The sequence below is a fragment of the Cnephaeus nilssonii genome (genome assembly GCF_951640355.1).
Source record: "Cnephaeus nilssonii genome assembly, chromosome: 4".
Lineage (NCBI taxonomy): Eukaryota > Metazoa > Chordata > Mammalia > Chiroptera > Vespertilionidae > Cnephaeus > Cnephaeus nilssonii.
In genome coordinates, this window is record NC_137075.1 from 100772085 (window position 1) to 100902681 (window position 130597).

The 130597-nt window shown below is 53.5% G+C and overlaps 1 protein-coding gene across 1 annotated transcript; it reads left to right on the top strand.

Annotated features, from left to right (window-relative positions):
* The first annotated feature begins 2574 nt into the window (after window positions 1–2574).
* On the top strand, window positions 2575–113849 carry RIN3 (Ras and Rab interactor 3). Its single transcript, XM_079768115.1, has 10 exons — window positions 2575–2934; window positions 35117–35318; window positions 45065–45182; window positions 72360–72432; window positions 77858–77949; window positions 85891–87447; window positions 89131–89439; window positions 104940–105071; window positions 111323–111486; window positions 112735–113849. The coding sequence occupies exons 1-10, from the start codon at window positions 2891–2893 to the stop codon at window positions 113050–113052; spliced, it is 3009 nt and encodes a 1002-aa protein (XP_079624241.1). The 5' UTR covers window positions 2575–2890; the 3' UTR covers window positions 113053–113849.
* Window positions 113850–130597: the final 16748 nt, after the last annotated feature.

A 130597-nucleotide genomic window follows, 5' to 3' on the forward strand; every position in this document is an offset into this window, starting at 1 on the left:
CAGATGGCAGGCCTGGGCTTAGATTTGGATACAAGTTTGTGGTCGAAGCCTGTGTTTTCAATCAGGAAGCTACAGTCCTGTCTGGGGAGATGTGGAGAAGATGTTCCCACCCAGTGAGGAGAGCGTTTAGCCTCCAGAGGAGAGGAGAGGTCAGTGGGTCCTGGTCATGAACTAATGGGGGCTGGGTGGGAATCTGAGCAGGGGAGGAAGTGGAGTGGCTGGAGCCGTCAGGGTGGCCTCCAGGAGGCTGTATTTTTTAAAAATAATAGTTTAAGGTAGAATTCACATAACATACCATTCACCCACTTAAAGTGCACAATTCAATCTTTTCAGTGTAGCCACAAAGTTATGCAACCATCACCACAATCAACGCTAGAACATTTTCTCCCCAGAAAGAAACCCTGTAACCATTAGCAGCCAACCCCCATCCTCCCCTCTTCTCCAGCCTCCGGCAACCACCAATGGACTGTCTCTATGGATTTGTCTATTCTGGACATTTCATGTAAATAGTACCCCACAATATGTGGTTCTCTGTGACTGGCTTCTTAGCGTAATGTTTTCCCGGTTCATCCATGATGTAGCATGTATCATATGTCATCCCTTTTATGGCCTAATGATATTCCATTGGATGGGCATGTCAGCAGCAGAAAAACAGCGCTGGGTGTTGGACCAGTGGAGTCACGCCGGACCTTGGTTCAACAACCTGGGTACTTGAGTTCTGGCTAAGAAAGAATTCAGAGCCAAGACTCAAACTACAAGAGAAAGTTTATTTAGAAAGTCACAGAGGTAGAGGAAGTGAGCCGTAGAAGAAATGGGCTCAGGAAACAAGTTATAGAGGCAAAAGAGGGGCCCTTGGAGCTCAGGAGAAAGAGAAGCAAGAAAGATGCACCCAGGGGGAGGGGGAGGGAAGGGTACAGGCATGCTCCATAGAGAGAGCCTTGGCAGGGTCCTTGCCCTGAGGTCTCAGGGGAGAATCTCAATAGAATATTCATCAGCTTCCCAGCTGTGCCCTTTCAGGGTTGAGGTCTCACTAACTGGTGAGGCCCCAGGGCAGGGTGTCATTAGTCATTGCAGCTGGTCCTGATGTCAGCCATGGCATCTCCCACCTGGTTTTGCTGCTTTTCTGGGCCTGGAGCTGAAGCACACCTGAGGCCTACATGTCATCTTCAGGGTTAATGCGTAAGGGAGTGGTGGTTCTAGGGCTTGGAGTTTTGCCCATTGCCAGGCACCCAGGGCTATCCGCCCTGTTGACCCTCTGTACCTGGCCTATTGGCCCTACTACAGATAGGCCACATCTTGTCCATCAGTTCACTAACTGATGGACATTGGGTTTGTTTCCGTTTGGAGGCTATTATGAATAACATTGCTATGGACACTCGTGGACACGTTTCTGTGTGAACATACATTTTCATTTCTTCAGGGTAGATACCTAGGAGTGGAATTGCTGGGTCACATGTTTTGCCTTTTGAGGAGCTGCCAGGGTACCCTTTTACACTCCTACTTGGAGGCTGCACTTTTAACGCATTTCTCTCCCGTTCCTGCAAGGCCGACGTGAATGTCAGGAAAGACAGGGAGGAGCACGTGAGAGGGGACCAGCAGGGCAGAGGCACGGCGGCCTCATGAGGCTTCTACCAGAGCCTCGGTCCTGTCTGCACTTCAGCTCACTGTGTGGTCCCAGGCCAGTCATCTCCTCTCTTTAGGTCTCAGCTTCCTTATTTATCAAAGGAAGGTGTTGACCAGTGGGTCTCAACTAGGACGGTTTTGACACCCCCCCCCCCCCCCCGCCCCAGGGACATCTAAAATGTCTGGAGGAAGTTTTGCTTATTATAAGGAGAGAGTGATGCTACTGGTATCTAGTGGGTAGAGACCATGAATGCTGCTAAATATCCTGCAATGCATGCGACAGCTCCAAAAACAAAGCATTAACTGGCCCCCAGTAGTGACAAGGCATTAAACAGGGCATTAGACGGAGGTGACTTCATAGTGTCCCGTTCTGCTCACTGTGAATCGCTCTGAGGGCATTTTTGAGTGTCCAGGCACTTGGCATAGAGGCCTCACCCTCCCACGGGAGTTGCTGGGGGTGTTGTAGATTCCCACGCTGACTAGCTTTCACCCTCTGCTCCCATCTAGGTGTGGGACAGATGAATTAGGTCCCTGGCTTGGCGGGGGAACTGACTGCCTTGAAAGATAGTGAGCTCATCGTCAGTGGAGGCATCCAAGAGGAGGAAGCGTGGCCACCTGTCAGGGGTGTGGGGGAGGCGCTCTGTTTCTGTTCTGGGGCTGGCCCTGGGCGATTTGGGGGCTCCTTGTCCCGCGAGTGCCCCGCGCAGAGCTCCTGGCCTCCCCACCTGCCAGTCCGCGGCCGTGGCGGGCAGGAGGAGCAGGGAGCGCCCTCCTTCCCACGGGACTCTTGGCCAAGTTGGAGACGTTTCTCGGAGTTTCCCTCCCGGCTCTCCGGGAGCCTCCCGGGCCACAGCTGCAGCCCCAGCCCCAGCCCCGCCGAGGCAGCACCCGCGCGGTTGGGCGCCCGCGCCCGGCGCCTCCGCCAGGCACCGCCCGCGCCAGGCCCGGCCCCGGGGGCGCGGCCGCCGGTTTCCGTGTGCCCCGGGAGGGCTCCGGGCCGCGAGCCGCCGCCGAAAGGCTTTTGACAAAAAAAAAAACACCCTTGACCACCAAGGCCAGCCTCTTCCTGAAAGCCCCGCTCGCTCGGATACAGGAAGTAGCAGGGAGCGGGCGCCCAGAGCGCGGCGGCTTCCACTCGGCGCGCGGCTGCGGCGGCGCCCGCCGGCCCTTCCCGAGGGCGGCGCTGGGGCATGCGGGCGCCCGGGCCACCGCGGCCCGCGCCGCCCGGCGCCTGAGCCTCCGCTGCGGTCTGCGAGCTGCCGGCGGCATGAGCCGACGCGCCGGGGCGCTGGCGCGCGAGGACCCCGCGGGGTAAGTCCGGGGCCGAGCCCCCTCCTGCCTGGGTGTCCCCCGTTCCCCCGGCCGCGTCCTGCCGCCCCACCCGCAGCCCCGTCCCCGAGAGCGCTCGGAGCTCCGGAGAAGCCTGGGCCCCGGGACCTCGGGGGGTCCCGCTGAGACCCAACCCCTGGCTACGGCCAAGGCCGAACCTCGGTGCGGCACGGAAGGGGGCGGCCCTGCTGAGTCTGCGGGACCCGGAGACTTGGCTAAACTTTCCAGCCCTGGCGTCGCTCGCTGGAAAGCCTGCCGGCGCTCTAGGCGGCGCGGGTGCCAGCAGGGCGTCTGTCTCTACCTGTCAGAGCCGGGCGAGGGGCCGTGTGGACGTGGCCGCCGGGCTCCTGTCCCTCCTGAACTTTGGATGCAAACACCCGAGGCTCCGCCTGCTCGCCAGGCGTGCACAGGCGCTAGTGCCGGCAGGACTTGGGGTGGGGGACCGGGGTCCCTGTAACTTTGGGCGCCCGCGGCCCATAAATGGCCAGCCCGCCTGGACTGAGGACCCACCGGGATCCCCCCGCCCCCCCGGGGGTGTCTGGGGACGGTGACCTTCGGACCGGCCTTTGCCAAGCCGGGTGCTTGGGGAGGGACCAGGGCGCGCGTGGGCTGAGCGTGTCCTGCGGCATCTCTGGAGAGGGCGCAACTTGGAATGTATGGGAACCAGGTCTCTAGGGACCAGTTTCACCACCTCGAAACCTCGGGCTTTGGGACGGTGCCCGGGGCGTGCTCCGAGGAGGTTCTCTGGCCTCCCTCAGCCCAGCGGGAGCCCAGGGAAGCTTCAGGGGGGAGAGGAGGCTCCCGTTTACGGGCAGATTCCTGGGAAAGAGAACCTTTCTGGGTGCCAAGGTTGATGGGCGCCTCTAGGAGCGCCCTTCCCAGGTTTTTTGGTTTAAAAGTCCTGGCCTACTTCTGTGATGGACATCCAAACACTGCCTGGCCTAGCTGTGTGACCTCAGCTCCCAGGGCCTCGGTTGTCCGCTGGTAAAACAGGAGGCTTGGGCCCATCTTATGCAGTCCCGAGTGGAGGTGGGGTGGGGGGGGCAGCTGGAGGTGTTGGCTCCCACTCTGGTGGGTGGGGTGGCTTGGAGGGGCCCTTACATTCATCTAGATCTGAATGCCTTCCTCCTCCTGCCTCACCCCCTCCCCTCTCCCACCCGCATTGTCACCCCAATGGTATGCCTACATGCTTTCCCTTGGAAGTGACTTCTGGGAAGACAAATGCCATCCAGTGGGAGGAACTGGGAGTTCCGTTGGGGAAGGCTCCCCCAACCCCCACCCATCCACCCAGGGGCAGGTATCCGGTACACCCAGTATTTCTGGGTGGAGCTGGTAAGGGGGAGTTTCCCTAGGAGGAAAGGGGGGTAAGAGGCCAGAGTCCTAACCTCTCCAACTTCCCATTTTCCTCCCAGGGGTGACTTAGCCTGACCCACTTCCTCTTGCCTTTCTTTGTTCATTAGTGGGCCCGTGACTTAACCTCTCCGTGCCTCCGTTAGCTCATCTATAAAATGAGTAATAACTACCCCTTACAGTTGCCTTGAGGATTAAATGAGATAGTGCATAGAAGAGCTTTGTACCTTGGCCTTCGTTGTCGTTACTACTATTATTATTTGTCGAGTGCAACCCCTCTGTTTGCCAGCTGTTTAACCTCGGACCAGAGACCTGGCCTTCGCCTCGTCTGTAAATTGGGGATGACAATAACACCCACTCATAGGATTGTTATGAGGATTGGATGAGCTAAGGGTTAACACACGAACTCAGCTGGGGACCCCGGACCAGGATCCCTGCAGGGTGTGGGGGTGGCGTGGGGGTGAAGGAGGCTCCAGGATCTTGTCAGGCCTTCTTAGAACAGTGCCTGGCACATCCTCAGGGTCAGATGAATATTGGTTTGCTGCTGAAAATGTTGCTTTATTTAAGAGGACCTCATGGGTTGGAAGGGTTCCTAGATCCTACCTCCTTTAGCCTTGCACCAGGTGCAGCAAGCATGTCAAACTCAAAGGCTAACACGGGCCACATAAACCGAGGCATGCGGCCCGCGGGCTGAGAGTCTGACGTGCTTGAGGAACAAGAATCCCTTTGACGACATTTCTGAAAGGCCCAGTGACAGAGAGCTTGCCACCACTCGACAGGCAGCTTACCTATGAAAGGAATTCCTGAGCTTGAGTTGCAGTCTGCCTCCTCCTAACGTCTACCATTGGAGACCCTGCTCTCCCCGCAGGAGCCCAGCCCTTCTTGTCTCTCAGGTGCCAGAAGGCGGCTCTCCGGTGCAGCCCCTGTTCCCTGGGCCACCCGCACACCTGCCGGGTCCCGGGTCCCGGGTCCTCACCTGAGCACAGCTTTCCAGCTGGCTGCCCAAAGCCCCCTCCTCCTCCATGGTGGGAAATGGATGTTCAGACAGCTGGAGAATGTCTCCCACCCTCAACCCCTAGGGACTCGGATGGTGTCCCTTGGGTGTTGGCCCCCTGGAATAGGAGCGTGAGGATCTTGGCAAGCAAGCTCTGCCTACTTCTGGTTGAAAATGCCACCTGGGGACAAAGGAAATGCAGACAGGACGCCCAGGACCATGGGCGCAGGCACTTTCTCCCTCCGTTCAGGGTTCTGCTGATTCACGCAAGGCTCATTCAACAGACAGTGTCTGCGTGAGGTGTGGGCGGGGGCCCAGCCTTTAACCAAGACCCTGCCCCCTTGCCGCTGACGTTCCCAGGAAAAGAGTCAGAAAGTCAAGATAAGGGGCGTGGGGAGCCCAGAGGGGCTGTCCTGAAGCAGGTGGTCAGGGAAGTCCGCTCCAAGGAGGTGGCATCTATCAGAGGCCTGAAGGAAGTAGGGAGCGTGAGTCAAGGCCTGGGGGATGTGGTTGGGCTGCTGGGAACTGTGGGAGGAGTGGAGTGTGGGTGCTGAGGACAGATGAAGGCTGGTCAAGTGGGGGAAAGGCTTTGGGGAGACCCAGTGAGCCAGGCCCATGGATGGGGTTTGCACGGAGGGGTGACCTGATTTGGTGTGGGCTGTACTGAGGACAAGACTGTGGGAGGCCCCTGCGGGGTGTGGTGGCCAGGACAGAGGGCTGGAGGCAGGGCTGGAGTGGGAGTGGAAATGTGGACGTCGGAGCACAGGACGTGCTGATGGATGGGAGGGGAGGTGGGAGAGGCCGAGGCATCCAGGATGCCTCTGTGAGGGGAGGGGGCGGGACAGCTCAAGGGCCGGGTGCTGAATTTTGTGCAGGAGTCGCTGAGGGTGTGAGTGCTTAGAGCCCACGCTCTCGTATGCCTGATAAATGAGGGCCTGCGTAAGATTTCATTTGAAAAAGGATTCCACTCACAGGCCTAATCCAATCCCCAAATGTAACAACAAGGAAATGGGGACCCCAAAAGGGGAAGTGCCTTACCCAAGGTCTTAGGAGCCCGAGGTGGAGCTGGGCCCAGAACTCTGGGCTCCTGAGCCCAGGGGCTGCCAGGGGCTGCCCCAGCAAGGCCTGGCTTTCTGCCTCATGCTGACATAAAGTGGGGGGTCCTGCTGAACCCCTTGAGGGGAGCCCCTCAACAACCCCAGCCTCTAAGACAGGGGGTTCTCCCGGGGTGGGGCCCACCCAGAACAGGGACCAGTGATGAATTCAGGGACCCCGCTCCCAGCTCCAGCTCTGCCCACTGACCTGGGCCTCTTTGCTTTCAGGGGCTAATGCTCCCGGGTGCTCCAGGCTGGTGCTCAACTGGGAGACCCACCCCTGTCCACACCCTAAAAGAAACTCTGGCCCGCAGGCTCACAGTTCAGGTCTGCACTCTGGGCCCTGTAAAGCCCCCGTGTACCCCCTCCCCCACCGCCCCCCCATTAGGAAGTCACCTTAGAGCCAAGTGAGGGGCCAGGAGTCACCTCATTCTAGGCAAGTCGGCTTAGAGACAGTCGGTGCTGCTCTGATGGCCAACTCTAGAACTTTCGGTTGATTTAACTATGACCCTGAACCTGCCGTTCACCCTACAACCCAGGGGTGTCCAAAACATGGGCGTTTTCTTTAAGGTGGAGCTAAAGGGGGAAATCATAACTTTAATGCTTTAATGATCTTTTTAAACTGTTGATCTCCCCTCCATTCCTCCCCCTCCCCATGACCCCTTCTAGTGGCGTGGTTTTTGCTGATAGAGACAGATGACAGCTACTTCAGACCCTGTGAGGAAAGAAGCATGCCCCCCGCCCCCCCCCCCCGCCCCCCAGCCCTCTAATCACGCTTAGGTGCCACAATCTCGTATTAAGAAAAGGCCCCTAGAGGAATCCCTGTCCCTCCTACCCACCCCAGTCCTGCATGAAACCAATGTACCGCTTCACCGTCCTGCCCTCCGACAGGCAGACCTGCCCACAGCCTCCCCACCTTTGCACACGGTGCTGCCACCTCCTCCAGGAAGCTTTCCGTCCCCCAGTTCACAGAGATTTCTCCTTGTTGAATCCTCAAAATCCTTTTCACATGGACTACTTAGTCGCCTAGCAACTTTAGAGAAGCCAAACCCCTTAATATCATGTCTTCCTACTTAATTATAAACTTCCAAATTGAAGGGATCGGATTCTTCAGTTCCATGTCTTCCTGTCCTGCATACAGTTGGCACTCAGTAAATGTTGGAGGAGGAGGAGGAGGATATACTGAATGGCATTTTTTAAAATCGCCTTGGAGCCTTCTCTTTTATGTCTGGAAGCACCAGAACCTTTGAAATCATTGGCAAGGCAGCCCAGACCTTGGGGTGGGACCTGGAAGGGTGGGGCCTGGAAGGATTGGGAGGTGAAGAGCCCCCTCCCCCAGTCTTGCTAGCTTCCTAGGGAATTGAGTGGAGACCCTGTGTAGCCCCCACTCCCAGTCAGCTCTGCTCCCCTCACTTCTTTGGGGGAGAGGCTGGGAGCGGGTGAAGCCGGCTCATGGAGAGACACTGCGTCCTCAGATGAAAGAATGGAGTTCGCTGGGTGTGCAGGTTCTGGGGAGCCCTGCTGGGTCGGCAGGTCCCAGATGCAGGTCTGTGGTCCACTGAGAACTTAGGAAGATGTTGTTATTGTGTGTGTGTGTGTGTGTATGGTGTTCATGTCAGCCAAGGTTGCCAAACTCTCTCTTCTTGGGCAGAACTGTTCTTTATCCTGAGATTCGGTCTTTTCTGTTATGAAATGATTGGGTGAGTTGGTGGTGGTTGTTAGTTTTTAATGTCTTTTTAGCAAAATAAAAGGTTGCTGGAGGGAAGTCTGGATGGCACCACCCTGTCCCTGGCCGCGGAGTTGGCCTCGTTGTATCGCTCTGTGCCGATCTGAAGATGCCTAGGGACTCGCATGCCGCAGGACGTCAGGGAGTTAGAGGACATCTGTGGGGTGCCCTCTGCTGATTCGGGGTTGTGCTCTAGGAAGCAGGTCCCTCCCCCCACAGCACACCCGCCCGGTGCTGCCCCAAGAGAGCCAGCCAGTCCCTGCGCAGGTGGGGGCCCCGATGACACGGTGCACCTCTGCTTCCCCCCAACATATACATACACATACGCGTGCACACACATACACACACATACATGCACACAGATACACACATGCACACACACATACACAACCATACGCGCGCACACACACACACACACACACACACACACTCTACAGAGAAACCAGTCCCTTCCCTCTCTGCCTTGAAGGAGAAGAACGAGGTGGGTGAGCACAGAGAGCCCTTCCCTCCGCCCCTGGGTCCACAGGGCAGGGAGGAGGGCCTTACTGACTCCACACCTGTGTGGCCTCAGCCTCGGGGCCTCTGATAGAAGAATCTGGAAGCCGCAGTCATGGCCTCAGCCTCCGGCTCTCCCCGCCTGCCATAGCCCCTGTGCAGCCTCAGACACACACCCCTCCACATGGGTGGTGCTTGGAGGAGGCTCCCCAATGGCTGAGACAACTCCGTGGTCAGGAGCTTCCAAAATGACCCAGAACCCCTCGCCCCCATCTTGCCAGTCATTCCTAGGGCGCCCCTTCCCCAGTCGGTACATGTTTGAACAACAAGCCACCCGCCCTAGAGTGTCAGTTCCCTTTTAGAAGAAACGGCGCAGGGAGTGGTTGTGGTCAAGCCCTGTGTGCCTGTGCACAGAGGTGGCAGCACACTCAGGCCACATCCTCTGGGGCAACTGCACCCGCCTGAGGACCAGGCCCCTGCACCCTCCGTCCGTCCGTCCGGGGCCAGGCAGCGTGAGAGTCTCCCAGGCCTGCTCCCCCCACACCCAGGGGCTCAGAAGAGGGCCCGGTGGGTGCCTCCGAGCGGGTGTGTGCGGGGCTGCCCTGCAGGGCTTCCTGCGAGACACTTCCCCCGCAAAGGCGGCCCCGTTGCATCACTGACCCTGGCATCTTGATCAGAGCCAAGGACACTTTGTTCCTTAGATAAGAGATGGGACTTCAGATGCCAAGCAGCGGCCTGACTCCTTGACTGACATTCAGTCGGAGGTGTCAGGGCGGAGCCAAGGGCCCGTTTTCTGGAAGACACAAGGTGGGGGGCGGGACAGCCCCGAAGAAAGAGAGCGAACCCCAGTGGTAGCGGAGACACGCCCGCACAGGCTAAATTGTTCCTGGGTCAGCCACCTCCAGAACCAAAGACATAAAGGACTTGGTTTCTGAAGTTTACAATCTGACGTGTGTGTGCATGGTCTCTGGCTAAGGGAGCAAGCTGTCAGGGAGGAATTCACTGGGGACCTCTTACCCTGCCTCCCTGTCCCCGCTGCCTCAGCTCAGTCACTGTCAGAGACTGGCACTGCACATTGCTCTAGGGATACTTAGCTCTTAGCTCTCTACCTGTGGTGACATTTATTATGCTTCCTTTTCTCTGGTCTTGACATTTCGACAGAGCATTCATCTAAAATATATCCAGAGACTCTTTTCTCAACTAATGTCTTTCTCAGCCATCCTCACCCATCCATCTCTACAGCTACATACCCATCTATCCAAATACCTCCCATCCTCCCTCCCTCCCTTCCTTCTTTCCTCCCTTCCTTCTTTCCTCCCTTCCTCCCTCCCTCCCTCCCTCCCTCCCTCCCTCCCTCCCTCCCTCCCTCCCTCCCTCCCTCCCTCCCTCCCTCCCTCCCTTCCTTCCTTCCTTCCTTCCTTCCTTCCTTCCTTCCTTCCTTCCTTCTTTCCCCCTCCCTCAATCCCTCCATCCACCCACCTACCATCTACCCAATCCACTCAACCACCCATCCATCCATCCATCCATCCATCCATCCATCCATCTATCCACTGAACATTTGTTGAACATGCAGGAGTTTCCGGTTTACCAGGGAAAAGAGAAACATGCACATAGTTGCAGCGCAGGGCACTGTATAAAAGCGTGCCGAGGCGCCTTTGCACTCAGCTGTGCTGAGAGGAAAGACTCCCCGCAGAGGTGGCATCGATTGGGTCTTGAAGGATGAGTAGGATGGAAGCAGCTGACACTGGGCATGTGCAGAGAAAGGTGCCCCAGACAGGAGAAAAGCACAAAGCGGGAACGTGGGGAGCACAGGCTGGGAGTCCTGAAAGGCTGCTTTGGGGACAAGGAGGAGGGTGCTTTGTGTGTGATGGTCCAGAAGCGCCCGGGGCCCACTCGGCTACCCGTGGGAACGTTTGGATTTCTCCCTCGGTGGTGAAGACCGCGGGTCTGCTCTGCCACTTAGAGCTGGGCATCCCTGGGCGAGTGACTGCACCTGTACCTGCCAGGACACCCCCTTCCCCCTCCTCCTCTGCCAAGTGGAGCCATGATCCCTGCCTCACAGGGCTGTTGCCATGGTTACATGAGCAGACGTTCTTAGTTCTCTGGGCTGTGAGACCTGTTGGAGGCTGTTACCTGCATGGATATGGGATGTGTATGTGCCTGTGTGTTGTTGATTTAAAAAATAATAATAACATTACATGCCTGATGCTCATATACATACCCACAAAACAGTGACATTTCAGGCATCGAACAAGGTTGCTGTCTTGGTCCAAGTACATGTTTACCTAATTTCAATCTTTATGTGCACAGTTGTGATCTGTGTATATGTGAATTTGCGTTCCTCTTTTTTTACTGTTATTTCCTGTACACATTTTCACATGGCATGCTGTGGACATACGTTACCTACCTTCCGTCTTTGGTGGTCTCATCATAGTATGATCATTTTAATGGTTGCGGTGGGCACAGCTATAGGTCAACCTCTTTCCAAAAGAAGCTCCTGAAAGTTTTAAAAGAAGCTCCTGAAAACTCACGTGGGTCTAGGGTTTGACAATATTTCCTTGAGATCCATCCCCATCCCGGGGAGTTTGAGTTCAAGGGTGAAGCAGAGCCTGCTGATTGGTCCTGAGGTTCAGCTGGGTGTACCTTTTAGCTGAACACTTCCCAATTGCCTCGCAGCAAGGTCTGGCCATGTGATGAAGTTCAAGACAGTGAAACATAAGTGGGGAGTGCAGTTTTCTTGGAGATGCCCTTAATGAGAAGGGGCATACTTTTCCTTCCTCTTTCCTGTTGGGTGGGATGCAGACGTGATGGCTGGAATGGAAGCAGCCATCTTGGACTCTGAGGGGAACTTGAAAATGGAAGAAATGCAGGGTGGAGCAACAATCTAGTAAGGGTTCAAGACTCGTCAGAGTATCATCCCAGCCTGGACTCCATATTCAGGCTTTTGTATGAGAGAGGAGTACATACTTATCTTATTTATCACTGTTATTTTGGATTTTCTGTCACTTACAAACTTAATCCTAACACAGAAAGTTTTCTCTCCTGCCACCTTGCACCTGATTATATGCCAGAAATAGTAAAGCTGCTTGTCAGGGTCACCTGCAAGTCTATTCCTCGAGGAGGTCGAAGAGGAGGAGACAAGAGAGCCATGTTTGCATTGACTGAGGCTCTTACTCCAAGAACTAGGCTACAAATGTGTTGTGTGTGTTTTTTTTTTTCATGTTGGGTGTTTGTGAATATTAGGTTTCATTAGAAGCTTCAGACTAGTTACTTTGGTTTGAGTTCTGACTCCCAAACTCGATGCTCTGACGGGGCTAAATAGTGCGAGGCCTGGCCACCGTGTCTCTTCCCTCAGCCTCCGTTTCCTCTTCTCTGCTTTGGATGGAGAACGCTCCTGGGTTAACTCTCCCGTGCTCCTTCTGAGCTTGGGTCTCCCACCAACCAGCACTAGGCAGGCCAGGACCCACCCTGCACAGGCCTGTGTGCTTGCCGGCTGCCATCATTCATTCATTCATTTATTCCAGGGGTCCTCAAACTTTTTAAACAGGGGGCCAGTTCACTGTCCCTCAGACCGTTGGAGGGCCGGAGTATAGTTTTAAAAAAACTATGAACAAATTCCTATGCACACTGCACATATCTTATTTTGAAGTAAAAAAACAAAACGGCAAAAACACCCGCATGTGGCCCGCGGGCCGTAGTTTGAGGATGCCTGCTCTGGGCGAATCCTTCCTTGCCTCCTCCAAGCTTCTGGTGGCCCTAGGCCAGTGATGGGCAACCTTTTGAGCTTGGTGTGTCAAACTTCGCCAAAAAACTGAGCATAACTCGGGTAGTGTGTCACTTTGAGGAAAAAACATTATTTCGCAAATGTTTCATCCTCAGGAGCAGCAAATGTTTCATCCTCGGCATGCAGCCGCCTCTGTGGCCATGTGTCATCAGAAATGGCTATGCGTGCCATAGGTTCGCCATCACTGCCCTAGGCGATCCTTGGGGGTCCCTTGTCGGGCAGCTGTGCCACCCCAGTCTCTGCCTCCATTGTCACATGGCGCCTTGGCCCTGTGTGTCTGTGTCTGTGTCCCTTTCTTCAGAGGACACAGTCATAGCGGATGACCTCATCGTAACTAATCACACCTGCAGTGACCCTGATTCCAAACAAGCTCACCTTCTGAGGCCTTCAACGTGTCTTTGGGGAAGACCCCACACACCCACAAACTAAAATGCACATGGAGTGAAATTCGCCCTTCCGGGTGTACATTGCTGCACATTTGGGCAAACGTAGACAGTCCTATAACCACCGCCACCACCACGATATAGAGCAGTCCCGCCCCCCTCCAAAATCCCCCTGCGCCCTTTTCTCGTCAGCCCCCGCTGGCCCCCCAAACCCTGGGAGTCACTCATCTCTCCATCCTTACGTTCTGCCTTTTTGAGAAAGCCACGTGAACGCTGCCTGTGAGCCCGGCTCCTCTCACGCTGCTGAATGCATCGGGGCCCCGCTCATCCTGTGCGTCTCGGGGTGGTGCCCCTTTATTGCCGAGAGAATGTCCTCTTGGGGACGCATTGCCGTTGTGTGTAGCCATCGGCCCCTGCGGCGCATCTGGGTTGTTTCCAGTTTGGGGCGATTACAAATAAAGCTGCTGCGAACATTTGCATAGGCCGTGGTCGGCAAACTGCGGCTCTCGAGCCACAGGCGGCTCTTTGGCCCCTTGAGTGTGGCTCTTCCACAAAATACCACGGCCTGGGCGAGTCTATTTTGAAGAAGTGGCGTTAGAAGAAGTTTAAGTTCAAAAAATTTGGCTCTCCAAAGAAATGTCAATCGCTGTTCTGTTGATATTTGGCTCTGTGGACTAATGAGTTTGCCAACCACTGGCCTAGAGGGTGTAGGTTTTTGCGTGGGGAGCCACATGGGCTGGCTTGCATTCAGGTTGCTGTGTGAAGAAGGGCATGGTGTCGGGGGCAGGGGAGGGCACATGGGGAGACGGAAGGAGGCTACTGCAGGGGTCCAGCCCAGCAGTGATGGTGGCCTGGACTAGGGTCTCAGCAGCTAAACAGGGACGGGGACAAGCAGCCCCAGAACTGTTTGCCTGGCATGGATACACGGGGGTGTATCTAGAAGGGAGAGGGGACAGACTTGGTGCTGGTGGGGTGTGCACCATGGTGCCAAGGAGGCCACCTTTATGGCCTCCCGCTCGCCCATCCCCCGTCTCCCCAGGGGAGGATGGCTGCTGTGGCTCAGCATGGCTGTCTGGACATGTGGACGTTGAGAGGTGAAGAGAACAGCATAGGGGTTATGGGTGTGGGCGCTGGATCAAACTGTCAGAGTTCACATTCCACTCTCTGCCTCAGTTTTCTCATCTGTAAAATGGGGGCGCCAATGATGCCCAATTCATAGTGCTGTTGATGTGTTACATGAGTTAATCCATGTAAGGACCTTGAACAGAGTCTGACTCACACGAGGTGTTTAAGGAACGTCGTCCTTGGTCTTCTGAATGGCTCTCACTCCATACCCCTGAGTCCACTCCACTCGCCCCTTTGGCCACGAGCCACCCTGTGCACCCCCGTCCTTTCCCAGGCCTGTCCTGACTTGCTGTGAGACCTGGAGCTGGCTCCCTGCCCTGACCATCGCTTCCTCCATCCATACCGAGCCCCACTGTGTGCTGGACTCTGTGCGAGGAAGCATGTGGCGCAGCAGCCCCCACACCGGAGGCTCTTCATCAAAACTTAAGATTATGTGACCCGCTCATGACACATGAGGGGAAGCCCAAGGGGGTGGCTCTCGGGACACCCCTAGGTTCCAGGGCTGGCAGAGGCTCCCCCAAAGCTGCTGCAAATATCTTCCTGTTTTCCCGGCCAAATATAAACTCTGCCTCCGACAGCAACTGGCCAGCATGGCAGCCGGGCAGCCTCAGCAGCTAAACAGTCGCTGATGAACTGGTTGCCTGGCATGGACCACGGGGGGTTCAAGTTCCAATGGCACGGCAGTGGTGTGTGGTGGGTTCAAGTTCAAATGGCACGGCAGCTCCCAGTGTCGGACGGAGAGCCCTGCTCTGAGACCAGGGTCTGTGTCCAGGTTGGCTACGACGGGTGCCAGCCTCGTGAAGGGACATTTGCACTCCATCCTCATTACACACAGATTCAGAATCTGTAAGCTCGCCTACTTGCCCAAATTCATGTTACCCCCAAACCGTAGAGCCTGGGGAGCCATTTGCAGAGGTGGCAGAGCGAGGAACACTGTGAATCTCCTGACGCGCACGTCCCCACCTGAGGCCGCATGAGGGGACGCTCAGCCTTCCTGGCCCAGTGCTCATGCTTCAAACAAGCGTCCTTGTCGTGGTCCAGCTGGGGCCACGTTTGTCACACTTTTGGGCGTTTTGTTGATGGTTTTGCTGTTTAAAAGGTCTGCCACGTTTAGTACTGAAGCGCTGCCCAGTGTGTGTAAAAGCAGGAAGGCTGCGCGGGGCCTCACGGAGGATACGTGTGTTAGATAAGCTTCGTGCAGGCCCGAGTTACACGTGCTGTCGGTCGTGAGTTCAATATTAACCAATCAGCGACACATGTTACATAAGGTGTCTTTGGACAGAATCACACACCAAACGAGGTGATGTGTTGATCCGTTGACAAAAATGTGGTCAGAGGTTGGCAGGAACCGACCCCTGTGCTTCCCCTGGCGCGATGGGTCAGAATTTGCTAATTCAGTGTTCGCGGTGACTTCATGGAACAGAGCTACCCCCAGAGAATCCGTGTCTCCATTATGGAGGTCAGTGACCCCAAAGCTCTCCCTGCACTGTCTGCAGGCCCCCGGTCAGCAGCTCATCCCTCCGGGTGAAGAAATGTCCGTCTTAGGGATGGTCTTTCTTTAACATGCACGCGTCCTTGCGCTGTGCACTGTCCCTCCGCTCTCTCAGCCTGGGCCCCGCTCCCCTCCAGGGAAATTCAAGGAAAGGACAGGTCCCAAGAAAAGGTGTGATTCCGTATCCGGTGATTCTGATAGAAGAATCTGTCTAATAGAAGAATCGGTCAAGGCAAATATCAAGTGGGGATTCTTGGCGTTCACAGATTGGACACTTACAATGACAGCAAGTATGTCTTGCGGGCTGACTTCAGGCCCTTTGCTAAGCGCTTTATCTGTTAATAGTCACAGCTGTGAGGCTGGGGTTACAGGGCCCGACGTACAGACGAGGAAACTGAGGCACGATAAGCAACTTGATCGAAGCTCCCCGCAATCAGTGGCAGAGCCAGGGCCGGAATCCAGGTTTGTCCGAGTCTGGGACCTCTGTCCTGAGCCCCAGACCTCCCTGCAGCCCTGTGTTGCACCCCAAGGTTGCAGGGCCCTGCTGCGCCCCTCTCTCCTGGTGTGCCTGCATCCTGGGAGGGCGCTGCTGGGACCTGCCCCAGCCTCCGAGTGTCACTGAGGGGGTGGCCTCCCAGGCCCCTCCCCGAGTTGGCCGGATGGACCAGGTGAATGGGTCCAGCAGCACCCCCCAGTCTCTCCAAGCCCTGGCTGCCCCTGCAGCCACTGGGTGTGGGGACGATGCCTGTCAGGTGTGGGCACCGCTCCTCACAGCTCCTTGTTCTCTCCCCACCCAGCGCCCCGAGGACCCCCAAAGTTCACGAGCCAGTGTCCTCTCCTCCTCCAACCTCCTGCTCTTGGGAACCTCCCACCAGTGGCTTCCCTCGAGCTGGGGCCCAAGCTGTGCCCCCGGGGGGCAGGGGTGCCCCTGGTAACAGGGAACAAAAACCTACAAGAGGTGCGCCCTGTGGGTGGGACCCCGGGCCCATTTTGTTTTAGCAGCACCGGGACTGAGTGTGCACATGACGGCTCCTCCCCCCACAGAGGAAATGTGGTCACCGCACTGCTAGGTGGGTTGCAGGGTGACTCAGTGTCACCAGGGGTGGAAGGAATGTGACGCGGCAGTAGTTTCCTGCAAGGCGCAGGCGGGGGCCCAGTCCACGGCCTGCCCCTGGGAGGCCGCTGTCAGGGATGGCTGCATTCGGCCCCTGGGCTGGCTCTGTGCCAGACCCCCCTCCAGCTTAGAAATGGGGGTTCACTTGGTCAAAGCACATTCCCCCACACACTGGTCACGTGTCACCCTTCCAGCCAGCTCTGAAGCAGGGCGGTGTGAGTATCCTGCTCGTTTCCTTACTGAGCGATGGAGGCTCAGAGAGGGAGGGAGACTTGCCCAAGGACGCCCAGCAAGCCTGTGGCGGAGGCTGGAATAGGCCCCGGCTCCCTTTCCGGGCTACGCACTTCTCCCGGCCATCCAGGAAGAATGCCATCTCCAGGGACTGTTCGTGCAGCCGTCGTTAGCTCTGTGGTCCACGCTGCCCTCGCGACAACCCCCCGGGCTGGGTCCTGTCCTCGGCCTCATTTCGCCGACGTGAAATCAGGAGCAGCGTGGGCTTCGGCCAGGCCCCAGACCCCCAGGGGGGGAGGGAAAGAGAAACCCGAGCGGAGATCCAGCAGGCGGGGCCGGAGAGAGGGCACAGGGGCCCCCTTGTGTCTCCTTCTGGGGTGAGTCATGTCCCCCGTGGGGCTGCCCCCCTGCACGTCTGCCCTCTCAGCCCAGGGTCAGGTGGGGAGGAGAGGCCTGTGGCCTCCTTCCCGTTTCCCCAGAGGATGGGGAACCTCTGAGTCAGCAGCAGGCAGGGCCTGGGGCCGGGGTCACAGTGGGACGCGTCTTGCGGGTCGCCCCAGGTTGCGGGCGCTCCTGGAGGGAGGGAGGCCAGAAGGGGCCCAGGACGTGCCTCCCCGGAGCCATCCGAGCCTCCTGCTTTCTGAGCCCGGTCCATCCCTGGGCAAGGACTCCCGCAGCCCTGCAGGGACAAGCCTGGGGCGGGCTGGGCTGGGATCCTGTGCAGACGCCAGACCCGAGAAGGGCCTGGACCTGCCGCCAGCCACGTGGGGCCGCTCCTGAGAGAAGGGCCCTTAAGGCCCCGGGACAAATGGCCGAGCGAATCTCCTTTCCTGAGGAACTCTCAGAAGAGGCGGAGGGCTAACGCAGATAACACGCAGCACGCATACAGTTTCCGTCATCCTCTTGTTCTCTCTTCCTAGTGAAAAACAAGTCCCGCGCGTAGCACGTGAGTTCGCACACTGACAAGACGTAGTGGAGATACAGCCACTCGCATTCCAGTGCCTTCGCTAGTAGCCCTGGGCAGCTGTTTTATAAATTAAATTCACTAAAATGAAGTCACAGTCACACTAGCCTTCTTTCGGGTGTTCACAGCCACGGGCAGCGAGTGCTGACCACACTGGACGGAGCAGACGGGAAACATTTCCACCTTCGCGCACAGCACGCCCGGCGGTGTGGCCAGATCGTGAACTGGGAAGGCCCTAAGCTGAAAATTACTTTTTGGAACCCGTTGGGTCTAGGTTCCCACCTCTCCTCATACGCAGTGCCATGTGACCTGCTCAGCTCCTTGGCCCTGTGGGTAGCAGGATGCTGGTTCCCATTTTTTTCCAGAGGAGGAGACTGAGGTTCAGAGAAGGTTGATGGGCCACAGGTCAGGGGAGTGTTGGACCAGGTTGTTCCCTAGGATAGCGGCCGGTGCCCTTGGCTAGTCCACGTGGCTGAGGGATAGTCCAGCGGGGCCTGCGGTGAGCTTGTCCAGTTCCAGCACTTTCTACCTTGTTGTGTGTGAGGGAGAGACCCAGATGGAGTTGATCTTCGGGAAGACTCTGCCCTAGGCACCTGTTCTTCCATGTTTATTGTTTCCCCTGAAATGTTCACCCATTACTTTCTGGTCTTCACAATAGGACACACTCGGTGTAAAATTTTGGAATGTACAGAAAAGTGTGAACAAGGAGAAAAGGGTCTCCTAACCGCAGGATGAGCACCTCCCACCGGCAGAGCAGGGCCCCTGGTGCCTCAACGTGCCCCCCAGACCTCAGCGGAGTAGGTCTTCGTGACGCTCTGCTCATTGTCGTCCTCATTCCAGGGTCCCCGCGTCCTCCCGCCTTTGAGAAGCTTCACGTACACTTGTTGGCCATTTGGATGTCCTCTGTGTGAAGTGCCAAGTCCCAGCCCCTGGCCCACTTTTTTATTCGTTCCATCTTTCCCTTATGGGTGTGTGGAAGCTCTGTGTGTACGCTGGTTCTGAGCCCTTGGTTGGTTGTGTGGGTTACAGATATCTTCTCCCACTTGGGGCTGGACTTCCACCCCCTCCGTGGTGTCTTAATGAACAGAAAGTCTTCATTTGAATGCAGTCCAACTCAGCAGTCTTCTTTTAAGGGTGTGTGTGTGTGTGTGTGTGTGTGCGCGCGCGCGCGCACGCGTGCTATTAAGAAGTCTCGTCCACCAGGTTACGAAGACAGTCTTTATTTTCTTCCAAAAGATTCCCCGTTTTGTTTTGCACACTTAGGTCAGGGCAGTCTTCCTGGAACTGGTTTTTGTAGACGCTGTGAAGAGGAGTCAAGTTTCTTTTTCCCCATGTGGCTACCCAGTTGTCTCAGCACATTTTGTTGCAAAGACTGTCCATTCTGCAGTGTTCCACCGTGGCCACACATAAATCAAGTGACTGTGTATGGGTGGGTGTATTTCTGGACTAGTCTGGTCCGCTGACCTACTTCTCTGTCTTAATCGGTGTAGCTTTAGAACAAGACTTGGTATCCAGCAGAGCAAACCCTACCCCCTTCGTCACACGTGTCTTTGATATCTTGGTCCTTTGCATCTCTCTGTGCCTCTTCACAGAACACCTTTGGGTCTGAGTTGGGATGGGACAGATCCTGTAGATCCGTTTGTGTAGAGTTCGCACCTCGACAGCATTTCGTCTTCCACTCTGTGGGCAAGATCTACCCTCCCATCTCTCTATTCTCCTGCTGTATGTTTGTCAGGTTTAATCTTACATCACAAGCAGGCATCTGGAGGGATTTGGCAGAGGAGTTAAAGTCATGGGACTGTACACTCACAGACTGCCAGGGTTCGAATCCCAGCTCTGTCACTTCCTAATTTCACAGCCTTAGTGAGCTGCTCAGCTTCTCTGTGTCTCTGTTTCCCCCTCTGTAACATGGGGACGATAACCAGAATTATACGGTTGTCTTAAAGGATTAACTGGAAGTTAATGTATGCAAAAGCAGTTAGAGCAATGCCTGGCCCTCAGAAATCTCTGGAAACACTACTAGTTTACTTTTTAAGTAGGTGATACATTCACAGGTGCACAATAAAAGTGTAATTTTAAAAAAATGAATAGTGAAAAGGTCTCCCACCGTCGTGCCCTGTGGACTTGTTCCCACACCTGGCCTGCTAGTTATTCATTTCTCGTGCCTTCTTTCAGAGCTTCTTTAGGCAAATACCAGTCATTTCTCTTTTTCCCCAACAGGGGAGCACAGTATGCCTACTGTTGTGTGCTTTTGTCATTTAACCACTTACCCCAGAGACCTTTCCCTATCAGTACACAAGAGACCTTCCTCATTCTTTCTTTCTTTCTTTTTTTTTTTTAAACACTTGCATAGTATCCATTCATTTAACTGGTCCCTTTATGGTGTGCATTTAGATTGTTTCCAGTCATTTCCCCATTTCAGACAAGGCTCCAATGAATCCAGTGAGTATCTTTGTCTCTGCATCCTTTTGACATGTGCAACTCTACCTTGACAGATCTGTGATCCTGGGTTTGCATTAGATTAAATATCTAAACGTGCTTCCCTGGTAGGCCAGAAGTGGTTGAATGTTTCCAATTTTACATAGTACTAATATTTCCTGACCCACTCGATCATTAACACAATTCTATTGAACACACGTTCCGTACTGAGCCTGGACACAGCAGTAGAAGCGACTGTCACTGGGACGCAGAGTTAGGGGAGGAGCTGGACGTGTGACAAGCGGTGTTGCTCACCATTTGTTTCCAGTTCTGGGCGACTGTAAATCACACTGCAGTGGACATCCTTGTCCGTCAAATGTTATCTGCATTTTTTCAAATATATTTTTATTGGTTTCAGAGAGGAAAATAGCGGGAGAGAGAGATAGAAACATCAATGATGAGAGAGAACATTGATCGGCTGCTTCTTGCACCCCCCACACTGGGGATCAAGCCTGCAACCCGGGCATGTGCCCTGACCGAGAATTGAAACATGACCTCCTGATTCATAGGTTGACGCTCAACCACTGAGCCATGCCAGCTGGGCAATCTACATTTTTAAAATATGTCTTTGAGATAGATTCCAGAAGGGAGATGACCTCCAATGTGCAATCTTAGCCCAAACAAGAAAGCTCAGTTCCACACCTGCAATCCCCTTAACGAGAACCTTTCTTGTTCAAAGTCCCAAATTGGTTGTTGTTGTTATTATTATTATTATTTGCAGTTTTAAAATTTTATATACAAAGAGATCACATGCTGCGGTAAGGTAGATGTCGTGAATAACCCATTCCTGGATGTTCACTCAGTCCAGCTTAATGAGCCTGTATCCTTCCCGTACGAATGAGAGCCCGGCTGGATTTTCTCCCATGGCTGCAGTAGAGTTGCTAGTGACCCACCCCTCTTGCTCTCTCTGAAGCAATGAGGCAAAAGGCCTAATTGTTTTAATTCTTTGTTTTTTTAATATATTTTTATTGGTCCCAGAGAAGAAGGGACAGGGAGAGCGCTAGAAACATCAATGATGAGAGAGAATCGGCTGCCTCCTGCACGCCCCACACTGGGGATCGGGTCCGCCACATGGGTATGTATCCTGACCAGGAATCAAACAGTGACCTCCTGGTTCATAGGTCGATGCTCAATCACTGAGCCACACCAGCTGGGCTTAATTCTTTTTTGAATAGGTGATGGAGTCATGGGGCTCAAATTCAAAAGGTACAAAGGGTGTGGGGTGAAATGCCTCCCTCCACCCCTGCCCATCAGCCTCTCAGTCCCTCACTCCCCAGCAGCACCACGTGGTCACCCTCCCTGTCTCCTTGCAGAGGTGGCCTCAGCCCATCTCACCGTCCATGTGTCACCTAGACACACGGGGCCTGCCCAGTGCCCTTACTAACCGGGGTTCTTATATCCCTGCTGCCTCCAGCTTCAGTCCCAGTCAGGAAACTAGCCCCCCAAATCCTGTCTTCTCCAGTAACCATGTCTATGTTTAGTGAACTTTCTAAGGATTGTTTTGGGGGCAGAGAAGGAGAGAAATGTCAGCTGCTTTTTCACTATGTGTAACTATTATTGTCATTATTATTATGATAAGTTTAGAGTGGTGTCTGGTCCATAGTATATGCTCAATAAATACTTACTAGATGAATGTATGGATAATAACATGATGGGATGTTTGCCATATGGGCGCTATCCTGAACTCTTTACAGCAATCCTATAAGGTAGCAATACTTATATTTAATATAAGTATAAAATATAATGCTTATACTTACAAGTATTATATTTTATACTTATATTAAATGTAAGGAAATTGAGGCAAAGAGAGGTTTAATCACTTGCCAAGGCAACCAAACTGGGAATGTAACCTAGGCTGCCTGGTTCCTGAGCCCGTGTTTAAACTACTGTCAACACAGCCCCGGCCAGCACTCAGTGCCTCATCGCACACAGCACTGGGGACAGGGTTCCAGCCCAGCTGGTGTCGGGTGGGAGGGTCAGCAGCATGGCAGGCTGAGTCTGGTTAGGCTGGTTCAAGGGTCAGGGGCCTGCGAGCCAGAGGAGGTCACAGAGGGAGGGTGGAGGAACCAGGGTCCCAGGAGGCTAGGGTGTCTAGGGCTCTCAAGAGCACAGAGCAGCCAGGGCCAGAAGGCAGGCAGAGGGAAGCCGTGAGGCAGTGACTGGAGCGGCTGAGAAAGGAGTTTTGGGGGGTAGGCCTGGCATAGTGGGAGCAGCCACCAGGAAGGCCCGGAGCCATGAAGCTGGTGCCCTCGCAGGCTCCACCAGGCCTCATCTGGGCAGGCACAACCCCCAGGGGACAGCTGTGCACCCAGCAGTCCTCCTGGAAGGCAGGCTGGGCGCCGGGCCGGGCCTGACACACGCCGAGCAGCAGGGCCTGCAGCACACACAGGTGCGGAAACTTGGAAGGCCTTTGACTGCTAGACCCCTTGATGTGGTCTGTGACGTGCAAGCGAGACAGCCTGACCGGCGCTCAGCACTTCCTGGGTCCGGAAGGCCTGCGGGGCTGGCTTCCCCCAGAAGCTGCGGGCAGAAGCCCACAGGCTGAGCCCCAGGCTCCTCGAGGCTGACACACTGAGGGTCCGGGGCCTGAAGCCGCCCCTGTGCCCCCCTCAACATAGAAGGCCTTTGGTGTCCGGGCAAGAGAAACCCAGGGATCTTGGTCACACAGAATGGATCCTCCAAGGCCCGTGTCAGTATTTAGCCTGTGGACCTGGGCTGGGGGCGTTTGCCATGGGTTTGCCACTATGCGTGCGAGAAAGTCTGATTCCGGACCCAGCTGTTTCTCTCCCATCCCCACATGGCCGCCACGGTCAGCCGGGAGCTGTGGTTTTGGTCCTGAGTCCACCCAAGGCTGGGCCAGAGACGAAGCAGGGGGCCGCTGCGGCTCAGCTCCCACACGTCCAGGCAGAAGCTTCTGGCAGAGAGGAAGCCACCGAGGAGCTGGCCTGGCCGCCCACCTTCTCCCGGGCTGTTGCCGGGGCCGAGCCAGCCTGGCTTAGCAGACAAGCCTGAGGTGGCGTCTGGCCAAGGTTCGGTGCGTCACAGAGCCATGGAATTCATTGTGCTGGAAGGACCTCCATCCCTGGTCTGGGCATGGTCAGTAACGGTGCAGAGCCTGGGGCAGACGTCACGGAGAGACCCTGACATTCTCTCTCTGACCAGCCTGCAGCATAACCATCTGGGCAGCTGCTGCCAATCACCTGGGTTCACATGGAAACTCAACCTACCTGCTGCCTCAGATCCTGTCCAACCGTCTCATTTTTCTGAAGAGGCCACTCACTGAACCTAGAGAGGGGAGGACAGACCAGACCCAGGTCTCCCGAGACGGAGCTCAGTGCCATTCCCTTTGTGTCACACCTGTTCTGTGAGTGCAGCATTTGCCATGTCACTACGCAGCTCAACAGCTCTTACCTCCCTTCATTTCCACAATGTGATCCCCTCGAGTCCAACAACCGCGTATGGGGATGGTAGAGGACTCCAGGCAGGGGAACAATGGAGGCCGAGGGCAGCCTTAATCCCAATGGTGCTGCAGCTGGTCGATGCCCAGAGACCTACTGTATCTACTCAGGAATTTTGCAAGGTGCTTGTTAAACCATTGATAGCTTCATATCGGCCATGGTGGGAGTATTGACACCATGGGAATTGGCAAACACTCCACATCAGGGCTTATTCTTTTGGGTCCGAGACAAGTGCTTTACTGGCTCACCACTGACCCAAACCCAGTGTTCCCACTGGTCTTCGGGTGTGCTTGCCCTCCACACATTCTCAGATCCTCCTCCCTCACCAACCGGAATTCCTTCCCTGGGGCCTAGGGTCTTGGCTTCCTCCACAAACTGTCCCCGAGCTTCCATCCCATCTAGTAGTTAGCACTGGCTAAGGGTCAGCTGCGGCTGGATCCTTTCCTTCCACTCTCCCATTTGATCCACACACGACCTTTGAGGTAGGGGCACAGTCTCCCCGCTTACAGAGCGGGACACTTGAGGCACGGAGGGACGGAGTGGCCGGCCTTTGTCATCACACCAGGGCCTCGGGAGTTCTCCAGCCCCAGATTCCTGCCAGGCTGTTGCAGATCCCTGCCAGCATCTTCACCTGCAATCGGGAATTCCAGGGCATCATTTCCTCTGGCACCGGCTGCTATTCCTGGCCCAAGTCCCGTGGCTGCCACAGGGCAGAAAAATGACCCGTGACTTTCCCTGTCTCTGCTCTGCTGACCTCTGTGGCAGCTCTCCTAGGATTTCTCAAAAAGTCCCTGGGGCTGATTCTTTGGGTGGACTCATCCTGATTACTTCCAACACTGGCCCCCAGGCTCCAGACTGAGTTGAGAACACCAAGGAAAAATAGCCGGAGTCATCTCCGAGAAATTGATGAGTTTGGTGCCTGAGAACCCCACGCCGTATCTGCTCGGCTGTGCCAGGCTCTGGGACCTGGGAACAGGTGTGTGTACGTGGGCGTTTCATTTTGCTGTTTAATTAAATATTTCTAGCACAGCGAAATCTAGGGAAAAGCCTAACAACACCCTGAGTACCCATACGCCAGCCTTGTTCAATCCTATCTTTTGCCATATTGCCTCAGATCTTTTCAAAACCAGTAAATCATTATAGAACTGGCTGAGGCCTCCTTCACAGCCCTCCCATCCCGGTTTCTCCTCACCACCCCCTCCCAGAGGGGCTACCATCTTGACTGTGGTGTACGTATGCACCCACAATTAAGACAGAACTGTTGTGTGTGTTTTTATACCTCATCTACATGGTTTTATTCCTTCTGTGATTTGCTCCTGGCACTTAACATTAGGTTTCTGGGTTTGTTTGATTAAAAAATTTTTTCATTTGGCATGACTCCAGACTCCAAGAAGAGTTACAGGAATAGACCCATGAATCCCCATGTGGACACTCTTCACCCAGATTCACCAATTATATTAACACTAGAGGCCCGTTGCATGATATTCGTGCAAGAATAGGCCTTCCTTCCCCTGGCTTCGCTCCTGGCCGCCCAGGAGCCTGCAGGTCCCCGCTCCTGCCGCCCAGGAGCCAGCAAGTCCTTGCTCCCAGCCGCAGCATGACTCCTGTAGCTCCCTCCGCCCCTGATTCCCCTCATAGCAGGCGTCCTGCCCCGCCCAGCAGCTCTGTGCCTTCATAGGCAAATTAATCCGCCATCTTTGTCGGGTTAATTTGCATACTCACTCCTGATTGGCTGTGGGTGTAGCGGAGGAATGGTCAACTTACATGTTTGTCTATTATTAGGTAATGCTAGAGGCCCGATGCACAAAGATTCATGCAAGAATGGGCCTTCCTTCCCCTGGCTGCTGGCACTGCCTTCACTCTGTCTGGAGCCACCTTTCTGCTCTGGCTTGGAGCCACCTTTCCTCCTTCCCACACTGCCCAGAGGCTCCGAGCAGCTGGGGTGGTGTGGAACACCTGTGTCCCACCCCACCCCCGGCCACTCCACACCTGTGTATGCAAATTAACCCTCCATCTTTGTTGGGTTAATTTGCATACTCACTCCTGATTGGCTGGTGGGCATCACGAAGGTACGGTCAATTAGCATGTTTCTCTTTTATTAGTGTAGATTTTGTCACACCTGCTTGTTTTTTCTCTCTCCCATTCATGTTTTCCTGAACCTTGTGAGAGAAAGAAGCAGGCTTTGTGCCCCTTTACTCCCATTTATTTCAGTGGGGATTTCCCAAACTCAAGGACATTGTCCTACTAACCTCGGCACCGGGGTCAAAATCAGGAAATCAACGTGTGCTATACACAGGATTTCGAGATGTAATGGTGAGGCGTTGGTTTCTACCTCCTCGCAGCTGTGTGCCAGTCCAGGGTGGATGAGGCCCAGCCTGCTTCCCCTTCTCTGTGGATGGACATTGGTTGTTCCCGACCTCTCAGTGTGAGCGCTGCTGCAGTGACCACCCTCATGGTTGCCTTGTGCTCTTGAGTGCGTCCTGGGAGGGGGGCTGCTGGGGCCTGGGCTCCGGGGTCCCCATCTCATAGATTTTGACAGGTTGTCTTCTGAGTAGGTGCAACCATTTTCATTCTTGGGGGTGCTTTACCCCCTTGGTACTCCAATGGCTTTTAGGGAGCTGATGGATTCTCACCTCTCTCAGGCCAGGTCTCATGCTGTTGCCATAGCAACAGGTGTTCCTGGGAGAAAAGGCATGACCATACACATGGTTACCCCAGCTAGAATAACCACCTGTTTGAGGGGCTCCTGTGTGCTGGATGCTGCTTGATGCACCTTACAAGGGGCAGGCCTTACCAGCTCCATTGTCCCGATGAGAAACTGAGGCCTGGGGAGGTTAAACACCCCGCCGAAGGTCACGATGGCTGGGATGTGGCCGGGGTTGGTGGGAGAGCTAGTTCTTTATCTTCAGGCTGGCAGATTGTGTGAAATAAGCACCGAGTCTCGGACTGAATTTGCAGTGAGAGGATGTCAGCTGAGAGGTCAAGGCCTCTTCCTGTGACATCCCCCACCCCCGCTCCTGCCCCATCTTCTTGGTCCCTTCCCCTCTGTGCAGGGGGAATGGATGAGCAGCGGTGAGCATGGAGGAGAAGGGAGAGGAGAAGGTGTGGGGGTGGCAGTGAGCAACTGTCCCCCCTCACCCGGGAGGGAGGGCCGAGGCATGGCGTGGCCTCAGGCTCCAGGGTCAGAGTCCGGAAACACTCCTCCCCGGGCCGCTGGATGGTCCTGTCCCAGCTTGAGAAAGAGGTGCCACTTCACACTGGAGAGAGGGGCTTTGTCTGGTGCCCACACTCCTTGCTCAGAGGGATCGGGCCACACCTGAGCCTGGACCACTGCAGCCTCGCCTGCCCCTGCGGGCCTGGAGCCCTGAGAGCCTGGGGACCAGGCCCCTCCCTTGGTCTTATGGTGGCTGGAGGCCGGCCAGCTGAGGTCGGGGTGGTGGATGGGACGGAGGTGGCCTTTTCCCAGTCCTCCCCTTCCATCCCACACTCCCTGGGGTTCTGCCAAGTCTGCACAAGGGGCCTCAGTTCTCTCCCCCGCGAGGCACCGTTGGAACTTCCTGAGCGGCTGCCCTGGGGCAGAGGTGGCCCCGAGCCGCATCCTCACAGCTGGGAAGCCTCCCGCCTTCCTTTCAGACACTCAGCGTCCAGGGGGCCCCACCCGGGGCTGCCACACTCGGGGCTCTGCCTCTGCGCGCAGCGGCCCCCTTGGATGCCTCTCCACCCGGAGCAGATCTTTCTCTTCTTCTCACTCACGTTGCATAAGCCTGTGGCGGGGACACAGGTACCAGGCCAGGAAGCCGGGGACACGCCATGCCAGTGTACTCCTTCCGTCCGGGGGCCAGTGAGGAAATCTCCCCCAGGAACCGGATGCTGAGTCCGGCCTGGTCCCTGCGGCCCCAGTCCAGGGGTCCCCCCGCATGTCTTACCTTGGCAGCTGGGCGGTGCAGCCTGGGGTGTCAGAGGCTGCCAGCACGGCAGGTTCGAGCTAAGGGCTCTGTCCCCAGGAGCAGAAGGAAAACTAGCCCTGGAACGGTTTCTCTCTCCGGTGGAATTGCCCTCAAGTTTCTGAGGCTTGATGTTTTTGCACCAACAGTGCCATTAATCAGCCGAGGCCCCCGGAGCTGCCTCTGCAGGGCCCTGAGCGGGGTTTGGCTGCTGAGAAGGGAGGTGTGGGTGTCGGGGTCACTGGTTCTGCTGGCGGATGACATATCCAGTTCCGTGTGGGCTCCGCGATGGTCCTGGCAGTTAGCGCTGACGTGACCAGGCTGTTGTAGAACAGTAATCACGGCCCTAAAATAGAGCCAGACCCGGTGCCAGCTCCGGGGATCCCCAGCTGTGCCATCCTGCCAGAGCCTGATGGCCACCCTCATGGCCATGGGCATCGTGCAGTCACAGGTGCTCAAGTCACCCAAGTCAGCAGGTGCAGCTGCCCGGCCCCGTGACCCCTCCTTGGTCGGGTCAGAGCAGGTGCCCCTGTCACTGTCTCCTCAGGGCTTCTCTGCTCCTGTGACCCAAGCGAGACCCAAACCTTCCGCCCCTCAGCTGTTCCTTCTCTAACTTCTCCACTTGCTGCAGCCTTTGACACTTAGAGATCCTCTCCCCGCTCAGGTCCCGCAGCTGCCAAGCCACCTCTTAGGGGCCCTGCACAGGCCTTTGTTACGGCTGCCCCAGCCCCCGGGAGAGGAGGACGCTGAGCGGCGTGGACAATTCCTGGAAAGCAGTATCTTAAGAGCCTTTGGCCTCTCCGGTGGTTTAGTCAGAGCCGCCACGATGGCCTCTATGGCACGCGTCATCGCAAGGTTTCTGGGACAGCCAGCACCCGCTGGGCTCGCTGTGTCAGAGGGACCCTCCCAGGGTGTTTCTGTGCCCAAACAAACTGACGTCTTTTTGCATGTCAAGCCATGTGGTTCCCAGGCACTTGAACTTGTGGGTTATCTCTGGGGCCAGATGTTATCGTGGGTATAAGCTGAGTGCCGCACACAGATGCATACCTCAGTCACTCTATCCAATGCGCTAGGTCCTAAAATCAAGGCTACCACGTGGGAGAATTGTAGCAAGAAGAGAGAAAGGAGAATCTGAACTAGAAAAACAATAGTTGACATTGACTATGATTGTGTGTGCTGAGCAAAGTACTTGAGAGACATCTTATCAAATCTGCACAACAACTCTACTAGTAGGACTATTATTATTAGTCTTTTTTTTTTTTTAATGCTTAAGCTGAAGCCCAGAGAGGTAAAGTAACTGGACAGAGATCACACAGCCTGGATTCAAACCTAGGGCTTCTATCAACAGCAGGCAGGCCTCTTCTGAACGGGTCTTCAAGGATGGGGCAAACTTTATGCCCCAATAGTTTACTATAAAAAAATTTAAACATACAGAAGAGTTGAAAGAATTTTGCAGTAAACACTCACTTACCTTGAATGTTTTTGTATATTACATATCTCTATCCATCTACCTTTTTTTTTTTGGTGTTCTTTTTTTTTGCATTTCAAAGAAAGTTTTGGGCACCCCATGAATACGTTAGAATGCATATCATTAACTGGAGTCCAGTACTTATCTATGGTTTTCTTTTATTATTTTGGTGTAAAATTTACACGTGATAAAATGTAAATACACATACTGAGTATACCACTTGAACTTCATATAAATGGATTCATATAGTATGAATTTTCTTGCATCTGGCTCCTTTCACTCGGCATAAAGCTTTTGAGGGTCATCCATGAGGGGGCGTGTATCTGTAGTTGCGTATTTATTGCTGTTCCACTCTGCCATCTGTTTGTCCATTCTCCCATCGGTGGACCCCTGGACCAGTCTGGGGCTATTATGAGTAAAGCCGCTGAGAGCGCTTAGCTTCAGGTCTTTTGTTTGTTTTTTGTTAATCGTCACCCGAGGATATTTTCCCATTGATTTTTAGGGAGAGTGGAAGAGAGAGGGAAAGACAGTAAGAAAATCGATGTGAGAGAAATACATCAATTGGTTGCCTCCTGCGCGAGTCCCAACCAAGGCCCGAGCCGGGGAGGAGCCTGCAACCAAGGTACATGCCCTTGACCGGAATCGAACGAGGACCCTTTAGTATACCGGCTGACACTCTATCCACTGAGCCAAACTGGCGAGGCCATCCTCAGGTCTTTGAGTGGACATCCGCTTTCCTTTTTTCTTGGGTATACACGTAGGCCTGTAATGGCTGGGCCAGAGGGCAAGTGTATGTTAAGGTTTATAAAAAACTGCCTTTTCCCAAAGTGGTTGTGCCAATGTGCATTCTCCCCAGCAACGTAGGAGAGTTCTGATTACATCCATCCTCCACCATGTGATGGTGGCAGGCTTTGTAATGTTAGCCATGCTGGTGGTTGGGACGTGGTATCTCATTGTGGTTTCAATTTGCATTTCCTTGATGACTAATGAGGTGAGCGCTCTATCACCTGCTTTTTTTGGCCATTTGTATGTCTTCTTCTTTGAGGGCTCTCCCAATCTTTTGCCCATTTTATAAATTAATTTGCTTGTTCTCTGTTGCATGCATGCTTTGCAAATATTTTCTCCCCGCCTGTGGTTTGAGTATTCATTTTCCTGAATGAGGTGTTTTGATGGGCACAAGTTTAAATTGTGATGCATCTGATTTATCCGTCTTTTCTTGTATGGTTCTTGCCTTCTGGGTCCAATCCAATAAACCTTTGGCCCCCCCCTCCCATTGGGGAGAATGTTGGAGGAGGTAATAGAGAACCTGCAGGAGCCCCAGGTGGGCAGCTTTTGCTGGGTGATGAAGAACAGCCCTTTGTAGGGGAGTCTCCAGGGAGGTGCTGTTCAGAAAAGGAATATCTTCAGTATTAGGAGATTGGACTGATTCCTTAGGCAGTGCGCGCCATTGAAGGCTTCAGAGCAGGGGAGGGTGTGATTGCTAGAGAGGGATGGCACAGTCCCAGGGATACTAGAGCCTGGGGCAGAGTTTCTTTTTGGTCATCTTGAAAGCAGTGCGTGCCCCCCTGCCAGGGAGCTGGGGGCTGGGGTGCAGGTTCATCTCTGTGGCTTCTCGAAGACTCTCCGGTCCCCACTAGGACTTAATGGGCCCATTTCTTGCCAAAGAAGCCTGGGGGTTGGCGTGGGCCAGTTGTTAGAGGGCAACCCGGGGAAGGCGTCCCCATACATGGGTTTATGTATTTATTTGTTTATTGTTAATCCTCACCTGAGGATATTTTCCCATTGTTTTTTAGAGAGAGTGGAAGGGAGGAGGAGAGACAGAGAGAGAGAAACATCAATGTGAGAGAGACACATCGATTGGTTGCCTCCTGCACACACCCAGACCAGGGCCAGGGATCAACCAGCCTGCCCTTGACTGGAATCAAACCCGGGACCCTTCATTCCGAGGGCCAACGCTCTATCCATAAGCCAAACCAGTTAGGGCTCCATGTACATGGGTTTAGAGCCAACTCTCCCAGAATCCTTACAAGGACCCCTGTCCTTCCCCATGCTGACCTCACCCCCTCCTTAGCTCCTGCCACCTCCCTGGCTTCCTTGCAGTTTTTTCTAGACCAGATAACGTAAGCCCTGTGTCTGGACTCTCTTCCCCTCGCTAGCACTGTTCATCATCTGACATCCGCTACGTCACTCATTGTCCTTGTCCATCGCCACCACCACCACCCCCGCAGGAAGTGACTCCATCCTGGCTCATCCCTCCCCCGGGCCTCTCCCAACAGCAAATGCCAACCCTGATCACTGGTGCCCCTGAGCCATATCACAGGAACTCACAGGGCAAAGAGCCACGTCTTCCTGGCTCTATAACTAGGTTTTGGTATGTGTGTGTGTGTGTGTTTTAATCATTTTGTTCTCTGCTCTAACCCAGTGCCTAGACCCGTGGTCGGCCCACTGCGGCTCGCGAGCCACATGCGGCTCTTTGGCCCCTTGAGTGTGGCTTTTCCACAAAATACCACGGCCTGGGCGAGTCTATTTTGAAGAAGTGGCGTTAGAAGAAGTTTAGGTTTAAAAAATGTGGCTCTCAAAAGAAATTTCAATCGTTGTACTGTTGATATTTGGCTCTGTTGACTAATGAGTTTGCCGACCACTGGCCTAGACCAACATCGGGCACTTGCAGGCCCTCAGAAAATATCCGTAGTATGGATGAATGTGAGGCAAACCCCCTCATTTCTCCCAGGCGTCACCCAGGGCCACTCAGCCAGTGGAGGAATCTTCCCGGCCACCCCTGCCCATTGCACAGATGAGGAGATTGAGACCCTGAGAGGGACCGGACTTGCCTAGTTTGTGGCAGGGCAGAAAGGAGCCTATAGCTCTCGTCCCAGCTGCCATTAGACTCCTAATTGTCCCCCAGGGAGGCCCTGGGCCGAGGGAGGAGATTTGAGGGTGATCATCAAGCCTTTTGGTGCCAGAAGATATTTTTGGTTTTCAAGGGGCGGGTGCGGGGAGGGGTTAGAGGAAACTAATGGGCCCCGAAGTGCTTGTTTTCTGGGTAATTCTGCCTCCCCTGATTTAACTTCTCTCCCAGAGGAGATGCTGCAGCCACACTTTAGGGCTTGGGAAGCGGTTACATCAACATCAGCTGGGCCGCCCCGGTCTTGAGCTCCAAATGAGACCCACCAGGCCCCAATTTCACAGCCTGTGGACACCCCTGGGACTGCCCTGCTGCCCCCACGCTCCAGCCCCATGGTGCCCGCTGCTGCCTGGGACACTCCTGTTGTCCTGGTAACCTGGCACCGTCTTCTGTGTGGACCCAGAGGGAAATCCGTAAATACCCGTAAGCACACACAGCATCCATGAGAGGGAGGGCCTCGGAGGCTTTGGGGGTGGGGGCGGCAGAGGAGGAATTTTAGCACAGTGACCCTCATACCTCACATCTCCCTGCTCAGGTCCCTGCAAAACCCACCTGCTTAACACAGCACAGCTCTGCTGGACGGTTTAATCCAGCACTTCCCAGGGCCCCCTCACCCGCCCCCCCTCCGCAACCACCACCAGGACTCCACCCTCCTCTTTAGGAAATGCTGTTCCCTTATCAGGACTTCTGGGTCCTGCTGCCCTCTGCCCCCTCCCCACGCCCCAGGAAGTGGCTCCATCCTGGCTCATCCCTCCCCCTGGGCCTCTCCCAACAGCAAATGCCAACCCTGATCATGGGGGACCCTGGGCAGCATCACAGGAACTCACAGGGCAAAGAGCCACACCTTCCTGGCTTCATAGCTAACTACCCGCTTTGGTCTGATTAAGGCTTCACCCCTGCAGACTTAGTCCCTCCCTCAGGTAGGATGCAAACAGACCACGCAGCCCAACTGACTCCGGGTTTGAGGCACTCAGATGCCTCCCTCCTTTTCTAGAATCAGAGTGTGGGGGGTGGGGGGTGGGGGGGTTCTCCGGGCAGGGTCTGAGATCTCTTAAACTGGACCTCTGCTTTGGTTTTGCTGTTTCTTAAGCCTGAGACTCTCCTCCTTCGCCCGCCCTGGCCTGTCACGTCCTCCTGGTGGGGGCAGGGATGCTGACTGGGAGGGGGCCAGGAGATACTTCTGGAAATGTCTGTATCAGCGCGTCCAACAGGCGGAACACAAGCCTCATATGTAGTCTTAGATTTTCTAGTAGCCACATTTAGAAAGCAAAAAGAAATCAGTGGCATTAATTTTACTGATGTTTTATTTAACCCAGTATATCTACACGATTATCATTTCAGAATATAATCAACGTAAGTTATTATTAATGAGCTATTTATAGTCTTTTTTTTATATCCGTTGTGTTCAAAACCCTGTGTGCAGGTCTCAGCTCAGACCACCCACTTTTTTTTTTTAAATAACTGTGTACATTCAATATTAGTTTGTATTCGTTTCAGGTGTATAGCATTGTGGTTAGACAATCACGTACTTTACAAAGTGGTCCCCCCAATATTTCCAGTACCCACCTGGCACCGTACATAGTTATTACAATGTCATTGACTATATTCCCTGTGCTGTACTTCATGTCCCTGTGACTATTCTGAAACTACCAATCTGTACGCCTCAATCCCTCCACCTTTTCACCCAGTGCCCTAAACTCCCGGCCCCCAAACCACCTTTCTTTAAAAATTTATTTTTGTATTGATTTCAGAGAGGAAGGGAGAGGGAGCAAGAGATAGAAACATCAATGATGAGAGAGAATCATTGATCGGCTGTCTCCTGCATGCCCCACACTGGGGATTAAGCTTGCAGCCCAGGCATGTGCCCTGACTGGGAATCGAGCCACAACCTCCTGGTTCATAGGTTGACACGAAACCACTGAGCCATGCGGGCCGAGCTTGACCATCCATTTTTCAGAGCTCAGTTCCCACATGTAGCTACGGTATCGGACAGCACAGTTTTCTGTCTTGATCTGGGTTGTAGCCGACAGGCATAGACACTGTAAGAATGTGTCTAACTGTATGCTAGAGACTTGTGCATTTCACTGTGTGTAAGCTACATGCTCATTAAAAAGGTTTTTAAAATCCTATTCAGAGTTCTGCTCAAATGCACCCTCTGGCTCATCCCTCCCCCAGGCCTCTGGACCCACCCTGGGTTGGGATTAGCTACTTCCCTCACATTGTGATGTTCACTCCAGTGTGTCCTATAGCTGGTTGTTTCTATGTATGTTTAACCCATCCTATCTAATAAAGAGGTAGTATGCTAATTGACCGTCACACCCTCACAAAGATGGCGGCACCCACAGCCAATAAGGAAGGAATATGCTAATTGACTGCCACGCCCTCAAAGATGGCAGTGCCCACAGCCACAAGATGGCAGCACCCCAGTTCCCTCAGCCCCTCTGGGGAGGCAGGCGCATGGCATGGCTGGGCCCGCCCCTAGGCAGGTCCGGCTGCTCCATGCGCCTGCCTCTGGATTCCCCCAGTCCCCTCAGCTCCCAGCTGCCCAGGGCCGGCCCGAGGTGCAGGCAAGCCTCGGATGGCGGCTGCCCAGCTGCCCAGGGCTGCCTGAAGCTCAGGTAACCAGGGCCTGCCAAAGCTGGCGCTGCCGGCAGTGGCAGCAGCAGAGATGTGATGGGTGCATCACCTTTCCCTGATTGCTGGGTCACCTCCCACCCCTGAGGGCTCCTGGACTGTGAGAGGGGGCAGGCCGGGCTGAGGGATCCCCCATCCAGTGCATGAATTTTTATGCACCAGGCCTCTAGTCTTATATAATTAAGCCTGATATGCAAATGAACCAAATGGCAGAACGACCTTCCAGAACAACCTTCCAGAACAAACTTTCAGAACAACTAGTGTGCAGGGGGCGGGGCCTTGGGAGCTGCGAGGGTCGAGGCAGCTGGGGCTGTGAGGGCCTACCCTTGCAAGAATTTCATGCATCGGGCCTCTAGTTTTGTTATAAGCACTGAAAGGTGAAGAGTTCATTCATTTCTAACCCCCTCGAGGGCCACTGGCTTCCTAGATGCTAAATAAGTCAGCAGGTCGCATTGAACCCCCATTGGTTCTAAACCCCGCTCCGAGGGGCTGCCGAATCGGCTGACCATTTGATTCTGTTTTCAGTCCTGGTCCAGAGGTTGATAAAAGAGAGGAAGAGGAGGAGGAAGATGGCATGGGGCCTTGTCCGCCAGTCACCCCGAAGAACTGCCTTGCTCCCCGGGGCATCAGCGTCCTGGAGAAACTCGTCAAAACGTGCCCGGTGTGGCTGCAGCTGGGCCTGGGCCGGGCGGAGGCGGCCAGGATCCTGCACCGGGAGGCGGCCGGGGTGAGTCGGGGGTCTCTCCATCGTGTGGTCAGTGGGGCAGGTACAGCTACCGGGAGCTGCGCATTAGCTTTCCTTGCTTATGTTTATTAGCTTCACAACCAGGGTGGTTTTTCCAGATCTCAGGAGTGAGTGGGGACTGGTGGGAGGGCTGGGTTCTGTTTGGAGAGCAGGTGTCCCCGCTGGGGAGCAGGGCGGGTGTGGCTGGTGTGGGCCCTCTGGGCCTTTGGGCTCCGGAGGCAGGACTGACACTTTGAGAACTAAGCCAGGTGTCTGGGGACTAGAGAGAACCAGAAGCAGACAGACCTGTGAAGTCATCTTACACCCCTTACTTACACATGAAAACAGGGGCTGTGTGATGGGGCCGCAAGATTTCTTTGGAATCAGGCTCGGTGAGTTGGGCAAGTGCTTACATTTGCTGAGTCTCGCTTTCCCCCTTTGAGATGGAGCCATGAATAGCACTTTCCTCCCCGTAGGGTAAACCCCACACGGGGAGACGGGCAGGTGGGCAGGAAGGATGAGTCAGCGCTCACCCAATGCCACCCCCACCCACCCCCACCCACCCCACGCAGTTTCTCTTACGTGCCCCTTCCCTTTTAAAAAAGAATGTACAGTTAATTTGTTTAATTGTAAAAGGGATATGCGTGTTCACTGTAAAAAAAAAAATCAAACTGGACAAAATTGATAAAATAAAAAGGAGTATCTTATAAAGTTCTTTGCCACCAGTTTTTTTTTTTCCAACGAACCCAGCTCCTACAAGTCTTTTTGTTTGTATTGTTTTTTTTCACGAGGTGAAATTCAGTTAACATAAAAGTAGCCATTTTCAAATGCACAATTTAACACATTCACAATGTTGTGTAGCCACCACCTCTATCTAGTTCCAAAACATTGCATCACCCCCAGATGAACCCCGTAGCCCTTAGCCGTCAGTCACTCCCCGTTCCTCCCTCCCCAGGCCCCGGCAACCACCAGTCTGCTCCCAGAAGTCATTTCTGCTAGAAGTGCATGTGTAGCTCTCCAGCCCTTTTCCATGGAGAGTCCCACATCGATGACAGCTCATGTTCACTAAGTACTACTTCCTGTCCCAGGCACGCGTCTAAGTTCTTCCCGAGAATCCACACAGTTTGTCCTCGCAGCGGCCCTCTGGGGCAGGAACGACTATTCTGCCCATTTTACAGATGAGGTAACTGAGATACACCGTTGAGTGACTTCCCCCGGGTGACACAGGGAGTGAGGCCCACGCTGGAGTTTGACCCCAGGCAATCTGGGTGCTCCTGTGCTGTACATGTGCAGTACACACATGTTTTATGTGATGCAGATGGAATCGTATCTTTCAGCCATTGGGCACTTTGCTGTTCTCACCTTCCATGTAGCCTATGGTGCTGCCCTGTGTCCGGGGCATAGACCACGCTCATGAGTTCATGGGCTGAGTTGGTCAGTGGACTCATTCTCACCTTGGACGAGGTAAAATCCATCGAGTTGGCGATGGTACCTGAAAATAGGAATTCCTGCTACGTATGGGGCCTCCAGCCAAGTCCCAGAGTTGGAGCAGATGCCCCTTCTGTTCCCTGCTCTGACCTTCCTCCCCACTCTGCCCCAGGAGCTGCTGTATTTTCAAGCAGAAGCAAAGCCCTAAGCTCATGCTCTGCACAAAAGATTGGCCAACTTTACCCAACGTCACTCTTTGCCTGATCTTACTCATCCTCACAGCGATTTGTCTCTGTTATCAGTGTCCCCGTTTCCAGGTAAGGAAACGAAGGCACAGAGACTTGACCTCACTTGCCTGAGCTCACACAGCTAGAAAAGCAGAGCCTGCATGGCGTGGTCTTCAGTGATGCTGGGAAACCCTTTGCTGCATAACGTCACCCCCACCGAACTGTCCAAAATCCCGCCCCCACCCCCGGTGCAATGCCTCCAGTGTTTTAAAGATGCAGATACAGTGTGGGTGGTCCTCAGGCTGTGAGAGCTCATAGGGTCATCCAAGGTCACCTGGACCCACTCCTCCTGGCACCAATGAGAGACAGTGCTTCATCCAATCTGGGGCCAGTGGTCAAGAGATTGGAGATCCAGGTCCTTTTTCCCCCAAATATCTATGTGACCTTGACCATGTCCACCCCTTTCACCACTCCCCGTCTCCCCTCCCTGCAGCCTGCTTCTCTCTGATAAGCTGGGAACACATTGGCCCAATTGTGTGTGTGTGTGTGTGTGTGTGTGTGTGTGTGTGTGTGTGTGTATCGAGAAACAAGGCAATCAAAAACCCACCTTTACTCATTCTGCACCCAAGTGGTGTTTTTGTGCGTTCGTTTTATTTTTAGAAGTTTTAGATGTATAGAAAAGTGGCAAAGAGAGTACAGAGGGTTCCCTTATAGATCCCTCACCCAGTTTCTCTTGTTGACATCTAACATTAGTAGGGCACATTTGTACCAATGAGTGAACCAAGACTGATACACCCGTATCAACGAAAGCCCGCAGTTTATTCAGGTCCCCTTAGCTTCTGCCTAATGTCCTTGTTCTGGGCCAGGATCCCTCCCAGGGCACCATGCACTCATCGTGTCTCCTTGTCAGCATGTCACATACCTGTGACAGCTTCTCAGACTTTGTTTTTGACGACCTTGACAGTTTTGAGGAGCAGTGGTCGGACATTTTGTGGACTGCCCCTCAGCGGGGAGTCGTCCGATGGTTAGACTGGGGTTATTCTCATCCTCTCAATACTAGCAACATGATTCGTCACTGTCCATGCTGACCTTGGTCACCTGGCTAAGACCATTATGTGTCACTTCCTCCCCTGTAAGGTTGCGCCTCTCCCCTTCCATGCTGTCCTCTTCAGAAGGAAGTCACTTGCACATAGGAAAAAGTCACACTCCACCTCTTTGATTAGCTACATAAATTATTTGCAGTTCTTCTGCCTAAAGACATGTGTCTCTTCTTCCCTGTTTACTTATTTATTCAGCCATTGACTTATACCAATATGGACTCTGGATATTTATTTTATGCTTGGGGTGACAATCCAATACTTTCATTATTTTGTTGCTCAAATTACTCCAGCGTTGGCCCCTGGGAGTCTCTCCGTTGGCTCCTGTGTCCCTTTGACATGCCCCCATTGTGTTTGGTTTTGTTTGCTCATTAGTTTTTGGAGCCCTCCCTTACTTTCTGTCACTACAAGATGCTCCAGGCTTATCTTGTGTTTTCTTGTTAATCCTCACCCAAGGATATTTTTCCATGATTTTCTTTTCTTTTTTTTTTAAGAGAGAATGGAAGGGAGGGGGAGAGATAGAGAGAAACATCAATGTGAGAGAGACACATTGATTGGTTGCCTCCAGCACATGCCTGGACCAGGGCCGGGGATTGAGCCTGCAACCCAGGAATGTGCCCTTGACCAGAATTGAACCTGGGACCCTTTAGTCCTCAGGCCAGTGTTCTATCCACTGAGCCAAACCAGCCAGGGCTCTCATATTTTTTTGCCCCAGTTCTAGAACCAGCCATTTCTCCAAGGAGCCTTCATTCCTTTTATTGGAGGATAATATTTGAAACCAAGATCACAAGGCCATGTGTGTTCATTGCTGCTGGAGTGTCCTTGCTTCCAGGCTCAGTGGTGTTTAATGACAGACTCCCTATAAGATTGCCTGTGGTGGGGGGTGGCTCAGGATGAGCTGAAGAGTTGCAGGAACCTGAGCTGTGATGCGGAACAGCCATGTGGGAGGTCCAGGGCCCCTTCCCAGGTGTGAGTCCAAGGATGCCACTTCCGATCCATGTTAGTTTGGTGGAAACGTCACCGAACCCCTCTCTTGCCCCTTCCGGGTGCTGGGGCCAGGGAAGAGCTCACAGTTAGCAGTTACTACAGGTCTGCTCTGTGCCAAGCACTGTCTCTCATCTCTCCAACAGCCCTGCAGAGCAGGGGGCGGGCTCTCGAGTTCATAACTAAGGAAACTCCACTCTGATGGTAAGGAGCCTGACTGAGGAATAGAGCCGGCAATGAGTGAGTGCCTTCAAAAGCTTTTAAAAAACCACCACAGCCCAACTGGTGTTGCTCAGTGGTTGAGCATCAACCTATGAACCAGGAGGTCACTGTTCAATTCCTGGTCAGGGCACATGCCTGGCTTGTGGGCATAATCCCCTGTAGGGGTCGTGCAGGAGGCAGCCGATCAATGATCCTCCCTCTTCATTGATGATTCTGTCCCTCTCCCACTCTCCCTTCCTCTCTGAAATAAATAAAAATATATGTTTTAAAAAACACCATGTCTCAACCTCAGCCTTAGAAATGCTAATTCTTTGGCTTGGAATGGGGCTCAGGCATCCATAGGCTTTAAAAGCTCCCCAGGTGATTCTGTTGTGCAGCCAGGATTGAGAAACTCCACTCTGTGGCAGGATACAGCTCTGGCGTCAGCCATGGGAAGGTGGGCCACGTGCGTCCAGAGCGGGCTCCAGCCACTGGCTCGCCGACCTCCACAGGTGCGGCAGCCCCTGCACCTGTGGCCTCAGGAAGATAAGCCACTCCATTCCTGCCCTGATGGGCCTGATTAGAAAATCTCTCCAAACAACTGGAAAATAGTCCTAAAATAGCAAAAGTGGGAAAGCAGACAGCTCGGGATTGTCCAGGCCAACAACGGCGAGTGAACACAAAACGATTTAGAGTATCGAGTGTTGGGTTTTCAGACGTTTGTGTGGAGAGGAGGAGGGGCGCAGTGGCTGCAGACTTCTCTCCCTAAGCATCCCTGTGCCAACCGTTACTGAAATCAGCTGGTCTTTCCAACCCCCGCTGGCAAAGGTAGCAGGGAGGGGCTTCCGGGACTGCTGATCCTGCCTCCAGCACTGCAGCCATTTGCCTGTGAAACTAAACTCACCTTTGCGAAAGCCTCTTGGGGTCTGGGAAGGACCCCAGGTCACTGTGCTGGGACAGCACCTGGGGTGGGAACGTCCGGCCCATGGGCCTTATCGCAAAATCCTCGTAAAAGGAAGAGAGGAAGAGGGTACCCAGAGGTTGAGGCTGCGTGTTTATCTACCCGATGGCTATGTCACTACCTTCTGTTGCTTAACAAACTGCTCCAAAATTCAGTGACTTACAACAGTCACCATTGGATTTGCTCACAATTCTGTGGGTCAGCAGTTTGGGCTGAGTTCTGCTGAGCGGTTCTTCTGCCGATCTCTCCCGGGGTCAGCATGCAGCCACATCGTCCGGCAGTGTGACGACCTGGCTGGCCTGAGATGACCTCATTCACATGTCCAGCGGTTGTGCCCGCTGTCGGCTGGGCCAGCAGGCTCCAGCAGGCCCCCTCAGGGTCTTCACCTGGCTGTGGTCCGAAGGGTGAGTGTGGAAACTGACATGCCTCTGAGGCCTGGGCTCAGAATGCCACAGCGTCACTTCTGCTGCATTCTTTTGGTCCAAGCAAGTCCCAAGGTCACCCTGGCAGGTCGGGGGAAATAGACTTTCCCTCTGGATGAGAGAAGCTGCAAGAATTTGTGGCTATTTTTAATCTACCACTTAGTGAATGGGCTTTGAGTCCTTTTTCTATCTCTTTGTTTGGATAAAGGTACATCATCATCACGATCATCTTATAAATAATTATCAAATGAGATGATGCATATAAAAGTGCCTATAAAAATCTTAGCATGTGGTTTAGTGCTCAGTGAATGCTAGCAGTTTATATGAATGAATATTATCATTTAAGTGCATATTCTGTGCCAGGCATTTCACATACATGATCAGCAATCCTCACAGCAACTCTGAAAATGGATATGATTACTTTCATGGGCAGATGAGGAAACTGAGGCCCAGAGAAGTAAAAGGAACTCACCCACGGACCCATAGCTAGTAGGAGTAGCAGGGCTGGGATTGGAGTCCCAATGCACCTCCCAAAAGCTACCTGCAGGGGGTAGAGAAAGAGAAGCAAGGGGGGCTCGGAGAATTTGCACATGGAACCCCCAAGGGTGTTGGAGGAAGAGCTCTGGGCGGCCCACCCAGCACTTTTGCCCCCTCTGTGGGAAGCATCTCCTTAGAGGGTAACCAGTGGGCATCCAGTGAGGGTGGGGACCAGGGGAATTCAGACAGCTCACACAGGTGGTCTCCCTCCTAGCAATGGCCTTGGCTGCACTCCCCTGAGTGTAAGCCCAGGAGATTCGCCATAACTTAGAATGCTTTGCAGGAGTCACTACTCTGCCTTGTTTCCCCACTTTGCTGCACAGGGACACTGTTTTCACACTGTGGTTACTTCCCAGAGGCGACCCTGTGACTAGCTGAGCAGCTAAACCTCCCTGAAGGGGAATGAGGGACAGGCCATCTTATTCCAAAGGACAGTGGCCAGGGCAGACCACTGGCTGGAGTTCCGCCCACAGCAGGCACCTGTGAGTGCCCCCTCCCCACCTGCCCCCACTAACTAGCAGTCTCTTATACTCTCAGCCTCCTTCCCCCAGTGCCTCTCTTGGCTCTTCAGATGAGAACCCCTGGGACTTGGCCACGGCAGAGGAGGTGCTAGGTGAGGCTGTAGCCATGCTGGCAGAAGTGGGACTTTGGGTTCAGAACTGAGGGCTTGTCAGAGCCCAGCCAGAGGAGCGTTCCACCCCTCACACCACCCCCTCACACCTGCCCCCAAGGAAGTAGGTAACGCAGGTGATGGCAAGAGATAAGCGAGATGCTCACGGTGACACCTGGGTCTGCATCCTGTGTCTGCACTTCCTGTCCACATGGCCCTGGCTTTCTCTGGTCTGTCTGTGCCCCACATCTTCATCCATCAGAGGGAACAGTAACGGTACCAACTCCAGAGGGCCGTGGTGAGAACTGGGTGATGCCCGGTGTCAGGTGCCCGGGTCGGAGCGCCGGCCTTAGCCGCTCTTTTAACTTGTGGCTCCGTACCATCGACTGGCCCACTCTCTCAAGGAAACCCCTCCTTCTTCTCTCCACAGTAAACACGTGTGGTTCTAGATGGAGCCTGGGACCGGGAGACTGAAGAACAAAGGCCGTCACTACGCCCCAGGGCCCCAGACTTTCCTGCTCCATTTCTTCCCTCCCTCCAGCCTGAGCGGGGTGGGGGTGGGGTCATCTGTGGAGACCCACCTGTCCCTCGGGGCATGTTCCTGTGCAGTATCTCAGTTACTTCTCCCAACCCTGAGGGCTTTGACTTCCTTTCTTGCTTCTGTGTGGGTGGTCTTCGGTGTTCGTAACCCCATGTGCGGACCAGAACACTGAGGCTCAGGGAAGCCGCGGCATTTCCCAGGCCCACAGAACTCATAGCTGGCTGCTCCCCTGGCTGGTCTCTGACAAGCCCTCATGCAAGCCCTAGGCCCTCTCCTGCCCATCACCCTCCTAGCACACCAATGTGTCACCAACCAGGGGCTCCTCTGAGCTTCAGGGTACAGAGGTCTATTGCGGGGGGTGGCGGGGAGCAGGGGGGGGAGGGAGGGGGCTGCAGTTCCAACCCCCTTTGAAACTCAGGGCCCACCAGGAGTCACCTGTTAGCTTAAACTCAGGTGTGGTAGCGAGGGGCTATTTGTGAATAGCAGAAGACACTTCTATCCCAACACTCAGGAAATTCCATGGATTTCTGAAGCTTTGCCAGGAAAGGGGGACAAAGGCCAGATGTATTTTCGTCAATCACCCCCACGCTCGTGCTCACACACACTCTCTCTCCCCTTCCCTTGCTTACGGGTTCCCACTGGTCCTCGGAGGAAGAGGCAGAGTGACCTCCTTTCTCTGAAAGACCCCGTGCTCCTGGGGTCAGCTCAGAGCAAGGCCAGGCGTGCTGGGAGCCCAGGTCATCCCGGAGCAGAGGACAGCGGCATCTGGAAGTGAGCGCCTTCCTGCTGGGTCCCCTGGGGAGGGCTCCCTCCAGGGTGGGCCCCTTTGCAGGCAGCATCCCGCCTGCTCCTCATTTCTGCCCCCGGAAGCCTCCCACCCCTCCTCCTGTCCGCCCGAGTTCTCACGCCTCGGCATGCTCCACGAGAGGGGCTGGTAAACTCATTGCCAACCCCCATTCAAGGACTAAGGGGTTCTTTGTGTCGCTGCTCCCAGGGGGACGGGCACCGGCAGGGAGCACACAGCCTTCCGGCAAGGGCACCCTCTGGGCTGGGCGGAGGGTAGGGCGGTGCTCGGAACTCGGGATCCAGAGCTGAGGCCTGAGCTCAGATCCAGGGCCAGCACTTACTCACCTTGTGGCCTTGGGCATGACTGAATGCTCTCTGTTTCCTTCCTTATAAGATGGGGATAATAATAGCACCCACCCCCATGGCGTTAGTAAGAGAATTAACTAAGACCATGGAATCTAAGGAACTGGCGTTAGGGCTTGGGGCTGAGGAGGGAGGCGATAGGAGTTAGCTGTTACTATTATTATAATGCTTCATTAACAGTAACATTGTATTAATAACAAAGAAATATGATCATAATAACAATGGCAGAGAATTTGGAGCATCACTGGGGGCTGGTAGGACCGTGGGCCTTGGTGGGAAAAGGGGGGAAGGGCCATCTCAGCGGTCCTCCAGAGCCCCTCATGTGCGGGCCACGTCTCAAATCTGTCCCAGCCCCCCTCCCCAGGCCCTCCACCCAACCTTCCCTCTGCAACTTAGGCGGGACTCCTGGTCTTCCCAGCTCTAGACCTGGGTGGGATGTGGGAGGAGGGGCGGGGCCTCAGTGACCAAGTCCTTTCTCAGGAAAGGAAGGAATGACCTTTCCTTGGCTAAGGACACCCAGCCCCCTCTCCTCGGGGGAGGCTGTGCCCCTGGAGGCTGGGGACATTCTAGAAGGTGTCGATCATCTCCTGGGAGGAGGGCAGAGGCCAAAAAGGACATTTGAAACCGCAGAGTTTGTGAATGAAGCAGGGACCCCTCCCCAGGATGGCCGTGGGACGTGCAGCCCCTGCATGGGGCAGAAGCACCAGCGAAGCAGAAGTGGGGGGCTGTAAACACCAGCTCTGGTTTAGATTCTGGTGACGCTTCAGTTACTAGGGAGAGACGCATCCGCCAGGCTGAGCGGCAGCGTCTCATTCGACCCCAGCAAACCCCCAGGAGGAGAAAGGCCAGGGCCCATCCGGTGAGCCAGGCCCAGACGGGCATGTACTCAGCCATCACAGCAGCCAGAGGAGAGGGGCCCCGTCAGGATCCACGAGTGCCTCTGTTTCCTCATCTGTAAAATGGGGACAACACAGCTCACGTCAGAGGGTTATTGATAGGAAGGAGCAAGTGAATGTATGCAAAGTATTCATAACAGTTCCTGTCACAGAGCAAGCTCTATGGTAATTATTAGCTATTTTTATTTCTGTGGGAACAATAGTGTGAATTGACCCATATCCGTGACCGCGTCCACCGGCCTCCCCAGAGTGTGCATGCCTTGTGCCTTGTGGGGACGAGCTGACGTTCAACCTGACTCCCGAACGTTAGAAGTTTCCTAAGTGAGGACCCTGGACCACCACCCGGGTCAGAATCAGCTGATTCTAGAACACACACCCCCCCCAACCAAACCAGCATCTCTCAGGTGGGACATGGGACTCTGCATGTTAAACCCCCCTTGCCTAACTCTGTCTCCAGCACAGAATTCTTTGGGAAACAACGATTTAGTTGAACCCCGCTCTGTGGACAGATGAGAAATGGAGACTCGGGAGCCAGGGGACATGGTCTGGGTGACACGTGGCTCGTTGGCCAGAATCCCCCATTCTCCTGGGAGATGCTTGACTGTCCACCCTGCCTCCTTGTTCCTGGAACATTCCAGATGACTCCCATCTCTCTGCAGTCCTGTTGGATTCACGCAGCCCCCTTCTCTGTTGCAGACCTTCCTGGTGCGCAGGAACAGCTGCTCGAAGCACCTGATGCTCTGTGTCCACTTCCCTTCCCTGAACGGGAGTTCGTCCGAGGTGCTCGAGTACACCATCAAAGAAGAGAAATCGAGTGAGTACCCGTCCTTCCACTCTGGCCTCCGACCACAGCAGCAGATGCTGCACCCCTAACCACAGAGGCACCCCTCAGGCCGGAGGGGTGTAGAATTAGAATCAGGGGAAGTTCTCAGCGCGGACGCGATTGGCAGGTCACTGTCGGTTTCCGCTCACTGTGTCACTGCTTGCTGGCTGGCTTCCTGGGGGCCGCGGTGGAGTTTCCTCCTGTCCGCTCAGGCTGGAGGGAGGGAGGAAATGGAGCAGGAACGTCCGGGGCCCTGGGGCGTAGTGACGGCCCAGCACGCACTCATGATCTCGGACAAGTCACTGAACCTCTCTGGGCCTCTGTTTTCTCATCTGTCAAATGGGCACGGTAGTCGCCTCCTGCCTGTACAGTAGGCTCTTCGTGAGGGTCAAGGAGCAAGCGCTTTGAAAGACAAAACTCCTGTGTGTGCGCGGGGCTGCCAGGGGCCGGCTTGCACCTCAATGGGGAAATGTTTGGGGACCTCCAATCCAGGGTGGGTTTGTACCGAGACACAATAAGAGTGTTTGGGCTTCCCCCTCCTCTCGTGGGCCACGCCCCATATTAAGGGCCCAAAAGCCTGTTAGAAGAATCTGAAGAATATTCCAAGTACCAGCTTAGATCCTCTGATAACTGGATCCAGGGTGTGTGGGCAGCTTTTTACTCTTAGTTAGCAATAGTGACGACAGTTAAAGAAAAGAAAATAGCCCTCGCCGGTTTGGCTCAGTGGATAAAGCATCGGCCTGCCGACTGAAGGGTCACAGGTTTGATTCCGGTCAAGGAGTTTGATTTCGGTTGCAGGCTGAATTCCTGGCCCCAATCAGGGCGAGTACAGGATGCAACCAATCAATGTCTCTCTCTCACATTGATGTTTCTCTCTCTCTGTCTCTCCCTCCCCCTCCACTCTCTCCAAAAATCAATGGAAAAATATCCTCGGGTGAGGATTAACCAAAAAATAAATAAAATAATAATAATAAATAAAATATTTATTAAGTAGTATAGAAGTATTATAAGTATATAATATACTTATATAGTATATACTTAAGTAATTTATGTTTACACTAGTAGCCCTGTGCATGAATCCGTGTGCCAGTAGCTCACCAATAGCTCGCTGCAGCCCTCCTATAGCTCCCTCCATCCCCCCAACACTCTGCCCTCCCTCATAGCTTGCTTCCCTGCCCCCTCCTGTAGCTCTCCGCCGCCCACTTCTAGCTCGCTGCCCCACCCTCCTGCTGATTCATGATCCAGTCATTAAGTGGTCGGTCGTTACGCTTCATGGCATAACGACCATTTGTATATTACATCTTTATTATATAGGATAACTAAGTATTATCTAAATATTTTTAAATATTTATTAAATATTTTGGAATGCTTGTTTCCTAAGAGGCACTTATGCCCAACACTGGGACTATGCCAAGATGAATAAGAGAGCCCTGGCTTCAAGGGTCTCCCAGTCTAATAGAGGGTGGGGCGTGGTGGGTGATAAAGACAGACATCTGCACTTGCTGTGCAGTGTGACAGGTGTGATTGCAAGGGGACCCCGGGCTGAGGGGCACAGTGGCCACGGATATTGAATGAATTCAAAGAGTCTGGAGGATTTGGCTAGAAATAAATGATAGAGATTCAGTCCACAGGCCAGGCAAAAACCCAGAAATATTCCAAAGAAGAAAGAAAAGTTGAGAATTCTTATCATATAAAGCACATTCTTGAACATTACTGGCCCTGCATTCTTAGCCCTAGGACCACTCCAAGGCCATTACTGGGTGTCAGGTGACCTGGAGGATGGGTGCCAGGAGGTCTGGTCCTGTCCAGTGGTCAGGATGATGTCATGTGGTCGGGACACGCGAGCCCTTCGGGAGATCATCGGAAGGTTATCTGGAGGTCGGAATGCATGCAGATGTATAGCCAGGCTTCGATGCAGGCCTGGAAAATTCAAAATGTTTACGTTCCAGGCTCGTTAGATCAAGAATAGAATCGCTTCCTCAGACCTCAGCCTGCTTGATTTTGGTAACTTAGCATCTTGTCTACAGTGACTGTGTTTATTTCTTCAGCCAGTTCATCACAGACTGTGGTGGGAAGGATTTGGGAGGGTGCCAAGCAGGAGGAGGCCCAGGCTGGGTCCTGAGGGTGAGTGTGTGAGATAAGGGCTAATTTTCTAGCTCAGGAGTTGGAGGAGAAACTGAAGGCAGAGGCTGGTTCCCGCTCTTGCTATCCGGGGGCCCTATCTACGGAGACCAGGACTCACGAAGAATAGGTAAAACAGAACTCTCTCACTCGTGTGTTCAACAGATTGTTATTAAGCATCTACTCTGTGTCAGGCGCTGTCCTACCACTGGGGACACAGCAGGAAACAAAACCCAGTCCCTGCCTCTCAGAGCTTAGGTTGGGGTGGAGGGAGGAGACAATAAGGAAACCATATTGGGTGGCTGTCAGTCAGATGGAGCCAGGCTATGCAGAACGTGGAGGTGGGGAGATCAGCCAGCTGCTGGGATGATGATAAAAAGGTCTAATGGCTTAACCATAGAAGAGGCTAGTTTCCTGCTCATGTGCATGATTACTGGTCCATGGGTAAGGCTCAGGGATCCTGGCTGATGGAGGCCCTGCCACCTTCAGCACACAGCCTCCAGTTTCCCATGGTTGACTCCTCCCAATAGGCTGGAAGGGGAAACCACACGGAGGAGGCTTGTGGGCGGATTTACCAAGTCCTGGAAGTGTTACCTGTACTTGTATTCCATTGGCTAGAACCAGTCATGTGACTATACCTAACTGCAAGGGAGACTGGGAAATGTGGTCCAGACGTGTGTCCAGGCCAGAGGCAGAGGGCCTGGGTTCTGGTGAACTGCTAGAGTCTAAGGTTATAAAGTGTGTACGGTTGTTAGTTTATATAGCAAACCTTAGTGACACCCCATCCTGCAGTGTCCAGCAGGAAAAAAAGTGCAGGAATCTGAAAGAGGAAAGAAACAACCTTATAGTCTCCCCAGATCAAATATTTAGCACCCTCTACTGACTGCAGAAGGGGTGAAGTCGTTTGGGGCACCTACTGCTCTCCAAGAACCCTTTCTCAGACGTTCTCAGCAGGTGCCTCTGGGGCTGCGAACACCCTGGGTGCTCTCTTGAGGTCATGGGAGAGGGACAGACATGAGCCTTGTGGACTTGTGTAGTCCTGCCTCTTAATGAGAGTAACCGGGCTGTGGGAACTAACCTAGACACTAGTTAGCTACTACAATCCTTTAGAAACCCAAGGGCCAAATGGACTTGAAATTTTAACACCAACATCAGGAAAGTAGCTGGAAGTGGGGAGTAGTGAAGTGCTGAGCCTGTTACACATCAACATGTGCTCTAGAAGTGCAAGCGGGGAGCATTGTTCAAGGTCAGGCTGATCGGGAAGGCTTCTTGGAAGAAGAGGGAATCGGGCTGGACCAATGGAGAGTCTGGAAGTTCTGCTCTTCTCCTTTGCTCCGCTGCTTCTTTCCCATCTCTCTGCCCCAGCCTCCAGGGCAATCCTTTCTAGGTCTCTCCAACCCAACCCACCCCCCAGCTGCCCCAGCCTCTTGGAACAGAAAGCATGCACAAGCCTTCCCAATGGAACCAGGACACCCTGTCTGGTGGCATGTCTCCTTTCTGATTAGGAGACCAAGGGACCAACCAGGCACTTAGGGATGGAGGCAGCTTACTCCTCTGGGTTTGCGACTTCCTCCCAGAGCCATGCGGTAGAATCTCAGTTTCCATTTTTAAAAAATATATTGTTATTGATTTCAGAGAGGAAGGGAGAGGGAGAGAGAGATAGAAACATCAATGATGAGAGAGAATCATTGATCGACTGCCTCCTCCACTTCCCCACACTGGGGATCAAGCCCGCAACCCTGAGCATGTGCCCTGACCGGGAATTGAACCATGACCTCCTGATTCATAGGTTGATGCTCTACCACTGAACCATGCCAGCCAGGCTCATTTTCCATTTTTAAACTTTTAAAAAGTTCAGTACCCAGCTTTGCTGAAAAGACTATCAACACCCAAACCAAAAATCCTTTATGTAACATAACTCTTGTAATCTTGATTCATGTCCATTCACTGTAACTACACATAAGTTCGTACGTGTTTTGTTTTGCTCTTTTTTTATATTCACTGCTCCCCATACCTCTGATCCCTGAGGTCTCCTCTGCCCCAAACCCAGACAGAAACAGGAGAGCAGCAGGTAATACGTATTTTTGTCATGTTGCTTCGCTGAGCCTACCTTTCTCCTTGTCTTCCTGTTCGGCGGTTCCCTCCTTCGCATCGTGCTGGAGCACAGACTGTAGAAACAACACAGCCTGTGTTGGGACCCCAGGGCTGCTTTTTCTACCTGTGTGACTTTGGGCACCAGGGTCCTACAATGGGAATGATAGCGGTGCCTCCCCCGGAGGGTGCAGGAAGGAGTTAGTGTGTCTAAAGTGCCTAGAGCCCAAGCTGGTTTGGCTCAGTGGATAGAGCGTCGGCCTGAAGACTGAAGGGTCCCAGGTTCAATTCCGGGCAGGGGCACATGCCCAGGTTGCGGGCTCGATCCCCAGTAGGGGGCGTGCAGGAGGCAGCCAATCAATGATTCTCTCTCATCATTGATGTTTCTATCTCTCTCACCCTCTCCCTTCCTCTCTGAAATCAATAAAAATATATTTTTAAATAAATAAATAAAATAAGTGCTTAAGACAGGGAGCCTCTTTCCACTTGCTAGATGGGATGCTGCCTGATTCATGAATCGCTCAATAAAGCCAATTAGATCTTTTAAAAAAGATAATAAAGTGCTTAGGATAGTACAGAGAACAATAAAAGTTAGTTTTTCTTGCTGTTGTTAATCCTCCTGCAGGATTAAGCCAAAGGAGGAGTGGAATGAGCCCACTACACACGTGGTTCCAGGGCTCTGGGTAAGTCCCAGCCGCGTACTCGGGGACTACTTTGTGGTCCCTCTTGGGAGGAGGGAGCCACCAGGCTCCCGAGTCCTCCTGCGGCTGTGGTGGCTGCAGTGAGGGGCGGCCTGAGGAGGAAGTGGGCAGGGAAAGGCCCAGGGCCTAGAACTGGGGCCTTTTGTTGGGATTCCCCACCCAAAGCTGAGGCCAAGGAAGGAGACAAGGGGATCCCCCAAAAGTGGGTGGTCAGTGTCATCTGTGGCCCCGCTCTGTTTGCTCTGGGGGAGAAAGACTCCCCTGGACCACCTCTGTGAGTCTGTGTGCTTCCTTGTTCAGAGTTTCTTTGCAAAACCCTGAAGCAGTCAGCTCAGACTAGTTATGCCGCAATAACAAACAACCCTAAGCTACAGTGGCTCTCACCCAGGTATGTACGCACACAGAGTCCTGCACACAAAGTAGCGTGAGTGTATTTTTCTCTCATGCTACATGTCAGCTGAGGCTCTTGATAAAAATATCTTCATTCTGCAGTCAGGGCTGAAAGAGCAACCCGGGCATGTGCCCTGACTGGGAATCAAACTTTGACCTCCTGGTTCATAGGTCAATGCTCAACTACTGAGCCACACTGGCTTGGCGGGGCACCTTTTAAACCAAGGAGGGGGAAATTCTAGCTGAGTCCTCCTGGAGCAGAGATCTGTATGTATGGGCCAGTCAAGAGTGTCACCCAGAATGACTTGGAAGTCCACACAGGAACATTGCATGGGTACTCTTGGGTTTGACCCCTTCACCAACTGACCCATTATCCTAGAGTGATACTTACACCTGCATTCGCACCAAAATGTGTTAAATCCAAAAAAAGGTAAGTAACATTTATTAACGTCAGGTTAGAATGGAGAAGGCCGCTCTTGCTGTGTTAGTAGGGGCGGTATTGCCTCATGGTGGGGTTGGCACTCTGTCAATGCCAGGCTTTTTTGAGAGCATGAGCTTTGGAAAGGCAAGCAGTTCCAGGTCTGTCTCTGTCACCTTGTGACATCAGACAAGTTCCTTAACTTCTCTGTGGTTCAGTGTCCTCATGTACAGCCCAGCTCTTGGTGGATTGAGGAGTGAATACGTGTGGGGACACAAGACAATGTTGCCTGGCACGTGGGAAGCACTCAGTAGCATCGTGACTGTAATACTGTGATTTGTAATAAGAAATAACCTATTTGGTTATTGTTCCATTCCTGGCACAGAACTCTCAAACCCTTGGAATTTTCTAAGTGATAGGAGCAATAAAGGTGTCTTGATGCTCATAACAAGCCCCTTTAACCTGAGCTTATGTGAATGGCACCTAAGGACAGGGACCAGTTGACAGGGGAGCCCACCATGTGATTAGAAGGTTGGAACTTTCAGTCTAGAGGTTGAGTCAATTGCTAATGGCCAATGCATCAGGCCTGGGTAATGATGCCTCCATAAAACCCAAAAGGTCAGGGTTCGGAGAGCTTCCAGGTTGATGGACACGTGGAGATTTAGGGAGAGTGGCCACTCAGAGACTGTTACTTTGCCCTATGCAAGCTCCATGGCCCTTCCCACTTACCGTGCCTTGTGCCTCACTTCCATCTGGCTGTTCCTGACTCATGTCACTTTATAATAAACGGGTGACCCAGGAAGTAAGATGTTTCCCTGAATTCTGTGAGTCGCTTTAGCAAATGACAAGAAGGAGGTCATTGGAAGGTCCAATCTATAGTTGTCACCTGGGCTTATAATTGGCATCTTAGGGGTAGGGCAGGAGGCAGTCTTGTAGGACTGAGCCCCTAACTTGCGGAGTTTGACACTATCTCCCAGCAAATAAAGTCAGCATTGAGCTAAAATGTAGGACCCCCAACTGGTGTCAGAGAATTGGTTTTGGTGTGGGGGTAAACATGCATTGGAATTGATGTCGGAGTTGGAGTCACTGTCTAACATCATAGCGTTGTCTCTTGGATAAAATGGAGACATTTATGGGGAAGAGCTATCACAGCACCCATGTGTCGTAAACACTCAATGAAGCCAGCAGTTACAATTAGCTACGGGGATTGAGTAGCATGCAGCTCACACCTCAAAACCATCATTTCCTGCCCTAACCGGTTTGGCTCAGTGGATAGAGCGTCGGCCTACAGACTGAAGGGTCCCAGCTTCGATTCTGGTCAAGGGCATGTACCTTGGTTGCAGGCACATCCCCACTATGTGCAGGAGGCAGCTGATCGATGTTTCTCTCTCATCGATGTTTCTAACTCTCTATCCCTCTACCTTCCTCTCTGTAAAAAATCAATAAAATACATTAAAAAAAAAAAACACACACCATCATTTCCTGCAACACCTTGCTCCTGAGAACTCCTCTAAGAAGTTTATTTCTTTTTTTGTTCTTTTTTTTAACATTTTAATTTTTTAAAATATATTTTTATTTATTTCAGAGAGTGAAAGGGAGAGGGAGAGAGAGATTGAAACATCAGTGATGAGAGAGAATCATTGATTGGCTGCCTCCTGCACGCCCCCCACTGGGGATCGAGCCCACAACCCTGGGCATGTGCCCTTGCCAGAATCGAACCTGGGACCCTTCAGTCCACAGGCCAATGCTCTATTTATTAAGTCAAACCGGATAGGGCTAAGAAGTTGATTTCTTATTGCATATCAATAAGAGCAGTTATTACCCATGGAGGTTTGGGCTAAAAACTTACCAGAGTTTGTTTCTTTCCGTTTTCTGTAGTTTCCTTTTTTGCCTCTAAAATTGGATTTAGCCCAGGAAAAACAATACATCATTGTGTAATTCAACTCTAAGAATTTATTATTATAAAACTTCAATGGGTTTTTGTTTTTTTAATAGATTTTTGAATCATAGTGGTCCCTATAGTTTTTAGCCTTCCTTTGTTCACTTGAGCATTTTATAGTGAGCTTTTTCTGTGTTATTAAACATTTTAAAGTTGTTCCAACCAATTAAATACAGGCATACCTCATTTTATTGAGCTTCACGTTATTGCACTTTGCAGATATTGTGTTTTTTACAAATTGAAGGTTTATGGCAACGTTGCATTGAGCAAGTCTATTGGCGCCATCTTTCCACCAGGCTCAGGTGATGGTCAGCAGTTTTTGTCAATGAAGTATTTTTAAATTAAGGTTATGTACACTTTTTAGACATAATGCGATTACACATTGAATGCACTACAGTATAATGTAAACATAACTTTTATATGCACTGGGAAACCAAAACAGTTGTGGGGCTCGCTTTATTACACAATATTTGCTTTACTGAGGTGGAACCGAACACGCAATATCTCCGAGGTCTGTCTGTATGTGTTGAATGGCCTCTGAAGGAAGACACGTATGACGGCCCCTGACATTGGGCGCGCGCACACACACACATTCACACACACACTTAACCAAAAATGCAAACCAGATTGTCCTAACTGCTAGAATGTGAGTGTGCACTTTGGGGCATTAAAATTGATTATTTTTCAACTGTGGGAGATCAATGTAGGCCTCCTTGGGCCTTGGAGGATGGGAAATCATGATGAGAAAGAAGAAATGGGGACAAGGCACGTTCAACTGAGACCACAGCCTACATCAGAGACAGGAAAGGATGAGGAAAGGATGGGCTGGCGCTGGTGGGGGTGAGGTGACTGGAAGTAGAATTGAAGATAAGGCTGGGGAGGTGGCATTCAGCCAGGTCACAAAGGGCCCTGCCAGCCACCTCAGGTGTTAGGCTCTAGTTGGTAGGTCATGAGCAGAAATATCCCGATGAGATTAGTGATTTAGAAGAGAGCTCAGCTGTGTGGGTGATACATGAGACAGCCAACTGTGCCGGGAACAGGACAGAGGAAGAGGAGGGTGAGGTTTGAGAGACCTGCCCAAGGTAAGGATGGCTGCCAGGAACTGGGACTGGGGAGTGGGCGGGGCCAAGAAGAGGGATGTGGCCTGGAGCCCTCAGGGAGGGGAAACCCTCTTGGGGTTGAGGTCTTGGGAGAAGGTGGAAATGTAGGTTGCCGGGCCAGGAAGCATGAACACAGGGACTGCCAAGAGTCTGTTTTGTGACCTGAGGAAATGGGACACATGAGGAGGTTTGGACTGAGGTGGGAGAAAGATCCACAGAGGTAAGAGGAGGGGTACATGGGTTTGTGGGGGTGGGGGTGTCATGCCAGCTTTAGGCCCAGGCGAGTGACCTCAGCCTGTATTTACAGTGACTGTCACCTTCAGGGGCTTTAAAACAGCTGCAGGAAATGTGTCTAAGGGAAAGAGGCCCAATTCAGCTGTTTCGGAGAAACACAGCCTCCCCCTTTTGGAGGTGACTACAGGGGTGTCAGGGGTCAGGGTCCAGGCCTCAGTGCCTCCTGGGCTTCCAGTCACAGGAGGGCATTGGTTGCGGATTATTTTAGCTCAGCGTTTGCATCTGGGTCTCCCACCCTCCTTTCCAGCTGTTTCTGCCTCCCTCTGCCCCCCCTCCATGAAAATCTGCTTTCTGGAAATTCTCTAGCCAGTGAACAGATTCCTACTCACTTGTGGAAGTCTAACACCTCCCGTAAGTAGTGCCCCGGGCCATGAGGGTGTGCAATTCCATAGGAAGGAAAGTTACAGCGCTGGTGTTACAACGTGGATGGAATGTCGTTTGTCCTGAAGGTCCTGAAACAGCCAGAGGACGGGACACCTGTCTGTTTAAGGCTCCTCCTGACAGCCAGCATCCCCCCTGTGCCCATCACCCACCCAGGCCCTCTGGCTGCCCCACAGGTGACTTAGGCGGAGTCGCATGGTGGGTCCCTTGCCTGATGGTGCCTGTTTGGGGCGATTTCCCTCAGGTTGTCTCAGTGTGGAGGGCCCCTGGAAGAATAGCAACCCGGCATCCCATCTGGAGCGGCCCTGCTCCCTACCTGCCTCGGTGCCTGTGCTTGCATGTCTTCCTGTTCTCCTCGGCCTCTGAGGGCTCATCCTTCGTTGTCTGTTTTATGTCTTCACATCTCTGTCCCCTGCTGGCTGGAAGCTCCTGAGGGTAAGCGCGTGTGTCTGATATAACATCTGAGGTCCCCAGAGCCTAGGAGGAGGACAGGGCCTGTAGCAAGTGTTTGGGAAACACCGCACCACTGATCTGCTGGTTGATAACACCTCACACTTGAGCAGAGAGACAACCTGGTCTGGAAGGACAGAGAACGTAGCCTTCACAACCCAGTGGACCCCAGTCCAAATCTGACCCCTTTGCGTTCATCAGCTGTGAGGTCTTTGGTGATGCTGCTCCATCCTCTACCTCACTAAGCCTTGGTTTTCTCAACTGTGAAATGGACTCATAATCCTGGTGGAAAGACATACAGTAGGTGCTCCTCAAAAGTTAGTTGCCCCTCCCCTTCCCTGACTGCCCGCCTTCCCCTTTGGCCTGGGTCTGAGGGTTCGAAAACCTGGATTTGTATTCGGTTCTGCCGCTTAACTGAAGCAAGTTGTTTGACTTTAGGGCCTCACTGTCATCCACCACAAATGGGTTAATGATGCCTCTAAGGGAAGTGTTACGAGAAACTGATGGGAAAACATGTGACCATATCAAAAACCTGGCAGAAATGCAAGAGTGAGCTGAACACTGCGGCATGCATGCATTTGTGTATATATGTAGCTAGCAACCATGGAGCCCTGGGCTGGGATAAGACCAGATTCTACTCTTAAAGGGCTCACGTGGGTAGCTGAGTAGATTGGGGCAAGAATGGAAGAAACGAGGGGAAGTGCTTTGTGGCTCCCATGGGTCCCTGTGCGGAGGCTTGGCTGGCCCTGGGAGGATTACCCACATCTAGGACTTGTAAGGAGATGTTTCTAGGGGACTCAGCTTTGGGGTTGTTTTTTTTTTTTCCCAAAAGGAGAAGCCAGTTGTTACCTCTGAGCACCTCTGGAGGACCTCCCAGATTAACTTTGCTCTGGGAGTTTCCAGGCAGCTTCCCCACTTGGAAGAGTGAGCAGCCTTAGGGCCATTGTGAGCTTTGCAAAGCCAGGGGTAAGGGCCGATGAAATGGGTTCTAATATGGTTCCCTCGGTAGCTTGCTACATGACTTTAAGCAAGTCACTCAGTGTCTCTGGCCATCCTGCCTCCACTCAGCAAGAGATGGATACAAAATGCCCTGGAAATGCAAAAAGTTAACCCTTTGCACTCGCTTGCTTTTTTCTCGATTCCTTTATTCTAATGCTAACCGTGTTGAGTCACACTCAACATCCGAGTGCAAAAGGTTAAAGGTGAAGAGAATCTTAAAAGCAGCAAGAGAAAAGCAGTTAGTTACCTACAAGAGAGCTCCCATAAGACTATCAGCTGATTTCTCAACAGAAACTTTGCAGGCCAGAAGGAAGTAGCAAGAAATATTCAAAATGATGAAAATCAAGGGCCTACAACCAAGATTGCTCTACCCAGCAAAGTTCTCATTTAGAGTCAAAGGACATATAAAGAGTTTCACAGACAAGAAAAAAACTAAAGGAGTTCATCACCATCAGACCAGTATTACATGAAAATGTTAAGGGTTTTCTTTAAGAAGAAAGATAAAAAATATGAACAATAAAATGGCAATAAATACATATCAACAATTGAATCTAAAAAACACACAAAATAAATGAACAAGCAGAACAGAAACAGACTCATAGAGATACAGAGAACATTTTGATGGTTGCCAGATGAGAAGGGGGTCGGTCGGGGGGGGGGGGGGAGGTAAAATGGTGAAGGGATTAAGAAGTACAAATTGGTGGTTATAGAACAGTTATGGGGATGTAAAGTACAACACAGGGAACATAGTCCATAATATCCTGAAAACTATGTCTGGTGTCAGATGGGTATGAGATTTATCACTTGGTGTGTTATGTAATGTCTAATCACTGGGGTGTACACCTGAAACTAATATAATTTTAAAAAATGCCTTGGAAGGATAAAGGCCCACACAGAGAAGGTGCTATTCTCTCTCTCTCTCTTTTTTTTTAATTTATTGATTTTTACAGAGAGGAAGAGAGAGGGATAGAGAGTTAGAAACATCGATGAGAGAGAAACATCCATCAGCTGCCTCCTGCACACTCCCTACTGGGTATGTGCCTGCAACCAAGGTACATGCCCCTGACCGGAATCGAACCTGGGACCCTTGAGTCTGCAGGCCGACGCTCTAGCCACTGAGCCAAACCGGTTAGGGCGAGAAGGTGCTATTCTTCATTTACCTGACCCAGGCACCTGGATTATAAAGCCTCGCCACAGCCAAGGGAAATACAGGATGCTCAGTGCCCAGGGAGCCCACCTGGCCTCCTGGGAAGTCATGTTATTGTGCCTGCCCCATCAACTTCTCCTTTCTGCCCAAACTACGTAAAGAAGCAGTCAGAGGAGAGGCCTTCTGGAAAGTTCTGTAGAAATGGACTGGTATCTTTGCAGCCCTTTGTGTCCATCTCCCCTTATCTGTCGAGAATCAATGATTAGTCTGTGCTGCTTTTATCAGCAGTCCAGATCCTGTTACACACCTTTTGTTGTGCTTGTGGCTGTCTTGGCCTTGGTTTGCACAGTGGAAACTTTTAGGGAACCTGCCGAGCAAAACTTCCCCTGCTGGGATGTTCCTTTAATGCAGTCGTTGTTGCCAGCCCAGGCTGCCCTGAGCAGCCCCCAGGGCAGACCCAGTTCCCCAATAACTAGGCCTTACCCAGGCCATTCTATCCTGCCATCCCCAGTTATTGGGGACCCACTGTGTACCAGGCAAGGGTGGGCTTCCATAGAATCCATCACTCTTGTCCTCACCACAGCCCTAGGGAGCAGGTGCTAGGACCCCCATTTTAGCTGAGGAAAGTGTGCCCAAGGAGGGATCTGGGATTGAACCGGGGCTGTTAACTCCACTTTCACCTGAGCCAGGTGCTTTCTTAGCTGGTCTTGCATGGTCCTTATGCACGTGGCTCTCCAAGTCAGGGGAGGTGGAGGACACCAGAGAGGGAGGTACGTGGCTCTCCAAGTCAGGAGAGGGAGGACACCAGAGAGCAGACAGTGATCGAGTACACCTAAGAACTCTAGAGTTACCCTAGAATCAGGCCTAAGCTAAGCTTATACCCCAGGGCTTGCTGTGCATTGCAAAGAACCAGAGCTGGACAGAGAGGTGGCAGACAGGAACTGGATGGCTGCAACAGGTGAGGAGGGGTCTCGAGAGTCAGTGAGGTCACCTGAGCTTCAGGTCTCTGAATGATTCTGGCTCTCTTGTTGTTGTTGTCGTCTTCAGTATTACAGATGCCCCCTCAACCCCCAACTTCCCCCACCACCACACAACCCCTGCCCCACCCCGGTCTTTTCCCACTATTGTCTGTGTCTATGGGTTATGCACATATGCATATACTAGAGGCCCAGTGCACGAAATTCGTGCATGGGTAGGGTCCCTAGGCCTGGCTGGCGATCAAAGTCAATCGGAGCCTTCCTTCCCTTCCCCTGGCTGCTGGCCAGGGCCTTCCTTTGTTCCACGCTGCCCCCTGGTGGTCAGTATATGTCATAGTGAGTGGTCGAACTCCTGGTTGATCGAACTCTAGAGGGGACAATTTGCATATTAGCCTTTTATTATATAGGATGATCTTTGGTTAATCTCTTCCACTCCCCTCCCCACTGATCTCTGTTATTCTGTTCCATGCATCCATGCCTCTGGACCTATTCCATTCATCAGTTTATTTGGTTGATTAGATTCCACACATAAGTGAGATCATGTGATGTTTGTCTTTCTCTAACTGGCTTATTTCGCTTAGCATAATAGTCTCCAGGTCCTTCCACGCTGTTGAAAAGGGTGATGGTTCTTGCTCTTAAGGACCATCTCAAAGTGGACCTGTCTCTGAGCTGTGTCTTTGGTGGCCGGAGCTGGCTCATCCCAGCCGGTGAGAGTTCATTGTGCCCATCTCTCCCCCAGTCACATGTCAGGAGTATTTACATTATGGAAATTGACAAATGCTTTCTCTCTGGAGAGCCTGTTGCTAAACATGTACCAGCACCCCACCGCTGTTTCCTCATCTGTCAAGTGGACAGTAATGCCCATCTTATGGAACCATTGGGAGGCGACGTATGGGTGAGCATTTTGCAAACTAAAGCAATTATTATAATTTTTACATGAAAAGGTATATTTTTAGAAAAAAGGGGGGCTGTATCTTTGCAGAAACATGAAATAAATTGGGATCAGGGAGAGGTATGACAGGTGTAATGTAGGCCCCCAGAGAAATCACGGGATGATGTCTGAGTCCTAGATAGAAACACTATCATGTGGCAGAGAAGGGTGGCTATACTTTCATTGACACTCTTCCCATCAGGAGCTGAAGGCTGTGGCCCCTCCCCTTGAACCTGGGTGGCCTGGGACTGCTGTGGCCAATGGAATAAGGTGAAACGATACTATGCCAGGTCTATGTGCACCTTTTAGGAGAACTGGCGTCCTCTGCTTGGACTCTGGGAGGCCTGCGTTGCCATGTAAGAAGTCCAGTGATGGAGAGACCACCTGGAGAGGCTCCGAAACTCTAGGGAGAGGGAGAGAGTCCCGGCGGCGGCAGGGGGGGGGGGGAGGTCTGAGTCTAGTCTTCCTGTTATCCTACCAAGGCACCAGGGGAAGGCTTCTGGGCTCTGTGGACTAGAACAGTCCTCCCCTGAATACCACCAAGCGACCTGGTCAGTGCCAGGAGGAGCAGAAGACTCTCCCAGCTGAGCTGCACAGGGGCTTCTGAAACTCGGCGCCTGGCGTTGTGTTGGGTCATCCTGGGCTGTGGAGGCTGTCCTGTGCCCTGAGGAATGTCTACCGGCATCCCTGGCCTCTGCCCACTAGTAGTATCACCCCCACCCCTGATGTGACAACCTAGAATATCACCACACTCCCAGATGTGCCCTGGGGACAAGTTTGCTCCTGGATGAGAACATCACTTAGGGCTCTGCCATCCAATGTGGCAGCCACGAGCCGCATGGGGCTATTGAACCCTTGCAATGTGGTGAGTCTGAATTGAGATGTGCTGTTCGTGTAAAATACACACCAGATTTGAACACTTAGTGTGAAAAAAAAGGAACATCAAGTGCCTCATTATGTTTATGGTTTGTTGAAGTGATAATAATGTGGATATATCGGGTTAAGTAGAATATGTGATGGAGATTAATGTCACCTAATGTCTGTCTACTGGTTCTGATGTGACTATGAGAACACTGAACATTGCACGTGGAGCCCTTATCGCATTGCCACTGGACAGCAGGGTCTAGAGAACAGCAGCCTGCGTGCTGGGTGAGAGCATAGACTGCGGAGTTAGGCTTGCTCACCATCACATTCTGTCATCATGGCTCCCCGGCTCTGTGACTGACAGAAAGCTACTTACCTAACTCTCTGTGTCTCACAGCTCATCAGTGGCGGTTACTTTCTTCTGGACCTCAGATCAAAGTTCCCAGACTCTGGGGTGAGACAAACTTTGTAAGATCCTGTCATTGAAGATGGGTTGTTTTCTGGGTTATTTCTTTTTTTTTTTTAATATATTTTTATTGATTTCAGAGAGCAAGGGAGAGGAAGAGAGCAATAGAAACATCCAGGATAAGAGAGAATCATTGATTGGCTACCTCCTACACGCCCCACACTGGGGATGGAGCCCGCAACCCTGGGCATGTACCCTGACCGGGAATTGAACCGTGATCTCCTGGTTCCTAGGTGGATGCTCAACCACTGAGCCATGCAGGCTTGATGGGTCCTCCTGGGGCACTCAGAGATGTTCTCACCATCAGGAGGTGCCCTGGGCCACCTCCCTTTCCTGTTTCTGCTCCCAGGAGAGCCAAGTGCTTCTTCATGACAGTTCAGCCACAGACACCTCCTCGCCCTGCAGTGTGAGTGGAGGGGCAGGCAGTTGCTTTCCCAGACTGGCAGCCAGTTCCCTGTGGGTGATTCAGTGCCCCCATAGGACCGGCATGCGGGTAGGGATGAATGGCAGGCCCCTGCTGGGCGTCTCCTCTTCCGCCCTCCCCAGGTTCTTCTCCCCAACACCTCCCTGTCTCCTTGCGCTTTATTTAGTCTTTCCTGACACTTGGCAATTCACACATCTGTCTAATGTCTCCCCTTCTGTTTTGGCATCCGAACCTATAAATAGTTCCCAGGCAGAGTCTGTCAGCTTGTGACAGTTTATTCTGTCCTCCTGTTCCCGGACTTCAGTCCGCATCTCCGCATCGCTAAATATGGAAGCGCAGCGTGAGAGTGAGAGAGACTTTCATTACAGCTTGGACAGGGTGGTGGCAGCTGCTGCAGATGTGACTGCCAACATGGGGTCGGACACGGTGCTTGCAGCAGCACCGAGGCCGTGAGGCGTGTGGTGTGATCCAGGCAGGTCCCGGGATGGTGGGAAGAAGGAAGGCCTGGCCCCTGCTCTCCGAGAGCGTCATTCCGGGCCAGAGGTGGGCCTGTGAGCACATCGGGATGGGGTGTAATGCTCTCCGGTGGGGTGAGCCCAGCGCCGGGGCCTGAGGGAGGGGCTGGGAGTTCTGCCAGGGGAAGGCTTCTCCGAGGGGAGCGCGGGGCCTGCCCAGTGATGGGGGAGATGTGTGGGAAGATGGGAGGCGTCTCTGCTAGCCAACCAGTGAGGCAGGGACAGGATGAGAGCAACCCAGGGTGAGGCACGGGGACTCCCTCCCTTCACCCCACACCCCCTCTCCTGATCAAAGGCTGCTCCCAGGCCATGACGTGGGCCTAGGGCCAGTTACTAAACCTCTCTGAGCCTCCATTTCCTTGCCTGTAAATGAGGACAGTGGAGTTGTTATGATGATTTGAAATATAGACACTGGCACACAGTAGACATGATAAATGGCAGATGATATTATGATTACTATTAATACTGTTATTAAAACTTGACAACAGTAACCCACCACTATTCATCACGAGGCTCAAAGCCCATGCTGGGAAGCTGGGAGAAGGGGAATCATAGCAGTCGGAATCTAGATTCCAGAGAGACCAGAGTCAAACTCTGGAAAGCGCCCAGGCTCACCCTCTCTTCTCTGGGCCTCAGTTTTCCCATCTGTGCAGTGGGGAAGGCTGGGCCACAGGGCTCTCTCCGGGCTTTCAGTGGTTTCCTGTCCACTGGGAGGGACATGTGGGTGTGCTGGGTCTCCAGGCTGAGCAAACTTGAAGTGTGGTGCCGAACTCAGTAAAAAGGCATTGCTGCCTTTTCCATCCTGACATTTGTAAGATGTAATCCAGAGGCGATTGCGCTTTATGCCAACCTCGACCAGCAAAGATGGCCATGACTCGTCCCCAGGGCTGCCGTGGACAGCTGCATAGCCATGCACTGCCCAGAGAGCCTGGGAGGTGAGCTGAGTGGGGTTGCACTTGTCAGGTTGTGCATTTTTGTGCCGGGCAGCCGTCCCCTGGACCAGGAGGCACTTCTCTGCTCCTTGGCCAAACCTGTAACAGGGCTCCCTGCTTGGCCCCCTGACCATGGCGGCCAGGGCCTCCCCTGTTCCTTTCCAGCCTGCACAGGAGGTCCTGCAGCTGGGCCTGCACAGGGGCCTGTGGTTGGTGGAGGAGACGGGCAGGGGGGCGGCACTTCAGGGCTGGAGGGGTGTGGGCCTTTACAGAAATAGGCTCGGGCAGGCTGGTAAGCACAGTGAGGGGCTCCAGGGGCAGCCAGTGAGGCAGAGGCCAAGGTGCCCACCTGAACTGTCAGTCAGTGACAGCCCGGGAGGGGTGGGGAGCTGATTCCAGCACATTTTCAAATCAGCGCTCTCTCCCCGCTCCCTGAACCCTAACTCGCCCCCTGCCCTTTACTCCCCGCCGCCTGCCCGAGCCCTTCCAGACCTCTGTTATATTTTCACTCAGAGCCTCTGCACAAGGAGGTGGGGGGTCCGGAGGGCCTCGGTTACCCTTAGCCTCACCTGCAGGTGGAGGAAGCCGGTGTCAGAGTCCAGGTCTTTGATCTCAGGGCATGTGATGGGCGGAGCCAGCAGCCGCACCTGGTCAGCCCTGTCCAGCCTTGGGCTTTGCCCGGAGCAGGAACCAGTCCGTGCGCCGGTCCCTGTGTGGTTGGGCAGCACGTCTGCCCAGAGAACACGGGAGACCTGCTGCCCGCGTGGGGTCAGTGGGTTTCTCGCTCCTCCTGGCACCGTCTGCCGTGGGTGGGAACCAGCGATGGCCGAAGCCCGAGTCTAGCAGCACCTCCTCCAGGCAGGAGGGTGCGTGTTCCCGCCCCATGGGTGGGGCGGTGGCTGCAGCAGCATCGCCAAGCAGGTGAGAGCCGGGGGGCGGGGAGGCTGGAACCACGGGGTCCGGGGCTCCGGAGAGACTGCTGGTCTCCTCCCTTTTCCTCCTGGGAACAGGGGGAGTAGTTTTCACCTGTTACAGAAAGCGGGGCCTTTGGAGAGGCCTGATGGTAGTAGAAACAGTCTTTCTTCCATCCCAGCCACAGACTGTCCAGGTGTAGTTCCCATGGCAACTGTGGTGTTGCCGGGCAGCAGTGGGTCCTGCGAAGAAAAAGGCCACCGTGACCTTCCAAGTGGGTCTGGCCCTGCCTGTCTCCTGTCTGCAGGTGCCCCTCCCTCCTGCTCCCAGCTGGGCACCACTCCCTGGCCTCTTGTCTGCACTCCAGGCATCTCCTGGCAGGGACCCAGCCTGGTCAGCTAGTGCCCCTTGTACAAAGGTGGATCGGAATCCAGTAGGCTCAGGCTTCCCACCCATTCTGGGTGCCAGGTTTCAGGGAGGTGGACTCAGCAGTGTTACCTGAGGCTTTGGCTCAAGGCCACTTCCGGGACCCACCAAGTCCCCACCCCACCCCCTGCCAGCCATGTGTGATGGCCTTTACTCTCCAAAGGTGAGCCCTCTGACTGCCCACATGTGGTCCTTCCTGGGACCCTCTGGGGACACTTTCCTCCTGGGGCAATTCTCACCCACCCAATGCTCCCCCCGTAAATGGGCATGTTGAGGCCTCGTTACATGCCAGGTTTCCTCTGAGATGAAATCAATTCATGCCTCTCCCACCCCCACCAAGCAAATTTTCAATCATGGAAAGAGTGTGAGCAGGCCCAGCCGGCGTGGCTCAGTGGTTGAGCATCGATCTATGAGGTCACGGTTCGATTCGCAGTCAGGGCACATGCCCAGGTTGCAGGCTCGATCCCCAGTAGGGGGCGTGCAGGAGGCACCCAGTCATTGATTCTCTCTCATCATTGATGTTTCTATCTCTCTCCCTCTCCTTCTCTCTTCCTCTCTGAAAGCAATAAAAATATATATTTTTTAAAAAGCGAGTGAGCCAGCTGTTTGAATCTCTGGCCCTCAGGAAAGAGTTCAGTTAGTCCTGTGCCCAGGCTGTTGACAGTTCCCTGTCACCCTTCAAACTGCTTGGCTTCCTCTCACTTTCTCTGTCCATTTCCCCTTTCTTTCTACAGACCTTGAACACGGTAAATATCTGTCAGTGATGATAATACAATGAAAACGTTTTAGCTGAGGAGTAACTCTGACCCAGCCCTCCCAAGGGGGCTCAGAACTGGGAATGTATGAACCACTGCCGTGTTTGATCTCTGGGCTAACCAGGCCGTCTGCTAACAGGATCGACGGGGCTTACGTTTCTCAGTCCGCGTTCCCGTGGCCATCTTAGTGACCTTTGGCAAGGTGTAGCCTCGTTCCATTTTTGTGTACGGACCTGTTCCTCCTCGAAGCCGAGGGTCAGGCTCAGGTGAACGAACGTCCATCCTTCATTTCCGCGAAGACAAGTCTGGCCCATTCTCGGCTCAGCGTGAACATGATGTGGAAAGGTTTTCTTTTGTCAGACTCACTCGCCTCGGTCCCTGGGGGCTGGTGGTCATTAAAACCAGGCTTGTCTCAAGTTTACCTTTGCACTGTCCATGAACAAAGTGTCTGTTAAGGGAATTAACAGTGTCAAGATTGCAGAGGGACTTTGGCCTAGATTATGGTAATAGCTGGTTAAAGGCCCGTTGAGCAGTAATTATAACAATAGGCGCTGCCAACTACAAGTAAGAGTTGGCTGTTCATTATAACAGGTTGGAGATACCCCTCTCGAATCAGGTATACACCACCAGTTGATGCTTACTATTTTGCAAACAAACTTGGACAGCATTCATCATTTTCATTCTTCTTCCTTTATTTTTTTAATCCTCACCTAAGGATATGCTTTTATTGATTTGAGAGAGGGAGAAACTTCAATGTAAGAAACATCAATCAGCCCTAGCTGGTTTGGTTCAATGTCTGGAGTGTTGGCCTGTGAACTGAAGGGTCCTGGGTTCAATTCCAGTCAAGGGCACGATACCTTGGTTGCAAGCTTGATCCCTTGCCCTAGTCAGGGCGCATGCAGGCGGCAACCAATCCATGTGTCTCTGTCACATCAATGTTTCTCTCTGTCTCTCCCCCTCCCTTCCACTCTCTCTAAAAATCGATGAGAAAATATCCTCAGGTGAGGATTAGACAAAAAAGAAAGAAACATTGATTGGTTGCCTCCCATATGTGCCCCAGCCAGGGATTGAACCCACAACCTAGGTATGTGCCCTGACTGGGAATCGAACCTGCAACTTTTTGGTGTATGGAATGACACTCCCAGCCACCCAGCCAGGGCCTTTTTTATTTTATTTTCTTTTTTTCATTCTCAAAAATAGGTGTTTGAAAGACCTTATGAAAAGGATGAAAAGGCAAATTACAGACTGGGAGAAAATATTTTCAAATCACACTACTGACAAAGGCCTTGTATTAGAAAAAAAATCTCAAAACTCAACTTTAAAGACAAGTAACCCAATTTAAAATGGGGAAAGGATCTGAATAAACTTATTTCCAAAGACTATACACAAATGGCCTGTTAGCACACGCAAAGACATTCAACATCACTAATAATTAGGCAAATGCAAATCAAAACCACCGAGAGATCTCACCTCATGCCCACTAGGAAGGCTGCACTAGAAAAGAAAAGTGTTGACAAGGATGTGGAAAGTTGGAACCCTCAGACATTGCTCGTGGAAACATAAAGTGAAGTAGTAACTTTGAAAACAGTTTAGTAATTGGTAGTTGTTTTTTGGGGGAGATGGGGTTGCAAATTTAATTATTTTTTATTTTCTATTACAGTTTACATGCATCATCATATTCGTTTCAGGTGTACACCCAAGTGACCAGACATTGCATAACTTACTAAGTGATCACCCCAATAAATCCCACACCCATCCAGCACCACACCTAGTTATTAGAATATTATTGACTATGTTCCCCATGCTGTGCTTTACACCCCATGACTATTCTGTAACAACCAATTTGTACTTCTTAATCCCTTCACCTTTTTTGCATATCTCCCCAACGCCCCTCCCACCCACCAACCAACAAAACGTTCTCTGTATCTATGAGTCTGTTTCTGTCCTGCTTGTTCATTCTGTTTTTTAAATTCAATTGTTGATAGATACGTATTTATTGGCATTTTATTGTTCAGATTTTTATCTTCTTCTTCTTAAAGAAGACCCTTTAACATTTCATGTAATACTGGATTGGTAGTGATGAACTCCTTTAGCTTTTTTTTCCCCTTTGGTCTATTTTGGACCATCATTTCTAAATGATAGCTTTGCAGGATAGAGTAATCTTGATTGTAGGTCCTTGCTTCTCACCACTTTGAATATTTCTTGCCACTCCCTTCTGGCCTGCAAAGATTCTTTTGAGAAAACAGCTGACCGTCCTATGGGCATTCCCTTGTAGGCAACGAACTACTTTTCTCTTACTGCTTTTAAGGTCCTATCTTTGTCTTCAACCTTTTGCATTTTAATTGTGATGTGTCTTGGTGTGGGCCTCTTTGGATTCATCTTGTTTGGGACTCTTTGCGCTTCCTGGACTTGTATGTCTGTTTCCTTCACCAAGTTAGGGAAGTTTTTTGTCATAATTTTTTCAAATAGGTTTTCAATGTCTTGCTCTCTCTTTCCTCCTTCCAGCACTCTCATGATGTGAATGTTGGTTCACTTGAAGTTGTCTCAGAGGCTCCTTACACTATCCCCCCCGCCCTTTACTTTTCTTTTTTTTTCTCTCTTTTTTTTTTTTTTTTTTTTTTGTGTGTGTGTGTGTGTGTGTGTGTGTGTGTGTGTGTGTGTGTGTTCTGTTTGGGCGTTTTTGCTTCCATGTATTCCAGTTTGATTATTTGATTCTCAGCTTCACCTACTCTACTGCTGATTACCTGTAAATTAATCTTTATTTCAGTTAGTGTACCCTTCATTTCCGACTGGTTCTTTTCCATTTTTATGCTGTTGTGGTCCTCCAGTTTGGTCGTTTCTTAAACATGTAGTTACCAGATGACCCAGCAATTCCACTTCTAATATATATCCAAGAGAAATGAAAACCTATGTCCACATAAAAACTTGTATACAGATTTCATCCACTTTTTGACCACTACTACTTGTAGCGGTCAAAAAGTGGATACAACTGTATGCTAGTTTACATGCTTTCCATTAATTTGCCTCAACAACAACCTATGATGAAAATACTATTGTCACCATTTAAAGATGAGAAAATTGAAGCACAAAAATATCGATAAAATGACTAAGCCGAGGGCACACACACACCCAGGGTTTCCTTTTGGGATGGTGAAAATGTTCTGCAATTGATTGCGGTGATGGTTGCACAAGTCTGTGACTATGGTAAGACCATTGATTGTGCACTTTAAATTGGTGAATTGTATGGTATGTGAATATCTTAATGAAGTGATTTTAAAAAAACATCAACGTTAAAAAAAATACCCAATTAGAAAATTGGCAAACGATGTATAGAGACATTTCAGCAAAGAGGTTAGATATACAGATCACAAATAACCACATGAAAAGATGGCCAACACCTTTCCAAAATCCAAATTAGAGAAATGCAAATCAAAACCATCTTGAGATGTCACTCTACACCTCCTGGAATGGCTACAATAAAGAACAGCGACAACAAATTGGCAGGCACGGGGAGATGCTGGACCCTGCCTGCATTGCTGGCCACTCGGAAAAGCAGTCTGGCAGTTCCTTTGATGGACTTACCGTATGACCAGCAATAGCACTCCTGGGCATAGATCCCAGAGAAAGGAAAGTATTTTGTTTTTCATATATTTTTTTTATTATTGACAGTATTACAGCTGTCGCCCAGAAAGCGTATTTTCATGCAGAAACTTGTACACAAATGTCCATAGTGGCTTTGTGCATAATAACTCAAAACTGGAAACTCCTCCGATGTCCTTCAGTGGGTGACTAGTCAAGCAAAGAATGCTTTATCCAAACCATGGACGCCGACTCAGCACTAAAGAGGAACGGGCGATTGGCTCAGCCAGCGGCCTGGATGACCCTCAAGGAAATCATGCTGAGTGAAGCCAGCCAAGTGTCAAGGCTGGATGCTGTGTGACTCCATTTATAAGACATTCGTGAAATAATGTCACCGTAGAGATGGAGAACAGATTGGTGGTTGCTAGGGGTCAGGGGTGAGCAGAAGAATGGCTGTGGCTCTAAGCAGGGAGCCCTGCAGTGATGGTGCAGTGATATATCTTGATTGTGGTGGTGATTACAGACAGCTACACACAGTATACAATTCATAGTACGGTACCAACATACACACGCACATGCACATGCACACACATGCACCCATGTGAAATTGGGTGAAGGGTGCCCAGGACCTTCCTGTACATCTCTGCAACTTCTTATGACTCTTCTAAGTATTTTCAAATAAAACATTTTGTAAATAAATCATTAAATAAGCATTGGAGAGCCGGCAACATGCATAGCACCATGCCTGGGTCTGGGTAACCGTGAAGAACAGAAGATACACACGCAGCCCCTCTCCTCAGCAGTTCATTTGGACAATTGAATGATTAAATGGAATTTCTTTTTTTTTTTAAGATCTATTAGCTTTCCATTCTTTGTGGATATCTCTTTTTTTAAAATATATTTTTATTGATTTCAGAGAGAAGGGGAGAGGGAGAGAGAGATAGAAACATCAATGATGAGAGAGAATCATCTATCGGTTGTCTCCTGCACACACACACCCTGAGGCCCGAGCCCACAACCCAGGTATGTGCCCTGACCAGGAACTGAACCGTGACCTCCTGGTTCATAGGTCGACACTCAGCCACCGAGCCACACCAGTCAGGCTGTGGCTATCTCCTTTTGACATTGGGGTTGTGGATGCTGGGAGCCATTCCGGCGTGTGAGGGCCTGGCATCTGGACCCTGTCCCCACTCCGCCTTGATGGGGAGTCATAGGTGAAAGGTTTCCTTTTCTCTAAGTGGAGGCCGAGTTCTGTGTTGTCACCTGTGGCCTCCTCGGGACATGCCGGAAGCTGCTGGCTGGCACCCGTTCTCTCTCCTCGCCCTTTGAAAGAGAAATGCTTAGAGAGGGTGTGGGTGTTCCCACCAAGGTTTCTGCTGAGGGACCCTGGAGACTGCACACAGTGGAGGGGTTGCTGCCTGAGCTTTTATTTTTTTTTATTTTTTATTTTTTTATATTTTATTGATTTTCTACAGAGAGGAAGGGAGAGGGATAGAGAGCCAGAAACATTGATGAGAGAGAAACATCGATCAGCTGCCTCCTGCACACCCCCCACTGGGGATGGGCCCGCAACCAAGGCACATGCCCCTGACCGGAATCGAACCCGGGACCCTTGAGTCCGCAGGCCGACGCTCTATCCACTGAGCCAAACCGGTTTCGGCTTGCCCGAGCTTTTCAAAGGTGCCGCCGGCACCGGCATCTTTATTGGGAGAAGCCGCTGGCCAGGTCCCTGCGTGAGCTGCTGCCAAGGGCAGAGTGGGCGCTGGACGCTCCCAAGGCTCTTTAGAAGCTGGCTTGGGGGCAGGGGTGTGTGTTAAGGGGTGACATGGTGGGTGGATGGGGGTCTGTCAGCTGTGCCCTGCAGGGCTGTGAGCGGTTCTATAGCAACGGGAACTGAGGGGACACCGGAAGCCAGTCGGCTTTAGAGCCACGTTTACAGAGAACGGTAGAAAAGTAGAGAAACATGTAGAGAAGCTTGACAGTTTCTCTGCTTACAGAACTCATAGATGCTCCTTATAAAAATCCCAGAAAACCTTAATACAGGCAGTGAAATTGTCCACTCGGCAAGCACTTTTCTTTGTTTAATAATGGCTTTATTGAGACATATTCCTGCCTTGTATCCTGTACCTTCAGTTTACCCATTTCAAGTGGCTCTGCTGATGCTGAGGGAGACTCACACTGGGGCCCCGCCGGGCCCTGGCGTGCAGGAGCTCTCTGGGGGCGGCGGGGGGCAGGGGCAGACGTGGGCAGCTGGCTGGGGCTGGGGCAGAAGAGGTCACAAGGAACAAATAGGAGCTTTGACCCTTGCTTGTGATTATAAAACTCAACTGTCTTAACGGTAGGAAGGCGACTGGTGCTATGGCTAGAACTGTGCTCTGTCCTCCTGACCAAAGTGAATGAGCCCTGGTCCCTGCCCTGGAGGACCCGGCCAGCACGCGGACGATCGGTAAACGACGTCAAAAGAAGTACGGCTTTATGTCAAGTGCCAGCAGGCCCAAGCGGGAGTGCCTGCTTCATCTCAAAGGCTTCATCTGTGTTGGCCGAGGTCAGACCAGGTCCCCACAGCGAAGGAGAGCTGCTCATTGTTGAGCACGTCCCGTGTAGGAGGCGGGCTTTCTGCGTGCGTCACCACCACCCCCTGGAGGTGCTCCTGCTTCCTGGTCTCCTTATGCAGGTGGAATGGTCTCGAGCTCTTGCGGCTGCAGGTCTGTGGGCACCAGGCTCCCTTGGCCGGTGCTGAGGAGAGTAGGCGATGTACCAAATGCCAGCACCAGATGGCGCTGTGGGCCGCCCCACCGCTAGTACTTCACAGAGGGTGCGGGCTCCATGGAGCGCTCCTCAGACTCCAGTATTTGAGGCATCTTCATGGTACCTCCCATGCTATCACTTGCTGAATGTTTTTCTTTAAACTCCCTTTTCAACTTCTTATATCTGTCCTAATGGGAAACCAGGACCTCTTTGTCATAAATAGATGATGAAGGTAAACGTTTTTTAAAAAGCATGTTCACTGTTTAGAACATGGAAAGAAGGCAAATGTAAAACTAAAGCTATTAGAACAGCCCCTGTTGGTCCATGTGTCACCCATAACCGCCTCGCAGACCACCAGTGCAAGGCATGCTGTCCTAGGCTATGGAAACGGGGGGTTCAGGGTCAGAAGGTGGAAGAACTGCAGTGCTGGGACGGGAAGAGCCCAGGGTCAGAGCCCGGCCTGGAACCGGGACCTGCCTTCCCTCCATCACACAGCTACTAGAAGACCCTCGGGAAATTGGAACTGAGGGGTGATGCACACATGTTTCTCGGCCCTTCTGATGCCCAAGAAAGTGCAGTGGGGGGTCCCCAGCACAGGGAGCCCCTCTGTTGGGCAAATGAGTCCTGAGTGAGAGTCAGGAGTCTTGGGTGGAGAGCAACTCACTCAGCGTCCCTGGGCCCTTGCCTGGTGGCCAAAACAGGGTGTGGCATTGTGCCACATCCTCTGGTCACTGCACCCCCAGCTCCGGGCACCGGTGCCACATCCTGACACCCAGTCTCTCCAAGGAACCACACCCCCTCCCCCGGGGTGGGATCTTGGGCTAATGCCTTGGTCCCTCTCCCTTGTCAGAGCTGGGAAACATCAGGGTCAGCCTCGCCCTTGGGTTGCCATGCAGGCAAGTCAATGAGGTCCGACCAGGTCCTCTTGGGTGGAGGGCCAGGGGCCCCAGGTCAGCGCCCTGGACCCATGAACCTCCCCGAGGCCAACACAGAACTGGACGACCTTCTCCCGCTGTCCCCGCAGCCCTCAGAATTGCCAAGTTGAGATGACCCTGATCAGTTAAGCGTTTCACTCTGCTTTTATTCTGGAGGCTTCTGTGTTTCTGTGCCCAAAATGATGTGTATTCGTTCAGATAGTCACCACCCCAAATCTCAGTGGATTAACACGATAGAACAGTGATTCTCAACCATGTGCTGTAAGAATTGTTAAAACATGCAATACCTGACTGTTTAGTCAGGGGCACCGACTTCTTTCCCCCCTAGATTGATAAATCAAAAAATGACAGCAACCCCAATACAACAATAGATGTTTGGTGTGACGGAATCCATCGAATACCTTTGGTTTTTCAGATAGGCCCAAAATAGACACTTTCGGTGTGCTGCAGAATTTTTGTAATTAGTTATGCGCCGGGAGATGAGAAAGGTTGAACATCGCTGCCATAGAAGTTCGTTTCTCACTCCCGTGTGGTCCCCAGGGCAGCTGATGAACATGTGGCTGCAGCAGGCCAGGCCCTGCGATAATGAACTCGAAAGACACCGCCCCACCCTCAGGGACCCTCCCTCCCTCTGACCGGGACACTCATCCGGGCCTCTGTCATCTCTCCTCAGTATTGTACCTGGAAGGCTCGGTTCTTGTGTTTGAGGACATCTTCAGACTGATCGCGTTCTACTGTGTCAGTAGGTGAGTACACCCGGCCCCACGGGTGGGCGTCTGGTGGCAGCAGGTGGCCATGCAATGTTGGGTGGGGGCGGGGAGTCCCAGGGAAGCCCCAGAGGGAAGGGGGCAGCCCACAGGATGCAGAGGAGGGGAGCAGTCCCTGGCTTTGTCCTGGGAGCCCTGGAGGGTGGTGCTGTCTTAGATCTGCCAGTAAGGACCCCTCCTCACCACCAGCTGCTCCCCGCCTCACTGCCTATAGCATCCCGTGTTCCGGCCTCCAGGGCAGCTTGGGGTCCTGTGTGGACCTGGTGCACCCCGTGAGGGTTCGAAGAAGAGCTTCCTGTAGGGGCGGCAGGAAGGGCTGGTACCCTCCGTGGGAGGGAGCTTGTGCTTGTCGAGCAGCTGCTGGGTGGAGCGGGTGTCTGGTAACCACCCTCAGAGCTGCTCTATTTATTCAGAACTGGTTGCAGGTCAACAGGAATTTAAAAATACATTCTGGTGTCAGAAGCCGCTGGCTTACGCTACAGTGTCTTGACTAAAACTGGCTAGAGGCTGGATAGGAGTCTCGGGGTCCGGGGCTCCAGGCCCACTTCTCCCTCCTTCAAAGACACCATTCTTGCTGGTGAAACCCGCACTCAGCCCAGAACGCCACCCTCCACCTGCCAGGACGCCCCTGGGCCCCGATGGGCAGAAAAGCTGGTGCTGGTGAGAACGGTTGCTAAGAGCTGCTGCCTGCTGAGCGCTTTCCTGGTACCCAGCACTGAGCTCTGACAACCATTACCCTCTTCAGTCTTGCCAACAATTACACGAGGCAAGTGCTCTTGTAGTTCCCATTTTATACGTGAGAAAACGAAGACTGAGACAGATTATTTGCTCAAGGTCACACCGCTGTTAAATGGCAGAGTGGAGATTCAAAATAGATAAAATGCCCTGGCGGGGCGCTCAGTGGTTAGAGCATTGGCCCACGCACCGATTCCTAGTCAAGGGCATGTACCTGGGTTGCAAGTTTGATCCCCAGCCCCCCAGTCGGGCATGTGTGAGAGGCAGTCAATACATATCTCTTTCATATCAATGTTTCTCTCTCTCTCTCTCTCTCTCTCTCTCTCTCTCTCTCTCTCTCTCTCTCCCCCCCCCTCCCTCCCTTCTACTCTCTCTAAAAATCAATGGAAAAAAATATCCTCGGGTGAGGATTAACAACAACAGCAACAAAATTAGATAAAGCTCCAAGGTCCACTACACACATCCTGCAATGATCCCGATGACCTAGCATGTCCCTCCAGGCCCACAAGGCAAAGCCCCAGAGGCCCTGGCCCCTTGTAAACAATGACGTGTCCGTCTCTGCGGGAGACAGGCCTTTCCTGTGCTGGGACGTTCTCACCTTAGTAGAAGGTTTGGCACATGCCAGGTGCTTTGGATGAGTGAATGAAAGAATAAATGATGAACTAGTTACTTAATCTCTTGATTAAGTAACTAGTACCACAGAACTTGAACTAGTTACTTAATCTCTCTGAGTCTCAACTCCTGTGGGAATAATGCTCGTGAGAGAGATGCTGGAGGGGGGAATGAGATAGAGACAGCACACTGCCCGACACCCAGTAGGTGCTCTGGTTGTGTTTCCAGGGACTGTTGGATGGGGGGACCCGAGGGCTGGGGCAGCCCCTAGAGCAGTGGTTCTCAACCTTTCTAATGCGTCGTAATGTAAATATCTGTGTTTCCCGATGGTCTTAGGCTCTACAGCAGCGGTTCTCAACCTGTGGGTCGCCTAAGACCATCGGAAAGCACAGATATTTACATTACGATTCATCACAGTAGCAAAATTACAGTTATGAAGTAGCAACGAAGATAATTTTATGGTTGGGGGTCACCACAACACGAGGAACTGTATTAAAGGGTCGCGGCATTAGGAAGGTTGAGAACCACTGCCCTAGAGGGAGGGGGTGGGAGCAGGGGCTGCGCGGGAGATGCTGGGGCTCCTATCCTGAGCAGCAGGAGGGTGAACACCCTTGACCGTGTCTGAAGCAGTTACGACACGGTAGGTCTCGGCTGAGCCCTTAGCAAGCATGTCAAACTCGCTGCCGACGGCGTGCGGCCCACCAGCCGCAAGTGTGACATCCTTGCTCCAGGGCCCGTGAGGTCTGGTCCTCTGCGCGCCCTGGGCCAGGAGTCTGTAGCCACGTGCAGAGGGTGCAGCGAACCGAAATGAGGAAGGAAGGGAGGAGCCCCTGGGCCTGCCCTCTCGAGGAGGTGTCCAGGCGCCAAGGGCTGTGACTAAGCTGCCATCTTCCTGCCAGCTGGAGGAGGGGGGCCCGGGCCTCTCTGCCTTTGAACAAAGAGCTGTGACCACTGCCTGGAGCTGGGGCTCCTGCCCCCTCAGCCAGGAGCCACCCGGTGAGCAGGGCGAGGCCCTGAGAGGTGCCCGTGGCCTCGCTCCCAGGAGGAGGAGGAAACGCAGCCGCTGCCTCTGGGTCCCGGCCGGGCTGTGCGGCCCCTGTACCCCAGCTCGTTGGCTTCACAAAACGGCCCCGTTAGCAGGCAGCGTGCCCCCAGGGTCACAGGGGAAATGGAAACAACACCCCGCAGGGAACGCAGCCAGGGTTCGAGCGGGGCCCGTGGCTTCTCAAGTTCAGGCTGGCTTTTTTCTGTCTTTCTCTCTCAAAAAAAAAAAAAAAGTCACCAAAATGAACTCATGCTCTTCCCTCTACAGTGGTCGACTTTCAAAGCCACACGTCACCCAGGATGTGTGAGGAGGTGGATCTCAGGGCGCCGTGGGCATCAAAGGGGTTCAGATATTGTTCTCCTAGGCCTGACATCTTAGAAGTGCTCCCCAGGTCACCCCAAGTTTTTCCGGGACCTCGGGAGGTGCCCAGTCCCTCGGGGGGGTGGGGGGGGGGAGAAATTAGCCTGTGCCAAGGAGTTAGTGGGATAATAGACATGGTGTGTGGTGCTTTTCCATCTGGGACCACAGCTGGGGGGGGGGGGGGGGGGGGGTGCAGGAGAGAACAGAAAGACATGGGCTTTGTCCAGCTCCCAGAGCCTCGAGGCTTCCTGAGTGGTGGGGTGGCTTTCCTTATTCATGATGAGCCCCTTCCAACCACCACTGAGTTTATTCTGAGGTGACACAGGTGGGGGCCCTAGATAACCTCAAGATGGGGCTGACCCCCAGAACACCAGGGGGCGGGAGGCCCGGAGCTTTCAGCCCCACCCACCCACGTCCCAGATGGACACCAGGCGCGGGGAGGGCGTTGGGTCTAGGGAGGTGTGGACGCTCCCTGCCCCTCCCCCATCCCTTGGCGCTGCACTCTTCCATCGGGCTGTTGCTTTATAATAAACCGGTAAACATATAAGTAAAGTGTTTCCCTCAGTTCTGAGAGCCATTCCAGCAAATTGTCCAGCCTGAGGACGGGATCTTGGGAGCCCCTGGTGTCTAGCCGGTCAGAAGTCCAGGTAGCCTGGGATTCGCAGAGGGCACCCTGACGGGGGGCAGTGTGGTGGGACTGCGTCCTTAACCTGTGGGGTCTGCACTAACTCCGGGCAGGTAGTGCCAGAACTGCATTACCTTGGGGGACACCCTCCCCTCCGCCCCCCTCCGCCCCCCCTCCCCCGTGTCGGTGGATTGGTTGGCGATGTCAGAAGACACCCAGAGGGGTCGTCAAATCAACTGAGTGGATCATGACTGGCTCTTTTTAAAAAATATATGTTTTTATTGATGAGAGAGAGAGAGAGAGAGAAACATCGATGTGAGAAACATTGATCGTCCACCTCCCACATGCCCCCTACTGGGGATCAAGCCCCCAGTCTGGGCATGTGCCCTGACCTGCAAAGCTCAAGCAACTGAGCCACACCGGCCAGGGCACAACTGGCTCTTTTTTTAACGAAAAATTAAAATAGACTAGAAAAGACCAGCATGTGTCTCATGTGGCTGGACTAAGTCTCGTGCTACACTTATTTTAGGGGTGTGTGTGAGTAGGTGTGTGTGTGGGGTGTGTGTGTGTGTGTGTGTGAGTGGGTGTGTGTGTGTGGTGTGGGGGGGTGGGGGTGTGTGTGTGTGTGTACATGTACGCACTCCACCAGGATGCCAGATGTGTTTCTTGCTGACAGTCATAATCCAACAAGTTTGAAAAGCATCAGCTGGAACAGCGGCCTCCAGGGAGAGGCGTTGGGGCCCTAGGAGGTGCGCAAGCTGACCCGCCAGAGTGGGGGGGGGGGGGAAGGTTAGGACACTTGTTCTAAAAATCCCACTTTGAAAATTTCTCTTTGTGAATGCTTTTCACTGGTCTTAGTAGCTTATAAGGAAGTACGGACATACATACGTATCTGGAGAGCTACTTAACTTTTGTTTTTATCGATCGCCTTGCTTTGGGGGACGTGATTCCCACCTAAGGCGGTGTCCATCAGGATCCCCACGAGAGCTGTTAAAAATGTGGGTTCCTGGCCCACCCCCAGATCTGACCCTGGGCACCCCTGGGCGTGGGTCTGGAATATGCATTTTTAGTAGCTCCCCTAGGGGATTCAGTGCCAAATCAATTATTTAACACAAAGGTATGAATGCCTACCCATAGGGTTGGAATTGGGGTTTGAGGAGAAGGTGGATAGAGCTGGAAAGGGGGTGGGGGGGGGTCAGGGTCAGACTGTGATGGGCCTTGAATGCCCGGCTGAGATGTAGAATTGGGACCGTCATCCTGGGGCTCCTCCCCTTCCCGGCCCCTTGAAACAGCCCTGGGCTAGAACTCAGGAGGCCCAGGGCTTAGCACACTCTGCCTTCAACCTGTTGTATGGCCTGGACATATTCCTTTTCCTCTCTGGGCCTCAGTTTCCCTATCTGCACAATAAAGGGAAGAGTGTCTGAGTCCCTGCCAGGAGATCTCTGGGGAGATCCCTGAGTACATCCCCATTCAGACCCAAGGCAGCAGATTGAGCTGTCTGACTATGCGTTCAGGGATGTCTGACTGCGCTCACTGGGGAAGCCTGACTGTGTGTTCACTGGGGATGTCTGACTGTGCGCTCACTGGAGAAGCCTCACTGTGTGCTCACTGGGGGATGTCTGGGTGCTCACTGGAGAAGCCTGACTATGTGCTTGCTCGCTGCCCATCTCAGTGTGGAGCAGTGAGGGTCAGAGGGCAGAAAGGGGTGGGTCACTGGCTTTACCCAGAGTAGAGGCTTCCCTGGAAGCTCCCTGGGCTCCCAGGCAGGAAAAGTGGGGGAAGCTGTACCCCCTCCCACTTCTCAGGGTCCATCGTGCTGGCCCAGGGCCTGGACCTGCCTGGATGCTCCGTCAGCCTCGGGGCTGTGCCCTCCACCCCAGGGAAGTTTCCCGTCTGCGTGGAGGCCCAGCAGCCAGCAAGGTTGCTGGGGTTTCTCCTTTATGGGCTCTGGGTGTGCGGGCTGTGGGGGTGGGAATGGACACACAGATCCCTCCCAGACATGACCTTGACCCCTCTTGTTTCCACAGAGACTTACTGCCCTTCACGCTGAGGCTGCCGCAGGCCATCCTTGAGGCCAGCAGCTTCACAGACCTCAAGACCATCGCCAACCTGGGCCTGGGTAAGTCCGCCCCGAGGGCCGGGGAGGTGGCGGGGCTCGAGGAAACGGGGCCCCAGGACTGCCCCTGCTGACCACTGTGCAGAGAGGTGACCCCGCCGCTGAGACCCAGGCTGGATCCTGAGTCCCGGCTCCCAGGGGATCCACGCTGAGCCCGACAGCAGGGAGAGCCTCCCAGGCTTCATAAAGGTGCCTTTTAGCAGCTCTCCAGGGGACCTGCGGGGCTGGGCTGGTCAGGGCCGCCGGTGGTCAGGCGTGGCTCTGGGAGAGGCTAAACCAAATGCCAAGGTCCTTCTCAACGGTGGCCAGAGAGGGGGGACCAGCCGCCGCCACAGCCCTGGTCCCAGCCCCATCCTTGTCAGAGGAAGAGCAGCACGAACATGACCATGGACTAAAGCGTGTGCCCCCATCTGGCCTGCCCCGCCCAACCGACTGAGCCTGCGCCTTACCCTTCTGACCTTTTGAGGGACGAAGAGGGAGAGGGAAGGAAGGAGGAGAAAAGACAGGAGTGTTTCTGACCCTCGCCCTTCCACATCATAGTGAGATCTCACATCTCCGGGGCCTTCCCCTGGGCCAGGCTTTGCTGAGCGCTCTGACGGGGCCTCGCCGTGCTGGCCCCCAGCCGCCTCTGCGGGCTCGGACTCCCGGGCAGAGAGACCTGGTCACATTAATGAACCGGCCGTCAATCACTAGGCCTTTACCAAGACCGAGCCACACACAGGACGGCACAGCACGCGGCTGCGCTCGGCGCCGGGAGAGAGCGGCGCCCCGTTCCCAGAGCTGGGCCAGTGGGGGCAGCGATGACCGAGAGGCCAGGACCTGGTCGTAGAAGAAGTTGGGGGCACACGTGGGATCAGGGCACGCCGGTTCCCAGGCCAGGCTGCAGCCCACCACCCAGAGGGGCCTCGGGGCAGCCGTGCGTGCGATGCCACAAGAAGCTCGGGGTCCCATTGAGCAAGTAGAACCCTCCAGGCCGGGGGTGTCGACCTTTAACGAGCGCTGACTGCGTCCTAACCTCTTGACCTGTACCGACTCCTCAGACCTTCAAGCAGCCCTAGAACGTGGGTTCTGTTATTGTAACCGTCACTTCATGGCAGAGGAAACAGAGGCACAGGAGCTTGAGTGGCGTGTCCGGCGTCACACAGCCGGTTCAGTTGCCGCACTGCCCTTCTCCCAGGCTGCCCCTAATTCTTTATCTGACTCTCCGGGGTCTGATTTACCCCGCTTAGAAACTTTAGGGCCAGTTCTCAGTTGCTATTGGGAATAAATACTGATCTCACCCCCAGATAATGTTAGTTTTGGCCTCTGACCCTCCCAGAAGTTTGTGGACTGGGTGACAGTTTTGAAATTCACACAGTCCCTGAGGTCTACAGTGGCATGAATGACACTCTCCTTGCAACACCCTTAGCACTGTCTTGGGTAACCCTTGTGTCCCTTTAGAGGTAGGAAATCTAGTGTTAGCACAGAGACGTGTCAGGGGGCTGGGAGGGAATGAACAAATTGGGATGAGCACCCAGGGCTTTCCGACTCCCAGCCCAGCTCTCGGCCGCCCCTCATGACTTTCTCGGACATCCCTCTCACAATCCAGGACTGCTGGCTCCCAACTGCTCGCCTGCCTGCCTTCCTGATTGCCCCTAACCGCTTCTGCCTGCTAGCCTGATCACCTCCTAACCACTCCCCTGCCAGCCTGATTGATGCCTAACTGCTCCCCTGCCAGCCTGATTGCCCCTAATTGCCCTCCCCTGCAGGTCTGATCACCCCTAACTGCCCTCCCCTGCAGGCCTGGTCACCCCTAACTGCCCTCCCCTGCAGACTTGATTGCCCCCAACTGCCCTCCCTTGCAGGCCTGGTCCCTCCCAACTGCCCTTCCCTGTTGGCCATCTTGTGGTGGCCATCTTGTGTCCACATGGGGGCAGCCATCTTGTGTGTTGGAGTGACGGTCGATTTGCATATTACTCTTTTATTAGATAGGATTGGTTTCAGGTGTGCAGAGTCATGGTTAGACAACCATACTTTACAAAGCACACACACACACATTATTTCCAGTACCCACCAGGCACCATACACAATTATTACAATGTTATTGACTATCTTCCCTACGCTGTATTTTATATCCCCGTGAGTATCTTGTAACTGCCAATCTGTGCCTTTTAATCCCTTCACCTTTTTCACCCAGTTATCCGACTTCCCTCCCCTCCGGCAACCACCAGTTCTCTCTCTGTATCCATGTGTCTATTTCTATTAGGTTGGTTTGTTTGTTTATTTTGCTCTTTAGATTCCACATATAAGTGAAATCATGTGATATTTGTCTTTCTCTGACTGACTTATTTCACTTAGCACAATACCCTCTAGGTCCATCCATGCTGTCACAAATGGTAAGATTTCATGCTTTTTTTATGACCGAGTAATATTCCGTTGTATATATGTACCAAAACTTTTTGATCTACTCGTCTGTCTATAGTTGGGCACTTGGGTTGCTTCCAAATATTGCCTATCCTATAATACGCAAATGGTCGTTACACTGTGAAGCGTAATGACCGACCGTGTAACGACCAGATCACGGATCAGCAGGAGGGTGGGGCAGCGAGCTACAAGGGGGCAGTGGAGAGCTACAGGAGGGGGCAGGGCAGCAAGCTGTGAGGGGGGACCAGGGGGAAATGGGGGGCCGGGGGAGCTACAGAAGGGTGGGGCAGTGGGTGAGAGCTACTGGAGGGCGGCAGCGAGCTACTGGCACATGGATTTGTGCACAGGGCTACTAGTTGTAACGAATGTTGCAGTGAACATAGGGGTGCATATATTCTTTCCAATTAGTGTCTTGGGTTTCTTCCGATATATTCCCGAAGTGGATGCTCTGGGTCAGTTCCGTTTTTAATGGTGTGAGGATCCTGCATATTGCTTTCCGCAGTGGCCACGCCACTCTGCATGGAATTCGTTTATGAGGCATGTGTGTCTCCCATCACTGGGGTGAGCAGTGTTCTTTTTCTGGCCTTCTACTCACTTTTTATGAAATGAGTAGAATGTAATAAATATCCAAACAGTTACACAAGCCCTGCTGGTCAGGCACGAGTGATGTTGTTTGTCTGTTTGTTTGAAAGGGAGCTATTGGTTTGCTGGCTCAGCGCCACACGATAGCCCAGGACGCTCGCTCGTGAGCTGACACAAGGAACTCTGAGTTTAGCCTTGGAAAAGCCATCATTTGAAAGGGCAGGCCAGGCGGTAAAGGAATAATCTTAAGGCTACAAAACTAACATTGGGAGCAATTTAGCACTTACCTGTAGCGGTTGATCCTAAGAGCAAAGGAATCTAGAGAAAGCGGTGGTAAGTAAGGGTTAGGCTTGCTGACGTTCTCTGACTTGTCTGCTGTATGTTTAATAGGCTTAAAATATGTCTAGAAAAGGCATAGATTCCATAACTCTTCCAGGTTGGCATGGGACTTGCTTCTTCCTTTATATCACATGTGAGAATTTTCCTAGTTATTGAAAACTCATTGAACACTCAAGCTGTCCCACCGCCCGTCTTTGGGGTTAGGATGCCACGAAATATTTCTTCTCTGAACCCCTGGACTTTGGAGCTGCTTCCCTGGCATCTGGAATACTTTGCTGCATTTACTCATGCCCCCTCTGCCCTGCCACTAGCCCCGGCTCCCCAAGAGGGAAACCTTCGTCACCTTTGCCCCCAGGGCCTACAGCCCAGCACCTGGCCTGGCCCCAGCCCCCCTCCCCCAAGGATTATAAGAGTGGACACCTGGCAAGAGGTATCTCCATATAAGGCGGGGGAGGCCACGGGCCAGCAAAATGTCCCTCAGTCCCAGGGCAGCACAGAGGCAGTAAAGGCAGGGCCCTGAGCCAAGGCCTGGCATTGTGCCACTAGAAACAGATGCCGCAGCTTTGCCAACCACTAGCTTGCATGACCGTGTTCCGCTTTTCCTCTGGCCTCGATATTCTGCTTGCTGCAAAGAAAGTGACCCACTTCCTTTTTTTTTTTTTTTTTTTTTTTTAGCATAAAACCCTGCACTGCCACTGCAATTCCTTAACAGGCGCCCAGCCCCTAAACTGCAGGCCCTCGGGTTTCAGCTTCCCCCACCGCTCAGAGTGGCATTGGCTCTGCCCTGCCGGGGTGCGGCCAGCAGGCTGTCTTAGGAGCAGGGGAGCAGTTCCTAGTCCCCCAGGCTCTGGGCCCATATCCCTGAACCCCAATGTTTGCTCCATGCCTTCCAGAACCCAAGTCTGGGCTATGGGAAATGTGTGTTGTTTTGATTTTTATTTATTTTTAAAATATATTTTACTGATTTTTTTACAGAGAGGAAGGGAGAGGGAGAGAGAGTTAGAAACATCGATGAGAGAGAAACATTGATCAGCTGCCTCCTGCACACCTCCTACCGGGGATGTGCCCGCAACCGAGGTACATGCCCTTGACCGGAATCAAACCTGGGACCTTTCAGTCCGAAGGCCGACGCTCTATCCACTGAGCCAAACCGGATAGGGCTGTTTTGTTTTTTAATCTGTGCAGGATGGATCCACCTTACTATCCCGAGACAGGCCGTCCAGCTGTTGGTCGCCCCACCTGTGGAGCTCCATGGCCCTCCTTTGTGCCTCCCTCCTCTCGTTTTCTCGTCTCTTCATTCTCTTGCCTTAAGACATCTTCCTATGGTTCAGGTCATCCCCACTTCCCCGTCACAACTAACCTTGCCTGTATCCCACGCCTCAGAGTCCCTCTCTCCCCTCTGGCTAAGCTAGTCCACTGTGCAAGCTAAAGGGCTGAGCTCCTGCTCTGTGCCAAGCACCGTCTTAGGTGCTGGAAATGCTCGGATGAAGTGTTGTGGCTGCCTTCTGGAAGCTCAGAGTCTGGGGAGAGGAGCGGGGAGTCTGACAGAATCAGTGATGGCCACTTCTGACAGAGTGTGTGCCAGGGCTGGGAGCACAGAGAGTGTAGGGGAGGCCCCGGTGTGTCAGGATGACTTCACCCAACAGGGAGCCAGTGTGCAAAGCTCTGTGCACATCACAGCCATGGGCACAGAGCTTCGGCCCTAGTCTGGAGGGATGGGTGAGAGTTTGCCAGGTGGAGAGGGTGGGAAAAGCATCCAAGCAGCGTGAACAGCATCAGCCAAGACTGAAGGTGGGGCAGCCCAGGAAGAAGTGACAGAGAATGGGGGGAAGACTCAGCCGTGATGCTGGAAAAGGTGTACGGAGCCCAGCCAGTGTGGCTCAGTGGTTGAGCATTGACCCATGAACCAAGAGGTCACTGGTTCGATTCCCCGTTAGGGCATATGCTCGGGTTGTGGGCTTGATCCCCAGTAGGCAGCTGATCGATGGTGTTTCTCTCATAGATGTTTTTATCTCTCTATTTCTCTCACTTCCTCTCTCTCTAAAAATCAATAAAAACCTATTTAAAAAGAAAAGGTGTGCAGATTCAGATCCCACAGGCCTTGAATGCCAGGCTACAGGGCTAGCAGGCTAGCAGTGATTCTGAACAAACAGCCTACTATATGCCTGGCGTAGTGTCACAGGAGGAGAATGGATGGCGGAGGGCAGACGATGGCCATGATCTAGGCGAGAAATAATGGGGGTGCCAAGGAATGGGTGGGCAGTTCTGTTTATGGTCTGCCCCATGACATCCACCTTCACCCAGAGGAAGGGCTTATGGGAGCTTGGAGGTGACATCAGGGGCCTTCCAAGGAGGCAGCTTTCCTGGTGCTGGGTGGACAGGGCCCGGTGCTTCTACTGCTCACTCCCCGAGGCCAGAATAGCTGTGTGCTCGGTGCCACGCACCCAGGAGAGTGGGTGAGTCCTGGAGGTGTTAGTAGCTGCCTCCCAAAGTTACATGCAAAGGTCTAGGCAGCCGTGAAGAACAGCTCACCTAGGTGGTGTGTGTGTGTGGGGGGGGGGGGGGGGTAGGGCCCGGAGACACCCCCTCCCTCCCAGAACTCTGTCCTCAGATAGTGGCTGTGATGTGCACAGAGCTTTACAAATTGGACAGAGTCCCACGAAGGCTTGTCATCCTTGCTACCGTGGAGACAGCTAGCCACAGCACTCGAGCTACCAGACACAGGATCTCTGCCCAGGGCGGAGCTGAACCAGGAGCCCCGGGGTCCTCCCGGTCACGGCCACGCCTCAGAGGGGATGCACAGGCTCACATGTCAGTCTCTCAGCAGCCCCCTTGTCCTGAGATGGCACCCTGCTCACCTGGACGGGGTTTGTGGTCCCCTGGCCAGCAAGGGGGCAAACACCTGCATCCCTGGGAGGGCCCATCTCAGGCACACACACTGCCCTCAGCCTTTGTGTGACACCCACTTTCTTTCGGTGTCAAGAGCCTGTCGCGTGCTTACCACATCCCCAGTTCTGAGGTGCACGCCGCCCCTCACTCACGCTGGCCGAGCCGCTGAGATGGGAAGTGTCGCAAGTTCCCAGGAAGGGAGGCCACACAGCACAGCAGCCGGGCTCACAGGCTTCAGACCTGCAGACCCGCCCCGCACCCCAGCTCCTTCGCGCACCAGCCCGGTGACCGGGGCTGGTTCTTTTTTTCCAAATATATTTTTATTAATTTCAGAGAGGGGAGAGAGAGAAACATCCATGATGAGAGAGAATCATCGATCGGCTGCCTCCTACACACCCCACACTGGGGATTGAGCTGCAACCCAGGCATGTGCCCTGACCAGGAATCAAACTGGTTCATAGGTCGACGCTCAACCACTGAGCCACCCAGCTGGCTGTGGGCAGGGTCTTGACTCTCTCTGGGTCTCTTCTCCTCGCATGTAATGCGGGACAGATCAGCACTTACACCGAAGGCCTGGGGTCAGGATCCGTGAGAGGATCCGGGTAGAGCCAGTGGCCCTCACCGCCAGAACTCAGGGTGGGTCTGCCCTGTGACTGTCCTGGATGTTATTTTGGTGGTTTTCTTCCTGCTGAATCGTTCCCAGGAGTAAGGGGCTCCAGGTGAGCGTCCAGAGGCCTGGCCCATCATTAACAAGGGAGTCCGTACTGTGAATCTCTAACAGTAACAGGTAGACCCAGTCCTGGGTTCCCTGGTCCAGGAGGAGCTGCCTGGGGCTCAGAGAGGCTGCAGGCCGACTGAATTGTTCTCAGTCACCATGCCTGTGCCCTTCGTGGAGCGTCCTGAGCTTCCGTCAGTCTCCACAGGGCTTGGGACCCAGAAGTCAAGAACTCTGAGCTCGGGGACCCCCCAATGTGCTTCAGTTTGGATGTCCCATCCTCCTCCCTAGAACACGCCTGGTGCTGACCAGCAATGCCGATAGGGACAGGTGTGCCCTAGTGGCCACAGACAGGGGCTGCATCCTGAGGGCTACGTCAGGAGAAAGGCACGGGCCAGAACGCCACCCCGCTTGCTGACACCCCTCCCACGGGGGGATGGGCGGCTTCCTAGTGAACGTTGAGACTGACCAGACCCGTCGTTTTGCAGTGTCAGCTGCTCCCCATGCGGAACGTCAGGTCTGAGCTCACCAGCCACAGTCCATAGGTGTGTTCTCCCCACATTGAACAGGCCCGACGCAGCCACCCCCATTCTAGAGGTGACTAGATGGGGGCCTAGAAAGATCCAGCCACCTGCCCGGAGTCCCCAGCCGGCCAGCTGCAGGAACTCTGGCTGTGGGCCCCTCCGTCCCCACAAGGCCTGCACCCGCATCTCTGTGCCCTCCATGGTGGGCCCTCACCGCCAGGGACAGAGCTGACGCTGCCCTGTCACGGGGCGCCTGGCCCCACCCCAGCTCCCCAGCACCGCAGGGGAGGATCTCGCGGGGCTTCCCCTCTCGAGACAGGAAGTGGTGGGAGAGGTTTAAAACAGTCCAAGAGGGGAAAACAACCCTGGGAGCCGAGAAGCCAACGCTGTAAGGCCCCCCCAGCCCTCCCGTGCCCCGTCCCCAACCCCACCCCACCCCACCCAGGGGGCCGGCTCCGGGACTGACCGCCTCTTCTTCTCTTGTTTCCACAGGCTTCTGGGACTCCTCGCTGAACCCCCGGCGAGCAGCTGGCAGCCCAGCAGAACCCCCAAGAGACCCAGCCCCCAGGGCGCTCCCCACCTCCAGCCTCAGGTCCGCTTCCCACCAGGAAAACTGCGCGTGTGAAATTGAGCTCTCCGCAGGAAATGACCGCCTGTGGTTTGTGAATCCGATCTTCATCGAGGACTGTGGCAGCGCCCTGCCTGCCAACCTGTCACCCCTGAGAAGCTGCCCTTCTAGCCCGTTGCCTCCCACCTCTGACTCTACCTCACCCACCTCCCGGTGGGCCCCTCGCCGCCCGGCGCCCCCGCCCCCAGCACCACCTCTCCACCCCCTCAGTCCCGCCCGGCCTCTTCCACCCCCTGCCCCAGCTCCGGCCTGTCCTTTGCCCAGTTCTCCCCCACCTCCAGACCCCCTTCCTCCTGCATCCCCAGCATCTGTCCCCCACCTGGCACCCCATGCCAGAGGCCCCCCGGACCATCCAAGCCAGCTACCCATGACAGCCTGTGAGAGGCCCCCAGGCCCTCCCACAGGCCTGGGCCCCCTCAGGGAGGAAGAGAAGAAGCCAGGGGCGGCCCCCAGCCCCTTGCAGCAGGCCCCCGCCCCTCCGGGGCCAGGGAAGAAGGGTGCCCCTGCTGCTCCTCCCAGACGCCGCCTCTCTGAGAAGGTCTCCCTGGAGGACCCGAATGTGGAGAAGGGGGACAGGGCCACAACCGCACAGTGGGACCAGCCGGGTCTTTCCCGGCCACCCTCGCTCGCCCTGCCTCCCCAGGGGACCTCAGACAGTCCTGGGGACAGGCCTCAGAGGACCACAGAGCAAGGACAGGAAGTAGTGGCCCAAGCCAGCCAGCTGGGCATCCTGCCAGAGTCGGCAAGGAAGATCCGGCAACCCCCAGTCCCCCCTCCTAGGAAGAAGCGGATTTCCCGGCAACTGGCCTCAGTCCTCCCAAGCCCCTTGGAGAGCGCCGAGCTCTCCACGGAGGAGGTAGCCCCTGAGAAACCCAGCCCTGGCCCCCCCGAAGAAGGACAACACCCTGCCTCCCAAGCTGGGACCCAGAGCCCAGAAGCCCAGGCCAGCGCCCGGCGCCAGAGCGCCCCAGAGTTCAAGGGCTCCCTGGCCTCCCTCTCAGACAGTACGGGGGTGCACACCCCGGCCACCGATCAAGACTCCTACTCGACCAGCAGCACGGAGGAGGAGCTGGAGCAGTTCAGCAGCCCCTGCGTGAAGAAGAAGCCGTCCATGATCCTGGGCAAGGCACGGCACCGGCTGAGCCTCGCGAGCTTCACCAGCGTCTTCCAGGCCTTCCTCTCTAGTGACCGCAAGCTGTACAAGAAGGTGGTGGAGCTGGCCCAGGACAAGGCCTCGTACTTCGGCAACCTGGTGCAGGACTACAAGGTGTACAGCCTGGAGATGATGGCGCGCCAGGCCTCCAGCACCGAGATGCTGCAGGAGATCCGCACCATGATGACCCAGCTCAAGAGCTACCTGCTGCAGAGCACCGAGCTCAAGGCGCTGGGGGACCACACCCAGTATTCCGAGGAGGAGCTGGGTCAGTCCCGGCAGGGGTGGCGGGGGGGGGGGGGGGGGGGACGGGGGGGGCTGGGAGTGGGCGGGAGGGCGGGGTCATCCCAGACAATCCACTGTCCCCACCCCCCTCCCGAACTAACTGAACTAATCCCTCTGCTGCTCTGCCTTGTGCTTCCCAGCTCTGCTCATGCGCCCACGTCAGAGGCTGGGCAAGACCCCACCCTCAGGGTGCTCCTGGTTTTATTAGGGGGACAGTCACAAGGAGCAATTAGAGGCCAAAAGAGTACTGACCTGTGACTGCTGAGGGCCAGAGGCGGTCTCTGCAGGGGATGTGGCGGCTCTCAGGGATGAAGGACCCGGAGGGCTGGGCCGAAGCCCTCTCTCATTTTGCAGATGAGGAGACAATAGCTGAGACCCTTCCCCTGGGGACAGGGTAAAGCCAAAAAGACTTCCCAAGAATATTTCTCTACTGTCACCCAAGGCAGCTGGGCATGGCCCTGGTGTCAAGTAGACATGGGTTCAGATCTTTGGTCAGCCCCCAGCGAGCGGTGTGGCCCACACCATCTGAGCCTGAGTTGGTCCGTCTGTAGAGCGGCGGTAATGGCAGGTGGGTTGCAGAGCTGCTGTGAGATAAAAACTGGCTGACTCCCATTCTACTAGATCAGTGGTCGGCAAACTGCGGCTCTTTGGCCCCTTGAGTGTGGCTCTTCCACAAAATACCACGGCCTGGGCGAGTCTATTTTGAAGAAGTGGCATTAGAAGAAGTTTAAGTTTAAAAAATTTGGCTCTCAAAAGAAATTTCAGTCGTTGTACTGTTGATATTTGGCTCTGTGGACTAATGAGTTTGCCGACCACTGCCCTAGATGATCAGGGTGCCTTTTGACTCCTCCAGGCAAAAGGAATAGCAGGTGTAAAGGCTCTGAGGCAGGAGCAGGCTTGGCAGGTGGTAGCGCAGCCAGGAGACCATTGTGGCTGGAGCAGCATGCACAGGGGAGTGAGTAAGTGCTGAGTGAGAGAGGTCACAGGGACAGATCACTCAGGGGCCTTGAACGGCACAGGGAAGGCTGTGGTTTCTGTTGAGATGGAGCCATTGGAGGGTTCTCAGCACAGTAATGTCATGGTCAAACATGCCATAGCGGGATGACGCTGGCTTCTGTGTTGAGAAGGGACTGTAAGGGGCCAGAGCAAGAGGCTACCAATATAACTCGGGCAACAGATGATGGTAGTTCACGTCAAGGTCAAACCTTGGAGGTGGTGAGAAGTCAGGTTCTGGATATACTAGATTCTTGAGACTGAAGTCAAGTGGACTTGGGGATTGAAAGAATCAAGAAGAATTCCACCAAGCATGTGCTGGGTACCTGGGACCTCCAAGTACAGCTACACAGGTTGTACACTGCACAACTCCCAGGTGAACAGTGCCCTCCAAAGCTGTGTACTGTGGGCAGCTCTGTGAGAGTTTAACCTGTGCCAGGCCCTGGGAAAGGCATTAGGATGCAGTGTATCAGTCGGAGGGCTCCGAGTGTGGCTTTCCGTGGCATGTACTTCACGGTCTCATGTGTGAGAATGGCGGTTGTACCTGCTGGGGCTGTGAGTATGTTTTCCCAGGGATCAGAAGATGGGCATGGCCACACTGTTGGGCAACAAGGCCCGGGGCCAGGATCCCTGCCACTGGGGTCCTCACCCTACTACTCTCTCCCACCCACAGAAGCGATTGTGGAGTCCGCCTTGTACAAGTGTGTGCTGAAGCCCCTGAAAGAAGCCATCAACTCGTGCCTTCATGAGATCCACAGCAAGGACGGCTCCCTGCAGCAGCTCAAGGAGAACCAGCTGGTGATCCTGGCCACCACCACCACCGACCTGGGCGTGACCACCAGCGTGCCCGAGGTGCCCGTCATGGAGAAGATCCTGCAGAAGTTCAGCAGCATGCACAAGGCCTACTCGCCCGAGAAGAAGATCGCCATCCTGCTCAAGACCTGCAAGCTCATCTACGACTCCATGGCCCTCGGCAACCCAGGTAGGTGGCCGGCCGGCCAGCGGGGCCTGGGCTAGGGCTCCCGGGGCTGTGATATTGCGTGGGTCTGCGACTCCTCCCCCGCCGAGGCCTCCAGGGCCTCTGGAAGGCACTAGAGAAGCCTTTGTTGATTCAGAGGCCTGCTGGGGCAGAACTGGGCGTGGGTGGGATGCAGTTCCTGTGCACCTTGCAGGGTTGCCTGGGTACCAGGAGGAGGGCCACAGTTGGCTAGAGGCAGGCAGGGAGGTCAGCCCAGGCTGTGCCTTTGTGTGAATTACAGAAAGGTGCTGTATTAGCTTCCTAGGGCTGCTGTGACAAAGTACCGCAAACTGGATGATGGCGGCAACAGAAGTTTATTCCCCCGCAGTTCTAGAGGCAGGAAGTTTGAGGTCCAGGTGTCTGCAGGGCCATGCTCCCTGCGAAGGCTCTAGGGAAGGATGTCCCAGGCCTCGCTCCCAGCCTCTGCTGGTTCTTAGCTTGTGGCAGCACCCCTCCCATCTTCACGTGGCATTTCGCCTGGGAGCATGGCTGTGTCCAGATGTCCCCATCGGTCATACTGGATCAGGGGCCCACCCTGCGGCAGTACGACCTCATCTTAACTAATTACATCTGCAACAACCCAATTTCCAAGTAAGGTCACATTCCAAGGGACTGAGGGCTATGATGTCCACATAGGGCCCTGGCCAGTTTGCCTCAGTGGATAAAGCATTGGCCCTCAGACTGAAGAGTCTCAGGTTCGATTCCAGTCAAGGGCACGTACCTCGGTTGCAGGCTCGATCTCCCGCCTCGGTCAGGGCTCATGGGGAAAAAAAAAGATGTCATCGTATGAATTTTGGAGGGACACAATTCACCCCAGAGCAGCCACCTGAATCAGTTAGCATGTATTCTTGTTCACAGATCGGAGCGGTTATGCCAATCTGGTCAGGTGGGCTGAACGTGGCTGGGCTGGCTTCTGGGTCTGTGGTCAGAGAGGGTTGTTTGGAGGCTGGCTGGTCTAGGACGGCCTTGCTGGGTGGTTGATTGGCTGGTCTGGAATGGGAGTGACTAGGCCATGCATTTCTCATGCTCCGGCAGGTTAGCCCGGGCTTGTGCCCATTGCATTAGGCGGTCCAAGAGAACAAGCAAAGCCTGTGAGGCTCTCAGGGCCTGAGCTTGAACTGGCATGATGCCACACGGAAATATTTCATCAATGTGTTTAGTCACAAGACCAGCCCAGCCCTTCTGGGTGGGAAGGGCTGCCAAGTCAAGAGCCTCAAGGGGTACAGATGTGGGGAAGGGAGTCAGTGGGCCATTTATAATCGGCTTCTCACGGCACCCCTACAGGGGAGAAGCTCAGGGTCCTGCAGCAGGGAGCGCACCTTAGTGAGCAGGCGCTGGCCGGGCCTGGTCCCCCAGTCACCCCGTCAGCGGATGGCCTGTGCAGCAAGCAGCCTGGGTAACTTTCCGTGACAGCATGGCCATGGGGAGTAGAAGGACCGTCACCTCTGTAGCCACAAAGACTTGGGGGCAAATTCCTGCTATCACTTATGCCTTATGTGACCTTGAATGAGTTAACCCCTTAAGGCCCAGTGTCCTCGCCTGAGGAAGCTGCTTTACAAAGAGGGGAACTACGACTCCTAATGCCTCAGAAGCCACACTCGTTCCCTGGTGATGCAGAAACAACAGATGTTCAGTGTGGACCTCCGAGCACAGCTCCCAGCAGGCCCAGCCAACGGTGGCTATTTCAAGGGAGGGACTCTCCCCTTCTCCCTCGGAGGAGGGCAGGCCAGTCTGGCCAAAGGCCCACAGAAAACATGGTCCGTATGTGACCGGGGATAGAACATGGTCCACTCACTCTAGAAAAGCTCTCTTCAGAGACCTTCCCTTCGGAACTTCTAATCTGGAGAATCATCTCTCCTCCCCCCCCACCCCCACCCCAAGGCCATGCTGGGGCTCAGGGCAAAGTCAGGGCCAAGGGCCCATAGTGTCAGAGACGGTCAGAACGACAGCTTTGGGCCTGAAAAGGGCAATTCTATTCTCAGCGAGTCCCAGTTTACTCAGAAAGCTTGGGCATCCTGGAATTCTTTTAAACACACAATCTCTCGACTAACTTCAAACACAATGGTTTTACTGACAGTGAATTCACTCAGTAAAAAACAGAGAGCAGGGCCGGCGGGGGGCCGGGGAGGCACGGGGGAGGAATGGCTGATTTTGAGAGAAGAAAGAAAAGAAAGGCCTGCCTTTCTTTTTGTGAGAGAGCCTGCCTGGCACAGCGTGTGGAAGAGCAGAGCAGCAGGGTGCTCAGAGTCCCCCGCCCTCGCCGAGAGAGGCTGGGAGCTCTCCTGAGCCAGAAGCCAGCCCCCGTGGGAGTCTCTGAGCCTAGACATTCAGGCCGGGGGCCTGGCTCCACGGAAAGACTCCCCGCCGGGACCAGGTGGGTTTCTCATAGAGGAACAGACAGCATACCCCCCACCGCTGGGTGAGCACCGGACAGCGAGTCCTGCAGCTCCTAGTCTCACCCCTGCCCTGAGCAGGCCGAGGCTGCACCTTCCCCTGGGAGCAGGCAGGTTCTGCTAAGAGCAGGGTCTTTGGGGTTCATTCACGGGCCTGGGTTTGAACCCCAGCTTTGGTGCAGAGGGCAGGAGAGCATGTAGAAAACACCTGGACGGCTTGGCCCCAAGGAGGTACTTACCTTCCAGAATCTTGATCTTCTCACTTACAAAGTGGGACTGAGGACGTCTCTCTCAGTGCTGTTTTGAGGATCAGATGCAACCAAGTATGTGTGTGTCCAGTGGACGTGAGGATGCAAGAATGGCTGCCTCCTCACCACTTTCCCAAGAATGTGGAGGCTGGACCCGCTCAGTGGTTTCCAAACTGAGTTCCAGGAGGCACCCTCCCACCCTCAGGCCACCAAAGGGACACAGGCAATTGGGGCCCACCCTGGCTTCACTCAGATAATCCAGCTTGTCCCTGTTTCACACATGCGGTCCCACGTGTGATTCTGTGTGAAATAACCAGTTCTGCTGGGAAATCTTTTGGCTTTTTAAAAATCTTTCATTTGGAAATAATGTCAGACTTCAAAAACATCAACAGTGGAAAGAGTACATTACGATGGAAACATCCACATATCCTCTGTGGATTGTTACTATCCCGTTTGCTTTGTCATTTATGCGATCTCTGTGCACACTTCCATTTTCTTTCTGAATCGTCTGAGAGTAAGTCACAGACATCTTGGCTCTTTACCCCTAAGTGCTTTTCTAAGAATAGGGAAATTCTCCCATGTAACCACAGCAAATTTGTCCACTTTGCCAATTTGCATGGACACTCTTTTTAGCTGAGCCGCCATCTGCATTCCTGGTTGGCACTTGAGCCCACAAGGTCCTCGTTAGCATTTCCTCCACCAGCTCAGATCCAGGGTCCCATATCACGTTTAGTCTTCGTCATGTGGGGCATCTCCACAGCCCTTCTTCGTCCTGTATGGCATTGGTATTTTTAAGGAATAGAAGTGTCCTTCCCCATCCCCCACCTTTTTTTTTTTATTTTTATTACTTTCTTTAGTATTTATGTTGAATTTACTCCTGGGCCATACGTTTTCGTTTCTTCCGTTTCTTCTGGGATGTCTATTCCTCCTGTGCAGCCTCCTCTGCTGGTTCAGGAACTGTCTGCTGTTTTCAGTAGGATCACCGTCATGTGCCGGGGAGGGCTCTGGTTGGGGTCCACCTGCCCATGAGCTCTGTAAGGTCCATCTTGGGAGCTCTGTCCCCTGGATGTGCTCAGTGACCAGAGAGTCTACATCTAAACCCCTAAGTCCAGCATTGCTCTCTGCACTCTGTGCAGCGAAAATCAGCTCTCTTTGTGCGCCCTGACCCTGTGTCCAGCCCCACTGCTTGGCCTGGGCACGCTACCAGCTCCACCGTGGTAACGACGGAACGGCACCCACTGCTTCTGTAAGGTGACGGCCTTCGGATACATGGTGGCTTTCCAGCAACACACATCCTCGATGGCTTGGGCAGTTTCACGGGTGTTCTTAAAGTGAACACAGAGATTTGAACCTCTTGGTTTGCGTGATTCTGTGGGGTGTTCTGGGTCAGGGGGAGAGCGAACCATTTTCAGAGGTCACCTCTGGCCGCTTTCAAAAAGAGGAAGGCCCATTTTTCTTTTTAATTCAAGTTCCTCATTTTGTCTTTGTCAGACGTTTCCTCGTGACCAGATAGAGATTGAACATTTTCAGGCAGACCCCCCCCCCCCCCCACTGACTCTTTAATTCTCCTGACTTGGGCATTCAGCATCTTAGGACCAGGCCCTTGACCCCAAGCATCGAATCCACACCTTCCTCCCGCCAGACACTCCCAGTGCCTGGCTGCTCAAAATGGTCCCACACCAGCAGACCTGCATAGAGGCCCTAAAGCTGTTGGCCAGCAACCCCATGGAGGGCAGAATGCCAGGGTGGGTCCTGCCTGCCTCCACCCCTGGCACACTCAAAGCCATCAGCCCTTCCTTCCCACCCTCCCTCCCACTACCACCCACCCTGCCCCAACCCCTCCATCTTCAGGGGAGAAGCTGGCAGAGTAATCTGTGGTCCAGCCGTGGCCACTTGAGACAAATATAAATATAAGGCCTGGTTGTTGATAAGACCTGTTGGAACAGTGGGCAGAGGGTTAAACTTGGAGGCACAATGCCGGGGCTGACCAGCAGACCCTGAACGACGGATAAATGATTACTCTGACACATGATTTCTGTGAAAGAGAGGGCTAAGGGACTGCCTGGCTAAAGGAACCGGACAGCCTCCTTCGCCTGCCTCTTCAGGCTTTTATTGTAACAGCAGTTTGGGGTCAAGTTTATCTTTTAGATACAATCAGATGGCTAAGTAATCTTGGGAGGACACATGTGTCTGCAGTGTCCTTTAAGCAAGAACACCTAAAGATTAAGCATAAAGATTCCGGTAAACACCCGAGGGTCTGCACGTGCACAGACTTGTTTGGAAAGGTCAAGGAACAATTAGGGGTAGCCGCCTAGGTCAGAATTTCCTCCTTACAAACTCTCCAACCAAGTTTCCTGTGCTCCCCCACAGCACGAGGCCTGAGGTCACTGGCCGGGCCGTCTTTTCCAGAAACATGGTTGGTATTTATGCCCAGGATACAGATGGGCCAGGATTCAAACCGAGCGTGTTCTCACTCTGAAACACATGTGCTTTTATCGCCATGCTGAGCAGCCAGCCTAGGAACAGATCTCAAGGTTCCTGATTCCTGATCAAGAGCTTCCTCCACCATTGCAGCAAGTGAGGGGCCCGAGTCAGGCAGAGGAGGGAGTTCAAGGACATAAAGGCTCTGGATAAACACGGCCCTCCATCCGCAGCCAGGAGCAGCCTGGCTTCTCACGGATGTCACGAGGCTCAGTGAGACCAGTTGGGACTTCTAGAATCATGTCCCCATTACTTTGACAAAGAAGTGATTCCCACCTCTTCAGTGTCTAAGACCAGATAGCTGGCCTGCTATTTGGGAGACATTGATTCAAGCCAAAGAACTCCTCTCTAAGATGGGAGGGAGGGGGAGAAAGGTAGGAGGAATGCAGTGTTTGCAAATGTGGGGTTCTTTCTTTTCTTTTTTCTTTCTTTCTTTCTTTTTTTTTTTTTTTTTTTTTTTTTTTGCTAATCCTCATTAGAGGATATTTTTTCCAGTGCTTGTCAGAGAGTGTGAGGGAGGGAAAGGGAGAGAGAGAAAGAGAGAAACACCCATGTGAGAGAGACCTGGATGTGCTCAATGATCAGAGAATCTACATCTGGGATAGCTTTTCCTTCTGTGCAGCCTCCTCTGCTGGTTTAGGAACCATCTGCTATCTCTGAGCATACTTAATTGTTTTTCTGAATCATAGGAGAGTAAGTCACATACATCTTGGCTCTTTACCCCTAAGTACTGTTCTAAGACTAGGGAAAAGTACTCACCAGGGTTACCTGCAACCCAGGTACATGCCCTTAACCGTGAATCAAACCCATGAGCCTTCGGTGCGTGGGCCAGCGCTCTAACCACTGAGAAACACTGGCCAGGGCCATGGGATTCTTTAAAAAAAGAATATAAAGAACCTTCTTCTAACATAGATAAAGGGCAGGCAATATCCCAGAGGGCAGTGAAAGCCAGCTGCCTTCTTCTGTCCCTTCAGCCGTCTGTCTCAACACCCTAGATTTCAAGGAATGGAACCCAGCTCCTGACCCTGGGGGACAGGGTACCCAACAGCCAGGTGGTTGACTACGGGGGCCCAAAGGGTGGTCTTGGAGTCCCAAAGTCCCTCAGGCCCTTTGCCCTTCACCTCCCTGGCAGAGACCACACAGGGAGCTCAGAATCTGCAACTCTTCAGGGTGGGGCAGAGGCTGGGGGTTGGGAGGGAGAAGGAACCTCGACGGAGACCCTAAGAGCATGAAACGACAGGCCTATGGCATTGACTGGGGTGGCGAGGACAGAGAGAGGTCAGGCTGCGGTTGTTTTAAAATCTGTGTTGAAAAAAATCTGAACTGATTTCTGACGACAAAAGTCACTCCTGTTTGTTGTAGGAAAAAAGATTAGTATTTTGATGGATTTCTTTGTGGTGTTTTAGAAATAGATACAGATAGGGAGCTAGATAGGTAAGTAGTTAAGGAAACACTTGCGGCTGTCACAGAAAAACCCTGCAATCTCTAACTTGAGGGAAGTTCATTTCTCAATCATGAAGTCCAGTCGAATGGAGGATGGTTGGGGGCTGGAGGATGGGCTCTGCTCCATAGAGTCACTCGGGGAGCCAGACCGAGGGAGGATTTCTAAGTGCCCCTGGACCTTGACATCCAGGAGAGAGAGATGCACGTATGAACCAAGCCTGGCAGGGAAGCACAAGCTTGCTTTTACACCCCACAACAGAAATGGGGTTCAGACCCTCTAAGATGCCATGTTCTGAGGATTATTAGACATGTTACCCCCCTGTCTTACATTATAACCACATGCCAGTAACCCAGCAGGCACCGTGTTAATCACTTCCCACCCGCCTCATTGAACCCTCACAGCCACCCACAAGGTGTGGACACTCTTGCTCTCCCCATTTTAGAGCCGAGGAAACTGAGGCTCAGCGAGCTGAGGCAGCATGCTCAGGGTCCGCCTGGGCAGGTGAGTGGCAGACCTAGACTTGGAGCCAGGTGCCGTGCTGAGCTGCTGCATTCTCCTACCTGTCCAGGGTGTCCTGGGGTCAGAGGTGACCTCAGAGGAGATGGGCCCACGTCATGGGCGGCCTCCGGGCTTCCCAGCCAGGCGGGGACTTTTGGCCTCAGGTCTCTGAGCTCACAGCTCCTCGGCTGGCTGGCTTGCGGGCTGAGCTCTCCAAAGAGGAACCCAGGGAGCTGGAGTGATTTCCTCGGGGATGTGGCCTTGCTCAAAGCAGAACTGAGACCGAAGCCGCACCTGCACGCAGTGCAAACAGCCGGACCGGTCAGCTTCGGGGCTCCATGGGGCAGGTTCCCATCTCAGTCAGTCAGCCAGAAAAGCCACCGTCTGTATAAAACACCCCTAACAGAAGGCTCCCGCTGCCAGAGTAACTGTACAGCCTCCTGCTCTAGAGGCTGTCTGCTTCCTGCCATCCTACGTTTTCATCAAGTAGGTTCATTTATCCAGAAGCTAAACAGACACGCGTGGATGATGTGGCTATTTACAGAAAAACAGTCCCTGTCTTTAGGGTGGTCACTATTCAAGCGGAAAAAACAGCACCAAACAAACGACATCCGTGCAGTGAGATAAACACAATTCATTCAAGTAGCAAATATATGTATTCAACACCAACCAGGGGCACTGGCGAGGCGTGTCATATCAGCAGTAAGCACCAGAAAGTCCCTGCCCTCACAGACCTTCCATTCCAGTGGGGGAGACAGGTGCGAAACAAGGAAACAAACACCAAACACATTCTCAGATGCTGGAACATGCTACCTGGCTAAACAAGGAGGGGTCCAGGCAGTGCTGAAGGAGTTTGCTGCCTGGGTTGGGAGGTCAGGATGGGGGGTAAGGGCCTCTCTTATTCATTAATACAAATATCCTATATAATAAAAGGCTAATATGCAAATCGGCCGAAGGACCAGTCACTGTAACGCACACTGACCACCAGGGGGCAGGCACTCAATGCAGGAGCTTCCCCCTGGTGGTCAGTGCATTCCCATAGGGGGAGCACCGCTCAGCCAGAAGCCACCTCCGTGGCAGCGCTAAGGACCCCTGGGGGGGATGTCCAACTGCCAGCTTAGCACACTTCCCACTGGACATCCCCTGAGGAGTCCCAGACTGCGAGAGGGCACAGGCTGGGCTGAGGGTACCCCCGCCCCTGTGCACGAATGCCGTGCACCGGGCCTCTAGTTTGTATATATTTGTTTTTTCATTCATTTCGTTTATTTACGAGGCATGCGGACCACTGGCCTCGAGTTTACATGCTTGACCTAGTTGGTGGGGCATGGGGTCTTTGGTAAGACTTCCTAGACAAAGGACGTGGCTATAAGTGGGAACCGTGGAGGAGGTAAGGGCCGAAGCAGGTCACAGCTGAGAGTCTTGTGCTGCCCCAGGATGGTCGCATCAGTCAGAGGCCAGTCAACAAATTGGGGGCGGGGGGAACAGTTATAAGACAACAGACCCTTCTTCTAGATCGGGGGTCTGCACACTACGGCCCACAGGCCCGCTCTGGCCCGCCACCTGAAACGGTCACATCCACTCATTTACGCAGTGTCTGCGGCTGGTTTTGTTACAATGGCTGAGTTGAATAGTCAGGATAGAAACCATGTGGCTTGTGGAACTAAAATATTGACTATCTGACTCTTTACAGAAAACACACACACACACACACAATTGCCAACTCTTCTTTTAGATAATGCTTGCTAGAAGAGAAAACCTTCTTTTCCATCCAGCCACTCATCTGATGCTCACAAGGGCCCTAGTAACAGGCTGAGTGAGTTTTGTCATTATACCCATTTTTCAGATGAGAAAACTGAGGCTCAGCGCGAGTGGCCCCCGATCGCTCAGCTAGTTAAGTGGCAGAGTTGGGGGCCCTTTAACCCGGTGCGCCTCCGTCTGCGTGACCCAGGGGAAGCACGCTTCGGCCCATTTTCATCAGACTGTCCTCCTCTGAAATCTCCCAGCTGAGATTAAGGCGCGAACCAGCTCTTTGAAATGTGATTGGCTCCCCCCAGGCCTGCAGGCGGGAAGCAGACATCACTAGGAAGTGCAGGCTGCAGCCCGGCGGGGCTCCCGGAGGAGGAGGCGCAGCTAGAGGGGGGAGATATCTGATTCATGAAAGACCGAGTCCCATCACAGGAGGGTGTTTTGCATCTGTGCCCCAGCATCCCCGTGGCGCTGCCTGGGCCCTACCGTGCACAGGGCTGAGACGGGGCCTGGGCTGCTGGCCTCCCAGGAAGGAGAGAGCAGCCCTGACCACCTGGGAGGTCAGCGGGAGCTGGTGCCTGAAAACGGTGCTTGAAGCTTGTGTTTGTCTGCAAACGGCTCTCAGGGCCGTTCCTCACGCACCCGGGGCCGAGAGGCCAGAGGCCAGGCCCAGCGCCACCTCTGACCGGCTGCGGGGCTTGGAGCAAATGTCTCGCATCTCTGAGCCTCAGTTTCCTCACGGTGCGGTTGGACTTGATGGGCCCAAGGCCATGATGGGTTAAGTCAGCTTGTGCCAGCCCATGAGAGCTAATTGTGTGCGTCTCTTCCGCCCTCCTCGTCCATGTGGGTAGAAGGTGAAACGGACCACTGTGGAGATATTTATGCCGTGGAAATTGGTAAACGCTACAGATCCTAACTTATTTTTCTTCAGAGAGCCAGTCGTGAAGCATTTCCCAGCATACCCCTGTTTAAGGCCCATAGCAGATCCCAGTATCTTTGACCATGGCCCAGCCCTGGGCAGGACAGAGTAGTGACCAGTGTGAACACATGTGGGCCTCAATTCAGCCCCCTGTCTGGGTCCTGTGTCCCAAGCTCTGTGGCAGTGACTGGAGACTGAGGCAGAGGCTCAGAGTGGTTAAGCAACTTGGAGCGGGAACCATCCAGCTGTGCCTGAGGGTGTGAGAGAGGAGAAATCAGTAAGGGAAGGGTAGGAAGGCTGCCCCAGGCAGAGGGAATGGTGCATATGAAGGCACAGAGGCGTGAAAGTGCCTGTGGAGGTCAGAGAATGGCCCACAATTCAACACAGTGGAGTGCTATGTGGGGGGTGATGGAGGCCGAATATGTGTTGGGTGATGGAGGCCGAATGTCGTTCTGAGTCGGCAGTTGCAAAGCAGAGTGTAGAGTAAGCACCGGGAGCTGGGGCAGTCCAGGAGGGGTTTCTGGAGGAGGTGGAACTTGATGCAAGAGTGTTGACATAGCAGGAACATGAGATTGTGAGTGTAATAAAGCTAGATTCAAGTCTTGGTTCACCACCTCCTAGCCACGTGACCTTAGACCAGAAGGTTAACTGCTCTGGGACCCACTTTCCTCATCTGTGAAGTAGGCATAATGAGTCTAACACAGCTCAGAGTGGGTTTAGGAGTTCGCTGGTATAATGTTTACAAAATATGCGCTGCATCTTTAAAGATGCGCACAAATGTTGATGCTGTGTGGGAGACGGAGGCACGGCCTTTGGAAGGAAAGGGGAGGGCTTGCCAGGTGGGTGAGTGTGGCAAAAACCAAGGGGCAGGAATGCAGGTGACTTGCTCTGAGGCCATAGACTAGGCCAGTGGTCAGCAAACTGCGGCTCACGAGCCACATGCGGCTCTTTGAGTGTGGCTCTTCCACAAAATACCACAGCCTGGGCGAGTCTGTTTTGAAGAAGTGGCATTAGAAGAAGTTTAAGTTTAAAACATTTGGCTCTCAAAAGAAATTTCAATCGTTGTACTGTTGATATTTGGCTCTGTTGACTAATGAGTTTGCCGACCACTGGCCTAGGCCATGTGGCTGGAGGAGAGGAGGGTCAATCACGTGGGACGGGTGTCTGTGGGCCCGATTGTGGAAGGCCTTGAACGTCAGGGTAAGAGATCTGGACTTGATTCCCTAAGCCAGTGGGGAGCCATTGATGGTTCTTGTGAAGAGACGTAGCATGATCAGAGCTGTAACTCGAGGTGAGTTGGTAGACAGAGTAGACTGTAGGACACAGAGCCTGCTGGGAGGCAGGCCTGGAGAGTGGGGCTGGGAAAAGCAAAGGCTGAGCACAGGAGGCAGTCAGAAGGAAGACACCTGGGCTCTGGTCTGACTGGCCACAGGGGAGAGAGAGCCCCAGAAGAAAAGGGGGACTCCCAGGCCTTGCAGCTCAGCACCTGGGGAGGAAATGGGTTCCTTGATGGAAATGGGAGGCCTCAGCAAGGGCTGGTTTCCAGGAAAAGATGATGCACACCTGGCTTGGCCCCTGATGGGGAAGGACTCGTGGAGTCTCTGCAAAGACTTATCTGAGTTGGTGCCAAGTCACCAGCTCTGAGGCCCTGCTGGGAGCTGAGCAGTCATCCATCACCCATTCATTCATTAATTCATTCACTCATTCATTCCTCCAGCACTGTGCCATGCCCAGCACTGTGCCATGCTCTGTGTACTGGGGAGACAGAGTTGCTCATGGGTAGGTGGAGGGACATATGCAGGAGTCCCTGGCAGCGGGTGGCTGAATACAACGTGGTGGGAATCAAGGAGATGCTCCCCAAAACCCGCCTCTTGATGCACCGGGTCAGCCAAGATTCTCAAGAAGAGAAGAAAAAGGACTCTCCAATCCCGTGGAGCACAGAGCCCCAGTCTGGAGGGCTTCCTTCCCCCCGTCTCTAAGTCCTCAAACCTGGGCCCAAGCTAGACCATCCTTTTGGCTGAAAGTCACTGTCCCTCAAGCAGGGTTTCCCATGTTGTCACTAGAGACAGTTAGGGGCTGAGTAATTCTGTATTGCGGGGGGCTGTCCTGTGCACCCTAAGATGTGAAGCAGCATCCCTGGCCTCGATGCCAGGGGGACCATCACTCTAGTGGTGACAAACAAAAAGCGACTCCTGATATTGTCACATGGCCCCTCAAGGGTAAAGTCCCCCCTGCTGGAGAACCACATTTGCTCGAAAGCAAGTGAGCGTGCCTGACCGTATTCCTCGGTGAGTTGTTAATATAACACCCGCAGAAGATGGTGTTCTTGGAGCCAGAGTAGGAATTCCATCAGCCCCGAATCCACATGTGAGCGCCAGTGAATTCCAAGGCCCAGGCAGTCTGCCTCACATTCCTGCTGCCTGACTCTCCTTCTTCCTAACTCCTAACTCAAACAAGAAACAAGTCTCTCCCGGATGCCAGGATTCTAATCATTCCATAATCACCATGAAAAACAGCCTCGGGCACAACACCATCTTTCCCCGGAACTGATTGGTCCTGTCTCCGGCTCAGGAAGGTTTACCGGAAGGCTTTCTCCCGCCCTGGCCCGTTCTGTGCAGGGAGGGCACGGGAGCCTTGGAACAAATCTTCAGAGAGCCTCGCAACACGGAGCTGCACCGCGAATGCTCTTTAGCGGGTGTTTCCGTGGGAGCATGGTGGGAGCACGCCATGTAAAGCGTCCCATAGGATTCTCACCAGAATCCCGTGGGATATCATGTTCTCTGGGTCAGTTCACCTAGGACTGGAAACGCAGGCTCAGAGAAGTAAAGCAATTGGCCCAAGGTCACACCGCTAGGTGGCAGTGTGCTGGGACTCCCTGCGGGTCTGCCTGACTCTGCCGTTCAGTGCTGAGTTCCCAACCCCTTCAGCCCATTCATTTCACAGGTAGAAAAACTGGGGCCACCCGAGAAAACAAAACATGGATGTCGGTAATAGCTCACCTTCCCATAGCACTGTGTGGGTTCCAAGTCACGTTTATGTTATTTTCCTCATGTTATTCTCTTGAAAACCTGAAAGACCATCAGGGCCTGTGTTGCTGGCCCCATGTTGCAGATGTAAAAACTGAGTGTGGCCAAGAAAAAGAAAAAAGAAAAAAAAAACTGAGTGCAGCCAGGAAGGCAGGCCACAGGCACACCTTTCTCTGAAAAGCAAGCAAGGATGAGTGGCAATATGGAGACACCCATGTCCACTCAGAGCCCACTGAGGCAGCGCTGGTTCGTGCTTCTCGGGGTGTGATCCAGACCCCATGAGGGCTGTGGGGACAGAATGCCCCCAGAGGGGCTGGGATAGTCAACACTGAGCTCCTGTATTTTTTTTTAAAGAAACTCTGGACCCATTAGTAGCCATTCCCCATCTCCTCCTCCCCCCAGTGCCTGGCAACCACTAGTCTACTTCTGTCTCCCTGGATTTGCTTATCCTGGACATCTATACTAATAAATGGGTAATATACTAATTAGACCGGGTCGACCGGCCATCTTCAGGACATCCATCTTTCTTCCGGACAAAGCCATGGTGGTGGGGGCCAAGGCAGAGGCAGTTAGGGTTGATCAGGCTGGCAGGGGAGGTCAGTTGGAGGCGACCAGGCGGGCAGGGGAGGGCAGTTGGGGGCGACCAGGCGGGCAGGGGAGGGCAGTTGGGGGCGACCAGGCCAGCAGGGGAGGGCAGTTGGGGGGCATTAGGCAGGCAGGCAGGTAAGTGGTTAGGAGCCAGTGGTCCTGGATTGTGAGAGGGATGTCCTACTGCCGCAAGGATCAGGCCTAAACCGGCAGTCAGACGTCCCCCGAGGGGTCCCAGATTGGAGAGGGTGCAGGCTGGGCTGAGGGACACCCACCCCCCATGCACGAATTTCATGCACCGGGCCTCTAGTTTCATATAAATGCAATCATACAATACTTGCAACATGTGGTCTTCGGGGATTGCTCCTTTCACGTAGCATAATGATTTCAAGGTTCATCGGTGTCAGAGCATGTACCAGTAGTGTGTTCTTTTAATTGCCAGCTGGTGTCCCATTGTCTGGATCGACTACATTTTGTCTGTTCCTTCCCCAATCGATAAATATTTTTGCTGTTTTCTGCCTTTGGGCTTTTATGAATGATGTTGCTATGAACGTGTGAGTACAACTCTGTGTGTGAACATTTCTCTCGGGTGTGTAACCAGGAGTGGAATTACTGGGTCAAATGTTAAGATGAGTAATCGTTTAATTCAATATTTTAAAAAATGAAAATTAGTGCACAAAAATCTGTAATGAACAAAACATCAATCTTTTTAAGCAAAGGCAGGGTGTTGTCTGTTTTGTGGCCTGGTGTGATTGTACAACAGGAACCAGTCATTTCCAATCAGCTGGTGATTCCTGGCCTTGTGTGAGTTTATGGGGGTTGACAATGGCATGCAAGCAGATTTTTAACCCGGGTTTGATATGCAGTCATGTTTTTCATTAACTTCTTTTGAACCCCCACTTGGGTTCAAAATATGAGGGGGTATTTTGATAAGTAGCTGTAGATGCACACATTTTCCTGTTGCCACAGGCCCCAATATGGCTCAATAAAGCACTGACTGCTGACATGGTTTCATTTAATTCTCAGATCTCCACCTCATTCTTCAGCCTCTCTGCCAAGGTTAGAGGAGGGCAGGAATGTCCCTGGGTTTGCAGCTAATGAATGGGAGAGCTGGGATTTGAACCTGGGCCCGAGGCCAGAGGCCTAGCTCTACACCACTCACTGTCCCTCTCATGACTTCATAATGTGTGTGGCCAAGGGAGAGCCCCTTAAGCTCTCTGAGACTCAGTCTCTTCTTCAGGAAGATGGGCAAAATGCCCACTCTGTGTGATCGTTGTAAGGAATGATGTGCGCATGCACAGTTAACTGTGAAATGTGCCTCGTTCCTGTGAAGAGGCTCCAGCCCTGTGAACACCTCCCACAAAAGCAGCAGGGAGGCATGTACGTTTATGTACGTTTTAAAGGAAACCCTCTGGAAAGGGCGCCACTTCAGCCCAAGGAATGAATGTGGGATTTCTGGTCTGATAGCGTCGATTGAGGGAGGGCTTTCTGTTTTGCAGATGGAGGGAGATGTGTGGTTCCAGAGGGAAGGTGGGGGGCGGGGGAGGGGGGAGGAGAGATCAACCAAAGGACTTGTAAGCATGCATATAAGCATAATCCATGGACACAGACAGTAGGGGGGTGAGGGCGTGTGCTGGGGGCTGGGGACGGCTGGGGAGAGGTCAATAGGGGAAAAAGGAGACATATGTAATACTTTCAACAATAAAGAATTTTAAAAAAATAAAGGGACAGGGATCCTTCACAGAAGATATCAACGTAAGAGAGACAGGTGCTTCTGGGTGGGCCCGTGGATAAGCGTGGTGTGAACTTGACTGTCAGTCAGGCAGCAAGTGGCATTGAGGGGAAGAGCCGGGAAAGAGGAAGGGACTGGGTCTTGCCCACCCCGGCAGAGGGCACCTTTCTCGGTTCCTCCTTCCCAAGCCCGGACTGTGTCACAGGCCACCCCATGAAGTCTGGTTCCAGGGCCGCCCTCGTCCTGAGAGTCATCAGAAAGCAGGAAGGTTCCTCTTCTAGCGGTGACCACCCGCTACCCAGAAAACCACCGGCCCCTTCCCCTGGGCAGGGGGCCGTTCACAGGGAGAACCTCTCACTCACCACCTTCTGCCTCCTTCCTCCTCCCAGGGAAGCCCTACGGGGCAGACGACTTCCTGCCCGTGCTCATGTACGTGCTGGCCCGCAGCAACCTCACGGAGATGCTTCTCAACGTGGAGTACATGATGGAGCTCATGGACCCCGCCCTGCAGCTGGGGGAGGGTGAGTCACTCCTGGGCGGTCTCTAGGCCCCAGGGGCCTATTGCACACCCCCAACCCAGCCCGGCCGGGGGTACACTGGGCAGCCCAATGAGCACCTCCTAGATATCAGACTCCACTGAGCTTTGGGGACACGGCACAGAGCCCGACACAGACCCTGTGCTGGTGGAGCTCACAGACTAGCAGGGGAGCTGGGCCAATCAAGGGCCCATGTCACTGCTGCTTGACATATGCTGAAATGGCGAGAAGCCCAGAGAGTATGGGAGCTTGTTTACCCAGGCTGTGCAGTCAGAGAAGGCTTCCTGGAGGAGGTCACACCTGAGCTGAGCATGGAAGATTGGATAGGAACCAGCCAGATAAAGAATGGGGAATGGCCCTAGCTGGGTTAGCTCAATGGTTAGAGCGTCCGCCCAAAGACTGAAGGGCCGCGGGTTTGATTTTGATGAAGGGCACAGACCTCGGATGCAGGCTCGATCCCCGGCCCTGGTTGGGGAGCGTGCGGGAGGCGACCAATCAATGTGTTTCTCTCACATAGATGTTTCTCTCTCTCTGTCTCTACCCCTCCCTTCCACTTTCTAAAGATCAATGGAAAAAAATATCCTCTGGTGAGGATTAACAAGAAAATAGCAGGGGGAGCAGCAGTTGCTAGTCGTGTGAAAGAGAAGGCTGCAGCAGTGGGCAGTGTCCATGGGGATTCTGAGCGGGGAACGATGGTCATTTCTCAGCCCCTGTGGGCTCTCAGCCCCCTGCTCAGCCAGCCCTGGGCCAGGTCCTCAGTGGGCGGAGGTTAAGGCTCTGAGTGAATAACAGGGCTGTGGTCTGCTCCACCCACCCTCAGTTTTCCTTCCCCTTTTTCCTCCCCTCCCTTTCCATCCACCCACTCAGCCTCAGCCATGCCTCCCCCGAGAATCCCAGAGGTGCAGCCCGCCCAGGTATCAGCTCCGAGGGGCCCGGAATTGTCCTCTAAGACATCACCTTGAAGGGTGAAACAAGGCTCTCAGGCCCCAAGTGGCCCCTTTGGGCTTTGTGGTTTTATGCTAAACTGACCCTCTTTGCATCTGTTTGCATTTTTAGCAAGCATCAGTCTCGGTCTCTGAGCGACAGCTTCTGTGATTTCTTGGAAGGTCAGAGGAGCGTGTAAAGCATGAAGTTTACTGTCACTTATGACTTTGGTGTGTGCCCTGGGACCACTAGATCTATTTCTCTCTCCTCCATAGTTAAAACTTCCCTGCATTGGAACAACCTGTCTTCCAAAGGGTATAGGAATTCAGTAGAAGCCAGGCTTCTTCAACAGTGATTATCAGCCACCCAGCACATCCGTCCATCCACCCATCTATCCACCCACTCACCCATCCACCCACCCATCCATCCATCCACCTATCTATCCACCCACTCACCCACCCATCCATCCATCCACCCCCCCATCCATCCACCCATCTATCTACCCCAGTGATGGCGAACCTATGACACGCGTGTCAGCACTGACATGCGTAGCCATTTCTGATGACACGCGGCCGCATGCAGAGGATGAAACATTTGCTGCTCCTGAGGATGAAACATTTGCGACTAGAGTCTTGGAGTTAGTTTTTTCCTCAAAGTGACACACTACCCGAGTTATGCTCAGTTTTTTGGCGAAGTTTGACACACCAAGCTCAAAAGGTTGCCCATCACTGATCTACCCACTCACCCATCCACCCACCCATCCATCCATCCACCCCCATCTATCCACCCATCTATCCACCCACTCACCCACCCACCCACCCATCTATCCACCTACTCACCCATCCACCCACCCATCCATCTACCCCCATCCATCCACCCATCTATCTACCCACTCACCCATCCACCCATCTATCCACCCACTCACCCACCCATCCATCCATCTACCCCCCATCTATACACCCATCTATCCATCCATCGACCCATCTATCCTTCTACCCACCCATCCATCTATCTATCTAGATACCTACCTACCCATTTACCCACACATCCATCTACCCATCTATCCACCCACGCACCCATCCTCCCACCCGTCCATCCATCAACCCATCTATCCATCTACCCACCCTTCTATCTACCCAGATACCTACCTACCCATCTACCCACACACCCATCCACCCATATATTCACCCATCTATCCATCCACCAGCCCATCCATCTATCCAACCATCCATCCATCCATTGACCCATCTATCCATCTACCCACCCATCCATCTATCTACCCAGATGCCTACCCACCAATCTCTCCATCCATCCATCCATCCATCCATCCATCCATCCATCCATCCATCCACCCATTCATCCGTTCATCTAGCAGCTACTCAGTGAGCCCCTGCTGTGTGCTTAGGGCCCCTGCCAGGCATTTGGGTTGCAGTGCAAGCAAGACAGGTGAGGCTGAAAGTCTCGTGAAAGTGAATGAATGCCTTATTCTGCTCTGTCTCATCTAGTGGATGTGGAGAAGACAGGAAGAAGGCTGGTGGGATAGGACGGTCGGGCAGGACAGGGCTCAGATGACCAAGGGAGTCGCTGAGCACAGAGAATCTTCTCGTTATTTTTTTTTTCTATTTTCCGAATTTCCCACAGTGTGCATATGTTGCTCATCTTCCTGGGAAGAAATCATTTACAAATCCTGGAAAAGATTGGCCCCAAACCCCCGGGGCTGTTATCGAGTCTTAGAGACAAAGGATGGCGTGAGGCCGGGAGGCTCTGTGGGTGGTCTCAGCACTGACTCACTCTCGGGCAGTGACCAGCTCGCCCTGGCCACCAGGACTCCTAAATGGGGCTCCACGCCAAGCACAGGGGCTGAGCAGGGGCAGGACAGGGACATCCTTGGCACAACTACTCTCTCCTTATGGACCTCACCCCCACCCCAATCCTGCCATGGCCTCCTGGGTCCCTCTTCCTGTTCCTGAAGCTTGTGGGTTCCGGTGGAAAAGGTGATATCCTTCAGGCAGGAACACTGGTCTATTATGGGCGACAGTGTGTTTCTGAGAAAAACGAAAGTATAAATAAATACATAAAGGTCTTAAATGGTTTATCGTTTCTGACCCAAGGCTGCCTCAATCCCCTGCAGCCTGCCCTCTTTCAGACTTAAGTAGCCAGAGACCCTCACCCCACTTCTGGCCCTGTGAGGGGATTTCAAAGGAATCCGTGGGGTGTTTGCTGGAATAAGGATTAAGCGGGACAAACCTAGCCAGGCTGCTACACTTGTCCCTCCCAGCTGCCCTGCCCCCCCCCACCCACCCACACACTCACACACAGCAGCGTCAGACCCTGCCCATGGGGGCCAGGGGACAAATGTCACACCATGCTGCACACACCTGCATCTGTGTTCCTAGGCCGATAGCCAGGGTGGGAGGTCACAGCAGCTATTAGCCTCCTGTTGTGAGATGACTTGGGGAGTCTCCAGCTTGGGCAGGGGCTCCCAACCTTCAAGTCTGCCTGCTGTCAAACCCCCATCTGGAAGTATCTGAGCCCATGGATGAGGGACAGACACTGTATTTCTCCGGCGTCACCCTCACGTCCTAGCTGGGTGGTGGTGCCCAGGGTGCTCCATCGCCAAAGCCCCCGAGCGCAGGTAAAGAGGGTGCCAACAGTCCCTGCCCTTGGTCGTCACGGAGCTCAGAGATGTTTGGGACACAGGCGTCCTTGGGGAGTCCCCAGTCTTGAGCACTTCAGTTGCTAGAACCTAAGAGGAGAAGTAGCACAGGATGTAGTAAAAAGAGCGGTGTGGAGGCTGGATTTCGGTCCCAGTTCTGCCTCTGATTGGCTGGAGACCTGGGCCAAGTGGTTTAACCTCTCTGGCTCAGCAAAGTGAAGGCATTGGGCAGGATTTGGGGTTTTCCACTGTCTGAGCAGTTTTGTGTTCTGCAGAGATAGCCCGGGTCAGAAGGAGCGGTGGAGCTGGGCTCTGCCTTCTCGTGTTTCACGGTTCATAGTAACACACGGCTCTGCGTTCAACAAAAAGCCCGTAAGCTGGGCTCCGGAGACTGGGCACCGTGGGACTTTCGTGTTCCGCCAGCTGTTCCACCTGCTGTAGTTTGGCAAAGGACAAGTGACGGGGTCCCATTTTCTCTGCAGCAAGCCTATCTATCGGGTGTGAGAGGTCAGGGTAGATCAGGCTGGGGAGATGCGAAGTAGAGAGGTCCTATGCCTTAGGCTGATGGGACCCCAGTCCCCTGCTAGCCTCTTCCTGCAGCTCCCACCATTCTGCCACTGTGGGATGGACAGGAGACCCAGGGAGCTGCCAGGCACCTGGCGGGAGCCAGCTCCAATTCCAAACCACTCCCAGAAGCAGCCTCATGGACTCATTCACCCACGTCCACTCTCCACGCTGGCTGACAGTTGGCCATGCTGGGCTAATATCTTAACAGGGGCCGTGAGTTTTACACGTCAGCGGGCAACACTTTCTCCCCAAAGAGAACAACCAGCTCCAAACCTCACTGTGGTTGGAGTCGCCTGCCACCTAGTGGCCCGCGGTGGCACTGCATAGCCTCAGGTCAAAGGGAAGTGGCCTGGAGGGTCTGTCTCCTGAGCTGTGAAAAAAAATCAGGACATGAGCAAGAGGAGTGGGCTGCAGGACTTGGGGTTCCTTCCCCTTCTCCTGAGAGGGTGAGAACCCCCAGAGCACCTCCCTTAGGTCACCTACCCACCGTGCATTACTCATTACTAAGCACTGTACGTATATTCATCACACGGATATTATGGGATTGGCAGATGAGGAAACAGGTGTAGAGTGGACACTAACTCACCTGAGAGCACAGGGCAGAGCCCTAGATCCTGCTCTGACTCCAGAACTGTGTTCTCCATCAGCCCACTGCACTCAGGTCCCAGCCAGGGAGACGCGATCACGGATGGGAAACTGGACCATCAAGGCGCGCCAGCTAGAGGACAGGGACTCCCGGGCAGCGAGGGCTGGAGGCACCAGGAAAGGCTTCCTGGCACGTGCCGGCTTCCTGCTCCACTGAGAAAGGAGACACATGGGTGGTTCACTGGCCCTTCTCTGACAAGGGACGCCAGGCCAAGTTCTACACGGGCCTTGGCTCACTTATTTTTTTTAACGTCTCTTTCCTACTATGACAGGGTGTGTGATCCTGTGGCCATAAACCCCTTTATTATAACCTCCGCCAAGCCCAGCCAGGGCGTGGCCTTCTCTCATGTTGGTTGTAGAGTTTGTAGGTAAATGTAGCTTCATCCAGGGCCGTGGTCGGCAAACTGCGGCTCGCGAGCCACAGGCGGCTCTTTGGCCCCTTGAGTGTGGCTCTTCCACAAAATACCACGGCCTGGGCGAGTCTATTTTGAAGAAGTGGCGTTAGAAGAAGTTTAAGTTTAAAAAATGTGGCTCTCCAAAGAAATTTCAATCGTTGTACTGTTGATATTTGGCTCTGTTGACTAATGAGTTTGCCGACCACGGATCCAGGGGAAGTTAAGGATGCTTTAAGCTGCCGATAACTCACGATGCAGCTAATCATGGTTTAAATCAGCGTGCAGGGCTGTCTGTCTCCTGCACCAGGAAGTCGTGGGGGTATGCAACTGATCGTGACGGCGGCTTTTAGCCTTGCCATCAGGAGAGCATGGACCCTGCTCTCTCCCTGGTTCTTAGGGTGTGAGCCTTTGTCTGTGCACCCCTCACCCCGTCACAAAACAGCTGCTGTGCCTTGGGGCTTACTTCTGTGTTCCAGGCCTGGAGAAGGGAACGGGCAAAACCCAAAGGGGCATATCAGCTGAGTCTGCTCCTTTTCTTTATTTATATATATATATATATATGAATTAATAGAAGCTACTGTTTCTTACTTTTTAATTGGATTTATTGGGGTGACATTGGTTAATAAAATTACAAAGGCTTCAGGTGTACAATTCTCTGATGCATCATCTGTGTTGTGTGCTCCCCACCCCAGAGTCTGCCCCACCCAGGGACGTGCACTTACATCTAAATAGCCAGAACGGGGTCTCCTGCCCTCTACCCCGAGTTGCAAGGGAGGCAGGGCAGTCAGCATTTTCAACTGATTGTTACTTCCCGCAAACAGGTAAAGGTCGGTTAGTAAGGAAGAAAGAGAAGATGGAGTTTGGGCGGGTCACTAGGAGAATCAGCCTCATGTCAAAAATCATTGTCCTGGTCCCTAAAGGGCTGGGGGAGAGGCCGGGGGAGTGGGAGGGAACCCCACGAAAGTCGTTCCTCCTCTCGAAAGTGAGGGGCTCCTTTTGTGGGTGAGCCCGGGCGGTCCTAGCCAACCTGCACACCCTTGTCTCCGCAGGTTCCTACTATCTGACCACCACCTACGGGGCCCTGGAGCACATCAAGAACTACGACAAGATCACGGTGACCAGGCAGCTGAGCGTGGAGGTGCAGGACTCCATCCACCGCTGGGAGCGCCGGCGCACGCTCAACAAGGCCCGCGCCTCCCGCTCCTCCGTGCAGGTGACACCTGGGACAGGGGACGGGAGGAGACCGTGCCCACACACCATCCCCACTGCCAGGGGAGGGGACCAGGCCCACACACCATCCCTACTGTCATGGGAGGGGACTGTGCCCCACACACCATCCCCACTGCCAGGGGAGGAGTGAGCTGGGCTTCCCATCCGGGAAGAAAGGGGGATCCCAGTGAAGTTCTTGACACAGGGCCTGGCGCCTGGTAGGCACCCCTGTCACCATCCTCCCACAGGGGCAGCCCCACACATACCCCTTCCGACCTGCCCTCTGGGTGCTGGAAAAAGAGGCCTCTTTCGGGCTCGGAGCTCGTGGTATATGCTTCCTCGCAGCCATGGTGTAAGGGCTGGTGTTATCCCACTTTACAGTTGAGGAAATGGAGGCTCAGAGAGGTCAGGGTCACACGGTGAGTGGGAACGGGGACTGGAGGGCCCGTCCTTCCACCGTAGGGTCCTCCCTCCCAGGCTGGTGGAGGAAGGTGGAGGTGCCATTGGTGTGCGTGCGTGTGTGTGTGTGTGTGTGTGTGTGTGTGTGTGTGTGTTCATGCATATATGCATGCTCCCAGCCACATGCAAAAGCATGGCCTCACCCTGCCCTGCCCCTCTCCACCTGGCCTAAACCCTCCACTTTTCAGGCCCAATACCTCTCCCCCTTCCACCAAGCCTCTTCCTTCCCTCCAGTCCCCCTCTTCCCCACCTCCCTGTCTCCAGCTTGTCCCCACCCCAGGCTCTTCCAGCCCTAAGGGCTGAACTGTTCCGCCTGCCTTAGCCGTCCCCGCTGGACCATGGGATGCTGGGGCTGGGATCCGCCTCCAGTTTAATTTAAGCCGCCCTCCCTGCCCTGCATTGCCCCCTGGGGTGCAGGAGGACTGCTGGAATGAGGAGGCAGTGACAGATGAATACATGATGGCGAGCCCGGGTACTGGCCGCGAGGGGGCGTGCTCCCTCCTCAGTGCCAAGACAAAGCCACTGACTCGCCCTGCACGGTCATCCCCGCCGAGAGGTGAGGGGCAGGGGGCCTTGCCTTAGGTCACACAGCAGGGTCGGCCACAGGCACCCTGGCTTCAGCCTCACGACCGCTCCTACCAGCCCTTCTCTCTACAGAGAGGAGTCTGGGGCCCAGAGCAAGGCCACTCAGCTCCTCTGTCCCTGTCCGAGCTCCCAGCGGCCGGGTGGGCGTGAGACAGGATGCCCGCCTGGCCGGCTGGTGACGCGAAGCCCCGTCCATCTCACCCCGCAGGACTTCATCTGCGTGTCGTACCTAGAGCCGGAGCAGCAGTCGCGGACACTGGCGTCACGGGCGGACACGCTGGCCACGGCGCTGTGCGCACAGTGCGCCGAGAAGTTCGAGGTGCTGCAGCCCCAGGACCACCGGCTCTTCGTGCTGGTCGACGGCCGCTGCTTCCAGCTGGCGGACGAGGCGCTGCCGCACCACATCAAGGGCTACCTGCTGCGGAGCGAGCCCAAGCGCGACTTCCACTTCGTGTACCGGCCCCTGGACGGCGGGGGCAGCGGGGACCCGCCCTGCCTCGTGGTGCGGGAGCCCAACTTCCTGTGAGGCCAGGGCCACCGCAGCCCCCTCGAAGGCAGTGTTTACTGAGACTGGCTGGGCGGAGAAGCGGGCAGACCGGGGTCACACTCGCTCACCCCCCCATGCTCACACTCAGCTGTACCTCATACAGGCAGGAGCCCCCCCCCCCCATCTGACCACACACACCCAACATGGATGCCTGGATGTCATACATGCTTGCAACCCACTGAGCATGCTGAGGCCAACGGAGCAGGACAGCTGTGAAAATGACAAGAAGCAGCAGCCAAGCATGCTTCCTGAGGGAGAGTCATAGCACTGGGAGGCCAGGTTACTTGTTAGACAGAAGGGGAAACAGGCTCGGAGAAAGAAGGGGCTCTCCAGCCAGCTGCAGCAAAAAACGCTCAAGACTGGGCCCTGGTCACACACGGGCCCTGCACCATCGTCCAACCTGAAGTATTTCCTCTGCTCCCCAGGGTGGCGCTGGGGTATTTTGGATACACAGGATCTCAAGAGTATCTCTCAGGGCATGTGTGGAAGAGACAGGCCCCGCTCCCTGCACCAGAGCCTGCCCTCAGCTGTCAGCACCCACAGTCTCTCCCGCAGCTTCTGAGCGCCTCCAGAAGCCGCCAGACATGCACCGGGACCCCAAACAAGGGCAGCTCCTCTGCACCAGGGACGAGCCCACCCTCGGCCACTCAGGAACACTGACAGGCCCTTCCCCTGGTGGACACCAGGGCTGTGGCAATTGTGGCAAGAGACCCTGTGTGGGGACAGTTTAATAAAAGAGCCCTTTTAAAAATGGTATCTCCTTTTTCTCAAGGGGCTGGGACTCCGCTCAGCCGGCCAGGCAGCCCATTAATAGCCTAACTCCCTCCCCAGGAGGGGTTCAGAAGACTCCCTCCTTTCCACCGAGGGCCCTATCTTTGGAGAATTTGCTGTGCAGCCTCAGCCCTCAGAGCTCCAGCCTCTGTGTGCCTCTCAGCCCGGTCCTCTCCTGCCTCCTCACCATCTTTGGTTCCCATCATTCCCAACTCTGGATTGTTTTCCAAACAGTCTCTTACCTTCCTGCTTCCTCTACCTATCCCAGAAATCCCATTCCCTAAAGTCTTTGCCTGGTCAAGCTCCTATTCATCCTTCAAAGCCCACCTCCTCCAGGAAGGCTTCTCTGATTTCTTAGACTGGCCAGATAGACCTTGTCCACGTTCCCACAGCCCCCTGGGCTCATCTCTCTCACAAGAGATATCCCATCAGAGTGCAGTTGTCTGTTGATTCTTCTGCTTTCTCCACCAGGTTTGGAGCATTCATGTGTGTCCCCAGCATTAATTAAAAATATGTATTTGCGGAGTGCCTGCTCTGTCAGGCCCTGGGAAACAGCAGAGAACAAAACGAAGTTCGTGTGGCAATGAGCAGGGTGCCCAAAGGAGGTCAGCCGGACCCACCTGAATTAAACTGGGCGCCACCCAGCTCATCCAGCCAAACACCTGTAGGACTCTGGCCCTGGGCCAGCCCTGTGTGAGACGTGGGGCTTGCTCCAGCCAGATGCAGCCAGCCCTGGAGGACTTTCCAGGCTGTAGCAGACATGACAAAACGCAAACCCAGAGCTGAGGGCAGCCAGCCAGGACCCCAGGGTGCCCCCTCCCCCATGCAGACCCTCTCCCCTTCCTGAGCTTACAGGGTGCCCCGCAGCCCTGGGCTAAGCTGCCTTCGCAGCCTGGTGCCCTCAGCTGTAAGGCGAGGTGCCCACTGCCTCCAACAAGACTTAGTGGGGAAGGTCATGGGGTTCCATGACCCAAACACCCTCTTGCCCGGGGGGCGGGGGGAGCTTTAGCTTGGAGTGGGGCGGAATTCAGGGGTGGATTGGGCACAAGCCCAGCCTGGGGGGATTATGTTAAGCTCCCAAGTAAGGGAACAGAGCCAGCCAGCGAGCAGGACTGAGTGGCCACTGTCAGAGTGTGTGTGTGTGTGTGTGTGTGTGTGTGTGTGTACAGTGTATGCATGGCTGTACGCCAGGCCCACCATCCTGAGGCCAATGGTGAGGTCCACCCATCATCAGGAGAGGCCAGATGCGGAGGGGTGGGGCCACCTGGGGCCCCTGTCATCCGGATGCCTCTACCCCAAGGGAGGTGTGACGGGACAACCTCAGGTGTGGGGCCTGATCCAGGGCCACGAGACAGGGCCATGACGCATGCGCAGCCCTCGGTGGGCCTGGTGCTGTCAGCAATGCGCCTGCGTTGTTTTACTGGATCTGCACTGCCCCGTGAGGGAGATACCATGGATGAGCACGTGGGCTCAAGGAAAGGGGGTACTCCTCTGCTCGGGCAGCCATAACAGAACACCACAGATGGCCGGCTTCGACAACAGAAGCTGGTTTTCCCACCGTCCTGGGCGCTGGGAGTCTACGTTAAGCCGCTGGCAGAGTCGGTTCCTCCTTGGCTCACAGACCCCGCCTTCTCACTGCGTCCTCACGCGGCCTCTCCGCGGCGCATGGGCCCCGGTGTCTTTTCCTCTCCTAATAAGGACCCAGTCCTGTTGGATTAGGCCACCCATAGGACTTCAATGAGAGGGCCCAGGCTGGAGGAGCCTGCAACCAAGGTACGTGCCCTTGACCAGAATCGAACCCAGGACCCTTTGGTCTGCAGGCCGAAGCTCTATCCACTGAGCAAACCGGCCAGGGCAGTTCCTTAATTCTTGTAATGTATTTGCATTGTAATGCCTACAGACATTAAAAAAAAAGAGATACAATTTACATACCATAATATTCACCAAACACACTTTTAGTTTTAATCTTTACTATTAACATTTATTTCATCATTTTCTCAAGTCTAGAGAGAGTAGACACTAAAGAAAACAAATCAAGCCCTGATTTGGTAACATTTGCCAATTTCCTCGGTGTAAATATTTTCACCACAAGCAATTTCTAACTGCCAACCTGGAGTCCCTCACCACCAAGATGGGAATAGATGTATCATGCTGATACAGTAGGTATGAATAATCCTAGAGCATAGGTAACAGGAAAACAATTACAAGTGGCACGTTTGGAGTATTTATTGCCTTTGTTTGTTTAAAATGGTTTTATTTATTTTAAGAAGAGGAATGGGGAGCAAGAGATGAGAGAGAGACATTGATCAGTTGTGACCCCCACATGCCCCTACCAGGGATCGAACACACAACCTGGGCTTGTGCCCTCACTGGGAATGGAACCGGTGACCTTTTGGTGCACAGGACAATCAATGTCCAACCCATGAGCAACACCGGCAAGGGGTATTGCCTTTGTTTTTAATAGAAATTATTTAATCCCAAATTCACATAAGTTACTTTACAGCCAGGACTGAGGTCAACACCTGGCTGGTGAAGTCGCTGGAATCACCATGGGCTCTCCCAAGCCAGCACAGGCTGGTTCCAGCACAGCCAGGGGCACTGCCCAGTAGGGTGTCTGAACAGAAGGGGCCAGCAAGGGTGAGAGAGAGACCTCTGCCAGTACGTGCCCTAGAGAGGACCCACAGGAGGGGCTGAAGGGGACCACGGTCAGAAGGATGGGAGAAGAGCTGGCGGCTCCCAGGGTCTGCCCGAATGTTCTCCGCCAGGCTCAGTGGGTGGAGGCCAGGGAAGACACCTGGGTTGTGGCTCGGTGGCTGGCTGGTGAAGGGAGCTGGAGAAGAGAGTTGGGTGACCTTGCAGCCTAGGGGCCCCCACACTCCATCCCCTCTCACAGGGCATCTCCATGCTGACCTTTCACCTACCAGATGGGCAAGGATGAAAACCCATGAAGGAGGGAGGGTGGGGAACAGGCGCTCACTCTCAATGTGAGTGTGAGCTGGCACAGAGGAGGATTGGAAATTTGGTGCTATCTGTTCATTTAAAAATATATTGATACATTTTTCCCTAAGCTATTTCTAGGATGGTAACCTGTGAAACACTGGCACATCTTCCAAATACATAAACACACTCATGCACACACACACTCATGCACACAAACACACACACACACATACTCATGCACACACAGAATCATGTACACACACACATACACACACACTCATGCACACATGCGTGCACACCAGCACCCTGGCCCTACCACTTGCCCTGTTGCACACCCATCAGCCCCTGTGTCATTCATGGGATGTTGTATGTTTGCAACCAGCCCTTTCAACAAGTCTAGAGAAGCAGAAGTTCCTGTCCTCCAACTGCCCTGAATGCCTGGGGAGGGCGCTGACATTCATTCACTGAGCAGCTACTGTGGGCCAGACCCCTTCCAAGCACTCCGTGGGAATAAACAGATTTACTTCATTTGTTACATGTGCTGACAAAAAGGGTGACAGACTCCCTCTTCCCAACCGCAACCAGAGAAATCATTGGATGAGAGACAGGCATGGGCTTCAGGGTGTAAGATAGAAGGGAGACCCTGTAGAGACCTGGGTGGGGGTAGTGAGGGTGCTGAGTATCCGCACGCAGCACTGGAGGAGGTGGGACAGACGGGAGACACGCCTGCTCTTGAGTCTCCCTTGCACAGCCCTGCACACAGGTCCTCATCCCTCTGGCAGACACCAGCCCTGGTCCACCTGTCAGGGCACAGGATGGGAGGTGCCCAGGGAGGCAGGGATAACCCAGTGCCCCAGGCACCCCCTCCACCTGCTCCTCACCCCCAGCCTGGTGGCTGCAGCTGGGAGTCCTTCCTCTCCTGTGGCTTCTCTCCAGGAGCATAGGAGACAGTGACCGGGCAGGTGGGCAGGGACCAGAGCTCTCCACACTGCCTGTGAAACGTTCACTCCAGGAAATCAGGGTGAGCGCAAGGTTGGTCCTTCTGGGGCTGCAAGGGAAAATCTCTCCCAGCTTCTGGTGCTGCCAGCTGTCCTGGTTCCCTGGCTTGGAGACCCATCCTCCCCACCCATGTCTGCGTCCAAGTCACTTGACCTTCTCTCTGCAAATGAGTCTAATTTCCCTCTTACAAGGACACCTGTCACTGCAGTGAGGGCCCACCCGTCCAAGACCCAAGGCCTCCTCTGAACATGATTACATCTGCAAAGGCGCTGTTCCCAAATAAGGCCACGGTCACTATGTCCCACCCGCATGGATTTGGGGACACTGTAGAACACACCTCAGAAGAGGTATCACGCGGCCCAAGGTGGAGTGGAAACACCAGTCTCAGAACAGCAGAGGAGGAATTTCCTGTAAATACTGGTAAACACACGCCCAGGCACAAGGACACATTTCCCTATGGGCATGTTCTCTCCCCCGTCAGTGCACCCGTGTGTGACAAGATTCACGCCCTGCGACAAGCACGGCCCCTTCCGTGTCAGGGCGGGAAGAGGCCTCTGTGCCAGGACCTGCAGGGCTTCCCAGGTGAAGGGAGAACTCATCTCTGCACTCACCACCTCCTCCTGGTACAGCTTGGCTGGAGAGGAGACACACTGCAGCTGCGCGGTTCCCTGCACTGCCGCCATGCGCCAGCAGGGGGCCCCGCCCCTCCCCTCACAGAGCCCTCTCTGCCCGGAAGTCCCGCCCCTGCAGGAAGTAACCAGGTGCCTCAGGAAGATGGCAGGGTCCAGGGGCTTAGGAGTGCCTGGCCAGAGTGGCTGCTGGCAGCACTGGACCCTGGAAACCTCGAAGCGGACTTGGGCCTGGGGCGGCGGCGGGGCCCTGGGGCGGCTGACCCTGCGGGGGGAGGGGAGCTGGGGCGGCGACCCCGGAGGGCGGCCCCGCGGGGAGACGTGCTCACTGCGGGGAGTCCGTCCGCTTCTGCAGCAAAGATGGCGAGTGGCGGCCCGGGCACTGGGCGCGGGCTGAGGACCGCCCCGCTCAGGCCCGGTCCTCCGGGGTGGGCCTCCCCGCTCTGCGTGGACCCGCCGCTGAGGGAGGCGCCTTCTGAGTCGGGTTTGTTTCTGAGGAAGACTCCTCCTCACAGGCCAGGCCGCCCTCCCCGCAGAGGGACATGGAGCCGGCGCCGCCTCTGCCCTGTGTGGCCCCGCTCAGGGCGCTGCTCCAGGGCTGCCCGGGCCCAAGTCCTCCCGTGACGGACCGGGACCCTCCTCAGCCAAAGGCTCTGGGCTCAGACGGAATGTCACCGAGTTTAGTGAAAGCCATCGGCCCTGGCCACCTGCTGCAGGTCCGGCGTCCACTGGACTGAGCACAGGAGGTCACGGGGCCACTTCCCACGCCAACCTGCTCTCCTGGCCCGAGGACACCAGGAAGGACTCGATGCGGGGCCTCATCCTGGTGCCTGGGCGCATGGCGGCCCCTGAAACCTGTGCAGAGCCATGAGCTCTCCGGGGGCGGAGGCCATTAAGCTCCAGTTCTGTGGTGACAGGAGCGTCCTCGTGGGACCCAGACTGTGTCACGAGCCCGGGGTCCGTCACTGAGCTGCTCTTGAGTCATTTATCAATCAAACATGAGGTCTCTGCAGAGTTGTGTGCAAGTCCCATCGGAACTCATGTACGTGCTTAGCAACTTCAGCAACAGGAATGGTATTGCTCCTTTTAAATGCTCTCCTAAGTTATAGTCTATATTGAAGACATCAAATGCACTCAGAATTTCAGATATTTGATGTAGTTAAGTAATTTCAATCATGTGTTGAAAACGTTCAACCTGAGTATTTTATACATAAATTATTTTTATGTCTGCAGAATTCTAATTTTCCTTTTAAAAAATATCTTTCTATTGATTTCAGAGAAGAAGGGAGAGGGAGAGAGAGAAAAACATCAATGATGAGAGAGAATCTGATGGGCAGCCTCCTGCTGGCCTCACATTGGGGATTGAGCCTGCAAACTGGGCCTGTGCCCTGACCAGGCATCAAACCTCAAGTCCCTAATTTATAGGTCGACTCTCAACCACTGAGTGATGCCGACTGGGCTAATTTCTCTTTTTTAAGTTATATTTGAGCATAATGTTGTGGTCATAGTGTGCTCTTCAGGTTGATTTTCGTGAAGGGGCTCCAGTAGGGAGTTTACAGATTACATTATCATTTGTTACCCACAGAGAATCCCCCGTCTATGGGCGCTGGCCTCTGTGAGGTCACGCCCTCCTGCCCATCTGCGCCTTTCTCTGGAGTCTTCTAGCATTTAGTGTTTGCCCTTCAGCAATGTCACGTGTGTATCACACTCTCACCTGTCTGGCTGAGCTCACCTGCAGCCACAATTGAAGCAGCCCCCCTTAACCGGCTCTTCCCCTCCAGGTTTCCTCTTCCAGCTCCTGATCCTCGGAGTTTAACCTTTTACGTCTAGTGGCCGAGTGGCTGGTCACAGCTGCCCGTTCTGTCTCGGGGTCTTCCTTCCCAGGTCCCGCAGGTCCGCGTTTGTGCAGGTCTCACTTCCCAATGGACCTTGGACACCGCTCCATGCCTCCTCCAGGCTCAGTGCGCCTTCAGAAGGAGTGCTGTTAGATGGGCAGCCTTGCAGACAGAGCTAGGCGGTGGTCTTTTTCCAGTGAGCCAGACGGCTGCTGGCTGAGGCAGTCCACCTTGACCTAGAAGACGAGAGGGTGTGCTTACAGGCGAGGCTCCAGTGCTCTGGCGGATTGTTCTGTGCTACATCCAACAGTCCGTGTGGCCGTGTATCCATACTGTACACGCATACGGGCTTTTAAAGTGGATGACCTTGCCCTAACCGGTTTGGCTCAGTGGATAGAGTGTCGGCCTGCAGACTCAAGGCTCCCAGGTTCGATTCTGATCAAGGGCATGTACGTTGGTTGCAGGCACATACCCAGTAGGGGGTGTGCAGGAGGCAGCTCGTCGATGTATCTCTCTCATCGATGTTTCTAACTCTCTATCCCTCTCCCTTCCTCTCTGTAAAAAAATCAATAAAATATATTTTTGAAAAAGACACTAAAAAAAAAGTGGATACCCTGTGGGCATGTGTATCCTACCATGTGTATATGGATTCGTTGATTTTAAAAGTACTGACACTTTCAGCATAAACACTTCAGCTTGTTGAAAAGAAGGATCCCTGAGAGGAACTTGCTGTCACGATTGTCAGGTATTGGCAATGACGTTTGGTCTGTTTCATTCGTGCAGGCCAGAGCTCCCTTTCTGGAGACCGCAGTGAGGAAGTTTGATGACGTCTATAAAAAGGGAAGCGAGGGCAAAGAGGGTGGCAACCTGTTCACCATCATTGCCCATTTGTATGACTTCCACGTGGTACAGTCTCTCCTCATATTCAACATTTTGGAAAAACTTACTGGGAATTGCACAAAGATATGGAACTGATCCTATTACTGCTGAGAAATGTCTCCAGAAGTGATCACAGAGACCCAGGCCAAAGCCAGCAGGGAAGGCAGCAAGTTCTAGGACAAGACCAGGTACCGTGGGTCACTCAACCTGCCTCCTAAGTGCCTCAATCCTCAGAAGCTGACCAGCACATAGAAATAAGTGGGGAAATGCTATGTTTCATTTCCTAGTAATCTGTTATTTTTTGCTTCTGTGATTTGATTTTTTTAATCTTTCAAACTAGAGGCCCGGTGCACAGATTCGGCTCTCCGACATCTCCCAGTGGGTGCCAGATTGCGAGAGGGCACAGGCCGGACCAAGGGACCCCAGTGATGCACCATTAGGGCCGGGAAGGGACCTTGGGAGGGCTCCAGGGCATGTCTGGCCCATCTGGCCCAGTCCCGGTCATCTGGACCCCAGCAGTAAGCTAACCTACCAGTCAGAGCATCTGGTCAAACGGTTGGAGGGACAGTTAGCATATTAGGCTTTTATATAGAGAGACTAGAGGCCCGGTACACAGGATTCGTGTACTGGTGGGGTGGATGGCATGCAGGGATCTGCCTGCTGTGGAAACTCCATTCATCCTGATCAGCCTAGCAGTGCTAACACTGTGGGAGTGCACTGACAACCAGGGGACAGCTCCTACCTACATTGAACGTCTGCCCCCTGGTGGTCAGTGAGCATCATAGCGACTGGTCATCATTCTGGTCATTCCACAGTTCAGTCACTGGGCTTTTATTATATAGGATGTGAACAAGCCTTGTTTTATTACTAAGAATACGATATTTTGTGAGTTTAAGAATTGATTTTTTAAATGCTCATCTACTTAAAACATGTTTACTGAGGAAGGTCATGTGGTTCGGGGCTTAGGTATCAGCTCACCTGGACTTCTGGCTCAGCCACTGGACAGCAATGTGACCTGAGCCTTCCAAGCCTCAGTTTCCCCTTGTAGAAAGCAGGGCTGGGCATAGCTCTGACCTTGTTTCCTTTTCTGCAGAGCAGAGATAGGGGACGGCGGGGAAGCCCCTAGGGATGTGTGAGAACCAGGAAAAGGGTTCATGTGGGGCCCACAGGGGAGCAGGGAGGAGGCCGTTGCAAGGACTTGGGCTTTTATCCTGGAGGCACCTGAAGGGTTCTGAGTGGGAAAATGGCCCGGGAAGTGTTTGTGCTAATGGTCCCGTTGGCTACAATGTATAAGACGGATGTGGTCAGGCAGGTGTACCCCCCTTCAGGGGTCGGAGATGGCGGTGGGAGGATTAGCTCAGTTGGAGTGGGTGTGGGTGTGGGTGTGGGTGTGAGGACTGACCAGGTAGGGTATGGATGGGAGGGAAGGCCAGAGTCAGCCCATGTTCTCAGCTTGGGCCTTCAGTGGACAGGAGTACATGCCGGAGACCTAGGCTCAAAAAGGAAGATGGGCTCTCTTCTGAAATCCCGTAATAGTCACTGGGAGGAGTTGTGGTCTGAGCCCTCCGAGGAGGTCCTGAGGCCCTGAGGTGGCCAGCCTCAGGGTTAGAATCACTGACATTCAGACATTTGAGAGGAAGAGCGGGAGGAAGGTCACCAGAGACAGGCCATAGTGTCACAGAGAAGAAGCTTCCCCTGTATTGAATGCCCAGAGATTAGCTTTACAACACAGAAGTCAGCCTGGCCAATGTGGCTCAGTGGTTGAGCATGGACCTATGAACCAGGAGGCCCTGGTTTGATTCCTGGTTGCAGACTCCATCTCCAGTGTTGGGTGTGCAGGAGGCAACTGATCAATGATTCTCTCTCATCATTGATGTTTCTCTCTCTCCTTCCTCTTTCCACCTTGAAAAAAATATATATATAGTTTTGTTTTGTTTTGTTTTGTTTTAATCCTCACCCAAGTATATTTTTCCATTGACTTTTTAGAGAGAGTGGAAGAGAAAGGGAAGACTGAGAGAAATATCAATGTGAGAGACACATATCCATTGGTTGTCTCTTGCACATGCCCCAACCAAGGCCTGAGCCGGGGAGGAGCCTGCATCCTAAGTACACCCTTGACTGGAATTGAACCCAAGATGCCCCATCCACAGGCTGACGCTCTATCCACTGAGCCAATCCGGGTGGGTCTTTATATATATACTAGAGGCCCGGTGCACGAAATTCGTTCACGGAGGGGGGTTGTCCCTCAGCCCAGCCTGTATCCTCTCCAATATGGGACCCCTAGAGGGATGTCCGACTGCCCATTTAGGCCCACCAGGATCGGGCCTAAACGGGCAGTCGGACATCCCTCTCACAATCCAGGAGTGCTGGCTCCCAACTGCTTGCCTGCCTGCCTTCCTGATTGCCCCTAACTGCTTCTGCCTGCCAGCCTGATCACCCCCTAACCACTCTGCTGCCAGCCTGTTTGCCCCCAACTTCCCTCCTCTGCCGGCCTGGTCACCCCTAAGTGCCCTCTGCTGCAGGGTTGATTACCTCCAACTGCCCTCCCTTGCAGGCCTGGTCCCTCTCAACTGCCCTCCCTTGCAGGCCTGGTCCTTCTCAACTGCCCTCCCTTGCAGGCCGGGTGCCTCCCAACTGCCCTCTCCTACTGGTCATCTTGTGGTGGCCATCTTGTGTCCACATGGGGGCAGGATCTTTGACCACATGGGGGCAGCTATATTGTGTGTTGGAGTGATGGGCAATCTGCATATTACTCTTTTATTAGATAGGATAGAGGCCTGGTGCACAGGTGGGGGCCAGCTGGTTTGCCCTGAAGGGCATCCCAGATCAGGTGGGGTTCCCCTGGGGTGTGGGGAGCCTGAGCGAGGGGCCTGTGGTGGTTTGCAGGCCAGCCACGCCCCCTGGCAAGCCAAGTGGAGGCACTGGTATCTGGAATTTATTTTCCTTCTACAATTGAAACTTTGTAGCCTGGAGCGGAGCCAAGCCTGGGGCTCCCTCCAATGCCGGCAGCCATTTGTGTTGGGGTTATAATTGAAACTTTGTTGCCTTAAGCGGTTGGGCCCGGCCAGGGTGTGCGGAAAGCTTTGCTTCCCCTGTTGCCAGGAACAACCCTGGCCTGCTCTCTCAAGCTCCATTCTGCCGCCATTTGTTTGAATTTGTTTACCTTCTATAATTGAAACTTTGTAGCTTGAGTGGAGGCTTAGGCCTGGCAAGGGCAGGCGGAAAGCTTGGCTTCCTCTGTTACCTAGGAAACCTTGCTCTCTGTGGCTGTAGCCATCTTGGTCTGGATTAATTTGCATACTCGCTCTGATTGGATGGTGGGCATGGCTTGTGGGTGTGTTGGAGGTATGGTCAATTTGCATATTTGTCTATTATTAAATAGGATATATAATGGGTTTCAGAGAGGAAAGGAGACGGGGGAGGGAGAGAGAAACATCAATAAGAGAATCATTGATTGGCTGCCTCCTGCTTACTCCACACTGCGGATTAAGCCCACAACTGGGGCATGTGCCCTGACCTGGAATTAAATCATGACCACCTGGCTCATAGGTCAACACTCAGCCACTAAGCCAGGCCAACTAGGTTCAGGTGCCAGTAAAAATACTTGTATAAATAAAAAAATTGTATTGCCGGTTTAGTTCTCTTCAAGGTATTCTTTGAAACTATTGGGAAATTTGGTAAGAATTTAGAAGTTAAAATTTGACAATTACCTTCTAAGATGTAATGGAACCCATTCTTTCTTTAAATCCTATCCCAGGGATATGATTCCTGATTTGAAAGAGAGAGAGAGAATCGATGATGTTAGAGAAAAGCATCAGTTGGTTGCGTCTCATATGTACCCCCACTGGGGACTGCACGCCCAACCTAGGTATGTGCCTTGACTGGGAATTGAACCCACAGTCTTCCATGTACAGAATGATGACCCACCCAACTGAGCCACCCCAGTCTGGTCATGGAACCAATATTTAGAAAAGAAAACCTTATATTCCTCCCAAGATTTCTGCATATTGAAAGTCCAAAGTACAGCTAAGTCAATGGGAATTGATGGAACATTATGATGACTTTGAGTGGGTTAAAGGAGATATGATGTATACAACATGCTCATCGCTGTGCCAGGCTGGCACTCACTCTTTTGTGGTTTCAGTGGACCTCATCCTGTTTTCTGTGTCATTGTTATGTATTTTCCCTAAAATAGCTCTAGGTTCATAAATTTTGCATCATTTCTCTGAAACATTGGCCCAAAAAATTGGGAGCAGAGAATTTAAAATTGTAGCATCCACTTAATATCTCACTGGCGTAAGCTCATAAATCCGACCATTATTGAAATCTTGATTTGCATAATGATGATAAAAGAAGTAATTGTCAATATATCAAAGTTCTAATCTGTTTGAGAGTTGTACACCCTGGCGCATGGGAGCTCACATGGGAATGCAGCTCCCGAGAATGGCCTAGATCAGTGATGGGCAACCTTTTGAGCTTGGTGTGTCAAACTTCGCCAAAAAACTGAGCATAACTCGGGTAGTGTGTCACTTTGAGGAAAAAACATTATTTCGCAAATGTTTCATCCTCAGGAGCAGCAAATGTTTCATCCTCGGCATGTGGCCGCCTCAGTGGCTGCGTATCATCAGAAATTTTATTTTATTTATTTATTTATTTATTTATTTATTTATTTTAATTTCTTTATCGATTAAGGTGTCACATATTTGTCCTCATCCCCCCATTCCCATCCCCTCCCCCTCCCCACGGATGCCCCCACTCCCCTGTTGTCCTTAACCATTGGTTCGGCTTGTATGCATGTACACAAGTCCTTTGGTTGATTTCTCCCCCCTACCCCCACCCTTCCCTACCCTCCCTCTGAGGCCCGACAGACCGATCGATGCCTCCTTGTTTCTGGGTCTGCTCTTGTTCATCAGTCTGTGTTGTTCATCATTTCCCCTAGATGAGTGAGATCATGTGTTACTAGAAATATAAGAACCGAATGTGAGACGAGCAATAATAGTTATGCTGACAGGCAAATGAATCAGTCTGTAGTAAGTTTCTTTCTGGACCAACAGTTCTTTTGAGACCCAATTTCAATGTCCACCAGTTCCTTATGTGTATATGTCGGCACTGACTTTTCAGCTCTGGATGGTAATGCAGGTCCGACTCCCTCTGGTTTGGTCTCGCCTGGACCAGGGGCGTGGTTTCACCCGGACTCAGGGGCATGCGGCCTCACCCAGACCTGGGACCCAGCATCACCCGGGCCCCGGGGCGCGTGGCCTCACCCGGACCCAGGTGTGCACGGCCTCACCCGGTCCTGGGATCCAGCCTCACCCGGACCCAGGGGCACGTGGCCTCTCCCAGACCCAGGGGCGCAGGGCCTCGCCCGGACCCGGGGGCGCGCAGCCTCACCCGGTTCCAGGGGCACACGGCCTCACCCGGACCCGGGATCCAGCTACAGCCGGACCCAGGGGCGTGTGCCCTCACCCGGACCCAGGGGCGCGTGGCCTCTCCCGGACCCAGGGGCGCGGCCTCACCCGGACCCGGGACCCAGCCTCACCCGGATCCAGGGGCACACGGCCTCACCCGGACCCAGGATCCAGCTTCACCCGGACCCAGGACCCAGCCTCACCCAGATCCAGGGGCGCACGGCCTCACATGGACCCGGGATCCAGCTTCACCTAGACCCAGGGGCGCGTGGCCTCACCCGGACCCAGGGGCGTGTGGCCTCGCCCGGACCCAGGGGCGCGGCCTCACCTGGACCCGGGACCCAGCAGGGCTTAGTCTTCTTGATCCCAATTCCTGTCTGTCAATTCCCTCTCAGCATTTCCTTTGGCCATTTTCTCAAAGCTCTGGGGTGGCTGCCGCGGAACTCGCTGGGCGGCGGGCTCGGCGAAGCTCTGGTGCGCCTGGTGCACGGCAGCGGGCTGGTCCAAGGTCGCTGCGGCGGCACTCGGGTCTGCAGCGGCGACCAGTCGCCGGGCAAGTGCACCTGGATCCGGGACCCAGCGGGGCCTCGTATTCCCGATCCCAACTCCCATCGGTCAATTCCTTCTCAGCAATTCCTCCGGCCATTGTTCTGGATGGTGTCTGCTCTGTTTTCCAGTTGTAGTTTCAAAATTGTTGTGGTAGGCAACAATCAGGCGTCTGCCCTATGCTGCCATCTTGGTCCTCCAGAAGATTCTTAAGTAACCTTATAAATGTGGTTCTGAACACTGTGTCATCCATTAGTTTACTTTCCTTCATCCCTTCTATTCGTGACCTGCTTCGGTGTCTTCACCTTTTGGCTGCCTCCCTATAGCTCAGCTTCCCCAATCTCCCTAGGTGGTCACTCTTGATACCCCCCTTTGTGGGCTGAGTGCAAAGTCTTGGTGTTGTTAAGCCTTGATTGCTGTTAGTACACTGGGAGGATTTGGCCTCCAGTCTAATTGGCTGTGAGGATCAGCTGTGTCTATGCCAGGAGACAGCCTTATTCAACTAGACTTGCAAAATTGTAAAAGCCTCTATGCTCAGCTTGGATGGGGTGGAGTTTCAGGGTGGAGCCTACAGCCTTGGCTTCCTGTCAGCCCCGCCCTATGAGGTTCCTGTGTCTCAGTGTCCCTCTGTATTCCCTGCAAACACCTCTGAGAGAAAAGCGCCCTGGAGTTTCGCCCGCTGCCAAACAGTCTAGTCTCTCCCCCAGTGAATCTGGATTCTCAGATTCTCGCCCGGAACTGGGTTTCAGTGTAGTCGGAACTGGGGCTCAGCGCAGTCTGGCGCTTTTGTCTCCTTCCCACCAGGGCAATTCAGCGGCACAGTCAACAGACCATCCTCTGCGCGCATTCCTGTGCGCGCCTCCGGTGCTCTGCCTTTCGCAGCTTCTCTGCATTTCCGCCTTACAGCCCAGATTCCCCCAGTATGAGCCTGGCTTCCCAGGGTCTTGCTCGGAACTGGGGTTCAGTGCAGTCGGAACTGGGGTTCAGCACGGTCCGGAGCCCCTGTCTCCTCCCCGCCAGGGCTATTCAGTGGCACAGGCAACAGTCCGTCCTCTGTGCGCATTCATGTGCGCTCCTCCGGAGCTCTGCCTTTCGCCGCTCCTCTGTGCCTCCGCCCCACAGCCCAGGTTCCCCCAGCATGAGCCTTGGCTTCCCAGGGTTTCGCCGGGAACTGGGGTTCAGTGCAGTCAGAGCTGGGGTTCAGCGCAATCTGGAGCTTTTATCTCCTTCCTGCTGGAGAACGCCGGCCAGGCCGTCAGCCGCCCCTTCCTCTCCGGCTCCGTCCTCCCCGCACGCGCGCGTACTCGTGTCTCCGCCCGTGTTTCCATACCTCAGGCTTTTACGGCTCCTCTGATTTTCCTTGTGGTTTTCTCTTTCCTTCTAGTTGTGGGCATTTCAGTCAGCCAGCTTTCCTGTGGTTCTGGATGATGACCATTTTGACTTTTAGCTGTATTTTTGAAATTGTTGTGCCAGGCTGTAGGTTAGGTGTTTAACCTATGCCGCCATCTTGGTTTCTCCCTAAAATTTATTTTAAATGAAGAATGAGTTTTTTAGTTAACCCAAGTAAAACCATTACTAGTTTAGAAATAATTAAAACACTTTTACTGCATTGGTTGACAGCCTAAATGTTTAAATTCTGTTCTGAGGATACCTGCATATTTGTTCTCTAAATGACTTTCTTGCATGTGCTAATTTAATACTCCTTGCACAGAGAGCTATGTACAATATCTTTTTGATAAAATATTTTCCAGTCCGGCCAGTGTGGTTCAGTGATTGAGCATCAAACTATGAACCAGGAAATCAAGGTCGATACCTGGTCAGGGCACATTCCCGGGTTGGGGGCTCGATCCCCTTTATGGGGAGTGCAGGAGGCAGCCGATCAATGATTCTTTCTCAGCATTGATGTTTCTATCTCTCCCTCCTCCTCCTTTCCCCTCTGAACTTAATAAATATGTATTTTTAAAAGTAAGTAAATAAAGTATTTTGAAATATACAGCTTTACTTTGTTCATTTTTCTAGTAAACTACACATTAATGAATGGTCTGTCAAATTGTTTTTTAGGCAGTTGACTGGTGGAGTTCAGGTTTTCTAATGTATAAACTATTCACAGTTGATGAGGAGAAGAATTTTGGAGCTGAGCTCTCTAGGTAAGACTCCACAAAATAAAAGAAATATGTTGTTATCTAAAAGCAATGGATCAAATTTCTGTAATTTGGCTGATGGAAAGCAATAATTTTTAGAAATGTGGATAGACAAAATTAAAATTAAGTGGTTAATGTTTATTTTTATTGATGTAGGATATATATATATTTATAACCTTTATGTTTCTTTATATTTTCTATGCCCAGATAGATGTTAAGTTTCATAGGAGAGGGTCCTAATTTTTGTGTATTCCAAAGCAGTTAACATGGGGCGTGAGCCACTGGCAGAGCCGTTTAGAATGCAGGGCATAGGGCCGTTTGGAATGGGGGTTATGGAAACAGCGGAATGTGTGGTGCTGAGTCGGTGGGCGTGGAGTCGGTTGGGCGTGGAGTCGTGGAGTCGTGGAGTTGGTGGGTGCGAAGTCTGTGGGTGCGGATTCGGTGTGTGAAGAGTCGGTGTGTGAAGAGTCGGTGGACGTAGAGGCAGTGAACGTAGAGTCAAGTGAACTTAGAGTCGGTGAGCGCGGAGTTGGTGAGTGCAGAGCCTCTTCATATGTAAGAAGGGACTGTCCCTGCCTCCCCCTTGGGGCTGCTGTGAAGAGTGAATGTGCAAGGACAGAGGGCAGCCAGTGCAGGGCTGGGGATGGGCAGAGAGACGGTGCCCAGGTGAATCCAGGGTGTGTGAGCCAGCCCTTCCTGCTGCCAGGCCTTGATCAGAACTGTGTCCACTGATGGGAGGTCCCCGGCTTCCCTTCTGCCAAGAATCTTGGGTTCTGGCCCCTGCAGGGAAAATGAACATGAGGTGGAAAAGCAGCAGCTACTGCCCACTCCCAGGCGCTAGAACCCATGAGTGGGGCCAGCCTTGGAAAACTGCCCACTGAGAGCAACGGTCACATCCCATGTATGCGTGTTCCCAAACTGTGAAGGCATTCAGGGGAGACTCAGCCCCCTAAGACACCGAGTGGTTCTGGGAGGGCTCCTGGGGCGGGAGCAGAAATGAGGGGAAAGAGCTGAATGGCTCCCCCATGTGTGCTGGGCACTGGGACAGGAGTAAGTCCAGCAGACTCCTCCCGTGAGGGGGCCTGTGAGGGACCCAGCATGTGTCCCACACCCAGCATGTGTCTGACACCCAGAGGCCCATAGTATTGTTAGTTGTGTCTTAGCCCTCATGTCCAGGAAACTGCTGAGAGCTGCCAAGAGCTGTTGGCTTTCCAAGAGGACGTGTGTGAACTGTTCAGACACGAACTGTGTGTTGAACAAAAGCTCAGCCGAATAGCCATTTATTTCCAGCACCCAGATCAGTGGAGTGACTATGGAATGGAGAGGCCTAGACTCAGCCCTGAAACGCGGGATACACCCTTAGCCCAATTCCATCC

Bases quoted from the DNA above. Each gene is read 5' to 3' on its own strand.
- RIN3 (XM_079768115.1), top strand. From the start codon at position 2,891: ATGAGCCGACGCGCCGGGGCGCTGGCGCGCGAGGACCCCGCGGG. The intron at 77,950-85,890 runs GTAAGTCCGCCC...TTGTTTCCACAG, and splicing joins CATCGCCAACCTGGGCCTGG to GCTTCTGGGACTCCTCGCTG. The intron at 111,487-112,734 runs GTGACACCTGGG...CTCACCCCGCAG, and splicing joins CCTCCCGCTCCTCCGTGCAG to GACTTCATCTGCGTGTCGTA.